The 144179-nt window shown below is 43.5% G+C and overlaps 7 protein-coding genes and 1 non-coding gene across 16 annotated transcripts; 5 read left to right on the top strand and 3 right to left on the bottom strand.

The window, feature by feature from the left end:
- Positions 1–915: 915 nt before the first annotated feature.
- Positions 916–14299, top strand: LOC115205033 (nascent polypeptide-associated complex subunit alpha, muscle-specific form-like). The gene is made up of 6 exons (XM_029770593.1): positions 916–1027; positions 6120–6361; positions 10289–10354; positions 10462–10525; positions 12028–12228; positions 12490–14299. The coding sequence occupies exons 2-6, from the start codon at positions 6163–6165 to the stop codon at positions 14297–14299; spliced, it is 2340 nt and encodes a 779-aa protein (XP_029626453.1). The 5' UTR covers positions 916–1027; positions 6120–6162.
- On the bottom strand, positions 14170–42595 carry LOC115205457 (F-BAR and double SH3 domains protein 1-like). Of its 4 annotated transcripts, none has more exons than XR_003880617.1 (8): positions 42470–42595; positions 42285–42366; positions 26665–26857; positions 26137–26342; positions 25670–25856; positions 25176–25231; positions 22429–22599; positions 14170–14252 (listed from the first exon to the last, which is right to left on the bottom strand). XR_003880617.1 is itself a non-coding variant. In XM_029771449.1 (7 exons), the coding sequence occupies exons 2-7, from the start codon at positions 42300–42302 to the stop codon at positions 22549–22551; spliced, it is 711 nt and encodes a 236-aa protein (XP_029627309.1). In that variant the 5' UTR covers positions 42303–42366; positions 42470–42595; the 3' UTR covers positions 22244–22548. The 4 variants fall into 4 exon arrangements, 2 of the variants coding, with proteins under 2 accessions (XP_029627309.1, XP_029627310.1); XR_003880618.1 differs by lacking the exon at positions 14170–14252 and adding an exon at positions 20645–20662; XM_029771449.1 differs by lacking the exon at positions 14170–14252 and having other exon boundaries at positions 22244–22599.
- On the top strand, positions 26795–30696 carry LOC115205456 (uncharacterized). The gene is made up of 2 exons (XM_029771448.1): positions 26795–26878; positions 28943–30696. The coding sequence occupies exon 2, from the start codon at positions 29209–29211 to the stop codon at positions 30484–30486; it is 1278 nt and encodes a 425-aa protein (XP_029627308.1). The 5' UTR covers positions 26795–26878; positions 28943–29208; the 3' UTR covers positions 30487–30696.
- Positions 42596–42648: 53 nt separating the features above from the next.
- Positions 42649–44904, bottom strand: LOC115205458 (F-BAR and double SH3 domains protein 1-like). Its single transcript, XM_029771451.1, has 5 exons — positions 44763–44904; positions 44391–44484; positions 44097–44216; positions 43914–44017; positions 42649–42746 (listed from the first exon to the last, which is right to left on the bottom strand). The coding sequence occupies exons 1-4, from the start codon at positions 44864–44866 to the stop codon at positions 43925–43927; spliced, it is 411 nt and encodes a 136-aa protein (XP_029627311.1). The 5' UTR covers positions 44867–44904; the 3' UTR covers positions 42649–42746; positions 43914–43924.
- Positions 44905–45272: 368 nt separating this feature from the next.
- Positions 45273–65660, bottom strand: LOC115205455 (F-BAR and double SH3 domains protein 1-like). The gene is made up of 8 exons (XM_029771447.1): positions 65394–65660; positions 61851–61948; positions 61352–61397; positions 59811–59884; positions 59406–59550; positions 56453–56589; positions 45943–46005; positions 45273–45616 (listed from the first exon to the last, which is right to left on the bottom strand). The coding sequence occupies exons 1-7, from the start codon at positions 65508–65510 to the stop codon at positions 45951–45953; spliced, it is 672 nt and encodes a 223-aa protein (XP_029627307.1). The 5' UTR covers positions 65511–65660; the 3' UTR covers positions 45273–45616; positions 45943–45950.
- Positions 65661–77666: 12006 nt separating this feature from the next.
- Positions 77667–87937, top strand: LOC115205453 (stress-70 protein, mitochondrial). The gene is made up of 17 exons (XM_029771446.1): positions 77667–77962; positions 79588–79646; positions 79779–79866; positions 80130–80311; positions 80431–80555; positions 80686–80759; positions 83729–83835; positions 83953–84115; positions 84230–84322; positions 84679–84888; positions 84966–85193; positions 85307–85411; positions 85518–85635; positions 85737–85831; positions 85972–86064; positions 86227–86367; positions 86565–87937. Exons 1-17 carry the CDS (start codon positions 77885–77887, stop codon positions 86646–86648), a joined length of 2043 nt encoding a protein of 680 aa, XP_029627306.1. The 5' UTR covers positions 77667–77884; the 3' UTR covers positions 86649–87937.
- Positions 87938–88860: 923 nt separating this feature from the next.
- LOC115205452 (fibroblast growth factor receptor-like 1) lies at positions 88861–141884 on the top strand. Of its 6 annotated transcripts, none has more exons than XM_029771445.1 (16): positions 88885–88957; positions 89764–89813; positions 89946–89998; positions 90201–90242; positions 90420–90466; positions 90731–90819; positions 91023–91069; positions 91238–91302; positions 91725–91777; positions 92305–93516; positions 93672–93771; positions 114200–114472; positions 138336–138428; positions 138521–138799; positions 138963–139316; positions 139462–141884. In XM_029771445.1, the coding sequence occupies exons 11-16, from the start codon at positions 93699–93701 to the stop codon at positions 139857–139859; spliced, it is 1470 nt and encodes a 489-aa protein (XP_029627305.1). In that variant the 5' UTR covers positions 88885–88957; positions 89764–89813; positions 89946–89998; positions 90201–90242; positions 90420–90466; positions 90731–90819; positions 91023–91069; positions 91238–91302; positions 91725–91777; positions 92305–93516; positions 93672–93698; the 3' UTR covers positions 139860–141884. The 6 variants fall into 6 exon arrangements, with proteins under 6 accessions (XP_029627304.1, XP_029627301.1, XP_029627305.1 ...); XM_029771440.1 differs by having other exon boundaries at positions 88886–88957; positions 91023–91060; XM_029771441.1 differs by lacking the exon at positions 89764–89813 and having other exon boundaries at positions 88862–88957; positions 91023–91060.
- On the top strand, positions 89494–89678 carry LOC115206893 (small nucleolar RNA SNORA74). Its single transcript, XR_003880873.1, has one exon. It is a non-coding gene; the product is annotated as a small nucleolar RNA SNORA74 (small nucleolar RNA).
- Positions 141885–144179: the final 2295 nt, after the last annotated feature.

Below are 144179 nucleotides of genomic sequence, written 5' to 3'. Positions count from 1 at the left end.
CAAAAACTTCTCGCTTGGTGGGCGAAACAACGAAAAAACGCCACCTGCTGGAGGGAGACAGCTTCTCCGCCGATTTGGGCCTCTCTTCCTCTTCGTCTCTGACAGTCCCATACAATACAGTCTGTGGGGCGGGGATAGAAAGAGCGGCTTGGGAAATGTACTACCAATCACAGCCGCTAGGAGCTAGGCTATACTTTCTCCCTGGCTACACATGGCAGTCCTGACTGGCAGTCCGGCTGTTTTTTTTTATTATGGGTCAAATGTTGAGAGAAAGAAAAATTTCAGAGCTTAGTAAAAAAAAATCGTAGTTCACTTTTTATGATGAGTGTGACTTATTGTAAGCAAATTTGATATATATATGATGTGTTTACTAGCCTATATCCTTCACATAGCCTTCTGGTTATTCAAATGGATTCCCCTTTATGTGGATAATGCATGGTGCTGACAAAACTAGCTTGATATCACTTTAGTTTAATCATATCATGTGTAAACTTGTCCAGTTACTCTTTAACTCTTCTGTTCTAAGGGGGGTGTTCTTCAAGAAACAACATCTCATTGTAGTTATTGGATTAACGTCTAATGCACCTGTCTATGTAGATATTGTTGTTTATTTTTAACTGGACTACTAGAACAACTATTGATTCAAACATCTTACAAATTTAAGCATTTGTAGGTATTATGTAGGCTTTTGAAATCAGTTATTCAATGCTTCACTTTCAAATGTGGGATTTTTTCAATTATTTACTGAATAGCATAGATTAATTGGACCAATTGGATGAATTGTAAAAGTGTAACAGTCTAGCCTCAAAAATCTGTCCTCAAAATAAAATAACGGCTACACAATATGTCTTTGCAATTTTCCCTTTAAATAACTTGCAGAATCTCCTTCCCTCCGTTTGCTCCAGAGCAGCTCTCGTTTGGCCAGAAGAAAACCGTAGCGGATATCAATGGATTTACTCTATGAGATCACACACCTATCGGGATAGCATCCACATTTACTACGGGTTCATAATGTTTCTGAAAGAACGTAAGTAGGGTGCTTTGCAACTCGTTAAATAATGATAAAAGGGAACGGTTCATTATAGACTGTCGATGGGCGTATGGTCTGTTCAAGTCAGCAATTGAACCTTGGGAGCGTATAATGCAGCAAATGAATTGCTACAATGTTGTTATTCACAGCGATGGAAACATTATTACTATGGGAATGATATTATAGGATTATAATTAATATATATATATATATAGTTTAGCGCAGCAGTGTGTCATTGATCAATTATGTAGACTGCCTGATTTAGTCACGATGATGGAGCTACAGTATCAGGCGCTCAAGTGCATCCTCGGTCAAGTTCCGACTCAGACAGATCCAGACTCAGCAAGAATATCGGGTTGTCATATTTGTCCTTGTCAAAATTCCATCACGTGTGCATGTCGTACAGTAACTACTAGCGCATTTAAAATACCAAGGGCAGATGTGTCATCATGGGCCATGAGGCCACCTGAACCTTGCAAAAGATGGAGTGCACTGCGGGGTGGTCACTCTCTCTGTTGTGGGTCTTTCATTTAGGCTACCGTTGTAGTTACGGGCCACCATGTCACGATTGATTTTCGGACTTCACTAGTTTTTGTTAAAAGGATAGGCTTACAAAAGTAGAACTTGATAATTCCTACATGCTGTCCGACAGAGGAGGCACTATGATCAATGTATAAAGGTGTATTATAAACTGGGTGGTTCGAGCCCTGAATGTTGATTGGCTGATTGCCGTGCTATATCAGACCATATAACACAGGTATGACAAAACATTTATTTTTACTGCTCTAATTACGTTGGTAAAGAGTTTATAATAGCAATAAGGCTTGTGTTTGTGATATATGTTTGTGATATATGGCCAATAGCCGTGGTATATTGGCCATATACCACACCCCCTCAGGCCTTATTGCTTAAATAACTAAGGAATAGCCTAGTGAGCCAAGACTTTACAAAATCCAACTAAACTTGAAATAGGCTACAGTGTTTCAATGTTTAACAAAGTATAGGAAGATCGATAGGTTAAGTATATCCTAAATAGAGTTTATGATTTTTTTCAGGTGGCTCAACTGTCCCCTGCCTTACCAATAGGCTACGGTGGCCATTGTCCCATTGCCTAGAAGCTGTCTTGCCTGTCCATTGCTTGTCTTTAGTTTATAATAGCCTAAATGGTGTACGCCTGTAGCCTTCATGTAGTAACTGTAATATGACTAGTAACATGATAGGTAGTCATCACTGAGATCAAGGTCACTCATGTAGCACTAAACTTGTACTTGAACTGAGACAATTAATGTTGATGCAGTTATGCAAATACAGTAGAGCTGTACATTCTTCACAGTTGAAGATATAGTAAAGGTTATCTGAAAGGAAACGGATATTCAAAACGTCATGTATTTGTATGTCACTGAGGAGGGTCAGAATGTGGAAACAGTCAGCCATGGTGAGTAGAGGTCACATATACAGCTGTGGGATCTTAATTTGATCACCCTGTTGAATGAGAACTTTCCTGTAAATGCAGGACATTTTAATCTTGTAGTGTATTTGATGTTTAAAAAGGCTTCTGAAGTTTGTAATTTCCACTTTCTCTTACAAAAAAATGTTTCAACCCCTGCAAAAATGTCCATTAATTATAAAACACATAATAATTCACATTTTCTGTTGCTGCAGGATTATTTTCCTGCTGTAGCAAACTGTCTCAAATTAAGATTCTACAACTGTATTTGATATGACAGACTAAGAATTCAAATGGCCAGTTTGTAGCGAGTTTTTGAAATGGAAATATAATGGGAAAAAGACTGCTGACAACCGCAGGCATCACATATAAAAATCAATGGCTCAATTGAATCAAGTGACCCTTTCTATTCTTAGCAATGGATCACATTTTTTTCCACTCTCTGAAAAATGCTGTTTGTATTGATATGAGTACAGAGCTTCCCGACAATGACAGGGCCTTTAAAAACACAATCATCATTGTTTGTGTTCCTGATGGAGGGCATTATATTGCTGAGTCACCTCAAGATTCTCTGTGCTTATGCTGATGCAGAGATATTCTGCTTCATATTTCAATTGGCTTGTGTCGTTTCCTGACATTTTTTTCTGCAAATACAATGTTAGCAAATTAGCTCATTGTAATTCAACAGATTTATTGATAATCTATATTATACATTGATGTACTGTAAGTATGACAGAGCTGTATACAGGACTTGTCCTCTTGGAACAGTGACACTAGACCAGTGATTGGTAAGAGGCAGAATTTAGAGGGACAGATAAACAGAAATGTACAGTCTACAGAGATATTAGTTGCCATACATTTCCAATTCCACCCACATATTGTAAACATGTTAGGCTGGGAGAGTAGCCAGAAGGGAATGTACTATATTTCTATAGAGATACACAGGAAATATTATTTTAGTGCTGCAAGGTGGATCTGCTAGGGAGTATATGTCTGAACTGCTGAGGTGAGGGGCTTTCTGGTTGTGTCTAGGCTCTATACAGCGCATTCAGAAAGTATTTACACCCCTTGACTTTTTCCAAATTTTGTTGTGTTACAGCCAGAATTTAAAATGTATTCAATTGAAATGTTGTGTCACTGTCCACAATAATACCCCATGATGCCAAGGTGGAATTATGTTTTATTTTATTTTAAGTATTCAACCCTTTTGTTATGGCAAGCCTAAATATGTTCAGGAGTAAAGATTTGCTTAACAAGTCACATAATATTTTTACATTTTAGTCATTTAGCAGACACTCTTATCCAGAGCGACTTACAGTAGTGAATGCATACATTTCATAAATGTTTTTTCTGTACTGGTCCCCCGTGGGAATCGAACCCACAACCCTGGCATTGCAAACATCATGCTCTACCAACTGAGCCACACGGGACCTAATATGTTGCATGGAATCTGTGTGCATGCAATAATAGTGTTTAACATGATTTTTGAATGACTACCTCATCTCTGTACCCACACATACAATTATCAGTAAGGTCTCTCAGTCGAATAATTATTTTCAAACACAGATTAAGCCACAAAGACCAGGGTGGTTTTCTAATGCCTCGCCAAGAAGGGCACCTAAGGGCCTCCCGGGGGGCGCTGTGGTCTAAGGCACTGCATCGCAGTGCTAGCTGTGCCACCAGAGATTCTGGGTTCGAGCCCAGGCTCTGTCGCAGCCAGCCGCGACCGGGAGGCCCATGGGGCGGCGCACAATTGGCCCAGCGTCGTTAGGGAGGGATATCCTTGTCGTGCACTAGTGACTCCTGTGGCGGGCCAGGTGCAGTGCACGCTGACCAGGTCGCCAGGTGTATGGTGTTTCCTCTATTGGGTTGGGTTGGGTTGGGTTGGGTTGGGTTGGGTTGGGTTGGGTTTCGGAGGATGCATGGCTCTTGACCTTTGCCTCCCGAGTCCATACAGGGGTTGCAGCGATGAGACAAGACTGTAACTACTACCAATTGGATACCATGAAAAAAGGGGGTAAAAAAAGGGCACCTATTGGTAGATGGGTGAAATGACATTGAATATCCCTTTGAGTATGGTGAAGTTATTCATTACACTTTGGATGGTCTATCAAGTCACTACAAAGATACAGGTGTCCTTCCTAACTCAGTTGCCGGAGAGGAAGGAAACCATTCAGGGATTTTACCATGAGGCCAATGGTGACTTTAAAATGGTTACAGAGTTTAATGGGTGTGATAGGAGAAAATTGTGGATGGATCAACAACATTGTAGTTACTCCGCAATACTAACCTAAATGACAGAGTGAAAATATTCCAAAATATGCATCCTGTTTGCAAAAGGCACTAAAGTAAAACTGCTATAAATTGGCTAATATATTTACTTTATGTCCTGAATACAAATCATTATGTTTGGGGCAAATTCAACACATCACTGAGTACCACTCTTCATATTTTCAAGCATAGTGGTGGCTGCATCATGTTATGAGTATGCTTCTCATCGGCAAGGACAAGGGAGTTTTTAGGATAAAAAGAAACGGAATATAACTAAGCACAGGCAAAATCCAACCGGAAAACCTGTTTCAGTCTGCTTTTCAACAGACACTGGGAGATACATTCACCTTTCAGCAGGACAATAACCTAAAACACAAGGCCAAATATATACTGGAGTTGCTTACCAAGACGACATTGAATGTTCCCAAGTGGTCTAGTTACAATTTTGACTTAAATCGGCTTGAAAATCTATGGCAAGACTTGAAAATGGCAATCTAGCAATGATCAACAAACAACTGGATAGAGCTTGAAGAATTTTAAAAAGAATAATGTGCAAATAGTGTACAATCCAGGTGTGAAAATCTCTTAGAAACTTACCCAGAAAGACTCAGACCTGTAATCCCTTCCAAAGGTGATTCTGACATGTAATTGACTCAGGGGTGTGAATACTTATGCAAATTAGATATTTCTGTATTTAATTTTGAATACATTTGAAAACATTTCTAAAAACATGTTTTCGCTTTGTCATTATGGGGTATTGTGTGTAGATGGGTGAGAAAAACATTTAATCCATTTTGAATTCGGGCTGTAACAAAACCAATTGTGGAATAAGTCAAGGGGTATGAATACTTTCTGAAGGCACACCAAAAATATATACCAATTTCCTCTGTAAGCAGAAGCATTACCCTTCATTGCTCATCATAACATTGTAGTACAAACATTGCGATATTTTGTCGACCAGGTTTTACAAACTATCAAGTACTATACAACAAAATAATAATTAATGAGTGGTTGATGAAATTCCCACTTCTTGGCCTGTAGAATTTAGCACGGTGTGTGAGTGAGTGAGTGTGGGCTAAGATGCTCAGTAAAAAATCATCCAAAGGTGTGTACCACCAGGCTCAGCTCTCTCTGCCTGCTGAGATAGATAACGTTCTCTCTAGCCAGTGGTACGCACAGGAAGTTGAGAACAGGGATTATCTAGTCACAACATGATGACAGGAGACTCAGATGGCCTTACAAGACCAGGCACACAGGCCCATCAATGCTGCTGAGTGGATCAAGAGTTGACATCTTCTGATGTGGGGAACCTCCTTCATGGTTACGTTACTGACTCTACAGGACATATGTGTGTACCCATTGGCTATACAGGACTACGCTACAGATAGAGGACGAGTGAAGACCCTTTTGAGGGATGACAGACCTGGAGGCATCGACAGTGGGGGAACCCCCTCCCCCATATATGATCTTCCTCCTGGTCTTCTTCTTCTTCATCACTGGCCTCCTGGGCTTTCTGGTCTGCCACCTGCTGAAGAAGAAGGGCTATCGTTGCAGGACTGGGGAGGAGGAGGACGATGACGAGTGTGAGCAGAAACTGGGACCAGACAAGGATGGTAGGTATCTACCAGGATCTGTCAGTGTGTTTATATATACTGTATATTGGCTTTTGATTTATCCATTGATGTCAAATCAAGTCTTATTGGTCACATATTTAGCAGATGTTATGGCAGGTGTAGCGAAATGCTTGTGTTCTTAGCTCTGACAGTGTAGTAGTATCTAATAATTCACAACAATACACACATCTAAAAGTATAAGAATGGAATTAAGAAATTTATATATATATATTTGTTTTAACAAATAAAAATGTTGGAATGGCAATGATTAAAATACAGTAGAATAGAATACAGTATCCAGAGGTGGGACCAAGTCATTGTTTTACAAGTCGCAGGTAAGTCACAAGTAAGTCTCAAGTAAGTCTCAAGTAAGTCTCAAGTAAGTCTCAAGTAAGTCTCAAGTAAGTCTCAAGTAAGTCTCAAGTAAGTCTCAAGTAAGTCTCAAGTAAGTCTCAAGTAAGTCTCAAGTCTTAGCACTCAAGTCCCAAGTCAAGTCTCAAGTCAAGACCAACAAGTCTCAAGTCCTAAACTTTGAGTTTCGAGTCCTAAACAAGTCATAATGTGCTCTTCACCAAATGTAATACCATTTCATATTTTTAACAAGAGTAATAGTCAGTATATTACATTTACGCAAATCATGAATGCTTTTAAAAATATATTTATTATTTTCCAAATAAAAACTTTATATTTCCATGGAAATGTTCACCCCATGTTCACACACAGTGTGTGTGTGTGTGTGGTTACAGTAGGCAAACATATGTCAATGGCTTTAGGACCAGCAGTAACATCAGGCAGGATTTAGGCTACCAACTGCCTAGCCAGTTGTAGCTCAATCTTGGGTGCAATGATCACGTTCCCACACTGACTGACTGTGTGGAGGCTCATTGATTTAACGTTACGTTAGCCAACATGCTACACTAGCAAAGTTATGAATGATATAGCTGTCGGCTATATTAGCCACGACGTACCGTTCTTTGTGCAGCTTCAAATGTCGAACGAAGTTGGTGCGCCTCCTTCTGTCATTTTCTTCTCGCATGTTTTGCAAGTTGCAATATGTTTTTTGTTGATACAGCATAGTCTTTATATCCGAAAATAATAATTTTGGGTGTCATCTTTCCAAGCGCTCCATCTGAATTCACCCGCCGACGTTCCTGCCACGCGCAACTTTTTCTCAGCTGGCACAATTTGATTGGCTGCTGTCCGATTCAAACTGTAATCCATAAAATGAAGAGTTGAAGCGATGCACACTTTTTTTAATAGCATCATTTTTAATATTTGGGCTTGGGGAGGGTATCAAGTCAGTTCGAGTCAAAAGGCTCAAGTCCAAGTTAAATCACGAGTCATTGGTGTTAAAGTCAAAGTCGAGTTGCAAGTCGTCATATTTGTGACTCTAGTCTGACTCGAGTCCAAGTCATGTGACTCGAGTCCACACCTCTGGTATATACATATGAAATTAGTAAAGCAGTATGTTAACATTATTAAAGTGACTAGTATTCTATTATTAAAGTGACCAGTGATTCCATGTCTATGTACATGGGGCAGCAGCCTCTAAGATGCAGCGTTAAGTAGCCAGGTGGTAGCCGCGAAGGCTATTTAACAGTCTGATGGCCTTGAGATAGAAGTTGTTTTTCAGTCTCTAGGTCCCAGCTTTGATGCACCTGTACTGACCTCGCCTTCTAGATGGTAATGGGGTGAACAGGCCATGGCTCGGGTGGTTGTTGTCCATGATGATCTTTTTGGCCTTCCTGTGACACCGGGTGCTGTAGGTGTCCTAGAGGGCAGGCAGTGTGCACCCAGTGATGCGATGTGCAGACCTCACTACTCTCTGGAGAGCCTTACAGTTGGGGGGCGGTGCAGTTGCCGTACCAGGTGGTGATACAGCCTGACAGGATGCTCTCAATTGTGCATCTGTAAAAGTCTGTGAGGGTCTTAGGGGCCAAGCCAAATTTCTTCAGCCTCCTGAGTTTGAAGATCCGCTGTTGCGCCGCCTTCACCACGCTGTCTGTGTGGGTGGACCATTTCAGTTTGTCAGTGATGTGTATGCCGAGGAACTTGAAGCTTTCCACCTTCTCCCCTGCGGTCCCGTCAATGTGGATAAGGGTGTGCTCCCTCTGCTGTTTCCTGAAGTCCACGATCAGCTCCTTCATTTTGTTTACGTTGAGGGAGAGGATATTTTCCTGGCACCACTCCACCAGGGCCCTCACCTCCTCCCTGTAGACTGTTTTGTCATTGTTGGTAATCAGGCCTGTCGTCTGCAAACTTGATGATTGAGTTGGAGGCATGCGTGGCCATGCAGTCATGGGTGAACAGGGAGTACAGGAGGGGGCTTAGCATGCACCCTTGTGGGGCCCCTGTGTTGAGGACCAGCGAAGTGGAGGTGTTGTTTCCTTCCTTCACAACCTGGGGGCGGGTCGTCAGGAAGTCCAGGACCCAGTTGCACAGGACAGGGTTCAGACCTAGGGCCCCAAGCTTAATGATGAGCTTGGAGGGTACTATGGTGTTTAAGGCTAAGCTATAGTCAATGAACAGAATGAGAGCCCACAGTCCTTGGGACCAGTGGCACTGTGTTATCCTCAAAGCGGGAAAATAAGGTGTTTATGTAACCAATGTGAAATGGCTAGTTAGTTAGCGGTGGTGCGCGCTAATAGCGTTTCAATCGGTGACGTCACTCGCTCTGAGACTTGAAGTAGGGTTTCCCCTTGCGTTGCAAGGGCCGTGGCTTTTGTGGCGCGATGGGTAACGATGCTTCGTGGGTGTCTAGTTGTTGATGCGTGCAAGGGTCCCTGGTTCGAGCCCGGGTTGGGGCGAAGAGAGGGATGGAACCTACACTGTTACATTGATGCTGTTGACCCAGATAATTGGTTGCTGCGGAAAAGGAGGAGGTCAAAGGGGGGGTGAGTGTAACCGATGTGAAATGGCTAGTTAGTTAGCGGTGGTGCGCGCTAATAGTGTTTCAATCAGTGACGTCACTCGCTCTGAGACTTGAAGTAGGGTTTCCCCTTGCGTTGCAAGGGCCGTGGCGTTTGTGGCGCGATGGGTAACGATGCTTCGTGGGTGTCAGTTGTTGATGTGTGCAAGGGTCCCTGGTTCGAGTCCGGGTTGGGGCGAAGAGAGGGACGGAACCTACACTGTTACATTTAGCTTGTCCGGGAGCAACACATCGGTGTCCGCGACATGGCTGGTTTTCCCTTTGTAACCCGTGGTTATCTGTTGACCCTACCACATACATCTCGTGTCTGAGCCGTTGAATTGCGACTCCACTTTTTCTCTGTACTGACGTTTTGCCTGTTTGATTGCCTTACGGAGGGAATTACTACATTGTTTGTATTTGACCAAATTCCCAGTCACCTTGCCATGATTAAATGTGGTGGTTCGCGTTTTCAGTTTTGCCTGAATGCTGCCGTCTATCCACGGTTTCTGGTTTGGGTAGGTTTTAGTAGTCACAATGGGAACAACAGCAGAGTCAGGGATATGGCTTGGAGAAGCTAAGTGTCCATGATTGATTTTTTGGCAGATACAAGTGGTATATGTGACGTTTTTCGGACATGTCTGTCTTTATCCAAAGGCCCTTGGCCATTTACCAAGCAGGAAACTGTACTCTTTAGGTTAGAGGATGTTATTTCAGCTTGAATTAAATTCAGTCCAATATAAACACTGAACACTCATGAAGAAGTAATATTTCCCATATTGAATTAGTATTTATTTAATGGGTACTTGAAAACCATGGGCCTCAGTGGAAGTAAACAACTTTAAAGGAAGTAGAATCTCTTGAAAGCATACAAACAAACAGAAATATGCTCCTTTCATTGAACTAAGGAAAAACGGTCCAGGTCAATAACTTTGAGAATTTCCTTTAATAATCTTAAATTATGATGAAGCACGCTTGGGGGCAAGCTGCTTCGTCAGACAAGCTTTCATATATTACAGATGATGAAGAAGAGGACAATCAAGACACCGTTGAACAAATCCTGAAGTGCATCATTGAAAATGAAGGCAATAACTTAATAGATACTACATTTTGTCAATACTTTTGGCACTTAAATACTGCAATTTAAATTGTGCTTAGCAAAAGTGTGTAATGTTTGTGTTCTACCTTCTAGCTAACATGGAAGCCTTCAAGGATATGCTAGGAAAACAGGATATATGTCAACATCATGATCCTAGGTACGTATTGCTAAGATCAACTTTTCTTTTGCTTAGTTATAATGTCTTTTTGTGTAAGTAGATTTACATTCACCTCGTCTTACTCCAGCGTGTTATTATCACCCTTGGCGAAAGTATTTTCGTGCAGAGCTAAGGTAAACAAGCACCTTACTCCATAACAGCACCAACTCCTCTCAAGTAATATAATCCTAGTTTATTTTTCTCTGGAACAAACCAGTTTTTCTGTGGTACATAATGCATATGGTTTAAATGCAGGTCTCCTGTACTGTACTACAGGGGTTCCCCCTGCTTTAGGCTGTTGTGTTTTCAGAGAGGCCACAACAATGGGTGTAGCCTATATTTCTATGTGCCTGTGGCAGTCAGGCAGAGTCTGGAGAAAGTCAGTGTATTGTGTGGCTTGTATTTATGCTGGGACTAGAGGGTAGCTATGGAGTGGGGTGCCCAGCCTCTCTGTTCCTGCGCTATGCAGTGTGTCCTTGGGCTATCTGTCCCATGGGGTCACCTGGCTTAATGTTGTCTTGGTCTCAACAACTCTGTTATGGGATCTAGGCCCGTAACCACAAAGTGTCTGAGTAGGAGTGCTGATCTATGATCTGTCCATACAATCTGATTTATTTTGAACTTAAACTCATACTCTGAGACTCTTTGTGGATACAGGACCTGATCTTTACTGCCTTGTTGTGAGGCAAACAGACAAATAGTCTCCCTACATAGTATGCTACTACTGCACTCTACCAACGTGCTTCTCCTCACATCCATATCAAGCATTCTAGGTAGAGATGATCAAGGGCATTTTAGAGAAGCAAACCCAGTGGTGTGCTGTGATAATATAACTGATGTGCTACTAGTATATTGGAGAGATTTATGCTTGTTAATTAGATACATGTTCTTACTTGGCACCTCTAGGGTGAGGGATTTAGTGTTCCTGTCTGTTTACCAAGATAGTGCTCTCAGACTGACAGCAGCCTACAGGGCCGTGGCGTTCGTTGGTATTCTTCCCACACTCTCCTCTCTCAGCCAGCTACAGCAGCAGTACAGCTACAGGACTCCCCAGAGATGCTGCAGTCCTTATGGGAGGGAGGTCACAGACAGAGGCGGCCAGAGAGGGGAACAGAGAGACTGATGGATCACCCTAGAGACTCTTATTTCACAGGCAGACTACAACAAATATGCTACTATAAACCAGATGCTTAGAAATGGCGTTTAGATGCTTAGAAAGATGTCTTTTGATGTTTTTGCTTAGTCATGGTCTAGAGTGTTTCCTAGACACGCTCCTCGGGACCCCAAGGGGTGCATGTTTTGGTTTTTGCCCTAGCACTACACAGCTGATTCAAATAATCAACTAATCATCGAGCTTTGATTAATTAAATCAGCTGTGTAGTGCTAGGACAAAAACCAAAACACACGCGGTGCACCCCTTGGGGTCCCCAGGACCGAGTTTGGAAATGAAATGGAAAATAAACATGCCTGACTGAATGGGTATTTCATTGTCTTTCCAAAAGATTACTGCGCAAAGAGAGCCTGGGGGGTATTCCACCTCATCACCACACAGTGCACTCTGGCGCTCAGCTCGACCATAAGTCCTGCACACTCTGTGTGCAAGGGCGGTCCAAGAAGGCCCGCCGCCTGAGCCGTGTGCCTCGGACCAATAAGCCGAGAACGCCAGGAGAGAGGAGAGAGTCCACTGTGTTCGCTGTGGGAAGGTGAGTCACACTGAACGGGTGTTTGACAACACAATACATTCATCTTTATTTATTTCATTTGTTTTTGCCAGGTAAACCATTGAGAACACATTTGTAGTCTCTCTTGTCACACTACTTTGTGTTTTCTAACGGGATTTAGGATTCAGAGAATTCAGAGGCCTTTGTGTTTGTGTTAAAGTACTTTACATGTGTACGGTTATGCTATCTAAGGGTTCTCATCGTGGTGATGTACAGTACTATCTGATGTCCGCATACCTACAGGTTCCGAGTCACCCACATGGACAAGAAGGATCAGGGGTCCGGCAACCAGTTGGACCAATCGGAGGCCCTGGATAGTGAGAAAGGGGATGAGGAGGACCCCCAGAGGAAGGAGGGGTACAACCTGCAGAGCATGTTCAAAGACGTCAAAACAGAGACAACAAACGGTGTGGTGGCCACCGCGGCCAAGCGGAAGAAGAGTCTAGTCCTGTTCTCGCTGCGCAGAGGCAGTGATCCAGTGGGGGTCAAAGTGCCACTGAGCCAGCCCGTGGTGGAAGAGGAACCCCTCTTCAATGATCCGTTGAAGACTGCTCCAGTGCAGACCTCCAGCCCTGTGAAGGCCCTGTCGTCCCAGCCCAGCATGGGCTCTGCTGCACCTGACGACACTGAGATGGCCCCTGTTAAGATGTCCCCCACTAGAGTCACTTTTATAGTGTCCCCCACAGAGACTCTCGAACCGGTCTCTCCCAACACGAGTCCAGCAGGAGTTTCCCCCTTAACGCCCCCGGTACAAGAATCCCCCATCACCACCCCAGTACAAGTCACCCCCATGACCCCTGAAATATTCCCACTTACCCCAGGCTCCCCTACTAACCTTGCCCCTAGCCCCTTAAATGTCTCCCCTACCCCTGTACAAACCTCCCCAACCCCTACCCCTGTACAAGCCTCCCCTACCCCTACCCCTGTACAAGCCTCCCCTACCCCTGTACAAACCTCCCCTACCCCTGTACAAGCCTCCCCTACCCCTACCCCTGTACAAACCTCCCCTACCCCTATACAAGTCTCCCCTACCACTGCCTCCTTAAATCTCTCCCCTGCCCTGTCCTCCAGAATGGTGTCCCCCTCCCCTACCTCCTTAAATCTCTCCCCTGCCCTGTCCTCCAGAATGGTGTCCCCCTCCCCTACCTCCTTAAATCTCTCCCCTTCCCTGTCCTCCAGAAAAGTGTCCTCCAATACTACTCCTTTAAATCTCTCCCCCACCCCTACCCCCATGCAAGTCTCCCCTGCCTTGTCGCCCAGAAATGTCTCCCCTGCCCTGTCCTCCAGAAAAGTCTCCCCTGCCCTGTCCCCCAGAAATGTCTCCCCTGCCCTGTCCCCCAGAAATGTCTCCCCTGCCCTGTCCTCCAGAAAAGTCTCCCCTGCCCTGTCCCCCAGAAATGTCTCCCCTGCCCTGTCCTCCAGAAAAGTCTCCCCTGCCCTGTCCCCCAGAAATGTCTCCCCTGCCCTGTCCCCCAGAAATGTCTCCCCTGCCCTGTCCTCCAGAAAAGTCTCCCCTGCCCTGTCCTCCAGAAAAGTCTCCCCTGCCCCCTTAATGGTGTCCCCTATAGCTCCTCATAGCATTCTAAGGAATACTACTACTTTAGTCAAGGTGGACCTAACCTCACCCTCCTCTTCTCCCTTCACGACCTCAGCCACAGCCACCATGAAAGGGCCAGAACACAAGGCAGACAAAGTCTCTCCCACTGTGGCCACTGTGAAACTCTCCCCCACTGTGGACCACATGAAAGTCTCCGCCACCATGACTCCAATAAAAGTGGAAAGTGGAAGCCCTCTAGAGAAGAAGCTGGAGGTGGGTAGTGTTGCCATAGTCAACGCCAGTCCGGACAGTCAGAGGGAAGTCTCTGGGGTGTGTATGGCTGATGTGGTGAAGGGGGAGAAGGAGGACCCTGCTGTGGCTCAGAGCCCCCCAGAGGAGGAGAAGGAGGATGAGGTGGAGATGGAGGACATAAAGAACTGTCGGGTCAGCCAGGAGGAGGAGGGCGTGTCTGTGAAGGAAAAGAGGAGATCAGTACACAGTCAGCACAAGTGGTGAGAAAGAGAGAGAGACACAGAGAGAGAGAGAGAGAGAAAGAAAGAGAGAGAGAGACTGTTCACGCCCAACTGTGACAAGGACAAATGGATATATAGCAATACTACAGAGGTAAACCAACCAGGCCATGTCAAAACTGAACTGAGTACACCATGCCAGGTCAAAACTGAACTGAGTACACCATGCCATGTCAAAACTGAACTGAGTACACCATGCCAGGCTGGCTGAGACTGTCTGCCACCAACTATGAAGTGACATGGCTTTAAAACGACGGGGTCATACCAGCAAGGCTGTGATTTATTCATTGATCTAGACCAGTTGTGGTTAGGTAAGCACTGGCACCATCCAGATGGATTGATCTTAAACGCTTGTATAATGTGACTAACAGCACAGCTACAATACAACTCCTATTATAACCAGACAGTGCAAGCCCAGGCCTCACAGACTACACCAACAACAATCAACTATAACCCCAACAACAATCAACTATACCCCCAACAACCATCAACTATACCCCCAACAACCATCAACTATACCCCCAACAACCATCAACTATACCCCCAACAACAATCAACTATACCCCCAACAACAATCAACTATACCCCCAACAACCATCAACTATACCCCCAACAACCATCAACTATACCCCCAACAACCATCAACCACACTCCAACAACCATCAACTACACCCGCAACAACAATCAACTACACCCCCAACAACAATCAACTATACCCCCAACAACAATCAATTATACCCCCAACAACAATCAACGATACCCCCAACAACAATCAACAATACCCCCAACAACAATCAACTACACCCCCAACAACAATCAACTACACCCCCAATAACAATCAACGATACCCCCAACAACAATCAACTACACCCCCAACAACAATCAACGATACCCCCAACAACAATCAACGATACCCCCAACAACAATCAACTATACCCCCAACAACAATCAACTACACCCCCAACAACAATCAACTACACCCCCAACAACAATCAACGATACCCCCAACAACAATCAACGATACTCCCAACAACAATCAACTATACCCCCAACAACAATCAACTACACCCCCAACAACAATCAACGATACCCCCAACAACAATCAACTATACCCGCAACAACAATGAACTACACCCCCAACAACAATCAACTATACCCCCAACAACAATCAACTATACCCCCAACAACAATCAACTACACCCCCAACAACAATACCCCCAACAACAATCAACGATACCCCCAACAACAATCAACTACACCCCCAACAACAATCAACTACACCCCCAACAACAATACCCCCAACAACAATCAACTATACCCCCAACAACAATCAACGATACCCCCAACAACAATACCCCCAACAACAATCAACGATACTCCCAACAACAATCAACTATACCCCCAACAACAATCAACTACACCCCCAACAACAATCAACGATACCCCCAACAACAATCAACGATACCCCCAACAACAATCAACTATACCCGCAACAACAATGAACTACACCCCCAACAACAATCAACTATACCCCCAACAACAATCAACTATACCCCCAACAACAATCAACTACACCCCCAACAACAATACCCCCAACAACAATCAACGATACCCCCAACAACAATCAACTACACCCCCAACAACAATCAACTACACCCCCAACAACAATACCCCCAACAACAATCAACTATACCCCCAACAACAATCAACGATACCCCCAACAACAATACCCCCAACAACAATCAACGATACTCCCAACAACAATCAACTATACCCGCAACAACAATCAACGATACCCCCAACAACAATCAACTATACCCCCAACAACAATCAACTATACCTCCAACAACAATCAACTATACCCCCAACAACAATCAACGATACCCCCAACAACAATCAACTACATCCCCAACAACAATCAACGATACCCCCAACAACAATCAACTACACCCCCAACAACAATCAACGATACCCCCAACAACAATCAACTACATCCCCAACAACAATCAACTATATCCCCAACAACAATCAACTATACCCCCAACAACAATCAACTATATCCCCAACAACAATCAACTATACCCCCAACAACAATCAACTACAGTGGGGCAAAAAGTATTTAGTCAGCCACCAATTGTGCAAGTTCTCCCACTTAAAAAGATGAGAGAGGCCTGTAATTTTCATCATAGGTACACGTCAACTATGACAGGCAAATGAGAGAAAAAAATCCAGAAAATCACATTGTAGGATTTTTAATGAATATATTTGCAAATTATGGTGGAAAATAAGTATATGGTCTCCTACAAACAAGCAAGATTTCTGGCTCTCACAGACCTGTAACTTCTTCTTTAAGAGGCTCCTCTGTCCTCCACTCGTTACCTGTATTAATGGCACCTATTTGAACTTGTTATCAGTATAAAAGACACTTCTCCACAACCTCAAACAGTCACACTCCAAACTCCACTATGGCCAAGACCAAAGAGCTGTCAAAGGACACCAGAAACAAAATTGTAGACCTGCACCAGGCTGGGAAGACTGAATCTGCAATAGGTAAGCAGCTTGGTTTGAAGAAATCAACTGTGGGAGCAATTATTAGGAAATGGAAGACATACAAGACCACTGATAATCTCCCTCGATCTGGGGCTCCACGCAAGATCTCACCCCGTGGGGTCAAAATGATCACAAGAACGGTGAGCAAAAATCCCAGAACCACACGGGGGGACCTAGTGAATGACCTGCAGAGAGCTGGGACCAAAGTAACAAAGCCTACCATCAGCAAGGGCATTGAAGATGAAACGTGGCTGGGTCTTTCAGCATGACAATGATCCCAAACACACCGCCCGGGCAACGAAGGAGTGGCTTCGTAAGAAGCATTTCAAGGTCAGGATTGGCCTAGCCAGTCTCCAGATCTCAACCCCATAGAAAATCTTTGGAGGGAGTTGAAAGTCCGTGTTGCCCAGCGACAGCCCCAAAACATCACTGCTCTAGAGGAGATCTGCATGGAGGAATGGGCCAAAATACCAGCAAAGTGTGTGAAAACCTTGTGAAGACTTACAGAAAACGTTTGACCTGTGTCACTGCCAACAAAAGGTATATAACAAAGTATTGAGATAAACTTTTGTTATTGACCAAATACTTATTTTCCACCATAATTTGCAAATAAATTCATAAAAAATCCTACAATGTGATTTTCTGGATTTTTTTTCTCACGTCTGTCATAGTTGAAGTGTACCTATGATGAAAATTACAGGCCTCTCTCATCTTTTTAAGTGGGAGAACTTGCACAATTGGTGGCTGACTAAATACTTTTTTGCCCCACTGTATACCCCAACAACAATCAACTACACCCCAACAACAATCAACTACACCCGCCACAACAATCAACTATATCCCCAACAACAATCAACTATACCCCCAACAACAATCAACTATACCCCCAACAACAATCAATTATACCCCCAACAACAATCAACGATACCCCCAACAACAATCAACGATACCCCCAACAACAATCAACTACACCCCCAACAACAATCAACTATACCTCCAACAACAATCAACTACACCCGCCACAACAATCAACTATACCCCCAACAACAATCAACTATATCCCCAACAACAATTAACTATACCCCCAACAACAATCAACTATACCCCAAACAACAATCAACTACACCCCCAACAACAATCAACTACACCCGCCACAACAATCAACTACACCCCAACAACAATCAACTATACCACAGTGTAAGTCGACCAACAGAAAACAATGGGTAATATCTGTGTAGCCTAGCTACTTGTCAGTCTGGTCTGTAACTCTACTACATACTATGAAATTAGAGGCAGAAAATGCCTTTGAGTTGGTTAACTCCAGGTTTTGATCTAGTCACCACTGGCTGTTGCTCTACCTATACAACCACATGCTTTCCCTGTCATCTTGCAAATCAGAGGACCCATTTTGGTACGATAAAATGTTACCAGGGGCTCGATTCAATCCGTATCGGCGAAGGTCCGTGCTATAGCGCGCTTGAAATTCAAAGTTAATTTCCGATTGAGTCGACATATGCAGTCTTTACATTTGATTTGCACTATAGCACTGAACTTCAGCAATACGGATTCAATTTAATCTAGTCCCAAGTGTCATCTAGGACATATTATCATCAAGGGTATTGATACAGCCAAAAATGATTCTGCTATCTGAGCTTCTAGATTCTAGCTTGTGGATTCACTGTCTGTGTAGACTAAAAGACTGAGAGACCAAAAGTCCATCTTAGATCAATTTGAAACATCTATTCTTCCATTGACTCAGCTGTGTCCAATCTTATTAAGTTGTTATGTGTACAGTGGGACAGAAGTTTCCCTGCCCTGAGAAATGTTGTGCTGGGTATGGTACAGTGACGTGATACAGAGGATAGTTATGTCACTTTTTGATATTCTCAGAGAAAACTAAAAAACCAAAAGCTAGTCCTTAACCAACCGTAACAAATACTCCAAAATGTTTCAGTCTGAATAGTGCTTTTAGCTAATGACTTTAGAATGTATGTTTAAGGTACTAGAATATGTTATGTTGTTTACTTGGAAGCATACAGTAGCAGCATACACGCTTAAGTCTTATTCATATAGAAACCATAGGCCAGCACTGCAGTTGATAAATATACATCATTAGGATGGTATTTTATCTGTAGTGGTAATTTGTTTTGTGTCAGGATGGCTTCAATATTCCCACTGGACTACATAATAATGTGTAGTCCTGAATAGAAACATATGCTTCCAGGGTTGTATTTACTAGGAACCAAACAGAAGCAATTGGGTTGAAACAGGGAGGGACCTACCTGAATTTGTCCAGTTAGAAACGCTTGTTTTTATTTTCTGTTGCAAAACATTTGCTATGGTGTATCATAATGAATAGGACCCTGATCCATAGTAGTGAACTGTGTTTCTCTCATAGACATACAACATACGCCTCACCTCTTCTCTCTCGTTGACTCCAATTCCTTATTGCTGCACTTCATCATTTTAACAAAGAACCAATGGGATTTCAGTGTGATATGATGTTCAATGTCATCAGGGCATTAAGGCTGTGTTCATTTTCTTGCACGACAGATATGTCCTTATTAGCCAGAGAATACGGTTTTAGCCATACGATGACAATATTCCTGAGTTGAATTTGAATTATGGAAATTATGTGAAACTCTTGATACCAGATTATTTAATCTAGTTTTGCTTGAAACTGATCACATCTGTTTTCATTTACTACAGATGCATTGCACTTAGAAAATGGTTTTGATGTGACTAAATACTTTATTATTATTTGTCAAGAAAGGAAATACCAGGTTAAATGACTGTCTTCCTCTTCTGAATGTAAAGGCTGATCAGAGTGATTGTGATTGTTGGTGTAACAGGTGTAACTTCTGAATGTAAAGGCTGATCAGAGTGATTGTGATTGTTGGTGTAACAGGTGTAACTTCTGAATGTAAAGGCTGATCAGAGTGATTGTGATTGTTGGTGTAACAGGTGTAACTTCTGAATGTAAAGGCTGATCAGAGTGATTGTGATTGTTGGTGTAACAGGTGTAACTTCTGAATGTAAAGGCTGATCAGAGTGATTGTGATTGTTGGTGTAACAGGTGTAACTTCTGAATGTAAAGGCTGATCAGAGTGATTGTGATTGTTGGTGTAACAGGTGTAACTTCTGAATGTAAAGGCTGATCAGAGTGATTGTGATTGTTGGTGTAACAGGTGTAACTTCTGAATGTAAAGGCTGATCAGAGTGATTGTGATTGTTGGTGTAACAGGTGTAACTTCTGAATGTAAAGGCTGATCAGAGTGATTGTGATTGTTGGTGTAACAGGTGTAACTTCTGAATGTAAAGGCTGATCAGAGTGATTGTGATTGTTGGTGTAACAGGTGTAACTTCTGAATGTAAAGGCTGATCAGAGTGATTGTGATTGTTGGTGTAACAGGTGTAACTTCTGAATGTAAAGGCTGATCAGAGTGATTGTGATTGTTGGTGTAACAGGTGTAACTTCTGAATGTAAAGGCTGATCAGAGTGATTGTGATTGTTGGTGTAACAGGTGTAACTTCTGAATGTAAAGGCTGATCAGAGTGATTGTGATTGTTGGTGTAACCTTTTTATTTTTATTGAACCTTTTATTTAACGAGGCAAGTCAGTTAAGAACAACTTCTTATTTACAATGACGGCCTACCCCGGGCGAATTGTGCGCCGCCCTATGGGACTCCCAATCACGGCTGGATGTGATGTAGTCTGGATTCAAACCAGGTACTGCAGTGACGTCTCTTGTACTGTGATGCAGTGTGTTAGACCACTGCGCCACTCGGGAGCCCTAACCTTGTAGAGATAGTATCAACATTGAAAATATTATAATACGCAATAAAGAACAACTAACATAATGGCGTTTATATGCATTAGACATGTTTACTTTAATATACATCATAGATGTGAAATGGTCAAGAAATCGAAAGCTTACTGCTGTATATATCTGACTGTATGTCACAGTCATAAATGTTTCACCAGCGAACAGTACTGTAACTCCATATGTGAATGGTACTATATCTGGTTATAGCGCTGCTAAGCACAGAATATGACTGATTTCAATGAAGATTTCATGTTTTCAAATGAACTGGCAAACAAAAGCACACCAAAGTATTATTTTTGTGGAATCGAAGGAATCGTTACATACAGGAATCGTCACGTGTTACCAGGATGTGGTCTCCTCTGCTGGTCATGGCTGCTACATGCATTATCAATTCACAGTAATGATCTAACTCCTTAGTCTTACACTGTGTCCATTGAGTGTAAACTATATTTAAATGTGTTTGTAATGGCCTTAGAATCATATATTGCATGTGTCTTCATTGACCGAAGCTGGAAATAACTCATGAGGAAAACATATATATTATATGCATACTACTAATCAACAACCTGATGATTTGAGTAGTCTCAAATGTGAAAATGCAGCTGTACAATGAACAATTCTTAAGGAATCAAACTAAGTATATATTAAAGCTATGCATTTGACCTTTGTTGTTCGTATGACTAACTGTTGCGGTGGACTTAACCCAATGTGGTACTGTTAGAGCATTTTGTTCTGATACCTCAGAATTACAGGATGGTTGAAGTAAAATATTAACAAGCACAAACCCACCAGGAAGATTATTTAATACATCTCAGTGTCCATGTTTGATTCTGGTTTTCATGGAAATAGGACATGTAGAATATGGTTTTCTACTGTATAATTAATACAGTACATTATATATGGTTTACTACTGTAGAATTAATACAGTACATTATATATGGTTTACTACTGTAGAATTAATACAGTACATTATATATGGTTTACTACTGTAGAATTAATACAGTACATTATATATGGTTTACTACTGTAGAATTAATACAGTACATTAAAGCTAAAAAACATCAGGCACAAGCTTATTTGAAGTGCAAAACTGAACATTTCTACAGGATCTCAAATAACCCTGTATCTTATCATACACAAATTACAAACATCACTTCCTACAAGATAGTTTAATAGTAGAAAGAGGAAGAAAGGAAGCGCTACTAAGGGACACAAAAGTAAATGTTGGTAGACAGAAGGTGCTCTTTGGTAAAAGGGTTGAGTTGGTCTTCAAAAAGAAAGGAGGACCAAGGCACTCTTCATATAATTGATTAAAATGCCTTTATTAGTATGGCATGTTCAATAGAAACAATGTTTTTAAAATCCTGGTGTGTCCAATCAATCTTGTAACCACTCCCTCTTCAAATTAGAGCTAATTGGAAAAGCTGTTAAAAAGAGAACTTTGTATTATTTCTTTGTACTCCCTGATGAAGGCCATGCAGCCAAAACGCGTCGGATTTTTAAAAACATTGTTTCTATTGAACATGCCATACTAATAAAGGCATTTTAATCTATTATATGAAGAGTGCCTTGGTCCTCCTTTCTTTAAGATAGTTTAATACTTCTGAAAACTGGTGAATGATGTCCCTGAAGCTCAGAGACAGATGAATCCATGTTTTTTGACATATTATCACGTAAACAATACAAGAATACTGACTTTCAAAAATAGTGTAGCCTGTCAGGAAGAGACAAAGCTCACCTGGTAGCTACATACTGTACAAGTCCCTGTGATGTTGTGTTTCAGCCTTTCGGTGAAGGCACAAGACTCTCCTGTGGTGTCCACTCTGTCTCTTCTGAACACTCCCCCACACATGCTTCCTCAGGGCATGGGGGAGTGTCTCTGAGTCGGGGGAAGAGGGGGAGCCCTTGTCTGGGACAACAAAACAATGAATAAAGACAGACAAACAGATGAAACGCTTCAAAAGAGACAATGTAGTTTTACAAAACATTCAAACTACAGTAATAGTGCATTTTGAGCTTTAGTGAGGGCATTCAGCAGACAATAGAAACTACATGAAGATTTGATCAACTGAAAAGATTTAAGAGCATGTTCACGCTTACGGAGCATAATATAATGACTGAAAAACTGAGCCATCTCGCTTTATGCTTCAAAATTCAATCAAGATGATAGGACACCACAAATAAGGATATGATAAGAAAATGAGGAAGCGGCACAAACCCTATCCAGACCTACCCAGCCTCCCCACCCAGCCCAGCACTGCCCTACCCAGTCCTACCCATCCCTAACCAGCCCTGCCCAGCCCCGCCCTGCCACACCCAGCCCTGCTCTGAGTAGGGCTGGGTAGGGAGTAGGGCTGGTTAGTGTTGAGTAGGGCTGGGTAGGGAAGGGCTGGGAAGCCCAGCCCTTCCCTATCCATATCTACCCATCCCTACCATGCCCTGCCCAGTCTTACACAGCCCTGCCCAGCCCTACCCAATCCTACCCAGCCCCGCTCAACCCTACCCAGCCCTGCCCAACCCTACCCAATCCTACCCAGCCCTGGTCAACACTACCCAGTCCTACCCAGCCCTTCTCAACACTACCCAGCCCTACCCAGTGCTACCCAACACTACCCAGTCCTGCCCAGCCCAACCCTACCCAGCCCTACTCAACACTACCCAGCCCGACCCAATCCTACCCGGTCTTACCCCGTCCTACCCAAACCTACCCATCACTCCCCAGCCCTGCCCAACCCAGCTCTACCCAGCCCTGCCCAACACTAGCCAGTCCTACTCAACACTACCCAGTCCTACCCAGCCTTACTCAACACTACCCAGTCCTACCCAGCCCTACTCAACACTACCCAGGCCTACCTAGTCTACCCAGCCCTACTCAACACTACCCAGTCCTACCCAGCCCTACTCAACACTATCCATCCCTACCCAGCCCTATCCAATCCTACCCAGTCCTAAGAGATTCCCACAGCTCTACCCAAACCTACCCATCCCTACCCAGTCAAACCCAGCCCCACCCTACCCATCCCTATCCAGCCCTGCCCATACCTACCCAGCCCTACCATCCCTGCCCTACCCAGCCCTACCCAGCCCTACCCATCCTTACCCATCCCTACACAGCTCTGCCCAGCCCTGCCAAACCCTACCAGTCCTACCCAGCCCTTCCCTACCCTACCCAGCCCTACCCATCCCTACCCATCCTTATCCATCCCTACACAGCTCTGCCCAGCCCTGCCAAACCCTACCAGTCCTACCCAGACCTGCCCTGCCCTGCCCTACCCAGCCAAGCCCTGCCCATCGTTACCCATCCCTACCCCACCTACCCAACCCTACCCTGCTCTACCCTACCCAGCCCTGCCCAGTTCTACACAGCCATGCCCAGTCATACACAGCCCTGCCCAGCCTAGCCCTACCCAACACTACTCAAACCTACCCAGCCCTACTCAACACTACCCAGTCTACCCAGCCCTACCAAACACTACCCAGGCCTACCCAGTTTACCCAGCCCTACTCAACTCTACCCAGTCTACCCAGCCCTACTCAACACTACCCAGGCCTACCCAGTCTACCCAGCCCTACTCAACTCTACCCAGTCTACCCAGCCCTACTCACGCTACCCAGCCCTACTCAACACTACCCAGGTCTACCCAACACTACCCAGCACTACTCAACTCTACCCAGTCTACCCAGCCCTACTCAACACTACCCAGTCCTACCCAGCCCTACTCAACACTACCCAGTCCTACCCAGTCTACCCAGCCCTACTCAACACTACCCAGCCCTACCCAGTCTACCCAGCCCTACTCAACAATACCCAGGCCTACCCAGTCTACCCAGCCCTACTCACGCTACCCAGCCCTACTCAACACTACCCAGGGCTACCCAACACTACCCAGGCCTACCCAGCCCTACTGAACCCTACCCAGCCCTACTCAACACTACCCAGTCCTACCCAACACTACCCAGTCCTACTCAACACTACCCAGCCCTACTCACGCTACCCAGCCCTACTCAACACTACCCAGCCCTACCCAGTCTACCCAGCCCTACTCAACACTACCCAGGCCTACCCAGTCTACCCAGCCCTACTCACGCTACCCAGCCCTACTCAACACTACCCAGGCCTACCCAACACTACCCAGGCCTACCCAGCCCTACTCAACACTACCCAGTCCTACCCAACACTACCCAGTCCTACCCAACACTACCCAGTCCTACCCAACACTACCCAGTCCTACCCAGTCCTACCCAACACTACCCAGTCCTACCCAACACTACCCAGTCCTACTCAACACTACCCAGCCCTACTCAACACTACCCAGCCCTACTCAACACTACCCAGTCCTACCCAGCCCTATCCAGTGCTACCATTTCCTACACAGCCCTACCCAAACATTCCCAGTCTTACCCAGTACTACCCATCCCTCCCCTCCCCAGCCCTACCCACCCAACCCTACCCAGCCCTACCCAGCCCTAGTCTAGTCTACATACCGGTCGTATTCTTCTGGCTGAGAGGTCAGGGGAGCTGTGTGTGCTGCCTCCACTCTCTGAGAGGATGTGAGAGAAAACAAGACCAGATACAGTGTTCAGAGAAAAGAAAAGGAACAAAACAGTATGTGTACTGTACATTGTTAATGAAAACTACTGGGGTTCTAACAGTGCGTGTACTGTACATTGTTAATGAAAACTACTGGGGTTCTAACAGTGCGTGTACTGTACATTGTTAATGAAGACTACTGGGGTTCTAACAGTACGTGTACTGTACATTGTTAATGAAGACTACTGGGGTTCTAACAGTACGTGTACTGTACATTGTTAATGAAAACTACTGGGGTTCTAACAGTACGTGTACTGTACATTGTTAATGAAAACTACTGGGGTTCTAACAGTACGTGTACTGTACATTGTTAATGAAAACTACTGGGGTTCTAACAGTACGTGTACTGTACATAGGGTTTCTATGAGGACTGAGAGTTAATCCCCACCTGCCCTGCTATCTGCTATCTGTGTTTTCAGTGAGAAAGAAGCCTGCAACCTGTCCTCCTGGTCCTTAGGGGGCGTACTGTTTACAGACCAGGACCCAGGGCCTGATGAGAAGCAGAGGAGACTGCAGGGGGTTCCAGAAATAGGGATGGGTGGAGAGAATGGAGGAAGAGTAGGGGTGGGAAGGCTCTGCAGAATGAAATGTAGAAACAATGGGAATTCAGATCATGAAAATAATAGTAATCCCCTTGAGAATGCAGAGTTTTTTTCAACAGACTCCAAATTCTATCACTTGACTAGTCTTATGGAATGTGTGGTACAGTATTACACCACAAGGTGGCACACTTCACAACTAGACCTCATCCATACTGTATGTTCAAAGCTTTCTTTCTCATCACTCCATGTATGTTTTGAGTCCAGGTACATTTGACAACAAAGTGTCATTCAGAGGGTTAACTAGATCTCTCACCTCCTCTTCCTCCTCTTCCTCCCCGTCTCCCAGCAGCTCCACCACCAGAGAAGGAAAAACCCCCACGCGTCCGTCCAGTTCTCCCTCCCAGAAGCCGTCGTCCACCTCCCCCTGGCGGCAGCGCAGCAGCCTAATGACCGCCCCTTCTGGGAAAGACAGCTCCTCTAGACCTTGGCCCTGGTACTCATACAGAGCCCGTGCCAGACCTACACCACAGAACAGAGCAGACCAGAACCAAACACACAGACATCAGACTGGTACTCAAACAGAGCCCGTGCCAGACATGCGTCACAAAACAGACATGTCAGTAATACATGGGTAAACGTTGTCTACATTAATAATGATTAACAAGATGGCGACAGCATTACTAATGATTAACAAGATGGTGACACAGTTATATCAATGACGGCTTGAACCTGGAATTTGGCCACTTGTCCAAATGGTAGGAATCATGTCACAAACATTCAAAGGTGGGAAAGAAGCTTTCTGGTTAGTGATGATTCTTAAGACAGAAGAGCCCCTACTAACCCCCAGACTGAGGGGAGCGGCCCTGCTGCCTCTTGGAATGTTCTGATGAGGAGCCGGAACTGTTGAAGGACCAGTCCAGCTGGGGACAAGGGAAGCCCTGCGCCAGGCAGACAGAGGAGCCCTCTCCTGGTGACCACAGGAACTGCAGGTACCTCTCAGGGACGTAGCCAACCTGGCCTGCTGCATTACGGGCCTGGAGAGGAGCACACAGTCAGTGAGTGTCAATAACATGGCTTTAGGGATAGTATATTCAGGGACAGTTGGACTTCATAGATGTGTTAAGAAGATAGTATTATAGCCATTCAATTATGGAGTCTCGTTGGGTCAATTATGGAGTCTCGTTGGGTCAATTATGGAGTCTCGTTGGGTCAATTATGGAGTCTCGTTGGGTCAATTGCAACCAACAGGCTTAACGCGCAGCTGCAGGTTGGCGCTGGATTTCTTAAAAAGATACTAACGGGAGATTACGTGCACCAGCGTGTTAAAACAAACTTGCTTGCAAAAAAAAGCCACAAGAATAAACCAGAAGATCAGTTGATCTCCCGTTGTTACTGTGTCAAATGAGTTAGATACTGCACAGCTGGGTCTAGGTTCTCTACTCCAGGCCCCAATTAAATATCGACCTAACAGGAACATTGAAAATAGCAAGGCTGGTAATGTCACGCCCTGACCTTAGAGAGCCTGTTTTATTCTCTATTTTGTTAGGTCAGGGTGTGACTTGGGTGGGCATATCTATGTTTCTATTTCTTTGTTGGCCTAGTATGGTTCCCAATCAGAAGCAGCTGTTTATCATTGTCTCTGATTGGGGATCATACTTAGGCAGCCCTTTTTCCCACCTGTGATTGTGGGATCTTGTTTGTGTGTAGTTGCTTTCTGCACTGCATGTAGCTTTACGTTCGTTTTCGTATTGTTGTTGTTTTTTCCGGTGTCATTGTTAATAAAAGAAGATGTACGTCTACCACACTGCACCTTGGCTCATTTATGACAGGGAGTTTGAAGACAGTGATCGTAACAGAAGATCCCACCACCAAGTGACCAAGCAGCATGCCCAGGAGTGGAGGACATCCAGGACCTGGGAGGAGGTAATGGCAGGGGACAAGACCCTGCCATGGAAGCAGGCGGAGGCAGCGAGAGAGGAACGGCGACGAGACCAGAAATCAAGGAGATGACGGAAACCCGAGGCAGCCTCAAAATTTGGGGGGGGGGGCACACAGGGTGGCGAGCGGAGCAAAGGTGGGAACAAGAACCAACTCCCTGTAATTACGATGAGGAGTTGGTCACGGTTCAGATACCATGCTTTGCGGAGATGCGCAATGTGTCTCCAGTGCGCATCTGTGACAGGTTAAAGGAAATACTCATAGCCTGTTATACATTAAAAAGTATTAGTAAGTTCATAGTATGTGAGGATCTTAAAACATCTAAGGTTAAAAAGATCATGCATTCTGTATTAGTTGATAGAGATGGATAACATTCATATAATTGTGTTAAAAAGTTAAAACCCATCAAGTGTACAAAAGGTAAGAATTGTAAAAGGAATGTGTAAACGTTATATTGATTACTTTATTTTGTGGTGCCTAATTGAAGGGGAAAAGTGTTAATCTGTGATCTACTAAATGCTCTTTAATCCATGAGCCTGAGATCGATTGCTCTGGTCTCCACCCAAGTTCGCGGGGACGCGCGGTCTTTTCCTCATTACAGTAAAAGTTCTCATTGAGGAAACAATACCGTATCACTCTCGTGATTATTTCTCCCCTTTTTCAGGTATGTTATTGATGATAAAACAGAGTCATTTAAATGTAATAACTCTCTAACATGTCAAGAGTGTTTAAGGTGTGTCTTGGTAACATCTTGAGAAAGTTAGAGTTACGTTTGCAGAGTAATATGAGCCCTGCTCGGTTGCAGCTAAGGCTAGCTTCGTTCTGAGAGTAGCTGCCATTTTATGTCGATCGTGAATGAACATGTGCGTTGCTAATACGATTTTGCGGTGTTATTTGTGTAATGGTTTTTCAAACACTTTAGTGACTGTTGATAAATTAAGTTATGGTTTACTGAGTTAAAGCTTTGTGCTTGACAGTTAAATTGAAATGAGTGTATGTTTCAGTGAATTACAGAGTATACTGTTGTGACTTGAATAAGCCTTGTATCCTACAACACTAGCTCTTTCCTGTAGATCTGTTGTTTTGTAAAATGTGTTACTTTGGTAAAATGATTACAGTAAAAGTTTTCATTGAGGAAACAATACCGTATCACTCTCGTGATTATTTCTCCCCTTTTTCAGGGGCGTAACATTTTTGGAGGCTCCGCTGAGATGGCTGCTCAGATGTCCAGTTTCCACATCCTGGTCGCTGAATTCCGAGCCAGCTAAATCCCCACATAACAACTCAGGCAGGCTGCAGTGAGGAAAGTGTTGCTGTTCGAGGAGAGCTGGAAGTTGGTGGTTAAGTACGTGTCAGCTGAGGCCATTGATCGACCATCAGAGACAGTAAGGACCATCTAATTCAGAGTCAACTCCTGCACAGTAAAAGTTCCTCCTGTTCTGTCAACATGACGACCGCCTTGGAAGAACTACAGGAAGAGGTAGTAGGAGAATTGCGCACCCTGACTAAAGACAAGTTACTAGAGATATGTGATTTCCTTGACATCTCAGGCGAACAGAGAAGAGATGTTCAAGACAAATCCCGCATATCATTGATGACTCACATTATGAGGTTCCTTGAAAGAGAGGAAGCTGCAGAGTTAGAAGATGGCGGCATGTCGGAATTGTTGCTACTTAAAGACAAAATGACAGAGCTGATCAGTGGCATAGATAACAAAACAGGGCAAACTGACCATGATATTGAAACAGCCGGAACACATCACAGAATAGACAAACTGAGAACTGCAACCCCACAACAAGGGGTGGGAACTGAGCAGATTACTGCAGCCAAAGCCAGTGATTCTCTGCGTCAGCCCCAACCCCATGCTAATCTTCAGGTGAGCGTGCCGCTCTCACCCAGTGCACAGCCCAGCTCATACTGGTGCAAAGAGTTTAAAATTTCTGGTCAGATAGGTGAACCGGGCCAGAAAGATAAACTGATTTTTTCCAGCCTTGCCCATCAGATCGAGAATGGACTTAACAGAGGCTATCCTGAGGTAGAAATAGTAGACGCAGTAGTCAGGGCTATTTCTCCAGGCTCACAGCTACGCAGCTACTTGGAAGGTAAACCCCAGCTAACTCTTACCACACTTAGGTGTATCCTGCGTTCCCACTTCCAAGAGAAGAGTGCAACAGAGCTTTACAAACAGCTAGCTTCAGAAGCACAGCATAGCAAGGAGACCCCTCAAAGCTTCCTGATGCGCGTCTTAGATTTGAGACAGAAAGTACTGTTTGCATCCCAGGAGTCAGAATCAGGGCTTAAGTATGACCCTGCTCTAGTCCAGCGCATGTGTTTACACACAGTTCTTACAGGTCTCCAGAGTGACAGTATCAGGATAGACATGCAGCCTCTCCTGCTAGATAGCGAAACATCAGAGGAGGTTTTGCTAGAGAAGCTTAACATTGCTTGTGCTAATGAGATAGAAAGACGAAACAAAAGGCGGTTTAATGCCCCACAGCCTGCTACAACGGTAAGTGTAGTCCAGTTAGAAGATACGCCAACTGCAAAGTGTCCTGTGAAGGAAGCCAAAGCTAAGATACCCGCAGAACCGTTAACAGAGTTAGCTGAACTTAAGACAGGTGTAGCTTCTCTAAAAGGTCTCAGTGCAGAGATTGCTCAGATTAAGGAGACATTACAGCAGCCTGTTTCAGTCACTGCCTTGTGTCTATGCCCCACCTCCAGTTAGGAGGCCAGATAGGGACCCCCAGCCACCTGTTTCCCATCAGCAGTATTACAGCAACTACAGTCAGCCCCAAGCACCTGACCCTGCGCAGCAGCAATATGCACCTAACCTGTATACCAACCGCTCTGCTCAAGCTCCAAGGAGGTGTTTTGTCTGCCAGCAGGCCAGAACAGATGCACGCTGCACACACTGCTTCCGATGTGGGAGTGGAGAACATTTCCAAGCTGGATGTAAAATTCGGGGAGTCAGACCATCAAGAGAGGCCCCTTTAAACGGGGAAGGGTTACCGCTGAGGGACGAGTGTTAACCGTAGCTACCAAAAAGTCCCAGAAATGTGCAAATTGTGCCAGAGAAGATTCATTTGAGAACCTGAAACAATGTTCATCATGTAAAGAGACACTGTACTGTTCCAAAGTATGTCAAAACCAACATTGGACTAAACATAGGGAAAAATGCACTCACCTGAAAATTGACTCTACAAGTGAAAGGTTTTCCTGCACAGAGGAAAATGCCCACTCTGTACCATCCCTAGCTCAAGGTTGCCACCCCCGTAAGGTCACCTCGCTAGTCGGCAGACAGTGCCTTATTGAGTGTCACCTGAATCGCCACCACCTCCAAGCTCTATGGGACACAGGCTCTCAGGTATCGGTCATCGATGAACGATGGAAAGAGAAATCTCTCCCAAACGCAAGGCTGAGAGATGTTTCAGAAATCCTGGACTCACCTGATGGTCTAAGGTTGACTGCAGCAAATGGGACTGAAATGCCGTACCTGGGATGGATTGAAACAACTTTTCGGCTAGCCTCTGAAACTGACCAAACAAAGGAACTGATCATCCCAGTGCTGGTAATGAAAGGCTGTCACCTATCGCATCCCATCATAGGTTTCAATGTTATCGAGCACATCCTGACAATGACTGAAAAGACTAAACGATACAGTACAGTAAAAACAGCTTTCCCAAGCCTCAAAAGAAACAAGGTGAGAGCTTTTATACAGGCTGTTAGCGCAGAACAGACAGATGAATATGCAGTGAAAACCAAGAAAGAGAAGGTTGCTGTACCAAAACACAGTAGCATTCAGATTGAGTGCCGTATAGCTTCCCAGCCTTTCAAAGAGGACATGACAATGCTTTTCCAGCCAGACCTGAACCCGCAGTGGCCAGACGACCTTGAGTTCTTTGACACACTAGTCAGAGTCAGGAAAGGTGTTTTTCCAGTTGTCATGCTTGATGTCTCTAACCCCACTGATCACGACATTGCCCTGCTAGGACGCACAATAATCGGTACAGTACAAACCATTGACTGTGTTACCTGCCCAGGTCTTTGAAAAAACTGTCACCCCAGCCACAGTGAATCACACAAGCGTTCGAACCCCATGTACTGCTACTGAACAGTGGGATCCACCAGTAGGTTTAAATCACCTAACCGAAGAGCAGAGAGAAGTTGTTAGGCAAATGCTTAGAGAAGAGTGTCACTCCTTCTCCAGATCAGACAATGACATTGGCTGCATTGAACGATTGAAAATGACTATTTCGCTAAAGGACTCTGAACCAGTCAAGCGCACATACATGTCAGTGCCCAGGCCACTGTATCAGGAGATGAAGGGTTACCTTTATGACCTCATAGCCCAGGGCTGGGTTAGGAAGTCAAACTCTTCATATTCTTCACCTGTCGTGTGCGTTCGGAAGAAGGATGGGACCCTCCGGTTGTGTATAGATTACAGAGACCTGAACAGAAAGACACATCCCGACTGCCAGCCTATCCCTCGGGTCCAAGACATCATGGACAGTTTAGGTGGTAATTCCTGGTTCTCCCTTTTAGATCAGGGAAAAGCGTATCACCAGGGGTTCATCTCTGAAGAAAGCAGACCACTGACAGCATTTGTGACCCCATGGGGACTCTATGAGTGGATACGTATGCCATTCGGCCTCATGAACGCCCCTGCAGCTTTTCAGCGGTGTATGGAGGAATGTTTGGAAGGGCTCCGGGATAACATCTGCATTCCTTATCTGGACGACACGCTAGTTTTCAGTAAAACTTTCGACAGCCATGTGAATGATGTGCGAAAAGTTTTGCAGCGTCTCAGAGAGTATGGCATTAAACTCAAACCAAGTAAGTGTGATCTCTTTAAACCCCAGGTCCGTTATTTGGGCAGAATAGTGTCTGCAGAGGGCAGCCAAGTTGACCCAGACGATTTTGAAGCAGTAAGAGCATTGAAAGAAATCAGACCAGAGACTGTGGGCCAGCTCAGAAAAATGCTTGGTTTGCTCACTTACTACAGACAGTACATCAAAGACTTTTCTAGGAGGGCCAGCTGCCTGTATGACCTCCTGAAAGCAGATTCAGAGAAATTACCTCACCACCCACGGAAAACAAAAACAAAGAAAGCAAGTCATGTGGTGCCCTCAAACAAGCCAATCCTGTGGACTGACCAGCATCAACAGGCACTTGGACAGCTGATTGAGTGTTTGCTTCACCCACCAGTCTTAGGTTTCCCTGATTTCACTCAGCCATTTGTTGTACACACTGATGCGTCACACCAAGGCTTGGGAGCAGTTCTGTATCAAAAGCAAGATGGGAAGCTTAGGGTCATTGCTTATGGCTCTCGAACCTTAACAGCCGCTGAGAAGAACTATCACTACCACTCGGGCAAGCTAGAATTTCTAGCTCTGAAATGGGCAATCACTGATAAGTTCCGTGATTATTTGTACTATGCTCCGACCTTCACTGTAGACAGCGATAACAACCCGCTCAGCTACATTCTGTCTACTGCAAAACTGAACGCAACCACTTCCAGGTGGGTTGCAGAATTGGCTGATTTCTACTTACAATAAAGTACAGGCCAGGCAGAGAGAACGGCGATGCCGATGCTTTGTCAAGGATGCCACTGGATGTAGAGTCACTGATGGAAGAATGTTCTGAGGAGCTTCCACCAGACACCATTGCCGCCACGATACAAGCAGTTGAGGTACAGAAAGAGGCTGTTGTACCTTGGTCACTTTCAGCTGCATCTATGTCAGTATCAGTTGAAGGTGAGACAACCACTGCAACAATCAGCTCGATCCCAAAAGATGGGATAAGAGAAGCACAAGAATCTGATCGGGTCATCCGTCCTGTGCTCAATTTCAAACTGTCTGGTTCCAAACCGCCAGTTAAAGAGCAAAGGAATGCAGTCCAAAGACAAAATGCCTATTCAGGGAATGGGACAAATTGACAATAGACAGTGATGGCATTCTGTACAGAATCACTACAGCCCGCAAGCAGTTAGTTCTACCAGAGCAGTACAAAGGTAAGGTGATGGAAGAGTTGCACAATAACATGGGACACCAAGGTACTGACCGCACTGTATCACTAGTACGTGACCGCTTCTTCTGGCCATATATGCAATCTGACATCGAGCACTATGTGACTAAAACTTGTAGCTGTGTCAAGCAGAAAAAGCCAGCCCATGAAACAAGAGCTCCTCTGACAAACATTGTGACGACACAGCCATTTGAACTGGTATGTATAGACTTCCTTCATCTCGACAGATGCAAAGGGGGATATGAGTACATCCTTGTGATTGTTGATCATTTTACACGTTTCAATCAAGCCTACGCCACCACATCAAAGTCAGGTAAAACTGCTGCAAATCTCATCTTCAATGACTTTGCCCTGAAGTTCGGGTTCCCGTCCCGCATCCACCATGACCAAGGGGGAGAATTTGAAAATCAGTTGTTCCATCAGTTAAAGAAACTCAGTGGCATGGCGGGGTCCAGAACAACACCCTATCACCCGATGGGGAACGGTCAAGTGGAACGCATGAACAGAACAGTGTTGCAAATGTTAAAGACACTGACTGAGACACAAAAGTCAAACTGGAAGGAGTCTCTGAACAAACTGGTTTATGCCTATAACTGCACCCGTTGCGAAGTGACTGGCTATTCACCATTTTATCTTCTGTTTGGGAGATCACCCAGGCTTCCAGTTGATATGCTCTTTGGATTGTGCACAGAGGCAGGTTCCAGTAACCAGCGAGACTACGTGGAGAACTGGAAACGAGGGATGGAAGAAGCATATGCCAATGCAAATGAAAATGCTCAGAAAGCCGCTGAAAGAAGTAAGAAGTACTATGACACTAAAGTTAGGAGTTCAGTGCTACAGCCTGGCGAGCGAGTTCTGATTAAAAACCTGACACCAGAGGAGGACCAGGAAAACTCTAACTATGGGAAGATACAATTCACACAGTAGTGAGACAAATGGGTTCAGACCTGCCGATTTATGAATTGAGACCAGAAAAGGGTAGGGGACGCTCCAGGGTCCTGCACAGAAACCTGCTCATGTCCTGTGACCACTTCCCTTTTGAGACGCAACCAGAAATGACCAAAGATGACAAAAGTCAGAAAAAAAGGAGACATTAGCCTGAATCAGAGCCTCTAGATTCTGATGAAGACAGCGGTGATGAATATGACCTTCATCATGAGCCGCTACAGGTTCCCACATCTACAGTACCTGAGGGGAGGAATGCTGAACCAGCGAGAGAGTGGGAACACAGGCCCCCACCAGTGAAACAGACAGTTGCCGTGCCAGTCCCTGATACGCAACCAGCACAGCCTCTGGTTGAAAAGCGGCTGGAGGAGACAACAGTTAAAGACCGGCCTGCTGAGGAGATGAACTTGCCTGCTGAAAATTTGCCTGATGATCGTCCACCAAGTGCCTTTCCTTCATTAACTGCTGCTGCTGAACCTGAGGAACCAGCCTACCAGCTGCCACAAAGAGAGAGACACCCTCCAAGACGTATCAACTATGATCATCTTGGTATCCCTTCCTGCTACAGTATCCAGCCACAGCCACAGTTGTTCCCTGTCTACTCTGCACCAGGAATGGTTCCATGGCTGCCATCACTACAGCAATGTTACTTTCAGCCACCTTACATGTATGGGCTTCAGCAAACATGAGGCTACAGAGTTGACATGTTTGACCATGGACTACTGACTGATTTCACAGACTGTCACAAGAGACAATTTGCAGACTATGCATATAGACCATTAAAAGTGATGGACTGTTAATCAATAGTATGAGAAAAGACTGCTTATGGACTGTTTATACAGCTGGTCAACAGATATGGACTGTGGAAATAACTTGTTAGTTATATTTGAACTGTGACCCTTGACCTCTGCTCAAGTACTACCTTACAGAAGAGGATTTCCTAGGTCCAGTGCATACAGACTGTTGAAGAAGACAATGTGGTAATGTTGGGACAACATTTATTTTGTCGGGGAGAGTGACAGGTTAAGGAAATAATCATAGCCTGTTATACATTAAAAGTATTAGTAAGTCATAGTATGTGAGGATCTTAAAACATCTAAGGTTAAAAAGATCATGCATTCTGTATTAGTTGATAGAGATGGATAACATTCATATAATTGTGTTAAAAGTTAAAACCCCATCAAGTGTACAAAAGGTAAGAATTGTAAAAGGAATGTGTAAACGTTATATTGATACTTTATTTTGTGGTGCCTAATTGAAGGGGAAAAGTGTTAATCTGTGATCTACTAAATGCTCTTTAATCATGAGCCTGAGATCGATTGCTCTGGTCTACACCCAAGTTCGCGGGGAAATCGCGGTCTTTTCCTCATTACAGTAAAAGTTCTCATTGAGGAAACAATACCGTATCACTCTCGTGATTATTTCTCCCCTTTTTCAGGTATGTTATGATGATAAACAGAGTCATTTAAATGTAATAACTCGCTAACATGTCAAGAGTGTTTAAGGTGTGTCTCTTGGTAAACATCTTGAGAAAGTTAGAGTTACCGTTTGCAGAGTAATATGAGCCCTGCTCGGTTGCAGCTAAGGCTAGCTTCGTTTCTGAGAGTAGCTGCCATTTTTATGTCGATCGTGAATGAACATGTGCGTTGCTAATACGATTTTGCGGTGTTATTTGTGTAATGGTTTTTCAAAACACTTTAGTGACTGTTGATAAATTAAGTTATGGTTTACTGAGTTAAAGCTTTGTGCTGACAGTTATATTGAAATGAGTGTATGTTTCAGTGAATTACAGAGTATACTGTTGTGACTTGAATAAGCCTTGTATCCTACAACACTAGCTCTTTCCTGTAGATCTGTTGTTTTGTAAAATGTGTACTTTGGTAAAATGATTACAGTAAAAGTTTTCATTGAGGAAACAATACCGTATCACTCTCGTGATTATTTCTCCCCTTTTTCAGGGGCGTAACACATCCACAGCCGGTGAGTTCTGTGCCAGCTCCTCACACTTGCCGTGCGAAGTGAGCAACCAGCCAGGACGGGTTGTGCGGCTCAGCACTCCTGGTCTCCAGTACGCCTCCTCGGTCCAGGATATCCTGCGCCGGCTCTACGCACTGTGTCGCCAGTGCGCATTCACAGTCCAGTGCGCCCTATGCCAACGCCCCGCACGTGCCGGGCTAAGTGAGCATCCAGCCAGGACGGGTTGTGCCAGGTCAACGCTCCAGAACGCCAGTGCGCCTCCACGGCCCAGTATATCCTGTGCCAGCTCCGCGCACCCGGTCTCCAGTGCGTCTCCCCAGCCCGATACGACCTGTGCCCTGCTCCACGCACCCAGCCTCCAGTGCGTCTCCCCAGCCTGGTACGCCCTGTGCCGGCTCCACACACGAAGCCTCCAGCCACGATCCATGGGCCCGGAGCCTCCAGCGACGGCCGGCAGTCCGGAGCCTCCAGCGACGGCCGGAAGTCCGGAGCCTCCAGCGGGGGTTCCCAGTCCAGAGCCTCCAGCGGGGGTTCCCAGTCCAGAGCCTCCAGCGGGGGTTCCCAGTCCAGAGCCTCCAGCGGGGGTTCCCAGTCCAGAGCCTCCAGCGGGGGTTCCCAGTCCAGAGCCTCCAGCGGGGGTTCCCAGTTCCAGAGGCCTCCAGCGGGGGTTCCCCGTCCAGAGCCTCCAGCGGGGGTTCTCAGTCCAGAGCCTCCAGCGGGGGTTCCCAGTCCAGAGCCTCCAGCGGGGGTTCCCAGTCCAGAGCCTCCAGCGGGGTTCCCAGTCCAGAGCCTCCAGCAGGGGTTCCCAGTCCAGAGCCTCAGGCAACGATATCTACGGTCCGGTTCGTCAGGCAACGATCTACGGTCCGGAGCCTCCAGCGACGATCACGGTCCGGTTCCACGGAAGTGGGGGGAGCCTCAAGCGGAGCGGGGTCTGCGTCACGCACCGGAGCCTCCACTGAGAAGAGATGCCCACCCGGACCCTCCCCTATAGGTTCAGGTTTGCGGCCGGAGTCCGCACCTTTGGGGGAGGGAGGTACTGTCACGCCCTGACCTTAGAGAGCCTGTTTTATTCTCTATTTTGTTAGGTCAGGGTGTGACTTGGGTGGGCATATCTATGTTTCTATTTCTTTGTTGGCCTAGTATGGTTCCCAATCAGAGGCAGCTGTTTATCGTTGTCTCTGATTGGAGATCATACTTAGGCAGCCCTTTTTCCCACCTGTGATTGTGGGATCTTGTTTGTGTGTAGTGCTTTCTGCACTGCATGTAGCTTTACGTTCGTTTTCGTATTTTGTTGTTTTTCCCGGTGTCATTGTTAATAAAAGAAGATGTACGCCTACCACGCTGCACCTTGGTCTCATTCCAACAACGGATGTAACAGGTAATGAATAAATATTTATTGAAAGAATATACACTATGTATGCAGACACCCCTTCAAAATGGTGAAAACATTATTGTTGTCTATCAACAATGACAAGCCACCGGGGTCTGACAATCTGGATGGAAAATTACTGAGGATAATAGCAGACCGATATTGCCACTCCTATTTGCCACAATAGTAAAGACCCCTTTACTGGCTCAAATAGCTGACCAATCAGCCTGTTACCAACCCTTAGTAAACTTCTGGAAATTGTGTTTGACCAGATACAATGCTATTTCACGAGTAAACAAATTGACAGACTTTCAGCACGCTTATAGGGATGGGACACTCAACAAGCACAAGCCCTTACACAAAGGACTGATGATTGATTGGCTGAGAGAAATTTATGATAAAATGATTGTGGGGGCTGTCTTGTTCGACTTCAGTGCAGCTTTTGACATTATGATCATTGTCTACTGCTGAAAAAACATGTGTTATGGCTTTCACCCCCTGCTATAATGTGGATAAAAAGTTACTTGTCTAACAGGTGTTCTTTAATAGAAGCCTCTCAAACTAATCCAGGTAGAATCAGGAATTCCCCAGAGCAGCTGTTTAGGCCCCTTGCTCTTTTAAATTTTTACTAACGACATGCCACTCACTGACTTTGAGTAAAGCAGCGTTTATATGTATGCGGATGACTTAACACTATACCCGTCAGCTACTACAGCGACTGAAATTAATGCAACACTTAAAGAGCTGCAGTAAGTTTCAGAGTGGGTGGCAAGGAAATAATAGCCCTAAATATTTCTTAAAACTAAAAGCATTGTATTTGGGACAAATCATCACTAAACCCTAAACCTCAACTAAATCTTGTAAAACATAATGTGGAAATTGAGCAAGTTGAGATGACTAAACTGCTTGGAGTAACCCTTGATTGTAAACTGTCATGGTCAAAACATATGATACAAACAGTAGCTAAGATGGAAGAAGTCCATAATAAACTAGGGCCTGTAGGACATGCCTTGTGATCGTGTTGTTAAGAAAGCATCCAAGGGCCAGCCGGTGCTGCCCTGTTCTGAATCAATTGCCAATTTTTTGTGGCACCTGACCACACGATCTGAACAGTAGTCAAGGTGCGACAAAACTAGGGCCTGTAGGACCTGCCTTGTTGATAGTGTTGACAACACTAAATCTATGTCCTGCTAGAGCTGCCCTGGTCAATTGTAAGTGCTGTTATTGTGAAGTGGAAACGTCTAGGAGAAACAACGGCTCAGCGAAGTGGTAGGCTACACAAGCGCAAAGAATGGGTACGCCAAGTGCTAACCTGTCTGGGGTTATGTGGGACGATTTCGTCCCACCCTACGTAACAGCTACTGGGAATTCCAGTGGCTGCGATTTTTGAATCGTTAGAATACTATAACTTCAATTTTCAAACATATGACTATTTCACAGCTATTTAAAGACAAGAATCTCGTTAATCTAACCCCCACTGTCCGATTCAAAAGGCTTTACAACGAAAGCAAAACATTAGATTGTCAGCAGAGTGCCCAGCCAGAAAAAATCTGACACCCATTTTTCAAGCTAGCATATCATGTCACATAAACCCAAACCACAGCTAAATGCAGCACTAACCTTTGATGATCTTCCTCAGATGACACACCTAGGACATTGTGTTATACAATACATGCATGTCTGTTCAATCAAGTTCATATTATATCAAAAACCAGCTTTTTACATTAGCATGTGACGTTCAGAAAAAGCATAACCACCGCAAACTTCCGTTGAATTTACTAACAGTTTTGCCTAAATTACTCACGATAAACGTTCACAAAAGCATAACAATTATTTTAAGAATTATAGATACATTACCCCTCTATGCACTACGATATGTCCGATTTTAAAATAGCTTTTCGGATATGAAGCACATTTTGCAATAATCTAAGTACATAGCCCGGCATTACAGGGCTAGCTATTTAGATACCCACCCAGGTCAGCCTCCACCAAAATCAAATTTCCTATAAGAAAAATGTTCTTACCTTGCTTGTTCTTCATCAGAATACACTGCCAGGACTTCTACTTCAATAACAAATGTTGGTTTGGTCCCCAAATAATCCATCGTTATATCCAAACAGCGACGTTTTGTCGTTGAGTTCTAGAATGCTTTTTCACGGTCCCGAGCATGGCGCGTTGGCTTGTCAAAAATGTCTAAATATTCCATTACCGTACTTCGAAGCATGTCAACCGCTGTTTTTTAAAACCAATTTTTATTGCCATTTATGTCGTAGAGAAGTGATAATATTCGACCGGGAGTATGCATTGAGCCTAAACAGCCGAATAAAATTTCTCCTCAGAAGCGACTCATGCCACGCGCATCATTGAAAGGTCCTCCGAGCAGCCACTTACAAAAGGCGATAATATGTTTCAGCCTGAGGCTCCCTCGTAAACCTTCAGGTATTTCCCGGGCTCTGAGAGCCTATCGGAGCCCTGGGAATTGTCACGTTACAGCTAAGATCCTTACTTTTCAATAAAAAGAGGTAAGACGCACGGACTCCTTGTCAGACAGGGTACTTCCTGCTTGAAACCCTTGTCAGGTTTTTGCCTGCCATAGGAGTTCTGTTATACTCACAGACACCATTCAAACAGTTTTAGAAAATTCAGAGTGTTTTCTATCCAAACCTGAACAATAATATGCATATCTAGCTTCTGAGTTGGTGTAGGAGGCAGTTAAAAATGGGAACATATTTTTCCAAAATTCTCAATACTGCCCCCCTAGCCCAGACAGGTTTTTAAGCACGTAGCACGTAAAAATCATCTGTCCTTGGTTGCAACATACACTAGCGAGTTCCAAACCGCCTCTGGAAGCAACGTTAGCACAAGAACTGTTCATCAGGAGCTTCATGAAATGGGTTTCCATGGCGAAGTAGCCGCACACAAGCCTAAGATCACCTTGCACAATGCCAAGGGCCGGCTGGAGTGGTGTAAAGCTAGCTGCCATTGGACTCTGGAGCAGTGGAAATGCATTCTCTGGAGTGATAAATCACGCTTCATCATCTGGCAGTCCGCCGGACGAATCTGGGTTTGGCGCATGCCAGGAAAACGCTACCTGCCTCAATGCATGGTGCTAACTGTAAAGTTTGGTGGAGGAGGAATAATGGTCTGGGGCTGTTTTTCATGGTTCTGGCTAGACCCCTCAGTTCCAGTGAAGGGAAATCTTAATCCTACAGCATACAGTGACATTCTAGACGATTCTGTGCTTCCAACTTTGTGGTAACAGCTTGGGGAAAGGCCTTTCCTGTTTCAGCATAAATAACCCTGTGCACAAAGTGGCCTTCCCCCAAGGCCAGTCAAGTTCTTCCACACCATCTCGTCAAACCATTTCTATACGAACCTCGCTTTGTGCACAGGGGTACTGTAGAAGTACAATACATTATATTATCTATGTTTGGGCTACATTATAATATAATTTGTAATTTTACATTTAGTATCCTTGATTAGACTATAATTTTATGAAAACATATATTATATTAACTCAATCATGATGGCTTGATTTAGTTACCAATTTAGAATGTGGATAGTTCAGGAACTTTATCTTACGATAAAATGTGAATGTTAAATTGTCACTGTAAAAGAGGAATGATTGTTAAATAGTCAAATCTGTGCTTAGTCTGCTCAAATAGAAGGTTTAATTTTTCTGAAGATAATACCCACCAGTTGGCTAATATTCTTGAAAAATGTTGGCAGTAACCAGGACTTAAAGTTAACACTTTTAGGGAGCGGTAACATGGTGGCCAATAGTGTTTGCAGTTGAGATCAACTGTGTGGGATTATTAATGGTTTACAGAGCGCTCGCCTCATGTTGACAGTGCTTAATGTTGGTTGCAATTGACCCGTTATTTTTCACAACTGTTACGGATCAGTAAAGATGAAGTTGAAGCGACATAATGCCTCTCTTCTCAAACAGGAAGACCAGCAGTTTGTTTACTCTGTGCTTAGTAGAAACAAGGAAGTGAGGAGACCGCAGACATTTGGTAGAGTGGGCAAATGCGTGGGAACAACTGCCTGCTACAGTAATAGCACTGTTCCATGAGACAAAAGTTGCATCCCAAATGGCACCCTATTCCTACATAGTTCACTGCTTTTGACCAGAGCCTATGGAGCCTAAATATGGAATAGGGTGCCATTGGGACGCAGGCAAAGGGAAATCTGTCCTCATTTACCTTCAGCCAGTCCTCCATGTCTCCATCCTCTATCACTTGAAGCTCTTCTCCCTCTGTGATGACAGTCGTCTCCTTGGCAGGCCTGCAGGAAGATTGGCCAGCAAATTACACACTATAACATCTGAGAGGAAAATCCCATTCCTGTAATGTGACATTTCTACAATGTTAAGTCCTGATATTGTCACCTGATAGCTGTAGAGAACCATACAAGCCAAGGGGTATCCACACGGCACGAGCAGGAAGTTGAATCGATGAAAGTGTCACCATCTTCATCGTAGTCGTCGAAGTCTGTGAACTCAAACTCGTCCTCGGAGATATCCGTTGGACATGCGCGCCTCGCTCAGCCTCCTGTCCCTCTCCAGCTCCTCGTCTGCCTGGGTCATAGCACTGCTCACCCATGGCTCCACGTCCACCCCCGCCGACGCCAGCAGCGCCAGCCTGGACTCCGCCTTCACCGGCTCACTGGACACACACACCACTTACTACCACCGTCACCCCTCCCACACGTCTCTCATAGGTACCTTGTACCAGATTACTTTTCCTCAATGTCATCCCTTTACAGCCACAACTCAATGTAACACCTCAGACACTAACACTTCACACACTGTAAACCTCACACGCTGTAACACCTCACACGCTGTAACACCTCACACGCTGTAACACTTCCCACCTGTAACACCTCAGACACTGTAACACCTCAGACACTGTAACACCTCACACATTAACTTAAACATACTACATATTAATAAGCCATAATACTAATAATATTCATTAAACAGCACAGCAAAATAAGCGTTGTAGTCAGCAAGGACATTGGGGTTGGCAGTAGCATCATACTAGGTCATATTAGCAGTCATTAACAACATATTGGCTGCATAATGTTTCCTAAACCCAACTTCTTTCTTGTAAGTAAGAAACATGGTTTTCCAGGCCAATACAAAAGCTTGATTACATCACATAACGCTTACTCTGAGCCCAAGACAACGAATAAAGCAGGAGGAGGTGGTGGGTTGAATGAACAGTTCCAACTGACTCACGGTGCCAGCAGCATTTGCATTTGTCCTTGTGGGAAGTAGGAAGTAGGCAGTGACACACATTCCATTCAGATCCAGATAAAGGGCATCCACCTGGCTCATCAATGGGCCAGGCAGAGTGGAGGAGAGAGCCCTGCCGTTAGCTCTACAAAGGCTCTAGTAGAAAGCATCCTGCATCTGCAGAGGCATGGCTATAGGCCTAGAACACTTAGCATTAAATAACTACATCCACCTCTACACTGCCCCATAGGAGAACCTTTGAAGATCCATTTTTGGTTCCAAGTAGAACCCTTTTGGGTTTCATGTAGAACCTTTCCACAGAGGGGAACCAAAAAGGGTTCTATCCAGAACCAAAAGGATTATCTTATGGGGACAGCCAAAGAACCCTTTGGAACCTTTTTTCTAAGAGTGTAAAGAAGGATAACACCAACGTATCAAAGAGGAACTCTGATAAAGCCTGGTTAATGACTGCTTGCCTTATCAATTTCCTGGTAGGGTGGAATAGTAGGAGGGTAATGTTAATGTGAGGTCATTAACATTACGTTGGGCTAGTAGTAGCTAACAGTAACAGTAGCGTTGGGCTAGTAGTAGTCAACCTGTGCTTTCCTACATCTCCTTCACCTCCACCATCTTCTGTTCCACACTGACTCCTGTGTCTCCTGACAGCAGTTTGAAACGCCTGTCCAGCATCTGCAGGGCCTATGAGGAAGGTAGACAGAGGTTACACAAGGTCACGCTCCCGAACCAGAGGTAAACAGAGCTTTCGCCCACTACTCACCCTATCTCCGTGTGAGATGATCTTGTAGTCTTTGGCAGCCTTAGCAGACCACTTGCGGGCCTCCTTGTCCAAACAGCTCTCCCCCTCAGCACTGGAGCTATGTTGCTTCAGAATGCACACCTTTAGAAAGAACAGGAGAGGTGAAGCTGGGATTACCTCCACACAAAAGACTACATGAAAATATCAACATTTTCACCTCAATCGGGGTTTTATTCAAACAGCTATGTGGATATTAATTGTGATATAATGGTGTTTACATGGTAATCAAAACAGTGGTACCACAGTGAGCCACACCTTGTCTTTAGGGGCAACTGGAAGTGAAAGCCGGCGTTCTGGTGAAGACCGGGAACTCCTGGAGGAAGATCTGGATGTTCTGTTCTCTAGACACCTATCAGAGAACCAAACAAACACTCTCATTACTCCCACATTGGCACATTATTTCTTACATAGTTCACTACTTTGGACCAAAGCAATGCAATATATAGGGAATATGGTGTTATTTGGGACACAGACACTAGTTCACGTCCCATAGAACAGAACATCAGTCAGTGGTCTGTCTGGCCTCCATCAGCGGTGCCCAGGTGAGGAATGTCACAGCTCTGGGTATTACAGTGGGGCTACTGTCTGTGGGAGGGTTTACTGTGAGGATCCCACGCACGGCCTCACCTTGGTGGAGTTCTCGCAGATCTTGCTAAAGTTACTATGCGTTGACCGGCAGGTGTCGATCTCTGTGCAGCACAAGAGAGTGAAGTGTTCTCGGATTTGCTCATACAGGTCACTGTCCAGTCTCTGTTGGGTAAACGACAGAGGGAGAGCTGGGGTTATAGCCAAAGCCCTGATGCAGTACAAATCAGAGGTGATTTGAGAAGGAAATGCCCTTTCCTTATTTTCCAATGTTTCAGTCATTCCAATGTTTCAGTCTGAGGGATTTGAATCAACTGATTCATAATGAATTACATTGGTTACAGGAATTACAAGAGTGAGTCACTGAGTGACATTTCCCTTGATTGAGAGATAGACACTTTCAAGAAGATTGTTGCGTTATGAATGTTCTGAGGGGAAAATGCCCCTGAAATGAATGGTTTCTACTGAGCTGAACTTTGACTCACCTGATTACTTTGCAAGGTAAAAAGCCAAAAAGGAACATTTGAGGATTTCCTATTTGGGTTAATTTCTGTGTAGTTTACGCTCTCCACTCTACAGCTAAGACAACCACAATGGGACAGGAAATGATGTCAACTAGCACTGACTCATCCCAAACACAAAGGGAGGTTTTATAACTGACAGGAGGTACGTCTGAGGGGACTATGCAATGTGTTCAGTCTTATGACAGCCTCATGATGAGAATCCAGAGAGACATGCGTAAGCCGTTAGGAGATGCCAGTGGTCTTACCATCATGATGGCAGGCAGCTCTGCAGTGTAGTGTACTGGTGATGAGGTTGATGGCAGACAGTGTCAGAAGGTACTCATTACGCACCTCTGTCAGTCTCTGGTCACACTCCCTCAGCCTGGTATTCAGCTGGACAAGGGTTACAGGGAGGAGTGAGTAGAGGATATAAATATGTTTCATTATTACAATCAATTACTACTATCAAATGTGTTTGATTGATAGGTAATCAATAGGCTAAGTGCAAGGTGACTAAGAAGAGTACAATATCAAAAACGCAACTGCATTATTCCTACATATTTATTGAAGACATTTCTTCATAGTAAAGCATATAACGGATAAAACACGATTTGCCCTTTCAGAAATATGTGTACTCTATGTGTGCTAACTAGCCAGGTGCCACTTATGTGGCGGTAGGTGGGGTACTTCAGCCTACAGAGCTTCATGTGTCAGCCTACCTTTGAACTCATTTTCTGCAAGCCTGTCCTAAAATGGAAAATTCCATGGTCACTCTTTTGAATCTGAAAAAGGTCACATGGGCACGTGATATAAATAATCAAACCAAGACCTTAATGACATTATTATAAATAATAATCGATAGACATAAAATATGCATTTCAACCACGTATCTGAACTAAAATGCAATGATACAGGTTTACAGAACATTTAACATGCCACTACCTGCTCCCTCTCAGATTATGATAATTTAAGTAGCCTTAAAGGCCATGGGTTTCAGTTAAAAACTAGATTTTCCTGTGTGTTCTATATATTTCCACACTATGAGGTTTGGAACAATACTGTGAAATTGTGAAAATTATGATAATGCCCTTTTAGAGTAAGAGGTGTTGAAAGACCACGTCAAATTTCAGCCGGTTTTGGTGGGATGGAGTTTTGGTCTCCATGGTGACAACCAGGTGGTACAGTGCCTTGCAAAAGTATTCATCCCCCTTGGCGTTTTTTCCTATTTTGTTGCATTAAACCTGTAATTTAAATGGATTTTTATTAGATTTCATGTAATGGACATACACAAATAGTCCAAATTGGTGAAGTGAAATGAAAAAAATTACTTCTTCAAAAAATACAAAAAATACAAAAACGGAAAAGTGGTGTGTGTACATGTATTCACCCCTTTACGATGAAGCCCCTAATTAAGATCTGGTGCAACCAATTACCTTCAGAAGTCACATAATTAGTTAAATAAAGTCCACCTGTGTGCCAATCTAAGTGTCACATGATCTGTCACATGATCTCAGTATATATACACACACCTGTTCTGAAAGGCCCCAGAGTCTGCAACACCACTAAGCAAGAGGCACCACCAAGCAAGCGGCACCATGAAGACCAAGGAGCTCTCCAACAGGTCGGGGACAAAGTTGTGGAGAAGTACAGATCAGGGTTGGGTTATAAAAAAATATCCGAAACTTTTGAACATCCCACAGAGCACCATTAAATCCATTAATACACATTTTTAAGAATATGGCACCACAACAAATCCTGCCAAGAGAGGGCCGCCCACCAAAACTCAACAGACCCAGGCAAGGAGGGCATTAATCAGAGGCAACAAAGAGACCAACGATAACCATGAAGGAGCTGCAAAGCTCCACAGCGGAGATTGGAGTATCTGTCCATAGGATCACTTTAAGCCATTACACTCCATAGAGATGGGCTTATGGAAGAGTGGCCAAAAAGAGCCATTGCTTAAAGAAAAAAATAAGGAAAACGTTGGTGTTCACCAAAAGGCATGTGGGAGACTCCCCAAACATATGGAAGAAAGTACTCTGGTCAGATGAGAATAAAATGTAGCTTTTTGGCCATAAGGAAAATGCTATATCTGGGGCAAACCCAACACCTCTCATCACCCCGAGAAACATCATCCCCACAGTGAAGCCTGGTATAGGCAGCATCATGCTGACCCCCAATGACCCTAAGCATACTGCTCTAAAGCAACACTAGAGTGGTTTAAGGGGAAACATTTAAATGTATTGGAATGGCCTAGTAAAGCCCAGACCTCAATCCAATTGAGAATCTGTGGTATGACTTAAAGATTGCTGCTACACCAGTGGAACCCATCCAACTTGAAGGAGCTGGAGAAGTTTTGCCTTGAATAATGGGCAAAAATCCTGGTGGCTAGATGTGCCAAGCTTATAGAGACATACCCCAAGAGACTTGCAGCTATAATTGTTGCAATAGGTGGCTCTACAAAGTATTGACTTTAAGGGCAGGTGAATAGTTATGCACGCTGAAGTTTTCCATTCTTTTGTCTTATTTCTTGTTTGTTTCACAATAAAAAATATTTTGCATCTTCAAAGTGGTAGGCATGTTGTGTAAATCAAATGATACAACCCCCAAAAAAATCTATTTTAATTCCAGGTTATAAGGCAATAAAATAGGAAAAATGCCAAGGGGGGTGAATAAGCAAGCCACTGTATATTAGTTAATAGATCAATAAGAATGGTAGTTCCAAACCCTCTCTGCAATAACAGCTAGTTTTCGATTTTCCCCTCCCCCACTTAGATCCCTCCCAGACAGTCCTAGCAAAAAGTATTGCTTGTAAGTTAAACCTAGGTATTCCTTTATGGATAGTGTAATGCTAAGACAAATGTTTAATGGCAGCCGTTGAAATCAATGTTGCTTTTTTCTCAGAATAAAACATATATTGTCTAGCATGTAATGGACATAAAGAACTGGTCTTCCGATATACAGTTGAAGTCGGAACTTCACATACACTTAGGTTGGAGTCATTAAAACTTGTTTTTCAACCATTCCACAAATGTCTTGTTAACAAACTATAGTTTTGGCAAGTCGGTTAGGACATCTACTTTGTGCATGACACAAGTCATTTTCCAAACAATTGTTTACAGACATATTATTTCACTTACAATTCACTGTATCACAATTCCAGTGGGTCAGAAGTTAACATGCCACTAAGTTGACTGTGCCTTTTAAACAGCTTGTAAATTCCAGAAAATTATGTCATGGCTTTAGAAGCTTCTGATAGGCTAATTGACATCATTTGTGCGATTGGAGGTGTATCTGTGGATGTATTTCAAGGCCAACCTTCAAACTCAGTGCCTCTTTGCTTGACTCATGGGAAAATCGAAGAAATCAGTCAAGACTTCAGAACAATAATTTGTAGACCTCCACAAGTCTGGTTTCATCCTTGGGAGCAATTTCCAAACGCCCTGAAGGTACCAGCTTCATCTGTACAAACAATAGTATGCAAGTATAAACAGCATGGGACACGCAGCCGTCATACCGCTCAGGAAGAAGACGCGTTCTGTCTCCTAGAGATGAACGTACTTTGGTGCGGAAAAGTGCAAATCAATCCCAGAACAACAGCAAAGGACCTTGTGAAGATGCTGGAGGAAACAGGTACAAAGTATCTATATCCACAGTAAAACGAGCCCTATATCAACATAACCTGAAAGGCCGCTCAGCAAGGAAAGAAGCCACTGCTCCAAAAACCCGCCAGACTACCGTTTGCAACTGCACATGGGGACAAAGATCTTTTCTCTCTTTTTGGAGAAATGTCCTCTGCTCTGATGAAACAAAAATAGAACTGTTTGGCCATAATGACCATTGTTATGTTTGGAGGAAAAAGGGGAGGCTTGCAAGCCGAAGAACACCATCCCAACCGTGAAGCCCAGGGGTGGCAGCATCATGTTGTGGGGGTGCTTTGCTGCAGGAGGGACTGGTGCACTTCACAAAATAGATGGCATCATTGAGACAGGAAAATTATGTGGATATATTGAGCACACATCTCAAGACATCAAATCGCGGAAGTTAAAGCTTGGTGGCAAATGGGTCTTCCAAATGAACAAGGACACCCAAGCATACTTCCAAAGTTGGGCAAAATGGCTTAAGGACAACACAAGTAGGTATTGGAGTGGCCAATCACAAAGCCCTGACTCAACCTATAGAAAATGTGTGGGCAGAACTGGAAAAAGCATGTGCAAGAAAGGAAGCCTACAACACCTGACTGTTACACCAGCTCTGTCAGGAGGGAATGGGCCAAAATTCACCCAATTTATTGTGGGAAGCTTGTGGAAGGGCTAAGTTAAACAATTAAAGGGCACTGCTACCAAATACTAATGGAGGTATGTCAACTTCTGGATCCCACTGGGAATGTGATGAAGAAATAAAAGCTGAAATAAATCCTTCTCTCAACTATTATTCTGACATTTCACATTCTAAAAATAAAGTGGTAATCTTAACTGACCTAAAACAGGGAATTTTTACTAGGATTAAATGTCAGGGATTGTGAAAACTGAGTTTAAATGTATTTGGCGAAGGTGTATGTAAACTTCCAACTTCAACTGTATATTTAGGTTGTTTTCTCTTTAAAAAAAATGTGGATCCAATGAACTGAGCAGGCTGGGATGCCATGCTTATAGCCTTGCTAGGACCTTCTAAATATGAGCATTCATTTATAATATTGTGCTGTTATTATTTCTATTAATATTTTCTGACTGTTTTCCATGTTATTTGGTTAGTTCTCTTAAAGCACCCTCATAGATATACAATAGACCTACGGGGCTTTGAATGTGTTAGTGGCAGTATTGAATTATGTTTTCATGGGACTGCCGATATTTCCCTCTGGTGTACGCCAATTGACGGCCAAGGGTTTGCCTTAGGACGCAAAGGTGTGTCACGAGTCAGGGAGATGGTCTTAGTGACAATAGACCTAGATATGGGGGGACGTTTTAGTGGGTGGACTGTTAGGACAATTGGTGGTTTACAAAGTTGCAGCTTACAGTATGCTTAACAGTTGCAAATATTATTGTACAGCTATATGGACACTTAATCATCATGGTGCTTTTTAATGGTAAGTATACAACTATTGGTTGTGGTAAGTATAATTGAAACAATTGGTATCATTATGGTAAGAGGGGAAATAAGTATAGCCAGTTACAATGTTAGGCTTAGCATATAATAAAAAAAGATGATCCATTTTACCTGGCTGAAAGAATATAGTATCTATGTTAAGGAAACCCCTCTACAATATAGATGAGGTTGGGTGGAAAAAGGACTGGGAGGGAGAATATATTATTGTCAGGGCAAAGAAGAACTCAAAAGGGGTGATTATACTAATTAATACACATTTTGATCCGATTTTGCAAACTGTGCAAACAGATCCTCAAGGAGATCGTTATTTTAAATAGGCTATTGGACCAAAACAGATATGTCTAATTAATCTATATGGGCCCAAATAATGATGATCCACACTCCTTCGAAATATATACTGCTCAAAAAAAATAAAGGGAACACCTTAAACAACACATCCTAGATCTGAATGAAAGAAATAATCTTATTAAATACTTTTTTCTTTACATAGTTGAATGTGCTTACAACAAAATCACACACAAAATAATCAATGGAAATCCAATTATCAACCCATGGAGGTCTGGATTGGAGTCACACTCAGAATAAAGTGGAAAACCCCTCTACAGGCTGATCCAACTTGATGTAATGTCCTTAAAACAAGTCAAATGAGGCTCAGTAGTGTGTGTGGCCTCCACGGCCTGTATGACCTCCCTACAATGCCTGGGCATGCTCCTGATGAGGTGGCGGATGGTCTCTTGAGGGCTATCTCCTCCCAGACCTGGACTAAAGCATCCGCCAACTCCTGGACAGTCTTGGTGTGCAACGTGGCATTGGTGGATGGAGCGAGACATGATGTCCCAGATTGTGCTCAATTGGATTCAGGTCTGGGGAACGGGCGGGCCAGTCCATAGCATCAATGCCTTCCTCTTGCAGGAACTGCTGACACACCAGCCACATGACATCTAGCATTGTCTTGCATTAGGAGGAACCCAGGGCACACCGCACCAGCAAATGGTCTCACAAGGGGTCTGAGGATCTCATCTCGGTACCTAATGGCAGTCAGGCTACCTCTGGCGAGGCACATGGAGGGCTGTGCGGCCCCCCCAAAGAAATGCCACCCCACACCATGACTGACCCACCGCCAAACCGGTCATGCTGGAGGATGTTGCAGGCAGCAGAACGTTCTCCACGGCGTCTCCAGACTCTGTCACGTGCTCAGTGTGAACCTGCTTTCATCTGTGAAGAGCACAGGGCGCCAGTGGCGAATTTGCCAATCTTGGTGTTCTCTGGCAAATGCCAAACGTCCTGCACGGTGTTGGGCTGTAAGCACAACCCCCACCTGTGGACGTCGGGGCCCTCATACCACCCTCATGGGAGTCTGTTTCTGACCGTTTGAGCAGACACATGCACATTTGTGGCCTGCTGGAGGTCATTTTTGCAGGGCTCTGACAGTGCTTCTCCTGCTCCTCCTTGCACAAAGTCGGAGGGTAGCGGTCCTGCTGCTGGGTTGTTTGCCCTCCTACGGCCTCCTCCACGTCTCCTGATGTACTGGCCTGTCTCCTGGTAGCGCCTCCATGCTCTGGGACACTACGCTGACAGACACAGCAAACCTTCTTGCCACAGCTCGCATTGATGTGCTATTCTGGATGAGCTGCACTACCACTAGAGTGAAAGGCACCGCCAGCATTCAAAAGTGACCCAAAACATCAGCCAGGAAGCATAGGAACTGAGAAGTGGTCTGTGGTCCCCACCTGCAGAACCACTCCTTTATTGGGGTGTCTTGCTAATTGTCTATAATTTCCCACCTGTTGTCTATTCCTTTGCACAACAGCATGTGACATTTATTGTCAATCAGTGTGCTTCCTAAGTGGACAGTTGATTTCACAGAAGTGTGATTGACTTGGAGTTACATTGTGTTGTTTAAGTGTTCCCTTTATTGTTTTGGCAGTGTATATATTAATCTACTGAGCTCACAAGCAACAAATTAATCTATTATTATGGTGGGAGATTATGATAATCGTAAGTTAATCACACACTACAAATCACCCTCAAGCAGTTAAGGAGATCATGAAGATCATGGATACATTAGAACTAGTGGATATATGGAGGTGGAAATCCTGACCTAGTGAGATATACATGGAGGAGGTTAATCAAGCTAGCTGTATTGATTACTTCCTGGTCTCAATCTTGCTGGCATCAACAGTTTAAAAAGGGATTAATAAGAGACCGAATGCGACACCATCTAATTGGCAACCATATAACTCGTACAGAATTTTCCACGTGGACGGGATATTGGAAAAGAAATGGTAGACTTTCAGGTACTCAACAAGAAGGTCTGATTTCATTAACTACTAAAACAGGACACAGGTGGTAGTATAAAGATCCAGTCCATTTAAAAACTGCGAGGCCTCTTACACAAATCTGGCGAAATGCATAGCACATAGAATAAAAAAGTTTGACCAGATATTGTTCATCCTGATACTATGTTTTTACATGGACAATATATTGGATGAGAATATACGACAATTACTTGAAACAATTGAACATTATGAAACATCAAGATACCAGGCCTGGTCTTCATAGCAAATTTTTAAAAGGCGTTTGATAAAAGTACGGCTACTTTAATTTCGGTGAATCTCTTATACAATAGGTTAAAGTTATGTACAGCAACCCCAGATGCAAAATAGTAAATAATGGTACTTCTCAGAAAGTATTGAGCTTTTAAGAGGAGTAAAACAAGGCTGTCAGTTGTCTCCATATCTATTTATAATGGGCATTGAATGCTAGCTATTAAAATTAGATCCAACAAAACATCAAGGGGTTAGAAATTCAGGGCATAAAAACAAAAAAAAGTGTCAATTTATGCCGATGAATCAAGTCTTTTTCTAAAGTCTGCAATCGGGACCCCTGCACATTGAAGACCTTGATCGCTTTTTTAGCCTCTCTGGACTAAAACCTAATTATGACAAGTGTACCATATTACGTATTGGATCGTTAAAAGACAGTGTTTACACTACCTCTACACCTGTCTTATTTGGCGCATGTGACAAATAAAATAACATGTCATTTGTAGTTTACCAATAAAATGGGCGGAAGGTGAAGTAGACATACTTGGTATTCACATCTCAAAAATATAAATTAAATTAACACAATCAAATTTCAATAGAAAGTTTGCAAAAATAGATAAGATTCTGTAGCAATGGAAAAAATAGAAAAATATACCGGTTTCATTTGAGGACCAACATGTTGACAGCTGCGCCATGCAGGTTGCAAAATAAATGGGAAGAGATTTTCAATTTACCGATTCCATGGCACATGGTTTAAGAACTGGTTACAAAAAACCAACACTTGATTCAACACTCAACACTTAGAGTTTTTCAATTTAAATTAATATACAAAATTCTTGCCACCAACAGAAAGTATTCACTTTTTACACATTTTGTATGTTACAGCCTTATTCTAAAATGGATTAAATGTAAAAAAAAATAAGTCTCAGCAATCAACACACAATATCCCACAAAGACAAAGCAAAAACAGTTTTTTACAAATTTATAACAAATAAAAAACAGAAATACCTTATTTACATAAGTATTCAGACCCTTTGCTACGAGACTCGAAATTGAGCTCAGATGCATCCTTTTCCATTGATCATCCTGATGTTTCTTCAACTTCATTGGAGTCTTCATTGGTAAATTAAATTGATTGGAAATTATTTGGAAAGGCACACACCTGTCTATATAAGGTCCCACAGTTGACAGTGCACGTCAGAGCAAAAACCAAGCCATGAGGTCGAAGAAATTGTTCGTAGAGCTCCAAGACAGGATTGTGTCGAGGCACAGGTCTGGGGAAGGGTACCAAAACATTTCAGCAGCATTGAAGGTCCCGAAGAAACACAATGGCCTCCTCATTCTTAAATGGATGAAGTTTGGAGCCACCAAGACTCTTCCAATTGAGCCGTCGGGGGAGAAGGGCCTTTGTCAGGGAGGTGACCAAGAACCCAATGGTCAATCTGACAGAGCTCTAGAGTTCCTCTGTGGAGATGGGAGAACCTTCCAGAAGGACAACCATCTCTGCAGCATCCCATCAAATCAGGCCTTTATGGTAGAGTGACCAGACGGAAACCACTCCTCAGTAAAAGGCACATAACAGCCCGCTTGGAGTATGGCAAAAGGCACCTAAAGAGTCTCAGATCATGAGAACAAGATTTTCTGGTATGATGAAACCAAGATTGAACTCTTTGGCCTGAATGTCTAGTGTCACGTCTGGAGGAAACCTGCCACCATCCCTACGGTGAAGCATGGTGTTGGCAGCATCATGCTGTGGGGATGTTTTTCAGCGGCAGGGACTGGGAGACTAGTCAGCATGGAGGCAAAGATGAACGGAGCAAAGTACAGAGAGATCCTTGATGAAAACCTGCTCCAGAGCGCTCAGTACCTCGGATTTGGGCGAAGGTTCACCTTCCAACAGGATAACGACCCTAAGCACACAGTCAAGACAACGCAGGAGTGGCTTCGGGACAAGTCTCTGAATGTCTTGAGTGGCCCAGCCAGAACCTGGACTTGAACCTAATCGAACATCTCTAGAGAGACCTGAAAATAGCTGTGCAGCGACGCTCCCCATCCAACCTGACAGAGCTTGAGAGGATCTGCAGAGAAGAATGGGATAAACTCCCCAAATACAGGTGTGCCAAGCTTGTAGCGTCATACCCAAGAAGACTCGAGGCTGTAATCGCTGCCAAAGGTGCTTCAACAAAGTTCTGAGTAAAGGGTCTGAATACTTATGTAAATGTGATATTTCAGTTTAATTTATTTTTTTTAAACAGTTTTTGCTTGGTCATTATGGGGTATTGTATATATATTGATGAGGGGGAAAAAACAATTTAATCAATTTTAGAATAAGGCTGTAACCTAAGAAAATGTGGAAAAAGTCAAGGGGTCTGAATACTTTCCGAGGGCACTGTATATGGGGCATACAACAATCTCAGCTCTGTAGATCTTGCTGCGAAGAGACAGAATCACTAGATCATTTATTCTGGTATTGCTCCTATGTAGCTTGTTGCTAGTCACAGGTTCAGGAATGGTTAAAAAAAAAATCACAACCTTCACTTAAATGAACCTTGCAAATAGCGGTGTTGGGCGATTTGGTCAGTCAATAAATAATATGACAATACTCGTAGGAATGGCTTTTATCTTTAGCTCACAATCTGTGGATACTATACAATTAGAAAGGTTGAAAATGTATATAAAACATCACAGAAGCTATTTTTGTTTATTTTTGGCCATTTTAATAAAAAATGATCACAGTAAGGTACTTCACTGTTACACAGAAATAATTTGATATTGAGATAAAAACGTCTGCATTGGATCTTTAAGGCTGTCACATGGGAACAAAGCAGGGCTAGAGTAAGAGTATTACTGGAAAATCAATGAAAATAGATATGGTTTCATTTGGGCTTTTGTCTAACACAGGGATGGGCAACTTTGATGGGGGTGGGAGCCACAAAAAAAATGGAACTCATCATGAGGGGCCACAGTGGCTGGTGGGTCTGCGTACCCACATCCATACCCCCACCTTGCAAGCAAAACATTTTAGCAGCCAACCTCGTGGCAGCGAAGATGATTGTTTTTAGTTTGATTGTTAATTTCCTGCAATTTTTTAACTCCTTTCATGCAATTCTACTCATTTTGCCATGGGGCAGAGAGAAATGTTTGCAGTTTATAATATGAAAACTGATGATCAATGGTTGGTAATTCGACCATGCTTACTAAAAGTTTAGATAGCTGGGGCTAGATTAATTTACGAATCTAAAAGAAAGTTGCTGATATGGGCTAATTTAGTGACTGCTGATGCACAACCACATTTTGAAATTTCACCTTGTATATTCTATTATTCTAAATCTCAATAGTAAGTTGAGACCCCAATTGAGTCCCCCCCAAAAAATAAAATATTTTAATTCATTCATCTTTTTAATTGTTTACAAAAAGGGGGACCGCGTGCCGCATGCCGCCAGTTGCCCATCCCTGGTATAACATACAGTATATGGATGGATATTGCACACTGATCGTAAAAACAGAAACTCTCTCCCAAATCAACCTATTCCCTACATAGAGCACTACTTTTGACCAGGCTCACACTCAGACTTACTTGGCCTGTGCGTCAGAAGCTTTCTCCCTGGCCACGTTAGCCATGTGACTCAGTTGGTAGTATCTCTTCTTGACCTTGTGGAGCTCTCGTAGTGCATCCACTACCTCACCCTGTACCCTCTGCAGCTGCTCTAGACCCTGTAGGGCAACACAACGCATCATATTATTACAATGTAATACAACAATATGCATGGACGGAACAGCGTATAGGGGTAACTGAAGGAGGAACTCACTGCATTTAAACTACAGTGAGGGAAAAAAAGTATTTGATCCCCTGCTGATTTTGTACGTTTGCCCACTGACAAAGAAATTATCAGTCTATAATTTTAATGGTAGGTTTATTTGAACAGTGAGACAGAATAACAACAAAAAAATCCAGAAAAACACATGTCAAAAATGTTATAAAATGATTTGCATTTTAATGAGGGAAATAAGTATTTGACCCCTCTGCAAAACATGACTTAGTACTTGGTGGCAAAACCCTTGTTGGCAATCAGAGGTCAGACATTTCCTGTAGTTGGCCACCAGGTTTGTACACATCTCAGGAGGGATTTTGTCCCACTCCTCTTGGCAGATCTTCTCCAAGTCATTAAGGTTTCGAGGCTGACGTTTGGCAACTCGAACCTTCAGCTCTCTCTACAGATTTTCTATGGGATTAAGGTCTGGAGACTGGCTAGGCCACTCCAGGACCTTAATGTTCTTCTTCTTGAGCCACTCCTTTGTTGCCTTGGCCGTGTGTTTTGGTCATTGTCATGCTGGAATACCCATCCACGACCCATTTTCAATGCCCTGGCTGAGGGAAGGAGGTTCTCACCCAAGATTTGACGGTACATGGCCCCGTCCATCGTCCCTCTGATGTGGTGAAGTTGTCCTGTCCCCTTAGCAGAAAAACACCCCAAAGCATAATGTTTCCACCTCCATGTTTGACGGTGGGGATTGTGTTCTTGGGGTCATAGGCAGCATTCCTTCTCCTCCAAACACGGCGAATTGAGTTGATGCCAAAGAGCTCCATTTTGGTCTCATCTGACCACAACACTTTCACCCAGTTGTCCTCTGAATCATTCAGATGTTCATTGGCAAACTTCAGACGGGCATGTATAGGTGCTTTCTTGAGCAGGGGGACCTTGCGGGCGCTACAGGATTTCAGTTCTTCACGGCGTAGTGTGTTACCAATTATTTTCTTGGTGACTATGGTCCCAGCTGCCTTGAGATCATGACAAGATCCTCCGTGTAGTTCTGGGCCGATTCCTCACCGTTCTCACGATCATTGCAACTCCACGAGGTGAGATCTTGCATGAAGCCCCAGGCCGAGGAAGATTGACAGTTCTTTTGTGTTTCTTCCATTTGCGAATAATCGCACCAACTGTTGTCACCTTCTCACCAAGCTGCTTGGCGATGGTCTTGTAGCCCATTCCAGCCTTGTGTAGGTCTACAATCTTGTCCCTGACATCCTTGGAGAGCTCTTTGGTCTTGGCCATGGTGGAGAGTTTGGAATCTGATTGATTGATTGCTTCTGTGGACAGGTGTCTTTTATACAGGTAACAAACTGAGATTAGGAGCACTCCCTTTAAGAGTGTGCTCTAATCTGAGCTCGTTACCTGTATAAAAAAGACACCTGGGAGCCAGAAATCTTTCTGATTGAGAGGGGGTCAAATACTTATTTCCCTCATTAACATGCAAATCAATTTATACCATTTTTGACATGCTTTTTCTGTATTTTTTTGTTATTATTCTGTCTCACTGTTCAAATAAACCTACCATTAAAATTATAGACTGATCATTTCTTTGTCAGTGGGCAAACGTACAAAATCAGCAGGGGATCAAATACTTTTTTCCCTCACTGTACGTCAAACTGTCTCTAGATTGACAGATTCAACAAATCCAATAGATTCAATGCTGGTTACGTTGTGCAAAAGGCATTGTTTTAAATGATAGATACTGTCCGTAGTTTAACAGTGCATGTAGCATGTGGAGGTCAAGGCTGTACAAGTGTAAGGGGTTTTCCAGGGTTTTCCACTGCTTGAATAGTAACCTTTAGATCACAATATTTTCAAAGCTAACAAGTGACTCACGTTCCTGCTTTGTTTGATTCTCTGTCATTAACAACAACTACCACAAAGTAGCATAAAGGTCGAGAGGAAGTCGTCAGTAAGTACTGATCAATTTGGTGCCTTTCCTAATAAGGTATAGAGAAAATGAAACGCTTTGGCTGTTTATGTTAGATTGTCTTAGAATGTATTTCCCTCCTCAAGAAAAAGTGAAAGTATGACATGAGAAAACCTCTGGTAATGAGTTGTGTGGTTTTGTGAATGGAGGCATTGTGGGCTTCATGAAAACTCCACTCAAAATCTACCTAATTTGTATTTTTTCATGATGTGGCCAGTGACACTTCCTGAAAGACCAATAATCTAGAAAACTTGACTGCTGACATGCAAAACATTTTTAGGACTGTATCAAGAGGACTAATGGAGAAAAAAAAACTAAAATATTGTTTTGGAGTGGATTTTTTTTTCTTTAAGACAGCACGCTCCGGTTTCATAATTTAATAATTTTCATAAGGAGGCTATCATAAGCTACACTCTTTTAACCTATATCCCCCTATGGTCATTATTTTTTTAAGTAAGGGCACCCCCCCCAAAAAAAATGTGGGAGGTCTACTAAAAATCTGAGTAGATGAATTCTAGTAGGCTTGATGTGAGTGTGTGTTCAAGCTGTAGATAAATCAAACAAAACCAAAAACTCCAAAACCATTTCTACACAATGTTCTCAGCTTAGTGAAGCCTGATGAAGAAAATGTACAGTTGTGAATGCTGCACTGCTTTTGTGAAAATAGATTAGTTGTCTAAAAACATGCATTTTCTTCTTTCTGGTTACTCAGACGAGGCTGCACTGCAATGTGGATCATACATTATTTCAGTGTATCCTCCAATAAGCCACTGCACAGCTCAGCTCACCCTCTTGGCTTTCAGCTCCTTGGCTGCCCTCAGGCTCTTCAGAGCGTCGGCAGTGAGTGAGCGATATCCGTCGGCCGCCGTGAGACGACACACTCCACTCTGTGCCGTGGCCTCAATCAGAGACCTCCACACAGCAAACACACTCCTGGCAGTATACACACACACAGAAAGAGAGCGGTGTTACTACACCAGCACTATGGCATCCCCTGATTTTAGACTGTGTGATTAGTGACGGGAGCATCTTCAATGATGAATAATTACAGTATTTGACAGATATTTCCTTCATATATGTCTATGAAACCCTGAATGTAACTTGTTTTACAAAAAATGGGGGTTGGAATGGCTGAGAGTAAAAAGGTCATTAACATGTAGTGGGATCAAACTATCAAGCTTCTGATAGGTTACCCAGAGTTCAAAGAGTCTCCCTTGCCTCTTTGCCAGTCTTTCCTCTGGAACTGTACGGCCAGCCTCTGGAGGGCCTGAGAGAGAAGGATATGTTTTATTAAAGATGACAGGAAACACAATTAAGGATATTTCATGACATTCACCTTATAAACCTTGTTGTAACCCATAAATATGAATTTGTTTTGGAGTGCAAGTGCAGGGCCCAGCCTAAAGTGAACATGTCTTGTTTTTGTGTACAGGATAACATGTAGATTTGGAGCGAAAAGCAGAGTTTTTTTTAATCAATACTAGAAGCTCTGCCCTCGAGACCCCTGGTGGAACATCAACACCCCAGTGAAAACAGCCCTATCCAGTGTTCACTTCCTGTTTCAGATTAACTCACTGCTGACTTCAGAGAAGTGATCCAGGAGCTTGGCTCAGAAACACACTGGCTCCTTCTCACCAAGACATCAAATAGCAGAGCCGATACGCGCCAGCCACCAGTAGTACTAAAGCCACAGACCACTTTTATTCTGAACTTTTCAGATGTGGAGGGATTGGTTCACAGGCCCTTGTTTCACCATCGCCACCCTGCTACATTCCCCATGGTGCAAGGGTCTGAGGTGAAAACACTGGTCTGAGTGTGTAGGTTAACATTATTACAACTGTTAAACCTACTCCATAGGTCCAATGTTAATGCATTGTTAACGACCAACAGAACCAAGGGACAGCATCACAGGACACTCATTTCACTACGGAAACTAACTAGAAACCACAATGGTCAGAGGCAAGTTCAAAGTCCAGGGCAACAAGTGGATAGGAGACTCAATAGGAATGCACTTATGTCAGACACTACAGGAAGTTACTACAGTAGATATAACCCAGCTAGGCATGTTAGAAAAGGAAAAGGGTCAGTTCAGTGCATCTAAAGCAGACATTTCCACAGACATTTAATGAAGTTATCAGCTTATCAAACACCCTATTATGTAAATCTTATCAGAATGACGTACACCAAGGATAACTCCATGGGGAAACATCCAATGGGACATCAGCACTACAGTACAATATGGGACATAATTATAACTGTTGTTTCTGGTTGTATTCCCCTGCCTTGCTTATGGACAACACCTAGGTCCCTGAAATACTCACTAATATCTGAATCAATATCTGAATGCGTTCCATTTCAAAACATTCAAGATAAGTGCTTTGAGTAATGCTTTTAATGTGGGGAGGAGGGTGGTAAGAGTGTTGCTTAAAATAGTTGTTGCGAGGATGCTACCAAAAACACTCAGAACAGGTTCGTGTCCAAATACTCCAACCCCATTTCAGCTCAATGATACGCCACTCTACAAGATGTCCCAAGGTCGTATCACATGGTTGACTGTCCCCCCCATCACTGGAGAGGTGAACATAAGACACGGACATACACCCAACTGGGCACAGATGTCAATTCAACGTCAATTCCACGTTTCGTTGAAACAATGTTGATTCAACCAGTGTGTGCCCAGTGGGACCGGACCACGGCTTGTCAATCAGCATCAGTATTATAGGAGGCCTCTCACCTGACTGTACTCTTGTTCTATGGCAGCACGCTGTTTACTGAAGGACCTGGACAGAGAAAAATAAACATCACATCTAGGATATGTCAGTGAACTGCATTCAGGCAGTAATTAGATCATCTATATCTATATATCTCCGAGAGATAATTGTCAGAGAGCATTAGTCAGCATATACCTCTGTAAACACCCAGGAGGCCTGACCACATGCTAGACATCTGAAGATGTGTTCATAAATGCTTCTGTTTCACTCAGCATCGTTAGTGTCTATTGGTTCTTGTTGTGATTACACTGGAGTCTTACACACAATATTATCAAATATGCACAGTATGTATTATACAAAACACAGGCTTCTGTAGGATGGGGGCAAGGGGGGACAAGCAGGAGCAGGGTAGGGTAGGGGGTGGGACAGTGGGCCAGGGTGGGGTAGGGTGATGCAGGGTAAGTCAGGGTATAGCAGAGACAGGTAGGGAGGATGGGGCAGGGTGGGACAGGATGGTCACACCTGATGTCCTCCAGGAGTTCTACCTCCTGCTGCTGTTTGCTCTGCAGCCGCCCCACTTGCTCCGCAAAGGCCATCTTCACCTGCTGGGTCTCCTTCACCTGTCAATCAAAACAGTGACACATACCTGTATCAGGAACGGCCAGCACCGGGATTAAATAAAATCTAAGTTTATTCGTCACGTGCACAGGTATACAGCGGTTGTAAACAGTACAAACTATCCAGTCAATAAAAATAAGTGATTATAATTTACAGTGAGGTCCAAAAGTATTGGGACAGATAAAATGTTTTGTTGTTTTGTCTCTGTATTCCCGGACTTTTGATTTGAAATTATACAATGACTGAGGTTAAGTGCAGACTGTCAGCTTTAATTACAGGTAATTCTTATCCATATCGGATGAACCGTTTAGAAATCACAGCACTTCTTCTACGTAGTATTCCACGGGGTAAGGACTCTACAATGTGTCGAAATCGTTCCGCAGGGATGTTGGCCCATGTTGATTCCAATGCTTCCCACAGTTGTGTCAAGTTGGCTGAATGTCCCTTGGGTGGTGGACCATTCTTGATACACACTGGAAACTTTTGAGCATTAAAGACCCAGCGGCATTGCAGTTCTTGACAGAAACCAGTGTGCCTGGCACCTACTACCATACCCCGTTCAAAGGCACTTACATTGTTTTGTCTTGCCCATTAACCCTCTGAATGGCACACATACTCAATCCATCTCTCAATTGTCTCAAGGCTTAAAAATATTTCTTTAACCTGTCTCCCCTGCATCTACACTGATTGAAGTGGATTTAACAAGTGACAGTCCTGGTCAGTCTGTCATGGAAAGTGTTCTTAATGTTTTGTATACTTAGTGTACAGTTGAAGTCGGAAGTTTACATACACTTAGGTTGGAGTCATTAAAACTTGTTTTTCAACCACTCCACAAATGTCTTGTTAACAAACTATAGTTTTGGCAAGTCGGTTAGGACATCTACTTTGTGCATGACATAAGTCATTTCTCCAACAATTGTTTACAGACACATTATTTCACTTATAATTCACTGTATCACAATTCCAGTGGGTCAGATGTTTACGTACACTAACTTGACTGTGCCTTTAAACAGCTTGTAAAATTCCAGTAAATGATGTGATGGCTTTAGAAGCTTCTGATAGGCTAATTGACATCATTTGAGTCAATTGGAGGCGTACCTGTGGATGTATTTCAAGGCCTACCTTCAAACTCAGTGCCTCTTTGCTTGACATCATGGGAAAATCGAAAGAAATCAGTCAAGTTCTCAGAAAAAGAATTGTAGACCTCCACAAGTCTGGTTCATCCTTGGGAGCAATTTCCAAATGCCTGAAGGTACCACGTTCTGCTGTACAAACAATAGTACGCAAGTATAAACACCATGGGACCACGCAGCTGTCATACCGCTCAGGAAGGAGACGCTTTCTGTCTCCTAGAGATGAACGTACCTTGGTGCGAAAAGTGCAAATCAATCCCAGAACAACAGCAAAGGACCTTGTGAAGATGCTGGAGGAAACAGGTACGAAAGTATCTATATCCACAGTTAAACGAGTCCTAGATCGACATAACCTGAAAGGCTGCTCAGCAAGGAAGAAGCCACTGCTCAAAAACCGGCATAAAAAAGCCAGACTACGGTTTGCAACTGCACATGGGAACAAAGATTGTACTTTTTGGAGAAATGTCCTCTGGTCTGATGAAACAAAAATAGAACTGTTTGGCCATAATGACCATCGTTATGTTCGGAGGAAAAAGAGGGATGCTTGCAAGCCGAAGAACACCATACCAACCGTGAAGCACGGGGGTGGCAGCATCATGTTGTGGGGGTCCTTTTCTCCAGGAGGGACTGGTGCACTTCATAAAATAGATGGCATCATGAGAGAGGAAAATTATGTGGATATATTGAAGCAACATCAAGACATCAGTCAGGAAGTTAAAGCTTGGTCGCAAATGGGTCTTCCAAATGGACAATGACCCCAAGCATACTTCCAAAGTTGTGGCAAAATGGCTTAAGGACAGCAAAGTCAAGGTATTGGAGTGGCCATCGCAAAGCCCTGACTTCAATCCCATGGAACATTTGTGGGCAGAACTGAAAAAGTGTGTGCGAGCAAGGAGGCCTACAAACCTGATTCCGTTACACCAGCTCTGTCAGGGGGAATGGGCCAAAATTCACCCAACTTATTGTGGGAAGCTTGTGGAAGGCTACCCAAAACGTTTGACCCAAGTTAAACAATTTACAGGCAATGCTACCAAATACTAATTGAGTGTATGTAAACTTCTGACCCACTGGGAATGTGATGAAAGAAATAAAAGCTGAAATAAATAATTCTCTCTACTATTATTCTGACATTTCACATTCTTAAAATAAAGTGGTGATCCTAACTGACCTAAGACAGGGACTTTTTACTAGGATTAAATGTCAGGAATTGTGAAAAACTGAGTTTAAATGTAGTTGGCTAAGGTGTATGTACACTTCCGACTTCAACTGTATATGTGTATTAAAGTTGTCAAAAGTTGTATATCTGGTCCCATATTCATAGCATGAAGTGTAGTATCTGGTCCCATATTCATAGCATGAAGTGTAGTATCTGGTCCCATATTCATAGCATGCAATGACTACATCAAGCTTGTGACTCTACCAATGATGGATGCATTTGCAGTTTGTTTTGGTTGTGTTTCAGATTATTTTGTACCAATTAGAAATTAATGGTACATAATGCATTGTGAGATTTTGGAGTCACTTTTACTGTAAATAAGAATATGTTTCTAAACACTTCTACATTAATGTGGATGCTACCATGATTAATGGATAATCATGACTGAAATCTGAATGATGAGTGAGAAAGTTACAGATGCTCAAAGATCACACCCACAAGACATGCTAACCTCTCACCATTACCAATAACAGGGGCGGTTCTAAAAAATGTTTAGGGGTATATGATATTTATGGGGGTGAGGGCGAGGCGATGTGGCTTAAATGCCAGTGCTGAATTTTTGTCACAGTCCGCCTCTGGGTACATCAGCTGAAGACTTCCGTCTGAAGGTCAGAGTCTGCAACATCAGAGAACTAGTAGCCACTTAGCCTGTACATGCACTATGTTAATTCATTAACTCTCTATCGCTCTCTTTCTCTCTGTGTTATTGTGGACATTAGAATATAAGCAATAGCAGAATTAATGGTGCAAAATGTGCGTTGAGCATCATAAGGATGCTGACATCATTACTTGGAACCTACGAAAATGCCACAAGTGAAAACGACCAAGTTCAAGTTAAGACTACTTCACAGGAGTAGACTTTTCTAGACATGTTCTATTAAACAGTTGACCTCTTGTGAAATAATTCGCAATAACAACTTAAATTTTCAGAAACTTCACAATTGTGGGAAATTAAAATAGAATAGAGATGTCGGAGGTACTTTCAACGTATTTCAACCTCTCTATAGCATTGCCACTTGCCACAGTTCATGTCGTTTGACATAATTGTGAAGTTAAACAAATGTAAGTTGTTATTGCAAATTCTTGTAAAATTCTTACCTTTCTGGGAGGAGGTTGCATTTTCGGATACTTTAGTGTCTCCTTTTTATTGTAGCCCAATAGCCTACTTCCCGAATGCTTTTGACACACTAAAGCATCTCTAGGTAGGTGGAGCATTACGTTGGACTAGCTGTTTTACATGCTCCAACCCCCCCTAATGGAATAGTGCCACCTAGCGGGCACTTATAATGCTGTCCTCCAAGAGTTTCACTTTTGATCGCCAGTAGCCACCAGTGATGCCAATTTAGCAATTTTGTTGCTAGATTTAGCAACTTTTCAGACTACCCTGGCAACTTTTTTTTTCAAACAGCACCTAGCAACAAATTTAGCTACTTTCCAAAATGTATTTTGAACTTTTAGCAACTTTTGAAAAGTGACTCAAACTCTAAAATGCATGCATTTCCCCTCTAAATGACACAAAAACTATTTTATCTGTCTCACACTCAGTCACAACACACGTGCCTGGCTGCAAAAGTGCATTGTGAGTGACGTCAACAACAGGCGCTCAGCTCGTGCACAGCCAGCAGCAATTTCAGCAAATAGCAAATCATTGTTGGCTGACTGCAGCAACAGTAGTGCGTGTTCGACAAGCCAAAGCCAACGAATATAGTTGGTCACGAATGTTTGATCTTGAACAGAACTTACAACATCAATCAACATGTCTCAATCAAAATTGTACAGCCAGAAGTACAGAAAAGAGTGGGAGTCTGTACCTGAACAAATGTCAAATCATATTTTTTGCCGAGATGGCCAGTCAATTTGAGTATCGTTATTGTTTATTCTACGTAATTACGCAGTTGTACGTTATCACGCAATGACATCACAACGTCATTTAGCAACTTTTAGCAACAATTCAACCTGCCTCTAGGAACTTACCCTGAAAATTAGTTGGTAACACTGGTAGCCACATACGCTGTTAAGTTTTTTTGTTGGAGAGCCTAGAAGAGCCCAGGAAGGTGGCATGAGAAGCTACCTAGGTATGCAGCCACATCAAACAACTCAAGTAGTCCAATGTCCAAAAACATCCAATGATTTCTTTATTGTTTATTACATTATTTGTATAATGTTAGTTTAGGATGAGATAGAAATTGGCTTTGTTTCTAACCACTAGAATTGAAAGATCAACACTACAGAATGTAAAGGTCAACCAACGATATGGCTCTAATATTCTTCAGACAGATTTATCTGTGACGCACTTTGACCTACATTCAGACCTAGGCTATAGTATCTAATTTACTGGTCATTTCACAATCAGGTCAATACAGGAACAGCGAACGCAGTAGTAGATATGTCTTCCAGGTTTTAATCCAATTATTAGCAATACAATTTCAAATGAATAAATAAAGAAATGAAAAACAAAATAATATAGAATCAAATGTTGTTATAGTTGATCAGTTGGGTTTAGAGCGGAGGTGTTGATATATTCGAACACTTGTTTCAGCTGCTGCAGGAACATCTTCGGAGATACCACTGGTTCACAGTGGAGGGCCACCTGAAAGCCCTTCAATGACAGAGAATAACACATACATCTGGTAAGATCTTTGTAATTGTGAGCAATGTAACAGTAATTTCATGGCTTTTCAGTTCTCTGCCATGTCCAGAATGTCATTATAGTCTAAGAACAATTTTTTTTTAACCCCTTTTTTCATGATATCCAGTTGGTAGTTACAGTCTTGTCCCATTGCTGCAACTCCCGTACGGATACGGGAGAGAGCCATGCGTCCTCCGAAACACGACCCTCTGCACTGCTTCTTGACACACTGCTCGCTTAACCCGGAAGCCAGCCACACCAATGTGTCAGAGGAAACACTGTACAACTGGTGACCATGTCAGCATGCATGCACCCGGCCCGCCACAGGAGTCGCTAGAGCGCATTGGGACAGTGATATCCCGGCCGGCCAAACCCTCCCCTAACCCCTAGGCTGTGTGTCATCTCATGGGTCGCGGCCAGCTGCAACACAGCCCGGGGTCGAACCCGGATCTGTAGTCACGCCTCAAGCACTGCTTTAGACCGGTGCGGCACTTGGGAGGCCCATCTAAGAACAATTCTGTGCATTTTTTTTAAAAAGTATTATTATTTTTTACCCCCTTTTTGTGGTATCAAATTGTTAGTAGTTACTGTCTTGTCTCATCGCTACAACTCCCGCACGGACTCGAGAGCCATGCGTCCTCCAAAACACAACCCGACCAAGCCGCACTGCTTCATAACACAGCACGCATCCAACCCGGAAACCAGCCGCACCAATGTGTCGGAGGAAACACCGTACACCTGGCGACCTGGTCACTGCGCCCGGCCCGCCACAGGAGTCGCTAGTGCGTGATGAGACAAGGATATCCCTGCCGGCCAAACCCTCCCTAACCCGGACGACACTAGGCCAATTGTGTGCCGCCCCATGGGCCTCCCGGTCGCGGCCAGCTGTGACAGAGCCTGGGCTCGAACCCAGAGTCTCTGGTGGCACAGCTAGCACTGCGATGCAGTACCTTAGACCACTGCGCCACACAGGAGGCCCAGGGGAAATAACTTACCTTGGTCCAACTAATCTCTAATCTTTTCTTCAGAAGGCCTGCGGTATGATGCACACTCTGCATTGACTCCAGTCCCTGTTTGAAGTAGTCTGCTGTGCATGTTCCCTATTTAAAGTAACAAAAGAAAATGGTTACAAAGGTACACATTGCATGACATCCCAATGGGCACAGACGTCAATTCAATGCCTATTCCACATTGGTTCAACGTAATTTCATTGAAATTGCGTGGAAGCCATGTTGATTCAACCAGTGTGTGCCCAGTGGGATGGCTCTACTGTAACTCCAATTAACATTTTATGTTTCTCTTACCACTGATGTGATGGGGATTTGGAGACACTGGCATTTTAGATCCTACAGAGATAAGTAAATGTTAGAAAACACAGTTGACAGAATTGTTTAATATAACAATTGTACTGCAATACATACATCTAGGTCAACATTCCTTTAGCAGAGACCAATCCATCACATCCAGGACTGAATATACTGTGATATGTGGTGACAGGTAGCCTAGTGGTTAGAGCGTTGGGCCAGTAACCAAAAGGTTGCTGGATCAAGCTGACAAGGTTGTTCCCCAGTAGGCTGTCATTGTAAATAAGAATTTGTTCTTAACTGACATGCCTAGTTAAATAAAGGCTACATCTTTTTTTACACAAAATATAAATGAGACAACACAACCAGGTTTTGCTAATTGAAATGAGAAACCAAAGGAAGTTAATGTAGCCTGTGGTGGTAGGCTATGTTGTATCTGTGTGTATTCTGATTGAGATAAGCAATGTCACAAGACAGATTAGAGGTGCTCTAGCAGCTTTGCTTTTCAAAAAAGGTGTGTTTCATGAAGTGCACAGCGTGCATAAGAATCAGACTGGCATGTCTAGCACTGAGATTTGTTTAACCTAGAGTACATTGAAGTGAAGAATAGATTTAACAATCCAAGATTGTTATGGACTCACCATTCCAGATGTGCTGCAGCCTTCAGGACAGTTCTGTGGTTCAGGACACAAAGGTAACATTGATTACATTACTTTCATCTCTAAAAGTTGTCTGGACTTAAACAATTGTTGAAAATGTTTTTGTGTAATAATAACTGTCGTACCTTAAGTGCTCCATCAATATAAGATTTTATATCTTTAGCATGCTCCAGAGATCTTCCTAGGCGTTGTACTGGAGATGAGGCGGCCAGGCTAATCATCATTGAGAGCAGCAGAAGTATTGTACCTTTGTGTATTGCCATTTTTCTATTGATGAACCCAAGTAGACGACTGGTTCCTAATGACTTGGTTCTGAACCTGTGTGGCAGCATTTAAGACCCATTGTTGAAATTTCCAAGCTTTTGGGGAATCCCTGTTGCCAGTTTTCTCACTATAATTATTTGTCATACTATATTCTCCCACACAGGCAACTTTAGTTTGATGCCATGGCATGAGTCTGTGTGCCACTGTTAACCACATATCACTGAAATCATTTGTGTCATTTCCTTAGGTGATCTTCCATCTTTCTGGCAGGAACTTAGTCATTATTTACTACTTAGGAGTTCTATTATCTAAACTATTCATTCATTTGCATAAAGAGCCTTTGACAATCTTACAGACTGTAAGAAAATCAGCACCCCATACATATTGACATATCATTTTAAATGGGCAATCAGCGATTGGAACATCAATTTTTTTACTTAAAAATGAATTACACTACACGATCAATTTGATGTTATTTTAATGGACAATAAATGTGCTTTTCTTTCAAAAACAAGGACATTTCTAAGTGATCCCAAACTTTCAAACGGTAGTGTATATAACAATATTAGTGATATATTAATGATATATTCTTGTGTATTTTATTCCTCGTGTTACTATTTTATTTTTATTTGTATTATTATTTGGGAAGGGCTCTTAAGCAAGCATTTCACGGTAAAGTCTACACAAGTTGTATTCGGCGCATGTGACATATACAATTGGATTTGATTTTATATATACCCATTGATCCTTGAATATAACTTATACATGCCTCATGAGCTTAGTTCAACTGTAGCACCTCATTAGAACCCAAAAATATAAGCTTGTTTTATTCCATTGTATAAAAAATTATAACTCTCAACAAACACAATATAGCCTCAAAACATGGTAAAAACTATATTTGTGATATCATTGATGGTCAATTCTTGAATCCATAGCTCTGTCTATGAATTTGAGAGTGGTTACATTTCTCCAATCCCATCCCTCAGCTATTTACTAAACAGTGGTGGGGTAAACACTTGTATGAACTGTAGATTGCCCCTGAACAAAAAATCCCAACCTTTGGCTATAAACAGATGTTATCTTTTACTATACAGAGATGCATGCTGATAGATGGTAAAATAGTTATCAATCAAACATTATTAACCACATCAAACACAACACTTGGCTTTCCCTGTGATGAGCCGTTTACAGAAAATTCTGATGCCCACACCAGCAACGTGCTTTTCAAAAAAAGTCACTCTACACATCAACCTGAATTACTGACATGCTAGGAAAAAGTGAAGATAAGAACTTGGGTTGAAGAGGTTATTTTCTTTGAAAGCAATACCAACCGCTATGTCATTGTGCACAGACCCAATTTATTAAGGGACACTGTCATTGAAATGACGCTAAAAGGAGTAAAAAAATAACAATTAATTTAAAAACATCATACCTGTTACAGTTATATCAAAAATTGATATATTACACTGCATACAAGATGTTAATGGAATGGAATTGAACATACAGTAACATCAGTTAGTTTACGTCCTCAGCTCAGTCTAGTTTTAAAAAACACTGACCTTTTATTAAACAATAGTGAGCTATATTCTTTAGATTAGACTATGGTGAGTTATATTCTTTAGATTAGACTATGGTGAGTTATATTATTTAGATTAGACTATGGTGAGCTATATTCTTTAGATTAGACTACGGTGAGCTATATTCTTTAGATTAGATAGTGAGTTATATTCTTTAGAATAGACAGTGAGCTATATTCTTTAGATTAGACTATGGTGAGCTATATTCTTAAGCAAAGAGTTAATTTCCTTCAATTCTACACATTTTGTCATGAACGGAGACAAGATTTTGGCATTTTATAACTAATTTCATGCAATTCTACAAATTTTGCCATGAGACGGAGAGAAATATTTGCAGTTTTATAGTTAATTCCCTACACATTTTGCCAAAGGGTGGAAAGAAAATGTTGCTGTTTTTAATATGAGATATGAGCAAGCGTGACTAACAAAATCAATGGGGGCCACCCGGGCGATAATTCAACCATGATTACTACAAGTTCAGATAGCTGGCCGCTAGACTAACTTACCAATCTAAAAAATGTTAGCTGGAATTGGCTAATTGAGTGACTATCAGTGACTGACATAAACGAGAAAAAAACTGCTGATGCACAACCAAAATTTCGAAATTGAATTGAATTGATCAGCGGACCTACGAAAGGGGCGTCTGCGGGCCGCCAGTTGCCCATCCCTTCTATAGTGTAACATTTTATTTTACAAGATAGATCAAGTTGTCTGGATTCTAGGTCTAGTCCTGGACATGAGGCACATAACACATAGCAGGGAATTGGTACTGGCTGAAGATCCAACATTGTTGACCATCATGACACAATATAGCTACTCCTCTACATCCTGTGTTGTGCTCTGTTGAAGATGAGGGGATCCAGAGTTGATATAGCTACTCCTCTACATCCTGTGTTGTGCTCTGTTGATGATGAGGGGATCCAGAGTTGATATAGCTACTCCTCTACATCCTGTGTTGTGCTCTGTTGATGATGAGGGGATCCAGAGTTGATATAGCTACTCCTCTACATCCTGTGTTGTGCTCTGTTGAAGATGAGGGGATCCAGAGTTGATATAGCTACTCCTCTACATCCTGTGTTGTGCTCTGTTGATGATGAGGGGATCCAGAGTTGATATAGCTACTCCTCTACATCCTGTGTTGTGCTCTGTTGATGATGAGGGGATCCAGAGTTGATATAGCTACTCCTCTACATCCTGTGTTGTGCTCTGTTGATGATGAGGGGATCCAGAGTTGATATAGCTACTCCTCTACATCCTGTGTTGTGCTCTGTTGATGATGAGGGGATCCAGAGTTGATATAGCTACTCCTCTACATCCTGTGTTGTGCTCTGTTGATGATGAGGGGATCCAGAGTTGATATAGCTACTCCTCTACATCCTGTGTTGTGCTCTGTTGATGATGAGGGGATCCAGAGTTGATATAGCTACTCCTCTACATCCTGTGTTGTGCTCTGTTGATGATGAGGGGATCCAGAGTTGATATAGCTACTCCTCTACATCCTGTGTTGTGCTCTGTTGATGATGAGGAGATCCAGAGTTTTCCTTTTAAACTGTGTGGTGCATGATGTCTGAGGGTTGAATGTTGATGTGCTGTAGATTCTTGACCGAATAAAGGGGATTTAAAAATTGTCTCTTCATTCAAGGAACTCGCTCTTCAGGCTCCCTTCACTGTCTGAGAAGTTCAGCAGCTCCTCCAGCTCATCCCCTGTGTCATCTTCCTCCTCCTCTGCCTCCCGGGACATCTGGGGCTTCCCCTCACCTTTCCCTCCCAACTCCAGGTAGCCCTTGGCTGTGGTGTTAGGCCCTCCGCTCCGTATACCAGCCTCTGCCTTAGCCTTGGTGCCTTGCATCGTGGACGTGTGCTCCTCCCAGACTGGTGTCCCCCCTGGACTGCCGCCTCCTGGCCGGGTGCCTGCCTCTGCGCTGGGGGCTTCTGCGCTGGGGGCCAGTGACACCGCAGACTTGCTGGTACACAGCCCCATGAAGGTCTGCTTTTCTTGTGCAAGCTTACCCTCACTATTTCTCTCACACACTCCCTAGACTAGTGATGCACTGTGCGTTCTTGACGAGACTGGCTAAAACTGGGCATTAGTACTGGTGTCTGTGTTGCTTCCAAGAGAGGCAGAGGAGCACCCTATTCAGTATTTTCCAAAACAGCCGTTTTGAACAGAAGCTTTTGTTCTTCGGGTTCAGCTGGGCTTCAGAGAGCCCTTGACTTAAGACTAGCATCAAGACAGCTTGCCAGGGAAGTCTGTTGGTCGCAGTTCACCTCAGCTCTCAGAGCACACACCTAATCTAAATCATAGCATCTCTATACTTATCATGCAGTGTTATTCAGACTATTTGTAAATGCTATTTTGGACACAATTTCTCAAAAAATCTTCCAAAGATGTGTTATTAACATTTAATCCATTTTAAATCAATAAATACATTGATAAAATTGAATAATAATTATTGATGTAGAATTTAATTCATTACAATTATATGGATTAGGAGTCAGGTATAGTTCACAGCTATTAATGTCTCATGGACAAACACATGTAACAATTACATGAGATTATAATTCTGGGTTTCCAAGATTACACAACTACAAATGAGCTGTTTCTCTACTCATAATTATGTTTAAAAAGTGAGTAATATACCTTTACCATGTCACTTATTTTTCTCTGAAAGGAGAGAAGAGGTGCTTATCTAACAGTGGCATGACCACAGGTGAGCCTCGTTTACCAAATCACTTTGTTGAATTACCACCCTGTTTCAATCCCTCATTATATGAATAATTTCTCAAATATTATCTAGTGGGAAAGCCAAATCATCTTACTGTGATGTTAAAAGTTCTGGATCATTTACTATACAGGATAGTTATGTACAGTTGAGGTCGGAAGTTTACAAACACTTAGGCTGGAGTCATTAAAACTTGTTTTTCAACCACTCCACAAATTCCTTGTTAACAAACTATAGTTTTGGCAAGTCGGTTAGGACATCTACTTTGTGCATGACACAAGTCATTTTTCCAACAATTGTTTACAGACAGATTATTTAACTTATATTTAACTTGTATCACAATTCCAGTGGGAAGTTGACTGTGCCTTTAAACAGCTTGGAAAATTCCAGAAAATGATGCCATGGCTTTAGAAGCTTCTGATAGGCTAATTGACATCATTTGAGTCAAATGGAGGTGTACCTGTGGATGTATTTCAAGGCCTACCTTCAAACTCAGTGCCTCTTTGCTTGACATCATGGAAAAATCAAAAGAAATCAGCCAAGACATCAGAAAAAAATTGTAGACCTCCACAAGTCTGGTCCAACGCCTGAAGGTACCATGTTAATCTATACAAACAATAGTACACAAGTATAAACACCATGGGACCACGCAGCCATCATACCGCTCAGGAAGAAGACACGTTGTGTCTCCTAGAGATTAATGTACTTTGGTGCAAAAAGTGAAAATCAATCCCAGAACAACAGTAAAGGACCTTGTGAAGATGCTGGAGAAAACAGGTCCAAAAGTATTTATATCCACAGGAAAACGAGTCCTATATCGACATAACCTGAAAGGCCGCTCAGCAAGGAAGAAGCCACTGCTCAAAAACCGCCATAAAAAGACAGACTACGGTTTGCAACTGCACATGGGGACAAAGATCGTACTTTTTGGAGAAATATCCTCTGGTCTGATGAAACAAAAATAGAACTGTTTGGCCATAATGACCATCGTTATGTTTGGAGGAAAAAGGGGGAGGCTTGCAAGCCGAAGAACACCATCCCAACCGTGAAGCACGGGGGTGGCAGCATCATGTTGTGGGGGTGCTTTGCTGCAGGAGGGACTGGTGCACTTCACAAAATAGATGACAACATGAGGAAGGGAAATTATGTGGATATATTGAAGCAACATCTCCAGATATCTGTCAGGAAGTTAAAGCTTGGTCGCAAATGGGTATTCCAAATGGACTTTGACCACAAGCATACTTCCAAAGTTGTGGCAAAATGGCTTAAGGACAACAAAGTCAAGGTATTGGAGTGGCCATCACAAAGCCCTGACCTCAATCCCATAGAACGTTTGTGGGCAGAACTGAAAAAGCGTGTGCGAGCAAGGAGGCCTACAAACCTGACTCAGTTACACCAGCTCTGTCAGGCGGAATGGGCCAGAATTCACCCAACTTATTGTGGGAAGCTTGTGGAAGGCTACCCAAAATGTTTGACCCAAGTTAAACAATTTAAAGGCAATGCTACCAAAGACTAATTGAGTGTATGTAAACTTCTGACCCACTGGGAATGTGATGAAAGAAATAACAGCTGAAATGAATCATTCTCTCTACTGTTATTCTGACATTTCACATTCTTAAAATAAAGTGGTGATCCTAACTGACCTAAGACAGGGAGTTTTTACTAGGATTAAATGTCAGGATTTGTGAAAAACTGAGTTTAAATGTAGTTGGCTAAGGTGTATGTAAACTTCCGATTTCAACTATAGTTAGCCTACATAACACCATCTCTTCAGAAAGCGTGTCCACACAACACACATCGGTCACTTCCCTAGCTCCCTAGAATAGGGTGGAATGTACCTCTAAACTAAACCACCGATACTGGGTGAGAGATGTTTTTTATCCACTTTGGGGCTAAGGTTAAGAATGGGGGTGTGATCCTAGATCTGTGGTTCGGGACAACTTCATTTGGTCTCACAGGTCTCATCGCATGCTGTTTGTGATTGCATGCTGTTTGTGTTATAGCAGTCAGTGTGCAGGTTTCACCCTTTTCTCTGACGTTCTACAGGGGCAACCAACATGCCTGTGAGACTATGGAACACTTAGCTACTGCTGAAAGGTGCACTGTTTTTTGCCCCCATAGTATAAATGCTTAAAATCCTCAAATCTTTAAAAGGCAAAGGTCAAGTAATACAGTAGATGTTTTCCTCTGCCCTAAGGACCCAATGCATTTAATCAGGAACAAGATTGAGAGAGACAAGTTATCTCCCATTGGATGTAGTGAATGGATGTGTAAGAAAGCAATTGTAGCCTATTTGACATGGAAGTGCAGACAACTTCTATCCAGTCTCTTTGCTGTTACTGTCTCCTGTGAAGAAGCCAATATCACATTTTATTGTTGTAGTTGGTGAGTGGGGCCAAAAGTAGACTGGTGCTGAAAGAGGACCACACAACTGGGGTGGCATTAAGTTTTGAAGAGGATCAACTGAAATTGAAGATTCCTGGTGTCTGTGAAGCCCGCCGTTTGGTGTGACGCAGACCCAGTGAAGAGTGTGGTGAAACAGAGAAGACACTGTCTGTCCTGTTGAGTTTTAATGCAGTCTTTACCCGACAAAGTCAAGTTAGGATATGCCAGTTATCCCGTAAGAGCTTTTGTCCCGAACCCATTAAGGCGTTTTAAAGGTGCCAAGCTTATGGCTATGTTGCAACAGTGTGTAGGAGGGAGATTCCTAGATGTGAGAAGTGTGCAGGAGGGCATGGAACTTGCTGGGGATCAGAAGTGTCCGGTGAGAGAAAGGGTCAGGGTCAGAGTAGTACAGAAGGTGTCATATGCTGAGGCAGTGAAGAGAGTAGTAGAGGAGGATAGGTCCAGGGCGAGGGATCCTAAGAGTGCTACAGTGCTTTAGTAAGGTTGGCTTCTCAGCGTTCATAGCCATGGTTATCAACTGTACCTCAGAAGTGGAATGTAAATCACTGAAAATAGATGTGGTGGCAGCTGCAGAGAAGAACTTAGGGGAGATTTTACTGCAGAGTTAGGTGTGTTAAACTCTAGTGTCCTGTCTTCCCAGGCTGCCAGTCTGGTATAGGACCATACAGGGCCAAGTAGTAGAATGGGGTGGTGGGGTTTTAATAGGTAAAGGGTTGGTGCGGCAATTTTTTTCTTCCATTTTCCCTGTCCTTTTGCCCCTTTTTTTATCACAAAGTGCAAGAACTTCAAACTTACATAAATGTTTAAATAATGTTTACATGCTGCTTTACTCATCTCGTGTGTGTATATACTGTTTTCTATGCCACTCCGACATTGTTCGACCTAATATTTATATATTTTTAAATTACATTCTTTTACTTTCAGATTAGTGTGTATTGTTGTGAACTGTTAGATATTACTGCACTGTTTGGAGCAAGGAACACAAGCATTTCGCCACACGCACAATAACGTCTGCTAAATTTGTGAACGTGACCAATAAAATTTGATTTGACCAATGCAGTAGGTGGCGGTGTATGCACCTGTCAAATGGGTGCTATTCGCCAGTACAAACAAGAAGAAGAAGAAGAAGAAGAAGAAGAAGAAGAACCGCATGACGTGTGCACCATCTTGTGGCATAGAAGTTGAACTACTGAAAAATGTCAAAATGATGCTTTCTTGTAAGGGTTTTACATCTCTGGTATCCGTTGGGTTTTTTGTTGCCAGTTGTGTCCACATCAGAGAGGGGGTAATAAATAGCCAGCTCTTCATTAATGCATGTTGATGAGCTGTGTTGTAAAGGGTGACACACACGAGAGTGTAAGGTAAAGTCCAATAAAATCAAACAGTAATAATATGCAGAAATACAAAATGTCGGCTGATCCCTTGATATGGTCATGCACTTTCATAAAGGTTAAAAATGTAGTTACTTTATCCAAATGTGGTGATGTTTCATCAGACCAGACAACGGTGTTACTGATGTAATTCCCATGGAAATATTCACCCCTTTTTCAAAATGACCTTCATAAGCCCCATGGTGTGTGATAGCCGCGTCTGATCATGATAATGTTTTAGCAGAATGTATCATATAAAATAATCATACTGCACACTAAACATACATTCCTGGTGTTCTGTGAATATCTTGTCTGTGATAATTAAATATAATACATGGGGAAAGTATTTCTATTTCAAAAGAAATCATTTGACTCAGGCAATCTTTAGGCTACTAAAAAGGGTCAGTTTCACAATGCATAGAGCGACCCATGTGTTGGATAAGTCGAGATCATAGTTTCAAGTCAACTGCGTTGCTGAATGAAGAGCAGTCGTGCTACCATACCGGGTCTGACAGGAGAAAGAGTCCTCGTTTTATATTGGGAAAGATATATTTCTTGATAAATAAGATATACAGACAGCGGGTTTAATTTAAATTCGATATAAAGTCAACATTTGGATTTTCATTGGGGCTCCATTTTAAAGCCAGAATTGTCAAAATGTTGAGCGTTGCAAGAACAGCTTCAAGGTCTCTCCCCTCTCCAAACTGCTCAAGTGTGTCCTCCTTGATAAAGAAGGTAAATCAGCCACAATTGTTACACAATTGACAAATAATGTTAGTTATGTTTCCAAGAGGTGTAATTGGACATGAAGGATGACTAATTCAAGCAGTAATGGCTAGTTATAGCTAACAACGTTAGCTAACGTTAAATGTCGCAGCTAAAGTAGCTAGTTAACATCGTTTGCTACTAGCTGAGTACCATCTGATGGATAAAGCTGCCATCCCGAAAAAAGACAACTAGTTAAACCTCTTAATAAGGATCGTCCCCTTTTTTTCCAATTTTTGCTTAAAATGACATACCCAAATCTAACTGCCTGTAACTCAGGCCCTGAAGCAATAACATGCATAGTCTTGGTACCGTTTGAATGGAAACACTTTGACGTTTGTGGAAATGTGAAAGGAATGTAGGAGAATTTAATACATATCTGGTAAAAGATAGTACAAAGAACAAACCAACTTTTTTTGTACCATCATTTTTGAAATGCAAGAGAAAGTCTATAATGTATTATTCCAGCCCAGGTGCAATTTAGAACGTTTTAGACTGATCCAACAATACCATTGCATTTTTGTTCAAACTGTTGTATCAAGACTGCCCAAATGTGTCTAATTTATTTATTAATAACTTCATGTTCAAAACTGCACTCTCCTCGAACAATGGCATGGCATTCTTTCACTGTAATAGCTGTTGTAAATTGGACAGTGCAGTTAGATTAACAAGAATGTAATCTTTCTGCCAATATCAGATATGTCTAAATACCTGGGAAATGTTCTTGTTACTTACAGCTACATGCTAATCGCATTAGCCTACGTTAGCTCAACCGTCCCGCAGGGGACCCACCAATGCTGAAGAAGTTTTAACAATAGTCATGTCGGATAACTAACTGTTAGCTAGCATTAGCTAGCTTATTCTCTGACTATCTTAATGGAAGGCTCCCATCAAGAAGAAGAGCTAGGCAGCAAATGTTAGCCTGGCAAGGCGTGACTAGTTGTACTGTTAGTTAGCAAGCTGGCTACTGTAAGTTAGCTAGTTAACTTCGCCAAGCCGGAGTTAGCCAGGATGTTTTCTTTAACTATATCATGTGTTCTTCGTCTGAATAGACATACCAAGTAATGTACATTAGCGACCATAGTGGGAGCTTACTAAGGGACAAGTAATAGCTAGCTAGCTAACGTTACCCGCTTGAAGTGATTGAATTGCAAGTGGTTTCAAGCCCTTTAGTGGTTTGTTATTTTGTGTAAGATAACAAGTTAATGAAATGTGCAGGTCGTGTTATAAAGGGGGCGTCATTAACTGTCTCACGTGAAAATAACATCTGTGACCTTCACTGTGGTGTCCCAGGGCATGATGTTCAAATGTCCTAACCAAACATCATTTTAGACAATTTATGTAGCTATTTCATTCTTAACTGCCTTCATGTTGCTGGACCCCAGGAAGAGTAGCTGCTGCAATGGGGATCCTTAATAAATACAATTGAATTCATAGACACCGTTTTTAGACCACATTAGGATTATTGTGTATCCATTCCCTGTGTTCATTTAAAATATACCAGTTTGTTTTCATTTATTGGTTGAAAAGGGTTTAGGACAGATTTCACTAATAAGTAGTCATGATACGGTAGCTAACCAATATTTTCCCCATAGGCTTGCTGGAATGGATTTCAGCAAGATGCCCTCAGGTCTGTGGCCAGACGTGACTATTCGTGAGTATTCTTTACTGAAGTTTCTAACTCTTTTCCCAAGTAAACTAATTAATATGTAAATGCATTGATCAATATAGCATCCAAGAACATCTCTGACCATTTGTGCTTACCTTGATTTACTTTGTTTTCCAGATCAGAGGCAATCAAAGGATCAGTGATTGGGATTGATCTGGGTACTACAAACTCCTGTGTGGCTGTTATGGAGGGAAAACAAGCAAAGGTCAGTTTATGTTTTGAGATGGCAGTGTTGTCACCCTCTGGCATGTTATCACATTTATATATAAAGCCCTTATACGGAGTGCTTATACAGAAACCCAGGCTAAAACCCCCAAAGAGCAAGCAATGCAGATGTAGAAGCACAGGTTATCATTTCATCAGGGGTTTAATTACGAATGTTTGACCTGTGTGATGAAGAGACCGTCTTTGAAATCATCTTTTGATAGTTGTTTTTCTAGACTGTTACTGACTAGTTTGTTGTGACAGGTACTGGAGAATGCAGAGGGAGCAAGGACAACACCTTCAGTGGTCGCCTTCACAGCTGATGGCGAGAGACTTGTTGGCATGCCAGCCAAAAGACAGGCAGTCACCAACCCTAACAACACCCTCTATGCCACCAAGCGTCTCATTGGTCGTCGTTACGACGACGCAGAGGTTCAGAAGGACCTGTGAGTGTTTTACTATATATCTCTTATATACCTTACTAGCCATTGTAAGGCATCATTAGTTAGAAATGATTTTGAGGTGTAGATAAATTCATGACAGGGTTCTCTTTGTGGCTTCACAGGAAGAACGTGCCCTACAAGATTGTCCGTGCTTCCAATGGTGATGCCTGGGTCGAGGCACATGGAAAGCTCTACTCCCCCAGCCAGGCTGGTGCCTTCGTGCTGATGAAGATGAAGGAGACAGCAGGTAATCTACCTATCAATCAGTCTTCATTGCCCCCATAGGGAAAACTAGCATGCCAATTCTCTGTTACCAACTACCCCTGTCTGTGTACTAAAAAAAACATGCACTCATTGTAACGTTGTCCTGGTTTTAGAGAACTACATGGGTCACAATGTGAAGAATGCAGTTGTCACCGTGCCAGCCTACTTCAATGACTCCCAGAGACAGGTATCAGCCGTACTTTCTTTCTTCAACTTTGTCTGCTTAATCATTCATTACTGGCAAACACTGGTGACCGAAAGTCACTTTGTCACTAGCTATGCCTTTGCCATTGACTCACCGACTGGTGCTCTATCAAGCCTCTCAACTTTGATCAGTGTATTTGTGTCTGGCTGCGTTTAAACAGGCAGCCCGATTCTGATCTTCACAAATTGGGCTTTTTTTAAGAGCTCAACCGATTAATCGGAATGGCTGATTTAATTAGGGCCCATTTCAAGTTTTCTTAACAATCGATCATCTGAATTTTTGGACGCCGATTATATTGCAATCCGCGAGGAGACTGCGTGGCAGGCTGGCTACCTGTTATGCGAGTGCAGCAAGGAGCCAAGGTAAGTTGCTAGCTAGCATTATACTTATCTTATAAAAAACAATCAATCTTAACATAATCACTAGTTAACTACACATGTTTGATGATATTACTAGTTTAACTAGCTTGTCCTACATTGCATATAATCAATGCGGTGCCTGAAATTATGTCACTTCTCTTGCGTTCAGTGTAAGCAGAGTCAGGGTATATGCAGCAGTTTCGGTCGCCTGGCTCGTTGCGAACTGTGTGAAGACCATTTCTTCCTAACAAAGACCGTAATTAATTTGCCAGAATTTTACATAATTATAACATAACATTGAAGGTTGTGCAATGTAACAGCAATATTTAGACTTAGGGTTGCCACCCGTTCGATAAAATACGTAACGGTTCTGTATTTCACTGAAAGAATAAACGTTTAGTTCTCGAAATGATAGTTTTAGGATTTGACCATATTAATGACCTAAGGCTTATATTTGTGTGTTTATTATAATTAAGTCTATGATTTGATAGAGCAGTCTGACTGAGCGGTGGTAGGCAGCAGCATGCTCGTAAGCATTCATTCAAACCGCACTTTCCTCCGTTTGCCAGCAGTTTTTCGTAATGCCTCAAGCACAGCGCTGTTTATGACTTCAAGCCTATCAACTCCCGAGATTAGGCTGGCAATACTATAGTGCCTATAAGAACATCCAATAGTCAAAGGTATATGAAATACAAATGGTATAGAGAGAAATAGTCCTATAATAACTACAACCTAAAACTTCTTACCTGGGAATATTGAAGACTCGTGTTAAAAGGAACCACCAGCTTTCATATGTTCTCATGTTCTGAGAAAGGAACTTAAACGTTAGCTTTTTTACATGGCACATATTGCATTTTTACTTTCTTCTCCAACACTGTTTTGCATTATTTATTTGAGACTAAATTTATTTTATTTATGTATTATATTAAGTAAAAATAAAAGTTTTCATTCAGTATTGTTGTAATTGTCATTATTATATTGTTGTAATTGTCATTATTATATGTTTTGGATGGATAGAAATAAATAAAAATAGATTTTTTTATATATATATATATATATATATATACATACACACACACACACACACACACACACGCAAAAAAAACCTGCCGATTTAATCGGTATCGGCTTTTTTTTCCGGTCCTCCAATAATCGGTATCGGCGTTGAAGAATCATAATCAGTCGACCTCTACTTTTGACAAATCGGATCAGCTCTGAAAAGATCTTTAACTCCCAGATTAGAAAATATCTTGTGATATTGTGTAGAAAGACATGACTTTACAATTTAAATTACTCAAATGTCTTATTTTTTTTATTTAACCTATTTTGACAGGAAGACCTATTGAGACCTAGGTCTCTTTTCCAAATGCGCCATGTATAATACAATATAAAATGCATATTAAACACACACACATTATTTATTTATTTATTTTAAATAAAGACCCATCAAAAGTTGACACACCTACTCATTCAAGAGTTTTTCTTTATTTTTACGATTTTCTACATGGTAGAATAATAGTGAAGATGTCAAAACTATGAAATAACACATGGAATCATGTAGTAACCAAAAAAGTGTTAAACAAGTCAAAATATATTTGAGATTCTTCAAAGTTGCCACCCTTTGCCTTGATGACAGCTTTGCTTTGCTTACAATGTCTCAACCAGCTTCATGAGGAATACTTTTCCAACAGTCTTAAATTAGTTCCCACATATGCTGAGCACTTGTTGGCTGCTTTTCCTTCACTCTGCAGTCCAACTCATCCCAAACCATCTCAACTGGGTTGAGTTTGGGTGATTGTGGAGGCCAGGTCAACTGATGCAGCACTCCATCACTCTCCTTGGTCAAATAGCCCTTACACAGCCTTAGGTGTGTGGGGTCGTTGTCCTGTTGAAAAACAAATGATAGTCCCACCAAGCACAAACCAGATGGCATGGCGTATTGCTGCAGAATGCTGTGGTAGCCATGCTGGTTAAGTGTGCCTTGAATTCTAAATAAACCACCAGGAAAGCACCATCACACCACCTCCATGCTTCACGGTGGGAGCCACATATGCAGAGATCATCCGTTCACCTACTCTGCGTCTCAGAAAGACACAGGGGTTGGAACCAAAGATCTCACATTTGGACTCATCAGACCGAAGGACCATCATATTTGGACCAGAATGCAACCACACCTGTATGTAATGACAATATGCTCATGTCTCCGCCCTAACAAAGGGAGCCGTTGTCCCAAAGGCAGGAAGGCAGGCGACAAGCTTAGGTCCAAAATAAGCCCATAGAAACGCAGTTGGCTTATTTTGGCAAGAGTGAAACTTCTCGCGTCGCCTTTCCCTCTCTGCTGTGCTTCTTTGCCATCATTCGCTTTGTGACTGACAGGCGCCTGCCCTATCAATAGATCGCTAGAAGATGCATATGTTCATTCTAGCAGGAGGGGGCCCGACGGACTAACGAATTGAAACTTGAAATTAAAAGTAGCCTAAATAATATGAAGTGGAAAATGTAGCAGGCTGAAAATGAGTCTAACCGAGTGAATAGCTGACAGCCGGCACTAATGAAAAACGCTGTGTAATGAGTAGGTCATTTTGTTTACAGGCCACAAAGGATGCTGGTCAGATTGCTGGGCTGAACGTGCTGCGAGTCATCAATGAGCCCACTGCTGCTGCTCTGGCCTACGGTCTGGACAAGACTCAGGACAGAATGTAACTATAACAACCCTACAAACTGCTGGAAAACTTCTACGATACCTAAGCAATGACTGTGACCTTATTTTTATCCATGCTTTTAGCTCATGTTTCACACCTGTCCCTGACTTGCAGCATTGCAGTCTATGACCTGGGAGGTGGCACCTTTGACATCTCTGTCCTTGAGATCCAGAAGGGCGTGTTTGAGGTGAAGTCCACAAACGGAGACACCTTTTTGGGTGGAGAGGACTTTGACCAGCACCTACTGACCCACATTGTGAAGGAGTTCAAGAGGGAGGTGAGAAGGGGGAAGTATCCTGGATAAAGAACTATGTGATACCTTTATCTGACCAAGCACATCTGCCACATTCAAGCCAGCCATTTTTATCACACCTTTGGTTTCTCCTTCCAGTCTGGAGTTGACCTGACCAAAGACAGCATGGCTCTGCAGAGAGTGAGGGAGGCAGCCGAGAAAGCCAAATGTGAACTGTCATCATCCCTGCAGGTGAGTTTCATCCCACAGCAGACATTTATTTCATTGCCTAATTGGCAAGCTAATGATTCGAATAAACAAGATCTTGGTCAACAGAAATGACTTGCTTGTATTTTATACAGTCCCTTGACCCTCATGGTTTGTGTTGTAAGCTCTGTAACCCCTAGCTGTACCCTAACACTGGGGCAGCTCTAGTAGAAGGGCTAACAAACATCAAATTCCACTGCATCACTGCTCTGAGCTAGGCTGTCCATCATCCAAATGTAAGATGGTTCAAGTATGGATGATGAAATATGTAAAACCTGTATATGTTACCTCCCTCTCAATCTTGATGTAAAAAATGTTTACGGAGACTTTTTCTCCCACAGACCGACATCAATCTGCCCTATCTGACCATGGATGCCTCTGGCCCCAAGCACTTGAACATGAAGATGACCCGCTCCCAGTTTGAGGGCATTGTGTCTGACCTGATCCGCAGGACAGTGGCCCCCTGCCAGAAGGCCATGCAGGACGCTGAGGTCTCCAAGGGGGACATTGGAGAGGTGCTGCTGGTCGGTGGCATGTCCCGTATGCCCAAGGTGAGCAGATCTCCCAGGTTCTATCCCACCTCATCATCTGCCCCTCTCTGACCCTCCATTCTACGGTCTCCTCTCAGGTCCAGCAGACAGTCCAAGACCTGTTTGGCCGTGCTCCCAGCAAGTCAGTCAACCCAGATGAGGCTGTGGCCATTGGAGCTGCCATCCAGGGAGGCGTGCTGGCTGGAGATGTTACTGATGTGCTCCTTCTGGATGTCACACCACTGTCTCTCGGTATCGAGACCCTCGGAGGGGTGTTCACCAAACTCATCAACAGGAACACAACCATTCCCACCAAGAAGGGCCAGGTGCGGGACAAAAATCCAAATTTGTTCTGTCTGGTGAAACCTAAATGAATTGTGTATATACTTCATTGTCTTACCTCATCAGTGGTACTGATGCATTCCTCCTCCTCATTCAGGTGTTCTCAACAGCAGCTGATGGTCAGTCCCAGGTGGAGATCAAGGTGTGCCAAGGGGAGAGGGAGATGGCAGCAGACAACAAGATCCTGGGACAGTTCACTCTGGTAAGTGTCCTGGCTGATTCATACTAACTAAATTTTAATAGGATATCTTTAAAGTCTCTGGTGTATCTGATGTAAACAATGTCTTACTGATGTTTCCCTCATGTAGGTTGGAATCCCCCCTGCCCCACGTGGAGTACCCCAGATCGAGGTCTGCTTCGACATTGACGCCAATGGAATCGTCCACGTCTCTGCCAAAGACAAGGGCACAGGCCGCGAACAGCAGAGTAAGATCATCAAACAACCTGCCCTTGAAATGGATGCTTTCTGTTAGTAGGATTTCAGTAATGTATTTTTACTTTACACTGCTTCTCCTTCACTTCTCCAGTTGTTATCCAGTCCTCTGGTGGCCTCAGCAAGGACGACATTGAAAACATGGTTAAGAACGCAGAGAAGTATGCAGAGGAGGACCGGAGGCGAAAGGTAGGTTTGACATTCTCTTATCATCAGCTGTCCGTTTAACTTTTATCAGTTACATCCCCAGCTGGAGTTGAGCTGTGTTTTGAATAAGGTGTGACTGAATGCTGACAGTTGTCCTTGGTGTCCTGTTTGTTTTTGCCCAGGACCGTGTTGAGGCTGTTAACCAGGCCGAGGGCATAGTCCATGACACTGAATCCAAGATGGAGGAGTTCAAGGATCAGCTCCCTGCTGATGAGGTATGTGGGACATTTTATTATAATAATACGTAGGATTTCTAAAGCTTTTTTCAAAAACCCAAGGACACTGAACAGCAAAATGTACATAACTATGCCTCTGAAACATCCCAAATATCAGGAAATTCCAGTAGTCCTAATATGAGTTTCTTCCCCATCTTTCAGTGCAACAAACTGAAGGAAGAGATTGCCAAAGTGAGAGACTTGCTGTCACGGAAGGATGAAGAGACTGGCGAAAACATCAAACAGGCTGCCACCACCCTTCAGCAGGCATCACTCAAACTCTTCGAAATGGCTTACAAGAAGGTAATTATTTCAGCACCCCAACATTGTCCAATAGTTTTTTTTCTTCACTTGCATTTGTAAAGGATTGTGGCCAGCCTGGAAGAAGCCTGGATTGGTTGCTTAGCTTGTCAATCAAGAGCCCAACATTCTTTCACAATGGGTCAATTTGATATATTGCTGTTATATTTATTAACCAGCTGTTCTCCATTTGGTCTCAGATGGCATCAGAGAGGGAAGGTAGCAACGGTGGCTCTGGATCGTCAGAAGGTGGAGCTGGAGAGAAGAAGGAAGGCCAGCAGTAAAACCTTTGCACTTGTGGTTGTCTGGAGACATGGACTGATGGGCTTGGGAGTGTAGACCTGTTGTCCTGAGTGGCGGCTATTGCGTTCTAGTCATTCTCACATACTGTGTTTTTGCAGTAAAAAGTATACGGTATGTCATTGAGTACATTTACATGCACAGTAATAATTTGATATTAAACAGATTATGGCAGTAGGCAGATTATGCAATAGTCATGTAAACACCTTACTCTGCTTATCATAATCGGCATAAGGTCAAAATCGAAGTAAGCATACGCTGATTAAAACACCAGGACATGTAAACATTTGTAATTGGCGAAATGAGAGTTCGGAAACAACTGAATGTGTGCGTCTTAGAATTCGTTTTCACATACAAACTATATGTCCAAATTCGGAATCATATATGCGGTGGTAGAATATTTTGATTACAGATTTTCAGCATATTTCAGAGTGCCATCGGGTAGCCTGATTTCATGTGTCCATGTAAACGTGATTATTAGGGAAATCGTTCTTCTTGCAAAGCTTGTCAATGTTTAAATTGAACTATTATATTAATCTGACTATCCAGAATAATCTCATTAGTGTGTGCATGTAACCATACTCAGTGTATGTTCTTCCACCCCTTTGTAATTTAATTGTGAAAGACTATATATCCTGTCCATTTTAAGAAACATTTATTTGCTTCTGTTGTGAAGTAGTGAACTGTTTATAGCAATTGTGTTAGTCTGACTGTGATGCCATTTTGGGTTTCATTTTTCCATGTAGCTCTGCTTGTCTGTTCAACTGACTGGACAACAGTGGAAATGCAATAGAAGAAGCTTGGCTTTTCTCTAGCTCCATTCTGTTTATCTGGTATATCTGCTCTATGAAAACAGTTGGCATATGTACTGTGATATGAGTAAAGTCATGTGTGTGTGTGTGGTTAAAGATGTATAATACGACAATACAACTGCAGGGTTTTATTTCTATTCTTAGACATTTTGAATCTTTATTTGTTATTCCATTCAGTACAGAGGAGCATGAAGTCACTCATTCTTCTTGACTTTGTCATGGGTATAAGCTGAGAGAATGATTAGAAGCTACGACGCATACAAATAGATTTTGTTTTGCCATAACTATTGTATGATGATTGAGCTGCTGCCTATCTGACAGAAATAGTTGGCAGCAGTAGTCTGAAAAGGAGAAAACCAGTCTGGTATGATGTGGATTTATTGTCAAATTGGAGATTGGTTTGATATTTGGGTTCTCAATTACTGTTGCTAACTTTCCTAATAAAATTCTAAATTTCAACAGTGGTTTTGGATATGAGGAATTGGCGATACATTGTACTTTTGCTGGGACTGAGGCAGATGATGTGGAGTCAAGCCAAATGTATTTGTCACAGCCATTAACCAGGTTTCCATCCACTCTTTTTATGAGAATAAAGTATGTCGAATAAAAAAAAAATTCCACCGACATTTTTCGGTAAACTTTACAAATGTCGACAAAACAAAATACACTAGGTAATGTGGCATCTTTTTGTGGAGCTAAAATTCATTATGCGAGAAATGTCGGTGGAAACGCTTTAATGCGCAAATATTTATGAATATTGATATAACAATCATATCCAGGCTGTATCACAACCGGTCGTGATTGGGAGGCCCATAGGGCGGCGCACAATTGGCCCAGCCTCGTCCGGGTTTGGCCGTGTAAAGAATTTGCTCTTAACTGACTTGCCTAGTTAAATAAAGGTTACGTTTAAAAAAAAAAAAATATCGTAGTAAACTGCGTCACGCGATGACGTGTGGTCCTCCCACTACGACTCGTCGGGAAAGCTGGCAGTTTATTGCCGCGTTCAAGACAACTAGGAATTCGTAAATCTCCAACTTCAATGTGTTCAAAACATCTGGGAACTCGGAAAAAATGTGCTCCGACTGGGAAAAATCGATTTGAATGGTCGTCCAACTCGGGCATTACCGCGTTCAAAACAACTGGGAACTTGGAAGAATACATGCCAGTGATCGTCAGGTCGGAAAGCCGGAGTTCTAGGAGGCTCGAGATCCCGAGTTGGATGACTTCAAATCGATTTTTCCCAGTCGGACCCCCCCCCAAGAACACATTGGAGTCAGATATTCCTGAGTTCCCAGAAGTTGTGAACGCGGCATAAGGTCACAGCTGCCAACGTTTCTTTTTTGGAGGTTTCGACCTATCCCACAATTCACAGCGGAACTGTAGTCTATGGTGCCAACAGGACTATAAATTTGCAAGGAGCTTGAGTACAGTCTTTTTGTTTGACATGAGGAAGAAGGACAGACGTGTTCATTTGTCGTCTGGTAAGCGTTTCCTGCTTTTAGGAAAGTTTGAGTGAAAATCCAGTTTACTTTTTATTTAACGTTAGCTAAATAAAACAATTGTGTGGAACTTGCAGAAGAGGCAATGTAGGAATGCTAATTAAACAAACTCTACTGTCTAAACGCTAAGTTAGCTAACGTTAAGTAACTTAAATATACGATTAAAGTTACCTTGTTCAGGTAGTTAGTAGTTGCAATGGCTGCCATTTTACTATTGCCTGTTTTGGAGAGGCAAGTTGGAATGGTTAACGTTTAATTTAATAATTTGCAAGTTTCACATGCAAGGCCGAGATGACACGTGGTGCCACGCAAAAGTTCGGCCAAGTTGGCTAAATTATTAACTCGCTACCATTTGTTTCAGTGTTTTGTCACAAGTGATACATACTTTTGTTTTTACCTGCACATGTCATCAGATATGGGATGGCTGCAAGTGAGAATAACATAATCCCCTTCAAGGTAGCTGTTTCCCCACATTCTAACATTCTAGATTGACAAAATCACGACTGGCTAGTTCGTTACCCAGGAGTAGTCAGCTGTACAGGCCAGCCCCATGCCTGAGTTAGTGTTACACTGCTGGGAGAGAAGGGCTCTGCTAATGTGGCTTGGTGCAGCAGACACTGTTTTAGTGGTTGTTGGTGCTGTGCCCTTCTGAGAGTGGGCTGTACCCTCACACTGGGGCGACCCTAGTAGAAGGGCTAACAAATATGTAATTTAATACAGCCGCATCTGTAGTTACTAGTGACTTTATATTCTAAGTCATTTATTGTCTGTTTTCCTTCGCATTTCAGGAAATCCTGCTGAATGAATTCCAACTATTGAAGGCGAGAATAAGAATATTGTAAATGGATATGTTCTGTGCAGTGATTTAACACATCATTCTTATGTATGGTGATGAACCATTGACTCGATGCTTGTCTACATATTACTTGCTTATAGCGCAAGGTCTAAGCAGTCTTTCTTTGCATTTCAGGAAAAAATTCATCTCAATTGAAGTCGCTTCAACTCTATTCAATATGTTTGAAGGTGAGGATGGCTCAGCAGTTGTAGCTTAACTCCATGAACAAGTACTTTACTGTGCAGTGATGTGAGCATTATAGCTTTAACCCAGCTTTCTTACTGGTGGTGACGACTTTTCAATTCTGAGCACTTTATTTATGGCTGCTACATTGTGTTTGTGCTGTAAGGACTTCGATCATTCCTAACTAAATTTATTTTGGTGTTTCAGGGAAACCTGACTATGAAATATTACTTTACAACTCCATTGAAGGTGAGGCTGGATCAGAATTATAGCTAAAAGACATGTACTGTGCAGTGATGATGACATTTATCACCTACTTATTGTCTAGTGAAGAACCTTCGGAACCCTGAGCACAGTTCTTTCCTGAATACCTCACGTCTACATTCTGTTTACATATTGTTAATATTATTTTCCTTCATCTTCCAGACAAAGCATTGAGTTGCTTGGACAGGATTTGATGGCTTGATTTTAAGGTAATGTATCTATAACATGTGGAGTGACTTTTAGACCCAAGCTGTACTCATAATCATGGCAGAGGCTACTTCCTCGTTGGTGATCTCTTTTCCTTGGGAGAATAACCCAGGACTTTGGCACAGTTTGACGTAGTCTCCATCTACAACAATCTGACTAGAAGACCTGAGACACTAACTTGTCATGTTGGATGTATACTAATGTTGTCTGGATGTATACTAATGTTGTGTCTGGATGTGTAATGAGATTTGTGGGTACTTCCACAGGATTGTTCCTGTCTGGACTTGAATGGGGGTATATAGACTTATGCATCCTGCAGGTGACTCCCCAAACTCCAGGCCAGACCAAGTGCAAGGTAATGACCTTTTAACATAAGGGGATTTCTGAACCCAAATGGTACTGTCATAACTTACTGTGCGCTGATGAGAGCTTTATAGCTTTAACCCAGCTTTCTTACTGTTGGTGAAGACTAGTCAACTCTGAGCACATTTTTATAATGGCTGGTACTGTGTGCACAGTATTTACTAAAACAACTAATTCAATTTCTTTGCATTTCAGGACAACTTCCCAACTAAGGAATGCTTCAACTATTCAAGGTGACGATGGTGGGAATTATTATAGCTAAAAGACATGTATTGTGCTGTGATGATGACATTTATCACCTACTTAATGTTTAGTGAAGAACCTTCGGAACCCTGAGCACAACTTCCTGAATGACTCTTACTGTCCTTGTATGTATATGTTGCTCATAGGCTTTCTCCTTTCCTCCACAGGAATAATGTAGGTGAGACAGGAGATGCTTAGGCTGGATTGATGGCTCAATTGGAGTCGCTGCAAGGTAATGCACTCTAAACATCTGAAGTGATTTTCCAACACAAACAGTACTTTCATAAACATGCTGTGCAGTGATGCAAGCATTATAGCTTTAACCCAGCTTTCTTACTGGTGACAACTTCAATTCTGAGCACTTTATTAATGGCTGGTATGGCTGCTACATTGTGTTTGTGCTGTAAGGACTTCGATCATTCCTAACTAAATTAATTTGATGTTTCGGGGAAACCTGACTAAGAAATATTACTTTACAACTCCATTGAAGGTGAGGATGGATCAAATTTATAGCTAAGACATGTACTGTGCAGTGATGGCATGTCACCTGCTCAATGTCTAGTGAAGAACCTCCAGAACCCTGAGCACAACCCTTCCTGAATGACTCTTACTGTCTATATACGTTGCTCATTAGCTTTCTCCTTTCCTCCACAGGAATATTGGAGATGCTTGGGCTGGATTGATGGCTCAATTGGAGTTGCTGCAAGGTAAAGCACTATTAAATTGTGGATTTCTGAACCCAAATGGTACGGTCATGTCCAAGTGCACTGATAAGAGCTTAGCTTTAACCAGTCAAAGCAGTGAGTTGCTTGGACAGGATTTAAAGGTAATGTATCTATAACGTGTGGAGTGACTTTTAGACCCAAGCTGTACTCATAATCATGGCAGAGGCTACTTCCTCGTTGGTGATCTCTTTTCCTTGGGAGAATAACCCAGGACTTTGGCACAGTTTGACGTAGTCTCCATCTACAACAATCTGACTAGAAGACCTGAGACACTAATTTGTCATGTTGGATGTATACTAATGTCTCTGTAATGAGATTTGTCTTCCCTGTGGCTCAGTTGGTAGAGCATGGTGTTTGCACCACCAGGGTTGTGGGTTTGACTCCCACGGGGGGCCAGTATGGGGGGGAGGAAAATGATGTATGAAATGTATGCATTCACTACTGTAAGTCGCTCTGGTTAAGAGCGTCTGCTAAATGACTGAAATGTAAATGTATGTATACTTCCACAGGATTGGTCCTGTCTGGACTTGGATGGGGTATAGACTGCTGCATCCTGCAGGTGATTGACAATGCCAGACCAATTGGCTCAACCACCACTGGCAGGATTCAGTGATGTGCGGCTCAATCTGCAATCCCTGTGGCTACATCTGTGGTTGGCGTGTTTAGGGTGAAATATTGTTGGGCTGAATGATTTATAATAAAATCAATGAATATAATTCTTGTGCAAATCAGACGGGCTGTGAATTTGTCATTTCTAACTTGCATTTTGGTTGGGTGCAGGTGAATATAAATAATCTGCTGGTGAACAAACAGCTGACCTGCACCACTAGTTCATATGACCCCACCTGTTTTATCCTGTGGAGTCGATCATTGCATAATCCTGACATGCCAGTGTTTCTGAACAAATGTACCACAATGAAATTATTGTATTACCTCAATTGTGGGCCCAACTGCATGAAATTACTTTCAATTGGTGTAAAATAAAATTGTCCTTAATGAGTCATGTCATAAACACATTTGTTGCGTTTAATTTTGTTTATAGCATAATAGACTATTCAAATTGTGGGTACCCCAAATGAATCCATGTACAATAAATGCGTTGGGGTGGATCTGCGGACTGGTGTAAGTGCTTAATTAACGGTCACATTTTGGGGGGAGACAATGTTTGACTACCCGTGCTTTTAAATGAGTGCCAATATCTCGCTCGATGTCTAACTGGACCGTTTATTTGAAAATGGCAGGGAATGTTTTGCAACTTCATCTTTACGGTCTCGAGGGAAGATAATACCACAAATTGTAAAAAGTTATTGTATGCGTGAGTGGTATGAACCAACCCGATGGGGGCGCCCGTGAGGAGCAGACCGAGCCGGTCCAGGATTGGCCAATGGTATGCCACAGCTGTTCCTGGAAGAACTCCTATGTTCCTCATGGCGAAAGGGATTCAGACGGGCACACCAGGAATGAAGAGAGCAGTGCGCCCCAAACAAAACTTTTGCTTTTTATGTGAGGAGTGGCGTTTCTTAATTTTTATTTTTATCAGATGCTATTTGGGCAGGTGGTCGTTGATATATTTAAGTTAATATAATTTCATATGTGGAGGATAACCATACCGATATAATTGATTGTACAATACATTGGATTATTACGTCTGACTTGACAGTGAACCAATTGTTTACATCAGTTCAGTGGAAAGCATCTGGCTGGCGGAGGAGACCTAACATGTGAGTGTGCCTACTAACGTGCTCTCTTCACTGAAATTGTCTGTACATTCAATTATGTCAATGTGGAGATATAATTTCAACGTAATTGGGTTAACTCAATCAGGGTTCTTACGTACGTTTGTCATTGAATTATATATTTTGCCAATTTTTTCCAGAACCGAATTAAACCGCAGTTGCTGAAAATGTTCTCTAAGCATGGATGTCTGGCTGCGTGTACAGTGATATTTATTCTGCTGTCATCAAGTGAGGCTAGAGGTAAGGGTTCAACTACATGTTACCTTTGTGCAGTGTATTCAATGTCACAAATAACCTAAATTAAATATGGAAAGAATTATCAGCTTTCGTCTGTCCTCATTGATGTACAAATACATATGAAAATAGATATCCATATGAAAAGATGAATAATATGTGGATGTGATACTGCACCTTTTTGACAGATAATATATAATCTTTTACACTTTATATAGGCACCCAACGGCGATCAGTGCCGTTTAAGATGACGGAGGATTATTATTTTTTTGTTCTTTTTTAAATGAGCATGGCCTTATTTCTATTACAGCATATTGGGTGACTGTCCATTCACCCAGTTCAATGTAACATCGATAGGTTTAGCCTACTACGTGATACTCAAATTTTCCCTATACCCATCATGAGGTTGTTGCAACCTAGCCAATGAATGAAAGTTTGCAATGTAGCTGCACACAGTTTGAGAGACAATGTTGAGGTGACAGACCACCTTGCACACTCTGACCTGCATCTAGCTGATCTAGGGTGTAGTCATTAGTCCAACAGTTTGCTTCCGTTTAAGAAACGTTTTCCAACAGAATCGGCAGTATAGCCGTTACAACGGTGGGCCCCAGTGGAAATATATTAATAAAACCGAACGTTTACCTTGACTTAGAAGAGATCCAGTGTTGTGCTGGATAGTCATAACCATCTAGCTAACATAGCATCCCTCTGTTTGAGCCAGTTGTTTTGAGTAGGCTAAATTAGCTAGCTAAGTGAAACTGAAAGTTAAAAGAAAGAAATCTCTCTCTTGTTTCTCCTTCATGTTTGAAGAAAATAATGCGGTCAGAACTGTTCAACTATTGTTTTTCTCTCTCTTTGAGTCAACCACTCACCACATTTTATGCACGGTAGTGCTAGCTAGCTGTAGCTTATGCTTTCAGTACTAGATTCATTCTCAGATCCTTTGATTTGGGTGGACAACATGTCAGTTCATGCTACAAGAGCTCTGATAGGTTGGAGCACGTCCTCTGGAAATTGTCATAATTACTGTGTAAGTCTATGGAAGGGGGTGAGAACCAAGAGCTTCCTAGTTTTTGTATTGAAGTCAATGTACCAAGCGGAGGACGAAAACTAGCTGTCCTCCAGCTAGACCATGCTGTTGAGGCTACTGTAGACCTTAATTGCAAAACAGTGTGTTTTAAGACATTATTTGGTGATGTGAATATATTTAGTAAATTTTATCTAAAAAGTACAACTTTTTTAATGTTTTACAATTTTTATGAAATTCACTGAGGAGGATGGTCCTTCCCTTCCTCCTCTGAGGAGCCTCCGCAGAATTGGCACCATAGATCATACTTTGTTTCCAAGCAGAGACACTAGTTGATTATTGTTTATATATACAGTACCAGTCAAAAGTTTGAACACACCTACTCATTCAAGGGTTTTTCTTTATTTTTACTATTTTCTACATTGTAGAATAATAGTGAAGACATCAGAACTATGAAATAACACATGGAATCATGTTGTGACCAAAAAAGTGTTAAACAAATCAAAATATATTTTATATTTTAGATTCTTCAAAGTAGCCACCCTTTGCCTTGATGACAGCTTTGCACACTCTTGGCATTCTCTCAACCAGCTTCATGAGGAATGATTTTCCAACAGTCTTGAAGGACATATGCTGAGCACTTGTTGGCTGCTTTTCCTTCACTCTGCAGTCCAACTTATCCCAAACCATCTCATCTGGGTTGAAGTTGGGTGATTGTGGAGGCCAGGTCATCTGAGGCAGCACTCCATCACTCTCCTTGGTCAAATAGCCCTTACACAGCCTTAGGTGTGTTTTGGGTCGTTGTCCTGTTGAAAAACAAATTATAGTCCCACTAAGCGCAAACCAGATTGGATGGCGTGTCGATGCAGAATGCTGTGGAAGTCATGCTGGTTAAGTGTGCCTTGAATTCTAAATAAATCACAGACAGTGTTACCAGCAAAGCACCATCACACCTCCATGCTTCATGGTGGGAACCACACATGCAGAGTTCATCCGTTCACCTACTCTGCGTCTCACAAACATGGCGGTTGGAACCAAAAATCAGAAATTTGGACTCATCAGACCAAAGGACAGATTTCCACGGACTAATGTCCATTGCTCGTGTTACTTGGCCCAAGCGAGTCTGTTCTTCTTATTGGTGTCCTTTAGTAGTGTTTTTTTGTTGCAGCAATTCGACCGTGAAGGCCTGATTCACGCGGTCTCCTCTGAACAGTTGATGTTGAGATATGTCTGTTACTTGAACTCTGTGAAGCATTTATTTGGGCTGCAATCTAAGGTGCAGTTAACTCAATCAACTTATCCTCTGCAGCAGATGTACACTACTGTTCAAAAGTTTGGGGCCACTTAGAAAAGCAAATTTTTTTGCCCATTAAAATAACATAAAATTGATCAGAAATACAGTGTAGACATTGTTAATGTTGTAAATGACTATTGTAGCTGGAAACGGCAGATTTTTTATGGAATATCTACATAGGCGTACAGAGGCCCATTATCAGCAACCATCACTTCTGTGTTTCAATGGCACGTTGTTTTAGCTTATCCAAGTTTATAATTTTAAAAGGCTAATTGATCATTAGAAAACCATTTTGCAATTATGTTGTATTCGGCGCACGTGACAAATAAACTTTGATTTGATGCATATCTGCATTCCCAGTCAACTGAAATCCATAGATTAGGGCCTAATAAATTTATTTCATTTGACTGATTTCCTCATATGAATTGTAACTCAGTAAAGTCTTTGAAATTGTTGCATGTTGCGTTTATATTGTTGTTCAGTGTGTATATATATATATATATATATGTATGTATATATTTTATTTATTATTATTATTAATTTGTTTAACCTACAGTTGAAGTCGGAAGTGTACATACACTTAGGTTGGAGTTATTAAAACTCATTTTAATGCACAAATTTATTGTTAACAAACTATAGTTTTGGCAAGTAATTTAGGACATCTACTTTGTGCATGACACAAGTAAATTTTCCAACAATTGTTTACATACAGATTATTTCACTTATAATTCACTGTATCACAATTCCAGTGGGTCAGAAGTTTATATACACTAAGTTGACTGTGCCTTTAAACAGCTTGGAAAATTCCCGAAAATTATGTCATGGCTTTAGAAGCTTCTGATAGGCTAATTGACATCATTCGAGTCAATTGGAGGTGTACCTGTGGATGTATTTCAAGGCCTACCTTTAAACTCTGTGCCTCTTTGCTTGAAATCATGGGAAAAACCAAAAGAAATCAGCCAAGACCTCAGAAAAAAAATTGTAGACCTCCACAAGTCTGGTTCATACTTGGTAGCAATTTCCAAACACCTGAAGGTACCACGTTCATCTGTACAAAGAATAGTACGCAAGTATAAACACCATGTGACCACGCAGCCGCCATACCGCTCAGGAAGGAGGCGTGTTCTGTCTCTTAGAGATGAACGTACTTTGGTGCGAAAAGTGCAAATCATTCCCAGAACAACAGCAAAGAACCCTGTGAAGATGCTGGAAGAAACAGGTACAAAAGTATCTATATCCACAGTAAAATGAGTCCTATGTCGACACAACCTGAAAGGCTGCTCAGCAAGGGAGAAGCCACTGCTCTAAAACCGGCATAAAAAAAGCCAGACTACGGTTTGCAACTGCAAATGGGGACAAAGATTGTACTTTTTGGAGAAATGTCCTCATGTCTGATGAAACAAAAATAGAACTGTTTGGCCGTAATGACCATCGTTATGTTTGGAGGAAAAAGGGGGAGGCTTTCAAGCTGAAGAACACCATCCCAACCGTGAAGAACGGGGGTGGCAGCATCATGTTGTGGGGGTGCTTTGCTGCAGGAGGGACTGGTGCACTTCACAAAATAGATGGCATCATGAGGCAGGAAAATTATGTGGATATGTTGAAGCAACATCTCAAGACATCAGTCAGGAAGTTATAGCTTGGTCGCAAATGGGTCTTCCAAATGGACAATGAGAGACATTGTTAAACAGCTAAAAGAAGTGAGAAAAAAAGGCAATGCTCATGGAATGTACAGTGCATAGCATACTTCCAAAGCATACTTCCAAAGTTGTAATGGCCATCACAAAGCCCTGACCTCAATCCTATTGAAAATAGAAACGTGTGCGAGCAAGGAGACCTACAAACTTGACTCAGTTACACCAGCTCTGTCAGGAGGAATGGGCCAAAATTTGTCCAACTCAGCTTGTGGAAGGCTACCCAAAATGTTTGACCCAAGTTCAACAATTTAAAGGCAATGCTACCAAATACTAATTGAGTGTATGTAAACTTCTGACCCACTGGGAATGTGATGAAAGAAATAAAAGCTGAAATAAATCATTCTCTCGACTATTATTCTGACATTTCACATTCTTAAAATAAAGTGGTGATCCTAACTGACCTAAGACCAGGAATGTTTACTAGGATTAAATGTCGGGAATTTTGAAATACTGAGTTTAAATGTATTTGGCTAAGGTGTATGTACACTTCCGACTTCAACTGTAATTATTCTCAGCAAATACTTCAGTTATTTTATTATCTAACAGTTATGTTTCCTCTACGTCCAATCGCACATTCAAATGTACTGTAAGGTCCAGAGAAACAGAAAAATCCTCTCAGTGGTAAATGTGTTTAATGAATAACTGCTCACCCAGAGAGAGTGGCCTGCGCTGTGTTTACAGACCACGGGGCTGCACATAAATGGGGCTTTTGAAGCAACCCAGTTTTCATCAGTGGAGGAAGGAGGCTGTCAGAGAGCAAGCATGCCTTTTCTTGGAGTTGCTGTGGAAATATAGAGGTACGTAAGTTTGTATCTCCTGCCAAATTGAAAGCCGTTAACGTATATCAAAGCAGGACTGATGACATCTGCTGGGCTGTGTGGGTAAACCAGGGGAACAAGTGTTGCTTTATATGGAGCAGAGAGGAGCTGTTGGTCTGGCCTCTGTGATCCTCTAGTCTACCCTGGTGACTCAGGGTCACTGGCACTGACATGTCCACAGAATGGCAGGAAATAAAAACAAAATTCAGGAAACAACAAGCACAGTCCAAAGTGAATGATTATTGTTTGTTTAATTTGAAGCAACATTACATTTTGTATGGCATTATACCTCAATGGATGGGTGTGGCCTATTTTAATTCCTTTTGGATATTAATGTTGAAATTAATTGACTAAATATAGATTTGAGTGTCAATATTAGGCATAAGGATTTATTGACTGTTTTTAAACATTTTTATTCAGTTCAGTATGACCTGTGATATGTTTCTAAAGTTGACATACCGGCCTTACTGTAGAATTCTCACTATTGTGTCTCAGGGTTTAAGTGTGATATCATCATCCAGGTGGGCTCTGACTAAAGCTACCTGATGACATTCAGAGAGAGACTGCTGGGCTCTGACTAAAGCTACCTGATGACATTCAGAGAGAGACTGCTGGGCTCTGACTAAAGCTACCTGATGACATTCAGAGAGAGACTGCTGGGCTCTGACTAAAGCTACCTGATGACATTCAGAGAGAGACTGCTGGGCTCTGACTAAAGCTACCTGATGATATTCAGAGAGAGAGGCCACCACAAGACTGCTGGGCAAATCAGATCTTGACCTTATTCTGTGGATTAGTCAGTCCATTGTTCTCTCTGTTGATCCTGGTGTCTGTTCACTGCACTCCTCTCACAGTGTGTGTGTGTGTGTGTGTGTGTGTGTTGGAATGGGTGGGTGGTAAAAGGGAAAACACTCTGTGTTGTCCTTGGATTGCTCCTTTCCTTTCTGCCTTGTCTGAGTCATCCTAGGAATGTCATGTCAGAGCCCAGGATGTTGGGAAACGTGTGTCTCTCTCCGGCAGTGTAGAGAGAGGTGCTATGCGGGAGGTTTGGAACGGGAACAGGTTCATTGTAAAGTGCTGGTTTTGATCCAGGTGAGGGATGCAGCCTATTGGGTTTCGTCTCCGTTATGTATTGTCCCTGGCTGGCCTGATATACAAATACCTCTTGTTATTCTGGTGGGTCAGCTCAAGAGTTCACAATCCTCATTTCATAGAAATTTTATACAGTGTCAGTGTCATGCATTCAAGTATTTATTTTCCCACAAGAGAGAGTTTGGTGTTTTTGAAGGGCTTCTACTTTTGTGTATGAGTGTGCTTGACATAACTGTTATCATACAGTGTTCACAGTTTCACCATGTGGGTTGAATCCAAAGTTCAGTTTTCCCTTGTTCACAGTATGAATCCTCCACTAATCATAGTTATGACTCCCAAGACTGCTATGAGCAGGGCTCGCGAAAGGAAGTCCAGGCAACCTGTATGCCATTGACCGCTGATAAATGCCAAGTCCATGCTGGCTGGCCCTCAATGAATGATGCAGCAGGAGCAGGCACATCACTGGGTGGGCTAGCATAGATACGCTCCACACACCAGCCAGCGAAAATAAAGTGTGAACACAGCCAGTTTGTGGAATGTTCTTGTTCCTCCTCTCTCGAGTGCATTGAGATTGTTCCTGTTTCTCACTGGCTCTTTGTGGTGTCTGGATTGGAAAGAAGTAGCCCACATTGACCGCAGACACTAAGGCTCTAGCTAGCCTATCTGCCACTGCCAGCCCAACCCAGCTCAGTGCCCCGATGCTCAGCCACTCTCACCCAGTGTCCATGGCTCTGTACCGGCTATCACAGCTCCAGGACCAGCCAGCCATCTGCTGGACCGACATGCTCAGATGGGCTTGGAGATTGCTGTCTCTGAGCTGATTTAAAGCTCCAAGTCAACCAGACCGTACCCAAAGGTAATAAATAGGAAGTTGTTTAATTAGTACTTCCACTCAGCGGTACAGAACTCTGAAGAAACGGTTTCTTTCTCCGACGCAGTGACAGCCATGTTTATTCTTTTTCCTTTTTGTTGTCTTGGACATACATCAAAGAACCCGCCTTGCGCTTTAGCCTCTCATTCTGAAAATGATTTATGAGGAGTCTAGTTGGTGTTAAATGAGACAGTAACATGCTGCATACTGCACAGTGTCAGTGAGGGAGTGTTTGTGCCATGGCCTCTCCTCCCAGAGACCTCACAGCACAACAAGGCCTTCTGGCCAATCAAGGCCCCTAAACAAACTTGCAACAACGTAATAAATAAATAGGAGATCATTGGATTCAGCTGATAGGCACACAGCCAGGCTGCTGATTATACAGGCTCTGCTGAGCTATGGGGACTGACAATTGACTGGGGACTGGCTGGAGCCTTGGGGACTTTCTGGAGCCATGGGGACTGGCTGGACCCAAGGGGCTGACTGGGGACTAACTGAAGCCACGGGGACTGACTGGGGACTGAATGAGACCATGGGGACTGACTGGTACCATGGGGACTGACTGGGGACTGGGGATTGGACTGGCCTCTTCAAGCCTCTGATGGCCAGCAGCGTAGTCTGGCACAAATCCACTTGTCAAAAGGGTGGAGGATGGATTGAACCCTGGACTTAAGTTTCTATAGGTTTCCTGGTTACAACTTGTTTAGAAATAAGCACTTAAGGCCTCATATCCCAGTATGTTTGAGGTACAGTAGAAGGATTGCAGGCAGCTGCAAACTTGTCTTTTAAAACTGATTATTGTAATACTACAGTGAGGGAAAAAAGTATTTGATCCCCTCTCAATCAGAAAGATTTCTGGCTCCCAGGTGTCTTTTATACAGGTAACAAGCTGAGATTAGGAGCACACTCTTAAAGGGAGTGCTCCTAATCTCAGTTTGTTACCTGTATAAAAGACACCTGTCCACAGAAGCAATCAATCAATCAGATTCCAAACTCTCCACCATGGCCAAGACCAAAGAGCTCTCCAAGGATGTCAGGGACAAGATTGTAGACCTACACAAGGCTGGAATGGGCTACAAGACCATCACCAAGCACCTTGGTGAGAAGGTGACAACAGTTGGTGCGATTATTCGCAAATGGAAGAAACACAAAATAACTGTTAATCTCCCTCGGCCTGGGGCTCCATGCAAGATCTCACCTCGTGGAGTTGCAATGATCATGAGAACGGTGAAGAATCAGCCCAGAACTACACAGGAGGATCTTGTCAATGATCTCAAGGCAGCTGGGACCATAGTCACCAAGAAAACAATTGGTAACACACTACGCCGTGAAGGACTGAAATCCTGCAGCGCCCGCAAGGTCCCCCTGCTCAAGAAAGCACATATACATGCCCGTCTGAAGTTTGCCAATGAACATCTGAATGATTCAGAGGACAACTGGGTGAAAGTGTTGTGGTCAGATGAGACCAAAATGGAGCTCTTTGGCATCAACTCAACTCGCCGTGTTTGGAGGAGGAGGAATGCTGCCTATGACCCCAAGAACACCATCCCCACCGTCAAACATGGAGGTGGAAACATTATGCTTTGGGGGTGTTTTTCTGCTAAGTGGACAGGACAACTTCACCGCATCAAAGGGACGATGGACGGGGCCATGTACCGTCAAATCCTGGGTGAGAACCTCCTTCCCTCAGCCAGGGCATTAAAAATGGGTCGTGGATGGGTATTCCAGCATGACAATGACCCAAAACACACGGCCAAGGCAACAAAGGAGTGGCTCAAGAAGAAGCACATTAAGGTCCTGGAGTGGCCTAGCCAGTCTCCAGACCTTAATCCCATAGAAAATCTGTGGAGGGAGCTGAAGGTTCGAGTTGCCAAACGTCAGCCTCGAAACCTTAATGAGTTGGAGAAGATCTGCACAGAGGAGTGGGACAAAATCCCTTCTGAGATGTGTGCAAACCTGGTGGCCAACTACAAGAAACGTCTGACCTCTGTGATTGCCAACAAGGGTTTTGCCACCAAGTACTAAGTCATGTTTTGCAGAGGGGTCAAATACTTATTTCCCTCATTAAAAGGCAAATCAATTTATAACATTTGTGACATGCGTTTTTCTGGATTTTTTAGTTGTTATTCTGTCTCTCACTGTTCAAATAAACCTACCATTAAAATTATAGACTGATCATTTCTTTGTCAGTGGGCAAACGTACAAAATCAGCAGGGGATCAAATACTTTTTCCCCTCACTGTATCTGTTTTGAGTCCACACTGTTCTGTCCATTCTCTTCTGTATTTCCCCTATCTTCAGAATATCTTCCGTGTTCGTCTCTTGCCTGATCCATCTGAGTGCTATTTGCTAGTACCTCTTCCAGCTGGCTGTCTGATTATGTGCAGGGTCCCGTTTGAAGGTGTGCACACAGTTAAACAGTATCAGGTGCCATCTGGGCTTCGCATCGAGGACCTGACAGTGTCTGAAGACACAAACAAGAGCTGTAGCCAGAGCTGGCTCTCCTCTGACTGCTGTCCTGCTGCCCTGTCTTGCTACTCTGTTCTGCTGCTCTGTCCCTAACAGAGCTGAGTTCCAGTCTCATCCTGTAGACAGCCTGAAGAGACAGGTAATGAGGAGGGATACCAGGAGGGCTTGGTGTGCCAGGAGAATGACTGATGTCAGCCAGTATATAATGTAGTGCTAATGTTGCTGATGTTTTTAGATTATGACTCATGGGTCAAGCATAGAAGACAACTGAGTTTTTTGTCAGTTGTGTAGATGAAGGAAACTCAGACCATTACTGTGGACCTATTGAAGCCTGTTGTCCACCAAGATGACCCTGCTAAAGGACCATATGTCAGGTCTTATATACTTAACACACACAATCCCATTCAGAGTTAACACAAGCCCACCTTTCTCATATTGCGGTTGTTTTTACTTTCTCTCTTCATTTTTGGCCTGGAAACGGACAGCTTGGCTGATGCTCCGTACAGCTAGTGCTCCGTACAGCTAGTGCTCCATAAGCTAGTGCTCCGTACGGCTAGTGCTCCGTACGGCTAGTGCTCCGTACAGCTAGTGCTCCATAAAGCTAGTGCTCCATAAGCTAGTGCTCCGTACGGCTAGTGCTCCGTACAGCTAGTGCTCCGTACAGCTAGTTCTCCATAAGCTAGTGCTCCGTACGGCTAGTGCTCCGTACAGCTAGTGCTCCATAAAGCTAGTGCTCCATAAGCTAGTGCTCCGTACGGCTAGTGCTCCGTACGGCTAGTGCTCCGTACAGCTAGTGCTCCATAAAGCTAGTGCTCCGTACAGCTAGTGCTCCATAAAGCTAGTGCTCCGTACAGCTAGTGCTCCGTACGGCTAGTGCTCCGTACGGCTAGTGCTCCGTACGGCTAGTGCTCCGTACAGCTAGTGCTCCATAAGCTAGTGATCTGTACGGCTAGTGCTCCGTACGGCTAGTGCTCCGTACAGCTAGTGCTCCATAAAGCTAGTGCTCCATAAGCTAGTGCTCCGTACGGCTAGTGCGCCGTACGGCTAGTGCTCCGTACAGCTAGTGCTCCATAAAGCTAGTGCTCCGTACAGCTAGTGCTCCATAAAGCTAGTGCTCCGTACAGCTAGTGCTCCGTACAGCTAGTGCTCCGTACAGCTAGTGCTCCGTACAGCTAGTGCTCCATAAAGCTAGTGCTCCGTACAGCTAGTGCTCCGTACAGCTATTGCTCCATAAAGCTAGTGCTCCGTACAGCTAGTGCTCCGTACAGCTAGTGCTCCATAAAGCTAGTGCTCCGTACAGCTAGTGCTCCGTACAGCTAGTGCTCCATAAAGCTAGTGCTCCGTACAGCTAGTGCTCCATACAGCTAGTGCTCCGTACAGCTAGTGCTCATTAACCAACACATTTTCATTAGGGAGAAGCCTTGTTATTAGATTGGAACATGATGTTCATTGTGGCAGATCTTCAGTGTGTGAAGCACACACCAATGTGTTAACGTCCGGCTCTTACCAGTCCACATGAATTCAGCTTGCCAAACCCCATATTGTATCTCTCACTCCATCTTTTTTCAATTCCACAGGAGAATTGTTTTGAAGTAGGTCCCAGTTTTCTTTGTTGTTGTGATCTCTGTTAAGCGTGCACACTTAAAACAAGTCTGTGGTGTTTCGCGTGAGGGGAAAGGAACTTAACGTAAACAAGCCAGTTAATGAGCAGCATTTGGTTTGAAGCATATTGCTCAAGCATGGCTATTTGAGAAGTGTTGGTATTTATAGAAGAGACATTAAAACACGAAGGAAGGAGAGCGACTGGTGTTCAAACATTCCCTGGTTTAGATAAAGGCCCCCACTCTGCTGGAGGTCAGTGGAGTGTCATCCTGAGGGTGCCCTGGGTGTGCTCTTTACCTGCCTGAGCCCAAAGCTGCACTGTTTGCACAGGTGGGAGAGGGTACCTTGGAGTGAATGAGAGATTGGAAAGCCACTGTCATCCCTCCCTCCATTGTTCGCTCCATTCTCGTGGATTTAGCTTGTCGGAGCAGCGCACTGGTACAAGACCAGGCCGAGTGTTCGTCACGACCAATTTGTTCTCATGTGGGGCCCCTCCTCCTAATGGAAGCTTTCTTTGTGGCAGTCTCTTTGTCCCATGGTAAAGGTGGGATTACACAGCCTTTAACCAGGAGGATTACAGGAGCCTACCAACCAGCACCACTCCTCATAGCCCTACAATCTAGGCTTTTAAAATGTCACAGAAAAGACGCTGTAAATATGCCCATTCTGTGTGTTCGTCCCATTGACTCAGGGCGGCTTCTCTGTAGAATCCTGTGGTTTTCTCAGAACACCAACATTCCAGGCATTTAGAACCTGTGGCTCAACGGAAGGACCTCCTTAATGGCTTTCATCCCTACTCTGCTGCTTCACCCATTCAATGGCAGCTAGAGCCCACTACTGCCTGGCTCTGGTTCAATGCCGTAGGTCACACAATGTTATGGGACTAAGCAGCACAGAAAACATGATCCCCAACAGTCTGCTACCATACATAGAGCTCACAGTGCTAATGAAAGGCCCCCCTGATGAAAGAGAGAGAGGGAGCGCCCACCCAGCCCCCCTGATGAAAGAGGGAGAGAGGGAGCGCCCACCCGGCCCCCCTGATGAAAGAGAGAGAGAGGGAGCGCCCATCCGGCCCCCCTGATGAAAGAGAGAGAGAGGGAGCGCCCACCCGGCCCCCCTGATGAAAGAGAGAGAGAGGGAGCGCCCACCCGGCCCCCCTGATGAAAGAGAGAGAGAGAGGGAGAGAGGGAGAAAGGGAGCGCCCACCCAGCCCCCCTGATGAAAGAGAGAGAGAGGGAGCGCCCACCCGGCCCCCCTGATGAAAGAGAGAGAGAGGGAGCGCCCAACCGGCCCCCCTGATGAAAGAGAGAGAGAGGGAGCGCCCATCCGGCCCCCCTGATGAAAGAGAGAGAGAGGGAGCGCCCATCCGGCCCCCCTGATGAAAGAGAGAGAGAGGGAGCGCCCATCCGGCCCCCCTGATGAAAGAGAGAGAGAGGGAGCGCCCATCCGGCCCCCCTGATGAAAGAGGGAGAGAGGGAGCGCCCATCCAGCCCCCCTGATGAAAGAGAGAGAGAGGGAGCGCCCATCCGGCCCCCCTGATGAAAGAGAGAGAGAGGGAGCGCCCATCCGGCCACACTGTGATTCTACAGCAGCAGCAGGTTTGTGTAAAGCAGTAGTGGTCTGGCCCTCCCTGGCCCTATGCTACACGCTCTTGTCTGGGTGATTTTGTTATGCAGCCCTGCCCTCCCTCCCTCCTTTCGCTCCCTGCCCTCCCTCCCTGCCTTGCCCTCCCTGCCCTCCCTCCCTGCCCTCCCTCCCTGCCTTGCCCTCCCTGCCCTCCCCTCTCTCCCTGCCCTCTCCTCTCTCCCTGCCTAGTCCTCCCTGCCCTCCATTCCCTTCCTCCCTGCCTGCCTTGCCCTCCCTACCCTCTCTGCCTTGCCCTCCTTGCCCTCTCTGCCTTGCCCTCCCTGTCCTCTCTGCCTTGCCCTCCCTGCCTTCTCTGCCTTGCCCTCCCTACCCTCTCTGCCTTGCCCTCCTTGCCCTCTCTGCCTTGCCCTCCCTGTCCTCTCTGCCTTGCCCTCCCTGCCTTCTCTGCCTTGACCTCCCTGCCTAGTCCTCCCTGCCCTCCATGCTCTGCCCTCTATCCCTCCCTCCCTCCCTGCCCTAACCTCCCTGCCTTGCCCTCTGCTACACGCTCTTGTCTGGGTGATTGTTATCCAGCCCTGCCTTGCCCTCCCTGGCCCTGTGCAACACGCTCTTGTCTGGGTGATTGTTATCCAAGCCACCCTGCCCTGCCCTGCCCTCCCTCCCTCCCTCCCTCCCTCCCTGCCCTGCCCTCCCTCCCTCCCTCCCTGCCTTGCCCTCCATCCATCCCTCCCTGCCCTGCCCTCCCTACCTAGTCTGCTCTGGCACGCACATCACGCAGTGACAGACAGACCAGCAGCCTCAGCGGTAGCAAGCTGTGTCTGTGAGTGTGGGACACAGCTGAACATGTAAACAAGAAATACAGTGTAGAGCCAGAGCCAAACCAGGATTAGGAGCCTGGCATGAGACACTAGCTGTCTGTCGGTGTGGACTGTTGACTCAAAGGGTTGTGCTTAATAAGCAGGTGCTCATTACTTCTGATGGGGCCGGCGTTCCACAACATTACCCAGAATCCCTGTGGAGCTGTGGCTCTGTTTATGAGGGCAAAATTGGCGCATTGTTGCCCTTCCCTGTGGTCTGAGATGCTGGTGGTCCACCCTGTGTGTGAACAGATACATGCAGTCCCATACACCTCCACTGGGTGACTACAGGCCAGGGCTGTGGGTTGGGTCCTCTTACCTTCATAACATTGTGCCCAGATCTGAAACAACAGAACTATGGAACCTGAGCCTCCAGGCCTCAGACAGAGTGTGTAGATAGAGTACCCAGTCCCCACCACTCCTTCCTGTGACTCACATGAATTCCATTCACGCTGAAAGGAGAGAATGACATTTACATCTGCTCCAGTGAGTGTGTTAGGACCGGTGGTATGGAGAGGGGAGTCAGAGGTGGGTACATCATTGCCCCCATGCCCATACTACACAATCACCCACCCACCTCCCCACATGGGCCTGATGTCAGGGCGAACAGATCAGGCCTTGTGCCCTCGCCAGCTTCTGCCATGGTGGAGGTGGAGCGAGCATAGCATTTGCTCCAACATGCCAGAGCTAAAAAGAGGCAGACACTTGACATCACCCTCCAGAAATGTAAAATGGTTTGAATTTAAGGAATGACCAGGTTTCTGTGTGTTTTTCTATGAAGGTAGGGGCTGCGAGTGTTCTTCCAAGATTCCAAGACTCAGTTCTATGGTGTCTGTCTGAGAGACAGCTGGAGGCTTGGATGGGATCTAGCGGGGTGAAGTGGACGGAGGGAGGGAGAGGGAACCAATGAAAGCCAGTGTAATGACAGACACACACTCTGCTGTCCATTTACAGCCATGGCTGTAGCACTATGGTCAACTCCAGCTTGTCTCAAAACACCTCTAGGTGGAGTGTTGGAAGAGTCTGAGTAAAATGACACTGACGTGACCTGCCCTCTACTCAAATGTGTGACCCCACCATGAAATCATCATGGGATTGAGATGATGTCTTGGATGTGCAGAGTTACACTGAACAAAAGCATAAACGCAACATGTAAAGTGTTGGTCCCATGTTTCATTAACTGAAATAAAAGATCCCAGAAATGTTCCATACGCACAAAAAGCTTATTCCTCTAAAATGTTGGGCACAAATTGATTTACATTCCTGTTAGTGAGCATTTCTCCTTTGCTAAGACAATCCATCCACTTGACATGTGTGGCATATCAATAAACTTATTAAACAGCCTGATCATTACACAGGTGCACCTTGTGCTGGGGATAATAAAAGGCCACTCTAAAATGTGCAGTTTTGTCACACAACACAATGTCACAGATGTTTCAAGTTTTGATGGAGTGTGCAATTGGCATGCTGACTGCAGGAATGTCTACCAGAGCTGTTGCCAGATAATTTAATGTTCATTTCTCTACCATAAGCCACCTTCATCGTGGTTTTAGAGAATTTGGTAGTACGTCCAACCGGCCTCACAACCGCAGACCACGTGTAACCTCGCCAGCCCAGGACCTCAACATCTGGCTTTTTCACCTGCGGTATCGTCTGAGACCGGCCACCTGAACAGCTGATGAAACTGTCACCAGGGTCGTGACCTGACTGCAGTTCGGCGTCGTAACCGACTTCAGTGGACAAATGCTCACCTTCGATGGCCACTGCCACACTGGAGAAGTGTACTCTTCACGGATGAATCCCGGTTTCAACTGTACCAGGCAGATGGCAGACTGTATGGCGTCATGTGGGCGAGCGGTTTGCTGATGTCAACGTTGTGAACAGAGTGCCCCATGGCGGCAGTGGGGTTATGGTATGGGTAGGTATAAGCTACGGACCAAGAACACAATTGCATTTTATCGATGACAATTTGAATGCACAGAGATATCGTGACGAGATCCTGAGGCCCATTGTCGTGCCATTCATCCGCCACCATCACCTCATGTTTCAGCATGATAATGCACGGCCCCATGTCGCAAGGATCTGTACACAGTTCTTCCACGGCCTGCATACTCACAAGACATGTCACCCATTGAGCATGTTTGGGATGCTCTAGATTGACGTGTATGATAGCGTGTTCCAGTTCCCGCCAATATCCAGCAACTTTGCAAAGCCATTGAAGAGGAGTGGGACAACATTCCACAGGCCACAATCAACAACCTGATCAACTCTATGCGAAGGAGATGTGTTGCGCTGCATGAGGCAAATAGTGGTCAAACCAGATACTGACTGGTTTTCTGATTATTTTTAAGGTACCTGTGACCAACAGATGCATATCTGTATTCACGGTCATGTGAAATCCATAGATTAGGGCCTAATGAATTGATTTAAATGGACTTGATATCCTTATATGAACCGTAAAATCAGTCAAATCTTTAAAATTGTTGCATTCTGCGTTTATATTTATGTTCAGTGTAATTGATGAAGTGTTGTGTGGCTCCTAGGATGACAGGATGGATTAGCACCTAGCTGCTCCTCTATAGACTAACTGCTGGACCTGGGACAGAACAGGAGAGGAGGGGGGACCCCTTTATAGACACAAACAAGATTTAAGGGAAGACAGAAGACACAAGGATGAGGGTTTTCAGGATTTAGCAAGTATTCAGGTAGATGTCACTCAACTGAGAAAGGGATCAGAGTGAGTAATGGGAAGAAGAGATGGGACCCTACCATCATAAATAGCCTGACCAAGAATTTGCCTAAGTAATGGGCCAAAGTTATTAGATATGAAGGTAGCAGGCCTGCATGCAGGGATGACCACTAGTGAGGAGTGACTGACTGGGTGTTTGATTGAGGAGTGGGAGTGACATACACCGGGGTGAACCAGAGGTAGACAGGGGGATTGGTTACCTAGCCCTCTTATTGTTGTCTTTGACTCATATTCCTATACATTACCATGTCACGCATCAGGCCAACGGTGTAATCTCTCACCGGTGATCTGGAACCTGAATTCCACACACTAGACCAAGACCTGGCGTTGTTTGGTCTAACCGTCCTATCAGTGAAGGCAAACATTACATTAGGCCTCTCTGCCTAGCCCCCCCCAGGATATGGGCACAGAGATAAGCAGGGTTGCTCTCTGAATGAGAAGAGATCAAACTCAAGATGGATGGCACCTTGGCAGGAACTCGTTTAAAGGCTGCCTATCTTCTGCCTGATAACATTGTATCAGCACTGTGGTGTTTGACTTCTCTCCTTGATTTCCGTTGAAAGCTGCACATATACTTGCAATGTCTCTTCTTATGAATCCAGCTGTAATAGTATCATCCACCAGCCTGTCTGGACACCACCCCAGAAGAGCTTCGTTCAACATGGTCTTTTGATGAACTGTCCTTTGATGGAAGTTATTGCAGTGCCCTCCCTTGTTCTAGTCTGAAGGACACATGTTCAGTAGTCCTTCGCGATGAGCATGTGGCGATCTGCATGTGTCCATTCTACTCTACTCACAGCAACAAGCAGGTTCCTCCAATATCTTCCTTCCAATCTCTCTCTCTCTGTCTCTCCCTCTCTTTCTCTCGCTCTCTCTCCCCCCTCTGTTGATCTCTCTTGCTCTCGCTCCCGCTCTCTCTCTCTCTCTCTCTCTCTCTCTCTCTCTCTCTCTTTCTCTGTTTCTCTCTCTATCTCTCCCCCTCATCTCAAAGCCCTGCTACTTCCTTAACCATAATAATTTATCCAGGCAGAGCGCTGTCGAGGTCCGTTTGAAGCTCTCCGTATGACACCAGCCCAGCGCCTTCCTCCTGACTCTGGTGAGGCCGCCCCAGCTTCAAAGCTCCTCCGGGGGCGGCCTCCCTTTCCCATAAATCCTCCCTGAAATCAAAAACCCCTATCAAAATGTCTAAAACAGAGTGGGCCACGAGGGTACAAGCACAGTGGAGCTTTAAAGTGATCCCTGGTTATCCATAGGTTAGGCGACCTCCTTCTGTCTTACACAGATTAAATGTCTTGGATGGTTCCAGCTGTTGTGGAATCTCCTGCACTGAAATCCCTCTGACAACCAGACCAGTAACAGTTTCACCACTGCACCGAGGACGTCATGCCTTTCCTCTTTGTTTTTATTGCTGCCGTTACCTGTCTGGATCAATAGGATTCATAGGCCTACATTCCTAGTGGTGGAAGTAGGAATGTTGTTTGCTGTAGATTGCACTGTGAGGTCTGTCTGTCAGGATGTCCCATCTGCTGATGGAGTGAGTATCACTCTCAGCTCAACAGCAGCTCTGTCTGTGTCTCCCCTAAACTTAGATTTTAAAAAACACTGAATGGGGAAGACTTTCAAACTTTACAAGACAAATTAGAAAAAAGGCTGACATTAATTTCAGATCAATGCTGCTATACATCTGTTTGTGTGCTTGTCACTCCCCGTTTCTTCCACACTTGGCCCCCCCTGTCATTGTTGGACAGAGAACACACTGCAGGGTTCAGAAGGCAGGACAGAGAACACACTGCAGGGTTCAGAAGGCAGGACAGAGAACACACTGCAGGGTTCAGAAGGCAGGACAGAGAACACACTGCAGGGTTCAGAAGGCAGGACAGAGAACACACTGCAGGGTTCAGAAGGCAGGTGTAGGACTTGGTGGGATGTACCAGGCAGGGTGTTTATTACGCTTCAGTAGGGAGGAGGGAGGCTGTTTATGTTGTTTCCAGAGCTGGAACATGGGTCTAGGAGCAGGGGTCTAGGAGCAGGGGTCTAGGAGCAGGGGTCTAGGAGCAGGGGTCTAGGAGCAGGTCTAGGAGCAGGGGTCTAGGAGCAGGTCTAGGAGCAGGGGTCTATAGACGGAAAGAGCTGCCTCTATGGAGCCAATGGTCAGTCAGGTACCTCTCTGTCTCAGTCCAGCTGGAGCATCTCAACAAGACTACATCTCCTGCTGCAGGGTTGCTCAACAGGTGGTTTTAGCAGCAGCAGTGTGTGTGTGTGTGTGTGTGTGTGTGTGTGTGTGTGTGTGTGTGTGTGTGTGTCCAACCAGACACCACCATGACAGGACCAACCAGACTGACTGACAGACTCTCTCTACTCTCCTCCTCCTCTCCTGTCTTTTATTCCACCTCTCGCCGGTTGTGTGTGATTGTGAGCAGGCTGGTGGATCAGATCGGGGAGAAGGAAGGCTCTTTACTTCAGCCTCTTGGTCTCACTCTCATCTGGTGCTGCCTGATTTACTGGCAGCCAGGCTGTTTTAATGAGGCCTCCATGAATCCGCCCAGATATTGCCAGGCTGTTTCAATATTTCAACTAACAATACTAAGTCGTATCTTACCATTTGAATGTCTTGAAGCCAACTGTTTTCCCAGTAAGGTGAATTAGTGGTCAATGTAATGATTTGTTTATGACAGAATGCTGTGTTAACATTCAAACCTGCTGAAATGGGTCTTTATGGTCAATCTTTTGTTCTATTCGTGGAGACAGGGGAATTTTGATTCCATACTTGGTGCAGTGAAACCGTCTCGGTCTAACATTCTGGAATGTGCTGTAATTTAATTCCGGCTCCAAAACAATCTTTACTTTTTTCTGCTGCTTTTTCTTCTGGCACTTTCCTGGATGGCAACCAGTAGACTCCAGGTGAAAACACTTCACTCCTCCACAGAGATGTGTAGCACAGAGAGAGAGAGAGAGAGAGAGAGAGAGAGAGAGAGAGAGAGAGAGAGAGAGAGAGAAAAAGGGAGAGAGAGAGAGAGAAATCATTTTTCAATTCCCATAATCTTGGCAGTTCTCACAGCAGCTGCTGGTACAGCTACAGGATGTGACAGTACCAGGCATGAATGAGCACTGCAGTCCAACACACACATAACCGGGCTCCAGTTCTGAGGCAGCGCAGGAGGGCCAGAGGAAATGGACCCCGGAGCTCTCATGGGAGTCTCAGAGCGCTGAACGAACAGGATGAAAAGAACGTTGTGCACACAAGGACCGTACCGAAAGAAGGCAAGAAATTCCCCGTCAAATAGTTGACTTAACTTCCCCGAAGTTGCCCCTCGCTCTTCTTGAGAAGGGTTATGTTTTTGAGTGGACTTTGGGTGGACCCAAGTTGGTTTGTTTTGCTGATTGGAATGTTCCCTTGGGGTAGCCTGACCCAGTTCTATCCAGGCCTTCTCACACAGGGCCTATCTGTGTTTGTGGGCCTGGACACGTACAGTTTGTAGTGTGGAGTGGTGACACAGGGCCCCCCTCAGAATCAGACAGACACGGCAGGCCAGTGTTAGTTAGGGGGAAGCAGGTCTCTGGTCTGGCTTTGTAATTCCATTTTATTTTCCATGGTTCGTCTGGCTCACCGGCCCAAGGTCATTTGACCCTGTGTTGCCAGCGGCAACAGAATGAATAAAATGTTTCATATGATAGACAGAGTATTTTTTTTTTACAAGGTTCAGTAAAACATCTTTGTGTGTTTTGAATTAAGCAGCAAATGAAGTGTACAGTACTGACTATTCTTGAATGGTGGAATTATATTCAGTTGATATAAATGACTTAGCCAGCAAATACACAAGGCCCATTGATACAATAACATGGAAATGGAATGAAAAGTTGTGTGAAATATGAAAGGAAACTATGCTATGACTCCAAAGACAATCCTGAATTTATGAATAGAGCAGCTTGTCCAGCTTCATAGCAAATGGAGCATGATTCAACCATGGATCCTGTCCACTGCAGGCTACTGTATAATACCCGTGAGCAGAACTTTACTATGTCTTACCAGGTGCCCAGGTCTGGCGACTAACTCTGATGAATAATTCCTAAAAGTATTAGCTGTAAACTGATATTAAATGACTAAGTTTGTTTGTGATTATACTCCATAACAACTTGATCAATCGGCCAATCAATCAAATGTATTTTAAAAAGCAATTTTTACATCAGCAGTTGTCAAAGTGCTTTACAGATACTCAGCCTAAAACCCCAAAGAGCAAGTAATGCAGAGGCAGAAGCCCAGTGGATCCAATATGGCACAGGTTTTATATTTAGAAAGGAAAGCTGTAGAGAAAAAAATAGTTTGTTGAACTGAACAATGACCGTACTCTGCCCATCTCTCTGCTCCTTCCAGGTCCACCGTGGGTGAGTCGTCAGATGGAGGAGCGTCAGGCGGCCAGGCTGGGGGGGACGGTGCGGCTTGCGTGCCCCGTAGAGGGTGACCCTCCTCCCCTGGTGCTGTGGGTGAAGGATGGGCGTAACGTCCACCCAGGCTGGAGCCGCTACCGGGTGCTAAAAAAGAGCCTGAAGATCAAAGAGGTGGAGCTGGGGGACGCGGGGGTGTACATGTGCCGCGTCACCAACGGCTTCGGAAGTATCACTCTCAACTACACCCTCATCGTCATGGGTAAGGCCAGGGAGGGACTGACTTCATCTATAGTCAGTGCACACCCTTGTAATTCATACACATACTGTAAATACAAATATTACATAGACACGTCATGCTTTATGTTCCAATTATCTTCAACTCCTTTAACTCCTTTCATATCAAACCTCAGGAGAACATTACAGAACCCCAGCGGCTCCTCTGTCAGGTTTCATATCAAACCTCAGGAGAACATTACAGAACCCCAGCGGCTCCTCTGTCAGGTTTCATATCAAACCTCAGGAGAACATTACAGAACCCCAGCGGCTCCTCTGTCAGGTTTCATATCAAACCTCAGGAGAACATTACAGAACCCCAGCGGCTCCTCTGTCAGGTTTCATATCAAACCTCAGGAGAACATTACAGAACCCCAGTGGCTCCTCCGTCAGGTTTCATATCAAACCTCAGGAGAACATTACAGAACCCCAGCGGCTCCTCTGTCAGGTTTCATATCAAACCTCAGGAGAACATTACAGAACCCCAGCGGCTCCTCTGTCAGGTTTCATATCAAACCTCAGGAGAACATTACAGAACCCCAGCGGCTCCTCTGTCAGGTTTCATATCAAACCTCAGGAGAACATTACAGAACCCCAGCGGCTCCTCTGTCAGGTTTCATATCAAACCTCAGGAGAACATTACAGAACCCCAGCGGCTCCTCTGTCAGGTTTCATATCAAACCTCAGGAGAACATTACAGAACCCCAGCGGCTCCTCTGTCAGGTTTCATATCAAACCTCAGGAGAACATTACAGAACCCCAGCGGCTCCTCCGTCAGGTTTCATATCAAACCTCAGGAGAACAAAGAGAGGCTTCTTTACGTGCTTCTCCAGTCACACTGCACACAGGTACTTGTTTATAGTGCCAGTAACTTCATCCAGTGTTCCTTATTTTATACGCACTGTCGGGGGTTTCACCCCCCTCTGACACAATGAGAAATGAATTTAAGAACGAATGCAGTAAAGGAGTATGTGGCGTGTGTATCAGTGTGTGAGGTTGTGTGGTAAAAAAGTGAACTCTGGAAAGTGATTGGAGGGGGTGGGGGGGTGTAGAGGGTTGTGGAATGTGCACCACTAGATGATCTGCACCACTAGATGACCTGCACCACTAGATGACCAGCACCACTAGATGACCAGCACCACTAGATGACCAGCACCACTAGATGGACTGCACCACTAGATGACCTGCATCACTAGATGACCTGCACCACTAGATGACCAGCACCACTAGATGACCTGCACCACTAGATGACCAGCACCACTAGATGACCAGCACCACTAGATGACCTGCACCACTAGATGACCAGCACCACTAGATGACCAGCATCACTAGATGACCAGCACCACTAGATGACCAGCACCACTAGATGACCTGCACCACTAGATGACCAGCACCACTAGATGACCTGCACCACTACATGACTTGCACCACTAGATGACCTGCACCACTAGATGACCAGCACCACTAGATGACCTGCACCACTAGATGACTTGCACCACTAGATGACCAGCACCACTAGATGACCAGCACCACTAGATGACCAGCACCACTAGATGACCTGCATCACTAGATGACCTGCACCACTAGATGACCAGCACCACTAGATGACCTGCACCACTAGATGACCTGCATCACTAGATGACCTGCACCACTAGATGACCAGCACCACTAGATGACCTGCACCACTAGATGACCAGCACCACTAGATGACCAGCACCACTAGATGACCTGCACCACTAGATGACTTGCACCACTAGATGACCAGCACCACTAGATGACCAGCATCACTAGATGACCAGCACCACTAGATGACCAGCACCACTAGATGACCTGCACCACTAGATGACCAGCACCACTAGATGACCTGCACCACTACATGACTTGCACCACTAGATCACCTGCACCACTAGATGACCAGCACCACTAGATGACCTGCACCACTAGATGACTTGCACCACTAGATGACCAGCACCACTAGATGACCAGCACCACTAGATGACCAGCACCACTAGATGACCTGCATCACTAGATGACTTGCACCACTAGATGACCTGCACCACTAGATGATCTGCATCAAATAAAATACAATTGTATTGGTCACACACACGTTTATCAGATGTTATTGTGGGTGGAGCAAAATGCTTGTGTTTCTAGCGCCAACGGTGCAGTAATATCTAACAAGTAATATCTTACAGAACCCCAATACACACAAATCCAAAGTAAAGGAATGGAATAAAGAATATATAAATATTTGGACGAGCAATGTCAGAGCAGCATAGACTAAAACACAGTAGAATAGAATACAATACAATATGTGCATATGAGATTAGTAATGCAAAATATGTAAACATTATTAAAGTGACTAGTGTTCCATTATTAAAGTGATTTCAAGTCTATGTATATAGGGCAGCAGCCTCTAATGTGCTATTGATGGCTATTTAACTTTTTAAGGCTGGGGGCAGTATCCTGAATTCCGGATGACTGACGTGCCCAAAGTAAACTGCCTGTTACTCAGGCCCAGAAGCTAGGATATGCATATACTTGGTAGCATTGGATAGAAAACACTCAGAAGTTTCTAAAACTGTTAAAATAATGTCTGTGAGTATAACAGAACTGATATGGCAGGCGAAAACCCGAGGAGAATCCATCCAGAATTTATTTGTTGTTGAGGTCACAGGCCATTTCAATGCAAGTCTATGGGATATTCAAAAGAATTCCTCCCAGATTGCAGTTCCTATGGCTTCCACTAGATGTCAACAGTCTTTAGAAAGGTTTTCAGGCTTGTTTTTTGAAAAACGAACGAGTAGTTGTAGTTTTTCCAAGGTGTCGCTCATTAGAAAAGTAGTCTTGTTGCCCGCGTGAATGTCTTAAATTTGATTGTTTGTTTAGATATTAGAGTACCTGAGGATTAATTAGAAACAAATTTGACTTGTTTGGACAAACTTTACTGGTAACTTTTTGAATTAGTTTGTATGCATGTTGAACGAGTGGATTACTGAATCAAGTGCGCCAACTGAACGGACATTTTTGGGATATAAAGAAGGACTTTATTGAATAAAACAACCATTTGTTGTGTAGCTGGGACCCTTGGGATTGCAAAAAGAGGAAGATATTCAAAGGTAAGTTATTTATTTTATCGCTATTTGTGATTTTGTGACACCTGTGCTGGTTTGGAAAATAATTTTGGTGTGGGGCGCTGTCCTCAGATAATCGCATGGTATGCTTTCGCCGTAAAGCCTTTTTGAAATCTGGCAATGCGGTTGGATTAACAAGAAGTGAAGCTTTTAAATGATGTATGACCCTTGTATTTTCATGAATGTTTAATATTACGATTTTTGTATTTTGAATTTCGCGCTCTGCAATTTCACCGGATGTTGTCGTAGTGGCACGCTCACGGGACACCTAGCCCAAAGAGTCTGGTGGCCTTGAGATAGAAGCTGTTTTTCAGTCTCTCGGTCCCAGCTTTGATGCACTTGTACTGACCTCGCATTCTGGATGATAGCGGGGTGAACAGGCAGTGGCTTGGTGTTTGTTGTCCTTGATTATCTTTTTGGCTTTCCTGTGACATCGGGTGCTGTAGGTGTCCTGGAGGGCAGGCAGTGTGCCCCCGGTGATGCGTTGGGCAGACCGCACCACCCTCTGGAGAGCCCTGCGGTTGCGGGCGGTGCAGTTGCCGTACAAGGCTGTGATACAGCCCGACAGGATGCTCTCAGTAGTGCATCTGTAAAAGTTTGTGAGAGTTTAGGTGCCACGCCACATTTCTTTAGCCTTCTGAGGTTGAAGAGGCGCTGTTGCGCCTTCTTCACCTCACTGTCTGTGTGGGTGGACCATTTCAGTTTGTCAGTGATGTGTACGCTGAGGAACTTGAAGCTTTCAACCTCCACTGCGGTCACGTCAATGTGGATAGGTGGGTGCTACCTTTGCTGTTTCTTGAAGTCCTCGATCAGCCAATTTGTTTTGTTGACGTTGAGTGAGAGGTTATTTTCCTGGCACCACACTCCCAGGGCCCTCACCTCCTCCCTGTAGACTGTCTTGTCATTGTTGGTAATCAGGCCTACTACTGTTGTGTCGTCTGAAATATTGACGATTGAGTTGGAGGCATGCGTGTCCACGCAGTCATGGGTGAACAGGGAGTACAGGAGGGGGCTGAGCATGCACCCGTGTAGGGCCCCTGTGTTGAGGATCAGCGAAGTGGTGTTGTTTCCTACCTTCACCACCTGGGGGCGGCCAGTCAGGAAGTCCAGGACCCAGTTGCACAGGGCGGGCTTCAGACTCAGGGCCCCGAGCTTAATGATGAGCTTGGAGGGTACTATGGTGTTGAATGCTGAGCTATAGTCACACGATGACCTATTGCCTGCAGCACTAGATGACCTTCAGCACTAGATGACCTGCAGCACTAGATGACCTGCATCCCTAGATGGCCTGCACCACTAGATGACCTGCACCACTAGACGTCCTTCTGCTTGCATCACTATACATCTGCTCTGGTCCAGTGATGATGAAAGGCTCTAAGTGAGCAGTTGTGATGAGCGGCGCGAGCACAGAGCCCCCGGCCCTTCCTGTGCCTCAGTCGGCCTGGTCCATGAATCATGGGGCCGGTGAGGATAGCAGCCACTCTCTGTGTGTGTGTGTGTGTGTGTGTGTGTGTGTGTGTGTGTGTGTGTGTGTGTGTGTGTGTGTGTGTGTGTGTGTGTGTGTGTGTGTGTGTGTGTGTGTGTGTGTGTGTGTGTGTGTGTGTGTGTGTGTGTGAGATGGAGGGTTAATGACTGAGATGGTTGAACTGGCCCTGGTCAACCTCTGTGGACCTCCTCCCCTGTGTCCTCCTCATCATGTTGGAGCTCTGAGCAGGGCCTCCCTCATCCCTCCTCATCCCTCCAGCCTCCCTGCGTGGGGAGTTGATCCCTGGGAGGGAGTAATGTGGAACTGAGTGCCCTGGCTCCCCCTGGGCCTCACTGTGCTGAAGTCTTACTGAAGTCATTAATTAACAATGGCCTCAAAACAGCCCTGGAACAAAACAAGGGCTGGAACGCTGCATGCACACAGGTTGCATCATTACATTGCCGTACAGTACATTTTACGTGGTCTTCACAATCCATGTGCCGCATCACAACAAAAAGATCCACGCTACATATTAGCAACTTCTTCTGTGGTTTTTCTACTTCCATGTCTGATACCGCATGGCAAAGCAACGCACATGTTGGAAAAGTCCAACGCACACGACACACTGCACGCAGTGCCACTCACCACAACCTAGTCCGGCAGATGAGTCGCAGCGGTGCAGATTGAAATGAATGGACTTCTGCCAGAAAGCATAAAGGTTGACGCAACCGGTGTGCACAAGGCTGAACTCAGAGGTTAACTATATGTAGAAGTACAGGGACTCAGGGCCATTTGTGAAGGGGCTGATGATGGCTTATACTGGTTGTGAGTATGTGAGACAAAGCAGAGGATGTGACGTTGCCAAATTGGATCTGTTGGATTAAGTTTAAACAGGGTATAAAAACTCTAGTGGACCCTCAGAGGGCCCTGACTTGATCCACTCAGGTCCTCCCCTGCAGCAGAAACACTATGCAGATGTACAGTACAAGTCGGTGTGTCCAAAGAAAATTGTGTTAAACAAATCAAAATATATTTTATATTTGATATTCTTCAAAGTAGCAACCCTTTGCCTTGATGACAGCTTTGCACACTCTTGGCATTCTCTCAGCCAGCTCCACCTGGAATGCTTTTCCAACAGTCTTGAAGGAGTTCCCATATATGCTGAGTACTTGTTGGCTACTTTTCCTTCACTCTGCGGTCCAACTCATCCCAAACCATCTCAATTGGGTTGAGGTCGGGTAATTGTGGAGGCCAGGTCATCTGATGCAGCACTCCATCACTCTCCTTCTTGGTCAAATAGCCTTTAAATAGCCTAGAGGTGTGTTGGGTCATTGTCCTGTTGAAAAACAAGTGATAGTCCCACTAAGCGCAAACCAGATAGATGGCGTATCGCTGCAGAATGCTGTGGAAGCCGTGCTGGTTAAGTGTGCCTTGAATTCTAAATAAATCACAGACAGTGTCACCAGCAAAGCACCATCACACCTCCTCCTCCATGCTTCACGGTGGGAACCCCGCATGCGAAGATCATCCATTCACCTACTCTGCGTCTCACAAAGACAAATTTGGATTCATCAGACCAAAGGACAGATTTTCACCGATTTAATGTCCATTGCTCGTGTTTCTTAGCCCAAGCAAGTCTGTTCTTCTTATTGGTGTCCTTTAGTAGTGGTTTCTTTGCAGCAATTTGACCCTGATGGCCTGATTCACGCAGTCTCCTCTGAACAGTTGATGTTGAGATGTGTCTGTTACTTGAACTCTGTGAAGCATTTATTTGGGCTGCAATTTCTGAGGCTGGTAACTCTAATGAACTTTTCCTCTGCAACAGAGGTAAGTCTTGGTCTTCCTTTCCTGTGGCGGTCCTCATGAGAGACAGTTTCATCATAGTGCTCGATGGTTTTTGCGACTGCACATGAAGAAAGTTTTATGTCTTAAAGTAATGATGGACTGATGTTTCTCTTTGCTTATTTGAGCTGTTCTTGCCATAATATGGACTTGGTATTTTACCAAATAGGGCTATCTTCTGTATACCACCCCTACCTTGTCACAACACAACTGATTGGCTCAAAGCATTAAGAAGGAAAGAAGTTCCACAAACTTTTAACAAGGCACACTTGTTAATTGAAATGCATTTCAGGTGACTACCTCATGAAGCTGGTTGAGAGAAAGTCAAGAGTGTGCAAAGCTATCATCAAGGCAAAGGGTGGCTACTTTGAAGAATCTCAAATATATTTGATTTGTTTAAGACTTTTTTGGTTACTACATGATTCCATGTGTGTTATTTCATAGTTTGGATGTCTTCACTATTATTCTACAATGTAGAAAATAGTAAACATTTGTTATGCACCGATATGACATTTTTGGCCGATACCGATATCAAATATTTTCCTTGCAAAAAAAATCACGATAATCCCGATAATTTTTGCGGACTTTTAAGCATTCTAGTACAGTTAAATATTTAACACACACACACACACACATGGACACAGCGGTCTAAGGCACTGCATCTCAGTGCAAGCGGTGTCACTACAGTCCCTGGTTTGAATCCAGGCTGTATCACATCCTGTCGTGATTGGGAGTCCCATAGGGCGGCGCACAATTGGCCCAATTTTTGTTCGGGTTTGGCCAGGGTAGGCCGTCATTGTAAATAAGAATTTGTTCTTAACTGACTTGCCTAGTTAAGTAAAGGTTACACACACACACACACTGACCAAAAAGTTATTTTGTCCCAATTACCAGTAAAACATAATCAAAACCTATTTATTTAACTTACTTGCTGTGCTGTTTCGTTGTTCAGTCGTTTCATTCTCAACTAGGATTTCTATGGAACGCCGTTTGGGTCTTTGCGTACCAAAAAAGATACACATCAAATAACACTATTTGACGTGTCAAATAAGCTTGTTGACCAATCAGGGCCTGAATATGACTGCACGTCACATAATAATTTAACGCGTTCATACATTTTTTACGTAGATATTACACATTGAATACACTATCACTCGTATTTTATATGTGACAACGATTCATCGACACGTATGCTATGATTCTGGTAAAGTTGTCTCGCGCACCTACAGTGCTGGTCATAAAAAAGCTAGCTAACTCATGGATGCAAACAATGTTCTTCCCCAAAAACATAGCAAACGACATAATCTGTTTCAGTAGCTATATAATTAGCTAGCTAACTATATAGCTAGGTGTCATCATCTAAAATAACCCTAATTTATAAGACTGTTCTTATTTGATTAATGGTGGTCGGAACCATCTATGTGAAGCTAGTCACTATAAGGATTAGCCACAATAGTGGACTTTGCAGTTGCCTTCAAAATAAAAGTATGGCATAATTCTACTATTTGTATGCATTTGCATCACTGTCAATGACATAGGTTTATTTTGAAGGCAAACTGCAAATTCCACTATTGTTCCTAATCCTTATTGTGGCTAGCTTCACAACACAACCCGTTCCGGTCGAGCCTCACTAGCCAGATGAAGCTCGCTGGCTATGGAACGCCGTTTGGGTCTTTGCGTACCAAAAAAGATACACATCAAATAACACTATTTGACGTGTCAAATAAGCTTGTTGACCAATCAGGACCTGAATATGACTGCACGTCACATAATAATTTAAAGCGTTCATTAATATTTTTACGTAGTTATTACACATTGATTACACTATCACTCATATTTCATATGTCACAACGATTAATCGATACATATCGCTACGATGCTGGTAAAGTTGTCTCGCGCACCTGTCCTTCCCCAAGCTCTGGACAGTGCTGGTCGTAAAAAAGTTAGCTAGCTGATGGATTTGATGCAAACAATGTTCTTCCCCAAAAACACAGCAAAATGACAAGTTGTATTGGTGCTAGCTACGCTAAAGCTAGCCAAATACCAAAGAAGTTGCGGTCGAACAAATAATGCCTTATTACCAATGCGGTATTGTAAACACATCGTTCGTGGCCGGTGTTTGCTTGTTTGCAGACTTTTTGTACAGCTTTGACAGTGCTACTGATAGTGGTGGTGGCGCTTGGCTTGCACGTGCAAATTCATCACACACAACATTCTATAATAGAATTGTGTTATTTGACATGTCAAATTAAAAGCTTATTTGACACGTCATAGTGTTATTTGACGTGTATCTTTTTTGACACATAAAGACCCAAACTGCGTTCCATAGCTGGCTGCTTATAACATTAGCTTTGGGCAACAGGGTTAAGTAGCTGGCTAGCTATTTATTTTCATGGACTGCAGTTCACTTTCAATAGGCGAACAACAAGTGGCAACCTAGCTAATACTTACTCACAAGGATTGCTCAATCATTGCTAAGAATAATGAAAGTGACTGCAGTTTCTACTGGTCATTGTTTTCAGGCTGGTTGTATTGGTGCTAGCTAGGTACCAAGCTAAAGCTAGCTACCCCAGAAGTTGCGGTCAAACAAATTATGCTTTATTACCAACGTGGTATTGTAAACACATCGTTCGTGGCCAGTGTTTGCTTGTTTGCTGACTTTTTTGTACAGCTTTGACAGTGCTACTGTATCTTTTTTCACACGCAAATACCCAAACTGTGTTCCATAATATGTACAGTTGAAGTTGGAAGTTTACATACACCTTAGCCAAATACATTTAAACTCAGTTTTCACAATTCCTGACATTTTAAGAATGTGAAATGACAGAATAATAGTAGAGAGAATTATTTATTTCAGCTTTTATTTCTTTCATTACATTTCCAGTGGGTCAGAAGTTTACATACACTCAATTAGTATTTGGTAGCATTGCCTTTAAATTGTTTAACTTGGGTCAAACGTTTCGGGTAGCCTTCCACAAGCTTCCCACAATAAATTAGACGAATTTTGGCCCATTCCTCCTGACAGAGCTGGTGTAACTGAGTCAGGTTTGTATGCCTCCTTGCTCGCACTCTTTTTCAGTCCTGCCCACAAATTTTCTATAGGATTGAGGTCAGGGCTTTGTGATGGCATTTCCAATACCTTGACTTTGTTGTCCTTAAGCCATTTTGCCACAACTTTGGAAGTATGCTTGGGGTCATTGTTCATTTGGAAGACCCATTTGCGACCAAGCTTTAACTTCCTGACTGATGTCTTGAGATGTTGCTTCAATAAATCCACATAATTTTCATGCCTCATAATGCCATCTATTTTGTGAAGTGCACCAGTCCCTCTTGCAGCAAAGCACCCACACAACATTTTTTACATTTTTAGTCATTTAGCAGACGCTCTTATCCAGAGCGACTTACAGTAGTGAATGCATACATTTCATACATTTTAATTTCATGCATTTTTTTTTTGTACTGGCCCCCCGTGGGAATCGAACCCACAACCCTGGCGTTGCACACACCATGCTGGCGTTACAAACACCATGCTTTACCAACTGAGCCACAGGGAAGGCCATGATGCTGCCACCCCCATGCTTTACGATCTTTGTCCCCATGTGCAGTTGCAAACCGTAGTTGGGCTTTTTTATGGCGGTTTTGGAGCAGTGGCTTCTTCCTTGCTGAGCGGCCTTTCAGGTTATGTCAATATAGGACTCGTTTTACTGTGGATATAGATACTTTTGTACCTGTTTCTTCCAGCATCTTCACAAGGTCCTTTGCTGTTGTTCTGGGATTGATTTGCACTTTTCGCACCAAAGTACGTTCATCTCTAGGAGACAGAACGCGTCTCCTTCCTGAGCGCTATGACGGCCGCGTGGTCTCATGGTGTTTATACTTGCGTACTATTGTTTGTACAGATGAACGTGGTACCTTCAGGCGTTTGGAAATTGTTCCCAAGGATGAACCAGACTTGTGGAGATCTACAATTCTTTTTCTGAGGTCTTGGCTGATTTATTTTGATTTTCCCATGATGTCAAGCAAAGAGGCACAGAGTTTGAAGGTAGGCCTTGAAATACATCCACAGGTACACTTCCAATGGACTCAAATGATGTCAATTAGCCTATCAGAAGCTTCTAAAGCCATGACATAGTTTTCTGGAATTTTCCAAGCTGTTTAAAGGCACAGTCAACTTAGTGTATGTAAACTTCTGACCCACTGGAATTGTGATACAGTGAATTATAAGTGAAATAATCTGTCTGTAAACAATTGTTGGAAAAATTACTTGTTTCATGCACAAAGTAGATGTCCTAACCGACTTGCCAAAACTATAGTTTGTTAAAAAGACATTTGTGGAGTAGTTGAAAAACGAGTTTTAATGACTTCAACCTAAGTCTATGTAAACTTCCGACTTCAACTGTATGTCGTGAAGCTAACAGCAGTGATGCTATTACTGTGTAACTCTGGTAGGGCAACATCTGAAAAATAGTGCACTTGGTAGTGTGTACCGTGCTCAACCAGTCGGCGAAAGCCAACATCACCCACGACAGAATGGTTGATTGTCAAGGGCAATGAATTCCATTATCTTGGTTTTAATGGATTTTGCCTTTATGTTGTCTCGCTGAAATTTTCTTACTCTTTCAAATGACTGCTCGACTTGTTGACTGCTCAAAATTGTACATTGCGCCATTACGTCATGTACCTACGATATATGGGTGTGCACGTCAGCTTTGACATCGGTTTTCCACATCAATATTAAACTAGACATCGGCCGATACCGATGTTGGCATTTTTAGCTAATATCGGCCAATTTTATGTTCACCGATATATCGTGCATCCCTAGTTAAAATAAAGAAAAACCCTGGAATGAGTAGGTGTGTCCAAACTTTTGACTGGTACATTATGTCAGACTGCAGTACGACAGGGAAACTCCAGACAGACTTTGGTAGTCAACACAGAGGTATTTGGTGACATTCAATAACACCTGGAGTCATCATCATCATCATGTCTGTAATGTTATTAAACCCTCCTCAGAGCAAGCACAGACAGAGGCAAGTCTAACCTCAAGTTGCGATCCCTTTATTTAATGACAGTTGCAAGCCTGCAACACACTGATAGTACAGCATGCCGGTCTTAGAAATGTAATTTTATCCCATCATTTAGCTAATACTCTATTCTTGGCCCTTGATGGATTGGTGTGATCATTTGGCAGTAAGCCTGAGTGAGGTAACAGTCATTTAAAGCTCTTTCTTAAACAAATAAAACACAATTCTCACTGAAGTCCTTTTTTTGTGCTTGTCTGCATACACACAAATATAAAATATAAACATTTTTCCCACAATAGTGGCAGGATAAAATTACCCCATAGGTATTAAATGTGCTCTTGACTTACGTTAACACCACATTATGTTTTATTCAAATCAAAGTTTATTGGTCGTGTACACAGATTTGCAGATATTATCGCAGGTGCAGCAAAATGTTTGGGTTTCTAGCTCCAACATTGTAGTAATACCTAGCAATACAAAATAAATAAACAATACAATATGTATCCAGATTTTTGAAAACATTTTTTATTAAGAAAAATCAGAACAAGCAATGTCAGAGACCCGAATATAAATATATCAACATATAAATGGTGTGTAAAGACAGCATGGACATTATATGAATATAAAAAGTGTGTACAGCAGTAGTTATATCGGATAAGCCATGACTAGAATACAGTATATACATATAAAATGGGTAAAACAGTATGTGACAAGTGTTCAATGACTGTGTACATATGGTAGCAGTCTCTAAGGTGCAGGATAGAGTACCGGGTGGTAGCCGGCTAGAACAGTGACTAAGTTCAGGCCAGGGTACTGGGTGGAGGCCGTCTAGTGGTGACTGTTTCACAGTCTGGAGATAGGAGCTGTTTTTCAGTCTCTCAGTCCCAGCTGTGATGCACCTGTACTGTCTTCGCCTTCTAGATGGTAACGGGGGGAACAGGCCTTGGCTCTGGTGGCTGAGGTCCTCGATGACCTTCTTCTTGGCCTTCCTGTGACACCGGGTGCTGTAGATGTCCTGGAGGGCAGGCAGTGTGCCCCTGATGATGCGTGGGCTGACCGCACCACCCTTTGGAGAGCCTTGTGGTTGCGGACGGTTCAATTGCCTTACCAGGGGTGATACAGCCGGACAGGATGCTCTCAATGGTACATCTGTTGAAGTGTGTGAGGGTCTTAGGGGCCAAACCAAATTTCTTCAGCCTCCTGAGGTTAAAGAGGTGTGGTTGCACCTTCTTCACCACACTGTCTGTGTGGGTGGACCATTTCAGATTGTCAGTGATGTGTACGCCGAGGAACTTCGATGTGGATGGGATCGTGTTCCCTCTGCTGTCTCCTGTAGTAATTTAGTTCAGTTACCTGCACTTTCTTGGGTTCAGGAACAATGGTGGACATCTTGAAGCAAGTGGGAACAACAGACTGAGATAGGGAGAGATTGAATATGTCCGTAAACACTCCAGCCAGCTGGTCTGCACATGCTCTGAGGATGTGGCTTGGGATACCGTCTGGGCCGGCAGCCTTGTGAGGGTTAACCCGCTTAAATTACTTACGTCGGCCACGGAGAACGAGAGCACACAGTCCTCATGAGGTTCGGGGCCTGCGTCGGCGGCTCGATGTTGTTTTCGGTGAAGTAGGCGAAGAAGGTGTTTAGCTCATCCTGGAGCAAGGTGTCGGTGTCTGCAAGGCGCCGGTGTCCGTGATGTGGTTGGCTTTCCCTTTATTATTTGTGAATGTCTGGAGTTCCTGCCACATACGCCTTGTGTCTTAACCATTGAATTGCGACTTAACTTTTTCCCTGTACTGTCATTTTGCCTCTTCGATTGCCTTATAGAGGTCATAGCTGGTCTGTTTGTACACGTCCGTGTTCCCTGTCACTTTGCCATGGTTAAATACGGTGGTTCGTACTTTCAGATTTGCGTGAATGTTGCCGTCTATCCACGTTTTTGGTTTGGATAAGTTCTAATTGTCACAGTGGGAACAATATCCTCTATGCACTTCCTGATGAACCCAGTCACAGTGTCACAGTTGTCGTAGGGTAGAGTGGACCAAAACGCAGCAGGAATATGTGCACTCATCTTCTTTTATTAAATGGACAAAGAAAGTAAACCAAAACAAACACGTACACAAAAAAAACACAACAATGAATAACAGGCCGGTAAGGCAACAAAGCTATACCAAGCACAATCTCCCACAAAATACTAAAACAAACACATACCTATTTATAGGACCCTCAATCAGAGGCAACTAAAAAACACCTGCCTCCAATTGAGAGTCCAACCCCCATTTGTATTTCTAAACATAGAAATACAAATGACTAGACTAAACATAGAAATACATAAACATAGAACAAAACCCGGAATAATAAATCAAACACCCAACTAATCACACAACCAGCCCGAACCACATAAAACAAATACCCCCTGCCACGTCCTGACCAAACTACAATAACAAATAACCCCTTCTACTGGTCAGGACGTGACACACAGAGTCAGTGTATACGTCAATACTATTCTGAAACGCGACATCATAAACACAGGTTGTAATCTCACACTGCTGGGTGAGTACTGCTGGGTGAGTACTGCTGCTTTATGCGCTGCTGCCAAAACAAGGCTTTTAAATGTCTCCCTCTTTTTACCACCACGGCAGTACAAGTTATTTTGTCAGGGGATGAAACATTTGGAAGCTGTCAGAGTTCAGGAGAGGTAACACCTTGACCCTTGACCTCTGGTGAGCCCACCCCTAATCCCCAGTGTCCCACACACTGGGCTCCAATGGCTCACATCTACACCACCATAACTGCTGCCAAAGGGCCTGGATGTATATATCCCTGGCTCTAGCCCTGGCTCTAGCCCTGGCTCTAGCTCTAGCCCTACCATTCCCCAGCTGTGTAACTCTGCTGTTTTAGGGCCAGGCCACATGCAGCCAAAATTGTTAATGCACAGTACTAGCGCTTCGCTTGGGAATTCAGAAGGAAAGGACTGTAGCTCTCCCTCAACAGTTGTACATAAGGGATGGAGTCAGTGATAGTTATTGCCCCTTTTCTGGGTCACATACCATGCCAATACAAGAAGCAAAGGAAGTCTACCAGACCCAGAACTGATACTGGAACAAAAATAGAAGATCAGTCATGCATAGATCGATACTAGGCAGGTGAGTCTACTTGGCTTGCATGACCTTGCTGGTCTATATATGCCCTGTGTCAATGTTGACTCTGAACAACCACACAGGGTAGAAGAGAGATAGACATTCTTTCCTTAGAGAGTTGTCTCTGCCTGGGTTCCTTGTCTCTCCAGCAACACACCTATTGCAGCGCTCACAGTGGCGTCCCCGGACACCCACCCCACTGTCTGTCTGCCGTTACGGTGGAGACTGTGAGACCGTGGTCAGACGAGAGGCGGGCGCGGTCTGATGGTTGGTCGGTGAGTTAGGGCTGAAGGTTTTCTAGAGGGCCTACTGGAGCAGCTCCACCCCCAGACCTTTTGTTCTTTGTTTGCCGCTGTGAGGTACATGTGTTGCAGTTTAGCCCACGCCTCCCACACCTAAATGGATAATTGTATCGAAATTACAGTGGCAGGCCCAGCTCTAGACCACTCCTGCGGCCACAGGGGAGTTAGTCAGAAGTGCAGGCACACTTTGGATTGTGCCATGTTAAGGAAAGAGGGGGGTTAGTTGCCACCAGTGTTAATACATGACTCGTGTAGTGAAAACTGAACACTCCTCTCCCAGTTTCCTCCTCCCGCCACCAAACTCATAATACTCCTGGAAATAGAGTGCTTCAACAGTTACCACCACAAACTCCTATCTGTTGCCTTGAGTGACAATGATTGACACTTATTTTCCAGACAGCTCACAGTTTCTTGTCTCTCTAATGGCCCGTGAACTATCGGTGAGGTAAGGTTTGTGAGTCTATAACATGTTGAGAGAAAAGCTGTTGACAGTGAGTAGCGTGAGTAGTGTTTACAGTGCTACAGTTGACACTGGAGATGACGCAACACTTCCGAACAGTGAAATATGCGCGAGGGAGAGAGCCGTCCCTTTTGATCACGTTTCCACCGACGTGACAATGATCTAATTTCTAATTGTGATTACTACTTTTGTGACACAGAACCACAGAACTCTGCGACCCGACCCACCCGGGCGTCCTAGGACATGTTTGTTTTTGTCCTCATTCATGGTAGTCAAATATGTTGCAGCAAGTTCAAAGCACAAGCACATATGGACACATGAATCCATGCTAGTGAGAAGTGGATGAAAGACAGAAAGATGAAAGGATGTTTGATGGAATTGAATCCATTCTGGTCTCAGATGAAATGAAGCTGAACAAGGAGAGACACAGAGAAAGAGTTGTCCGTAGTAGGACAAGCAGTGAGGGAGTCAGTTCTGTCTAGACTTTGATACCTAGGGCAAGGAGAGGTTGGGTGTAAAGATAGTGCCAGGGTGTGGGTGAAGTTAAATATGGAAATATGTTAAAGGTTATAGTTAGTTGAGGAGAGGGTTTGGCTGGGAGCCAGAAAGGTTCATGGTCAAGGTTAGCGTCAGGGTTAGCATGAAGTCATCTTCTAAACATGACTACATTATAATAACAATACAAGGGGGTGATGGAATTTTCATTGTGCTATAATTAATATTCTCTCGGTACCAAAGACACCATTACGCTCGTCTATTCTCACGTAATGTTAGGGAGAACAGCTCAGAACAATGCTATCCTAAATAACCCCCCAGGCCCTGTGTAGCTAGCTAGGCCCTCCATGACCCAACAGAACCCTGCCAGCTTCCGCTAGGCTGCTGGTAGGAACAGGGGTTTGATCCAACTAAAAGGATGCAAATTAGCCACCTTGACCAGTTCACCACATTAAAGCAGCTTTCATCCAGAGGCTCCTTGGAGTGGCCAGCAGGTGGCTGACTGACTAGAGGATTGGGCTGGGCCCTCAGCAGGCAGGATGCACCGGGGCCTGCCCACCGGGGCCTGCCCACCCACCCTTCCTCCCCCTGCCACACCCTGCCTCGCCCCTCACAGCCAAGCACAACAGAGAAGAAAAGAAAATGCTGGGGGTAATTTCCTCTGGACTCACCATGCGCCTGTTGCTGCAAACCGCTTATGGCTCTATAAAAGATACCAGGAGACTTCTAATTAGCATTTCCTCCAGCGCTAGCCTCCCCTCTGTCTCTCATGCTGTGTGGAGGGACGCTGACGACAACACTCTAATTTGCCTGACTGCCGTCCTGCCTCTCTCTGGCTTCAATTAATGTGAGGTACAACAGACACTCAGTCACTGCTGTAATTAGCTATCGGCAGGCAGGCATACATGCAAAGAAATATGTCAATTTCACGTTGTGAGAAACATGGCTCCATGAGATTTGTAATGGGGTCTTGATAATTGATTAACTCGATAGTCACACATTGAACAAAAAGCTTTAGTCTATTTTAAAAATTAACCTCAAATCTTCTGAACTTACGAACTCCTGACTTTCTTGACATGTCAACTTCTATAATTATCTTATAGTCTGAATTTCTTTGCTCAAGTATAACTCACATGTCATTCAGGTCCATATCACTGCTCAAATCTTATGGCCTGTGAGAGGAAGGTAAAATAGCTCTGCTTCATTATCTTTTCATGAACAGTATTGTTTTGGTAACAGTGGACCACCATCACGGAATGGAATTACCACATAATACTCTATTCTATGTTTTCTAACATAAAAAACTTATCTTTCCATTATTTTCATCAGTCAGAGATTTTTATTTTTTATTTATTTTATTTTATTAAAGACACAGTGGCACGTGTTTGAACACAGGTACCCGGTATGAATGGAGAATGAGGCTTTTTGAGGGGGAGGCCCAAAATGTTCTCCCAGTAGGAAAAAATAATATGGGACCTTATAAACACGGCCTCCACATGAAGAGTGTTTGTAAGGAAAGCTGCAGGGTTAGAGTTCCCCCAGACCTACCGTCTCCACCCTTACCTCCGCCCTCTACCTTCCCCCTGCCCCTCTCTGCCCGTCTGTGTGTGTGCTCTGTGGGACTGGAGCAGCGGAAAAGGGGCCCCCTGTCCCCCAGCCTAGCACTACTGCAGTCCAGCACCACTTTCCTCTCCACTACACACAGGAGCCAGAGCTGTAGCTGTCTGCTCAGCCGTGCTTTACCTCCGTCATCGCGTCAGGCCATGCTACTGACGGCTGCCTGCCTGACGTACTTTCTTCAACTGAACAATCTTTTTCCACCACTCACTTAAACTCCAACTAGTCATTTACACTGATCACAGATGACATCAAATGTATTGAATGTATAAACATAGTATTAGAAGAAAATAAATCCAACCCTTAGGAAAAGGTGCAATGATCTAATAGCTCTGCATCAGGGAAAACCTGTTCTCTCCCTCCGTACCTGTTTAGGGATAACATCCCCAAACATTAGCGCAGAGTGAAGGAATGAGCCCTGGCTGAAACCTCTTTAGACAAGATAATGCCCCCCTAATTCCACCTCAGTGCTGCTGAATAGCCCCCTCTCCCGTGCCAATGGAACCGTTACTATACCCAGGCTTACTCTCCCAGAGCCCTGGGCCAATAGTAACAATGGGGGCTGGGCTAGAAAAAACACTTGGCGCTGGCTTTGGGCTCTCCGGACTCTCCTGTGCCTCACTACACTGTGTTGAGAAGCAGGGTGTGGCCTTCACGCTGTAGTAAGGCCCTCTGGACCAGAACACTGGGATGAAATTAGGACAAAGGACAGCACACACACAGGCACACCCACGACGCACCTAACCTGACCCTCCACACCTGGTGACCTGAGGTTCCATCAGACAACAGGGATGTTGATGCTATGTAGAGCAGACAGAGTGGACAATCAGCTTAGTCTCTACTCTGTGGTGTTCAGTGCTGCTAGGAAACTCTCAAATCAAATTTTATTAGTCACATGCGCCGAATACAAAAGGTGTAGACCTTACAGTGAAATGCTTACTTATAAGCCCCTAACCAACAATGCAGTTTAAAAAAAATTAAATACGGATAAGAATAAGAAATAAAAGTAACAAGTAATTAAAGAGCAGCAGTAAAATAACAATAGCGAGACTTTATACAGAGGGGTACCGGTACAGAGTCAATGTGCGGGGGCACCGGTTAGTTGAGGTAATATGTAGATGTAGGTAGTTATTAAAGTGACTATGCATAGATGATAACAACAGAAAGTAGCAGCGCTGTAAAAGGGGGGGGGGGGGGGGCAATGCAAATAGTCTGGGTAGCCATTTGATGAGGTGTTCAGGAGTCAGTTTCACTATTGGTCATTTACAGATAAAAACTCTATGTTCCTATTTAAAATGTAATTAGATCCAGTCTGTTATTTTACACAGACTCTGTTGTCACAATAAGGAGTTGTTACAATTCATCTGTGAATGTTTTAACAACGTGTGAATCATTATTGCCTGCATACCACACACAGTTGTTGACACGAGGTTAATCAAAACACGGTTGGTTAGTATGTGTGTGTGTGTGTGTGTGTGTATGTTTACAGTATATACAGTGCATTCGGAAAGTGGTCAGACCCCTTGACTTTTTCCACATTTTGTTACTTTACAGCCTTATTCTAAAATGTATTGAATAATTGAGGAAAATAATCTACACACAATACAAAGCGAAAACTGATTTTTAGAAATGTTTGAAAAACAGAAATACCTTATTTACATAAGTATTCAGACCCTTTGCTATGAGACTCGAAGTTGAGCTCAGGTGCATCCTGTTTCCATTGATCATCATTGAGATGTTTCTACAACTTGATTGGAGTCCACCTGTGGTAAATTCAATTGATTGGACATGATTTGGAAAGGCACACACCTGTCTATATAAGGTCCCACAGTTGACAGTGCATGTCAGAGCAAAAACCAAGCCATGAGGTCAAAGGAATTGACCGTAGAGCTCAGAGACAGGATTGTGTCGAGGCACAGATCTGGGGAAGGGTACCAAAACATTTCTACAGTATTGAAGGTCTCTAAGAAAACAGTGGCCTCCATAATTTTTAAATGGAAGAAGTTTGGAACCACCAAGACTCTTCCTAGAGCTGGCTGCCCGGCCAAACTGAGCAATCGGGGGAGAAGAGCCTTGGTCAGGAAGGTGACCAAGAACCTGATAGTCACTCTGACTGAGCTTCAGAGTACCTCTGTGGAGATGGGAGAACCTTCCAGAAGGACAACCATTTCTGCAGCACTCCACCAATCAGGTCTTTATGGTAGAGTGGCCAGATGTAAGCCACTCTTCAGTAGAAGGCACACGACAGCCCGCTTGGAGTTTGCCAAAAGGCACCTAAAGACTCTCAGACTATGAGAAATAAGATTATCTGGTCTGATTGAACTCTATGGCCTGAATGCCAAGTGTCACATCTGGAGGAAACCAGGCACTGCTCATCACCTGGCCAATATCATCCCTACGGTGAAGCATGGTGGTGGCAGTATCATGCAGTGAGAATGTTTTTCAGTGTCAGGGACTGGGACTGGGAGACTAGTCAGGATCGAGGGAAAGATGAATGAGCAAAGTACAGAGAGATCCTTGATGAAAACCTGCTCCAGAGCTCTCAGACTGGGGCGAAGGTTCACCTTCAAAAGGACAATGACACTAAGCACACAACCAAGACAACACAGGAGTGGCTTCGGGACAAGTCTCTGAATGTCCTTGAGTGGCCCAGCCAGAGGCCAGACTTGAACCCGAAAATCTCTGGAGAGACCTGAAAATACCTGTGCAGCGATGCTCCCCATCCAACCTGACAGAGCTTGAGAGGATCTGCAGAGAAGAATGGGAGAAACTCCCTAAATACAGGTGTGCCAAGCTTGTAGAATCATACCCAAGAAGACTCGGGGCTGTAATTGCTGCCAAAGGTGCTTCAACAAAGTACCAGTTAAAGAGTCTTAATACTTAGGTAGTTTTAACATTTAAGTTAGTTTTTTTTATTAATACATTTGCAAAAAAATCTAAACCTGCTTTTACTTTGTCATTATGGGGTATTGTGTGTAGATTGATGAGGAAAAAAATGATTTAATACATTTTAGAATAAGGCTGTAACGTAACAAAATGTGGAAAAAGTCAAGGGTTCTGAATACTTTCTGAATGCACTGTATGTGTGTGTGTTAGCCCAGTCCGCAGTGGACTCTGGGTTAGAATAGGTTCACTGTGTATTCCTGTGGGTCGTGCCAGAGGGTCGGCCTAAACAAAGCAGCGCTCTCTCTCAGCCTTGTCCGTTTGACTGCCTGCCTGCGCAGTTTAGGTTAAAGGCAGTTAATTGGTTTCCTGCTCAGGGTTACGTCAACACGCTGTCTTGTTTTAAACATTGCGGAAACTTGAGAGAAGCAACAATATGGCACTGTTTGCTCACCCCTGCCTCACATAGCCAGTTAGAATAATACCAGAGTTTTGCCTGCTTATCATTCCTATAGAGCTGTAGAACTTCATACGCACTGAAAGCCAAACACACGGTCATTTAGACACCTCACACTCCACTGATCTCCAAGCAGAATTATTCATCCTGTTTCACACAGAGCGGTCCTGAACACTGGTCACTTTAATTATTACATACTGTTTTATCCACTTCATATGTATATACTGTATTCTAGACATGGCTCATCCTATATAACTTACTGCTGTACACACCTTTTCTATACATATACTGTCCATAATGTCTATACACACCATCCTATATAACTTACTGCTGTACACACCTTTTCTATTCATATACTGTCTATACACACCATCCTTTATAACTTACTGCTGTACACACCTTTTCTATTCATATACTGTCTATACACACCATCCTATATAACTTACTGCTGTACACACCTTTTCTATTCATATACTGTCTATACACACCATCCTATATAACTACTGCTGTACACACCTTTTATATTCATATACTGTCTATACACACCATCCTATATAACTACTGCTGTACACACCTTTTCTATTCATATACTGTCTATACACACCATCCTATATAACTTACTGCTGTACACACCTTTTCTATTCATATACTGTCTATACACACCATCCTATATAACTACTGCTGTACACACCTTTTCTATTCATATACTGTCTATACACACCATCCTATATAACTACTGCTGTACACACCTTTTCTATTCATATACTGTCTATACACACCATCCTATATAACTACTGCTGTACACACCTTTTCTATTCATATACTGTCTATACACACCATCCTATATAACTTACTGCTGTACACACCTTTTCTATTCATATACTGTCTATACACACCATCCTATATAACTACTGCTGTACACACCTTTTCTATTCATATACTGTCTATACACACCATCCTATATAACTACTGCTGTACACACCTTTTCTATTCGTATATAGTCTTTACACACCATCCTATATAACTACTGCTGTACACACCTTTTCTATTCATATACTGTCTATACACACCATCCTATATAACTACTGCTGTACACACCTTTTCTATTCGTATATAGTCTTTACACACCATCCTATATAACTTACTGCTGTACACACCTTTTCTATTCATATACTGTCTATACACACCATCCTATATAACTTACTGCTGTACACACCTTTTCTATTCGTATATAGTCTATACACACCATCCTATATAACTTACTGCTGTACACACCTTTTCTATTCATATACTGTCTATACACACCCTCCTATATAACTTACTGCTGTACACACCTTTTCTATTCATATACTGTCTATACACACCATCCTATATAACTTACTGCTGTACACACCTTTTCTATTCATATACTGTCTATACACACCATCCTATATAACTACTGCTGTACACACCTTTTCTATTCATATACTGTCTATACACACCATCCTATATAACTTACTGCTGTACACACCTTTTCTATTCGTATATAGTCTTTACACACCATCCTATATAACTTACTGCTGTACACACCTTTTCTATTCATATACTGTCTATACACACCATCCTATATAACTACTGCTGTACACACCTTTTCTATTCATATACTGTCTATACACACCATCCTATATAACTACTGCTGTACACACCTTTTCTATTCATATACTGTCTATACACACCATCCTATATAACTTACTGCTGTACACACCTTTTCTATTCATATACTGTCTATACACACCATCCTATATAACTTACTGCTGTACACACCTTTTCTATTCATATACTGTCTATACACACCCTCCTATATAACTTACTGCTGTACACACCTTTTCTATTCATATACTGTCTATACACACCATCCTATATAACTTACTGCTGTACACACCTTTTCTATTCATATACTGTCTATACACACCATCCTATATAACTACTGCTGTACACACCTTTTCTATTCATATACTGTCTATACACACCATCCTATATAACTTACTGCTGTACACACCTTTTCTATTCATATACTGTCTATACACACCATCCTATATAACTACTGCTGTACACACCTTTTCTATTCATATACTGTCTATACACACCATCCTATATAACTACTGCTGTACACACCTTTTCTATTCATATACTGTCTATACACACCATCCTATATAACTACTGCTGTACACACCTTTTCTATTCGTATATAGTCTTTACACACCATCCTATATAACTACTGCTGTACACACCTTTTCTATTCGTATATAGTCTTTACACACACACACACACACACACACACACACACATACATACATGCATATTCCAGTCTCTGACATTGCTTGCGCTGATATATAATTTAGATTTTTCTGAATTGTGTGTATTTTTTGTTAGATATTACTGCACTATTGCAGCTAGAAACACAAGCATTTCGCTGCACCTGCGATAACATCTACAAATCTGTGTAGACGACCACTAAACTTTGATTTGATCCTGTTGGAGCTCAAAGCAAGGCAAATAAATCAGAGATCCTCCTGCAGTTTGCATTCATCCTTAGACCCCATGTGATTTATGCGACGCCATTTGCAGACATTAGTACTTGGGTCCTAGATGAAATAGCTCACCTCACTGAAACAATAACTGACCACTAGATTTATGTGTGGCAATATCTGAAGGATACTTTGTGGTAATGGCAGGGGGTAGGAGAACTTTCATCTTTGACCCACTGGTTTTATATTGGCTTCGTTTCCTCTGTAGAGTGACAAGTAGATTATTTTTCAGCAATATAAAAAAATTTTAAGACTACATAAACACCCAACTTTGATGTTTTTTAGATACTAGAGTAATGTGTTTTGTCTTCCACAGTCCTACGATCAGATTTATTCAGAATGGGAATTAATAGTGCTATGAATGTTATAAGCCCTTTCTTTTGCTATGAAATGATCTTCATACTCCATACATGGGTGTAAGTCACAGAGGCTAACCCTCAGTCAATGACTGACTGTGTTTTTCAGATGACACAGCAGCGAGCCAGACAGACGCTCTACCTGCCGTAGTGGAACCCAATGCTGAGCTCACCCAGCTTGACCCTACAGGAGAGCCCTGGGGTGAGTAGCTGACTGCTTCCCTTCACTACATTATAGCCCTACGGAATGTTATTGAAGTCTGTGTTAACCTTCATGATGTATCATCTCTACAGTGAAGCCTCGGTTTAGTCAGCCCACTAAGATGCGCAGGCGGGTGCTGTACAAGCCGGTGGGCAGCTCAGTGAGGTTCAAGTGCCAGGCCAGCGGCACCCCTCCCCCTGTCATCACCTGGTGGAAGGACCAGACCCCGCTGCCACCCCCGCGCCAGGGCAAGCGCCCCCAGTGGACCCTCACCCTAAAGAACCTGCAGCCCCAGGACAGTGCCAAGTACACCTGCCATGTCTCCAACCCAGCCGGGCACATCAACGCCACCTACAAGCTGGATGTCATCGGTAAGGATGGGTCACTGCACTGGCCAACAACACCAAACAACACCACAAATCATTTTTCCTTTTCTCCATCGTTTTACAGCACACTCCAGTTGTATTTATACCCCAGGCCTATCTTACATTGCCAAGGTAATTGTGCTGAGTGTGTTGTCATTATGATTCACAGAGCGCTCTCACTGCAAGCCTGTTCTGACCGGCACCCACCCGGTCAACACCACTGTGGAGTATGGTGGCACCGCCTCCTTCCAGTGTAAGGTCCACAGTGACGTGAAGCCTGTGGTCCAGTGGTTGAAGAGGGTGGACCCAGGCACAGAGGGCCGCTATAACTCCACCCTGGAGGTCGGAGGGCAGCATTTTGTGGTTCTGCCCACGGGGGACGTGTGGTCCCGGCCTGACGGCTCCTACCTCAACAAGCTGGCTATCATCAAGGCCCGTGATGAGGATGCTGGGATGTACATTTGCCTGGGAGCTAACACAATGGGTTACAGCTTCCGCAGTGCTTACCTCACCGTGCTGCCAGGTGAGTAGCCATTCACTAACTGTAGAATGGGACTTTACTGGGATGGAATGGCAGTGGGTTATTCTTGGTATATCTTGTGTTATAACACTTCAGAAAGCTTAGATCTGTAGAGCTGTCACTGATCTCTCCACTGTTGTGTGTCCAGACCCTCAGGTGGAGAACACAGTGACTCCTCCACACCTGAGCTCCGGCTTGCCCTGGCCTCTGATTATCGGCATCCCTGCAGCAGCCCTCCTCATCGTAGGCACCATTGTACTCTGGCTGTGCCACAGCCGCCGACGCCACAACACCTTGCCCCCCCGCCCCATGACCATGGCCCACCGAGACCAACACACCTCGGACAAAGAGCCCAGCACCAACACCCCCTGTAATGCCCTGAATAGCCCCGACTACCCCAGCCATAGACTGGTGGGCCTGGGAGCCCCTGTCCTTAGTGGGCCCCCTAAGATTTACTCCAACGTTTACACAGACATGCACACACACTCCCACGCCCATATGGATGGTAAGGTCCATCAACACCAGCATTTCCACTACCAGTGCTAACCAGCCCCCTCTCATCCCACCCCACATCTACAGCCTTGTCTCCTAGCCACTGCTGCTATTCTCACCCAACAATGGACTATGAGCAAGGTAGATGGAAACAAGGAAAGGCTTGTAGTTCATATGAACTTCACCTCCCATGATAAGCAGTGCTAAAACACCATACAGTGGCAAAACCCTTACCTGGGATACGCATATTACTAAGCTGCCTGCTTTGGAGGAATACCGCTTCATTGAGAAGTCTCAGGGCGAGAAATACCCTCTCACATGTGTGCTAGAGTCATTTCTTTATTATGTGTTTTTTTATACTAGTCAACCAAGAGCAAACTCTAATTGTATTTTAAAGGATGAAAACTACTTACAAAAAGTATTTAGATGTCTTTGGATGCATGTAGCCCTGGATAAATCATTAATTAGTTAATAGGAGAAATGACCAGGTTTAGGTTCAATTTAGGTCAACTGAAATTTGATTAAAGGTATTCCAATTTACACAAATGGACATTTGTCATAGAATTAACCCAAACTCTGGAATGTATAATTGTATTCAATTTTTTTATTATTTTTTTACTCATCTAAACATGTCCCGGTATCCAAACTCCCAAATTATTAAGTAATATAAGGAACTTTTAAGTTTGTGTAAATTGGAAAATGCTGGATCTATAGATTTTATCAATTGGAAAATGTAACTGTGACAAATTAAAATCTAGACAAAATGTTTACAAATGTGAAAGCTTTTCTATTCTCATTATAGCAACACAAACTGTGCTGTTCTCGGTTCTGTTTAGGTGGTATTATTTTTGTTTCATGTAGGGAGGTACAATTCATCAGGGAAATTAGATAGATGGATTTGGTGATGAGGGCTTTTTTATTTTTGTATTCAGATATTGTTTAATATGCATCCAACTAAAAAAAGCAGTATTATTATTATTCACCCTGTATGTGTAAGATGCCAAATTATTTTACAGCGCTATAGATGTGTATTTTACTTACATTTCTTGTGAGGTATATTTTTGTATAAGGTACATGAGGATGAGTATTGTACCTGTGTCTATTGTTTTTTAAAACTCACCAAAAAGCTATTTAGTTGTTTTTACTTTATTCTTCTATTTTTCTTTCGGTAACAACCATTATTCCAGATTGGATTGACCTATCGGTGATTTAGTGAAAAATGACAAGTGTTGATTGTATTGTTAAATTGAATTACAACTTTATGCTGGCCTAGTTGTCTCATATTTGATTAAGAATCTGACCATATGATGTATACTGTATATAAGATAATGATTACAAAGAAAATGTAGTCATTCACCCTCTGATGTCATAGGTCTAGTCTCCAAGTGGTTTAGAATTGCCATGTTAATCTTATGCAATTCCTCTGTGAAACATTGCATGCTGCAAACTCACCTCCGGTGCTCATTAGTACTGTACAATAATATTTTTGTAATAAAATGTTTTTTTTAATACTTTTTACTGTTTTCTGTTTCGTGTTCTGTTTGCAAAATGCATTTCAATTAAACATTTTATTTTTTTACTTGTGAAATGTTTCTCTCTCAGAAAACAAAATGCTCACAAAACATTATCTTAAGAGGATTAACATATTAGAGTAAGAAATTGCATCAAACTGTCTATTTACCATGAAAAGGCCAGGGAGTTTAGCTGTTTCTTACCATGTAAAATACTCAAGTTGGGTTGAGAATGTGTTTTATGCCATCTAGTGGCATTTTAGCGCCATTGCTTCATTCTCAGAAAAGATGTGTTGAACAACAAGTTATGTGTAATGATTTCTCAACATTTTGTGTCAGTTCCTGCAATGAATGTGTTAAACGCTGAAAACGTCCGTTCTTCTGTATCTCAGGTCCAAAATTGTCTTGAGTTGGTCAATCTGGACTGCATATCTAATTGGCTAGCATCTAATAAATAACTTGTTTGAGATGTTATAAGAATGATCTTTTGCATGTACACAAATGTGCTTCATGTAAAAGTTTGGCATATAGAGCACTGTATTAATTTAATAAATGGCTACCATTTTTCTACACGTCTTTCCCATTTACAGAATTGTTAAGTGGAATATAATGCAATATGTGAAGAATCAGCTGTGTTTACACAGCCCAATTCTGATCTTTGTTTCGCTAATTGGTATTTTGACAAATCAGATCAGCTCTGTAAAAGATCTGATGTGAAAATATCACGAGAAGTGATTGCATTTGAGATCTTCTCATGTTGTGTTAACAAATGATGTGTTAAATGTGCCAACACAATGATTGTTCCTAACTTGACACACGGATGTGTTAAAACAGTGGTTCAAAACTTGTTTTAGTTAATGTACCACCGACTGAATTTTGCTCTGCCCGGAGTACCCCTGAAGTACCCCCTCATGTGCATTTTACCATTGGCTTGTGGGAGGGCGGGCTCATTGTAATGGCTGGAGTTTAATTAAAGGAACGGTATCAAACACATGGAAACCACACATTTATTCCATTCCTGCCATTAAAATGAGCCTGTCGTCCTATACCTCCTCCCACCAGCCGCCACTGAGGCCTATGGTCCCATGAGTCTTCTCAAGTACCCCCTGTAGATTGGCCAAGTACCCGGGAACCACTGTGTTAAAAAAATAACACAACTTGTTGTTTTTAACACATCTGTTCGAAGAGTGTTGAACAGAAAAACAACCAACATTTCAAATGCACATGATACATCTATATTCCCTGATATGATTGCAGTGTTGTGAATGTGTAACCGATGTGAAATGGCTAGTTAGTTAGCGGTGGTGCGCGCTAATAGCGTTTCATTCAGTGACGTCACTCGCTCTGAGACTTGAAGTAGGGTTTCCCCTTGCAACGGCTTTTGTGGCGCTTACAAATGCACAAGTTCTAATCTAAAATCTCAATGTGATATTTCTGTGTTGTTTTACACTATTACAACATCTTACATAATAACAAGGAACATCAACACTCCTCGGTGGCTTTATATGTTTTCTGCCATTCACTACCGTGCATCCTAATTCCAGCGTGTTCGCGTTCTGCTTCTTCTACGGTATATTGCCGAGCGCACAATTTTATGTGCATTCAGCAACCTACTGTACGGGATGTAAACAGGATTTCTCAAAATGGAACACAATTCTAAAACAGCTACCAAACTATCAAAAAAGGAATAAACTAAATCAAACAACTTTTCTTTAAAAAAACATAAAACAGATCTGATCCCTACACAGGAACTCAGGATCATGATCCCCACCACAATTGCAACACTGTCGTCCTACACACCGTTATTCAGTATCCTCTGTTCGTCTGCACACACTTGAAACATCACCAAATCCTTTACAATTCTTCTGCAGTGGTTTGGGGACAAAAGCTCTTACAGCGTATCTTGCATAAACAAGCTTCACATGAGTAGGTATTTGCTCTTTATAAAAAAAAACAACAGCACCAACTGACTCTTATTTTTCTCCATTCACCCAGTAGGTCAGACGCCGGGCACAAACCACACCAGGAATTCAACCTGAATATCTATCGTCACCCCGGAAATGACTCCTTGACAGGTGTTTTATTCTACAAAACTTCTCTTGTATGGATTCTTTTGAGGCCCACTGCAATCTTCTTCTACTCTTCAGAAATACAATTAATCAAAATAAGACCACTCCTGGTCACTCTGACAGCCTCCATTTTTCCAAGCACATACTTAACAATTCGATACCTGTAACGGGTTTCCCACATATGCATCCTTACTCAACCTACACATCCCAACAAGAAGCGATTCATTACCACTTACACACGTATCCTCCACTACAATTTTTGACAATTTCCATTTTTTTCTTCCATTTTTCGATACTACTGTTGTCCATTCAGAACATTCGTCTTCGCCAAATTTACTCGACGCGCTGCTCAATTCGAACTCAGCATCCACTTCCGACATCTTTCCTTCAAACGGCCTCCTAGCCCGTCAGCCTCGAACAGCTCTGTTCCTTCGCGTTTCGTTTTTATTTGGCATTTTGTAACCCCTCCTCGTGACTCCTCCTCCCTGGAGATCAGCGTGAGGTGCGTTCATGATCAAGTGGGATGTGGAATTTACCACATAATACTGGTAAAAATGTACTTGAACGGCCCTCCAACTGCTAATTACTAGTGGGAACTCATCTATCGTTCTGAGCTCCCACTTCTCCCACATGCTGACTTCTGACGTGACATACTAAAATAATTTCCCCGATACCAGCCTTTTCGGCAGTGAAATGCATCAAAACATTATTTATAAAAAGTAATCTATTAATATTGTGTTTGAACACTATCATTTGTTCACAAGCATGATAGCTGTACTTTTAGTTTATGGTTT

This window comes from Salmo trutta, chromosome 13 (genome assembly GCF_901001165.1).
Source record: "Salmo trutta chromosome 13, fSalTru1.1, whole genome shotgun sequence".
NCBI lineage: Eukaryota > Metazoa > Chordata > Actinopteri > Salmoniformes > Salmonidae > Salmo > Salmo trutta.
This window is presented reverse-complemented; position numbering and strand designations above follow the sequence as displayed.

Coding starts and splice junctions, on each gene's coding strand:
- LOC115205033 (XM_029770593.1), top strand. CDS start 6,163: ATGACAGACCTGGAGGCATCGACAGTGGGGGAACCCCCTCCCCCATAT. Junction 10,355..10,461: donor GTGCATCATTGAAAATGAAG/GCAATAACTTAA, acceptor TCTACCTTCTAG/CTAACATGGAAGCCTTCAAG. Junction 12,229..12,489: donor ACTGTGTTCGCTGTGGGAAG/GTGAGTCACACT, acceptor GCATACCTACAG/GTTCCGAGTCACCCACATGG.
- LOC115205456 (XM_029771448.1), top strand. CDS start 29,209: ATGACGACCGCCTTGGAAGAACTACAGGAAGAGGTAGTAGGAGAATTG.
- LOC115205457 (XM_029771449.1), bottom strand. Junction 26,343..26,664: donor CCGCTCCCCTCAGTCTGGGG/GTTAGTAGGGGC, acceptor TCTGTGGTGTAG/GTCTGGCACGGGCTCTGTAT. Junction 25,857..26,136: donor AGGAAGAGGAGGAAGAGGAG/GTGAGAGATCTA, acceptor TTCATTCTGCAG/AGCCTTCCCACCCCTACTCT.
- LOC115205458 (XM_029771451.1), bottom strand. CDS start 44,866: ATGAGCAAATCCGAGAACACTTCACTCTCTTGTGCTGCACAGAGATCG. Junction 44,485..44,762: donor TCTGCGAGAACTCCACCAAG/GTGAGGCCGTGC, acceptor GTTCTCTGATAG/GTGTCTAGAGAACAGAACAT. Junction 44,217..44,390: donor CAGTTGCCCCTAAAGACAAG/GTGTGGCTCACT, acceptor TTCTTTCTAAAG/GTGTGCATTCTGAAGCAACA.
- LOC115205455 (XM_029771447.1), bottom strand. CDS start 65,510: ATGCTCCACCTACCTAGAGATGCTTTAGTGTGTCAAAAGCATTCGGGA. Junction 56,590..59,405: donor AGGAGCTGAAAGCCAAGAGG/GTGAGCTGAGCT, acceptor GTTGCCCTACAG/GGTCTAGAGCAGCTGCAGAG. Junction 46,006..56,452: donor GCTTCTGACGCACAGGCCAA/GTAAGTCTGAGT, acceptor GACCTTTTTCAG/ATTCAAAAGAGTGACCATGG.
- LOC115205453 (XM_029771446.1), top strand. CDS start 77,885: ATGTTGAGCGTTGCAAGAACAGCTTCAAGGTCTCTCCCCTCTCCAAAC. Junction 80,312..80,430: donor GCAGAGGTTCAGAAGGACCT/GTGAGTGTTTTA, acceptor GTGGCTTCACAG/GAAGAACGTGCCCTACAAGA. Junction 80,760..83,728: donor TCAATGACTCCCAGAGACAG/GTATCAGCCGTA, acceptor TTTTGTTTACAG/GCCACAAAGGATGCTGGTCA.
- LOC115205452 (XM_029771444.1), top strand. CDS start 93,699: ATGTTCTCTAAGCATGGATGTCTGGCTGCGTGTACAGTGATATTTATT. Junction 114,473..138,335: donor CTACACCCTCATCGTCATGG/GTAAGGCCAGGG, acceptor TGTGTTTTTCAG/ATGACACAGCAGCGAGCCAG. Junction 138,429..138,520: donor CCCTACAGGAGAGCCCTGGG/GTGAGTAGCTGA, acceptor TCATCTCTACAG/TGAAGCCTCGGTTTAGTCAG.